This window comes from Enoplosus armatus, chromosome 8 (assembly GCF_043641665.1).
Source record: "Enoplosus armatus isolate fEnoArm2 chromosome 8, fEnoArm2.hap1, whole genome shotgun sequence".
In the NCBI taxonomy this organism is placed as follows: domain Eukaryota; kingdom Metazoa; phylum Chordata; class Actinopteri; order Centrarchiformes; family Enoplosidae; genus Enoplosus; species Enoplosus armatus.
This window is the reverse complement of record NC_092187.1, coordinates 22,425,279-22,569,457: the sequence shown is the minus strand read 5'-3', so window position 1 is coordinate 22,569,457 and position 144,179 is coordinate 22,425,279. Positions and strand designations below refer to the sequence as shown.

Here is a 144,179-nt window from a genome sequence, read left to right as displayed (position 1 = left end):
CAACGGGGAGAGGCTCTTTTTAAATGGAGCAGTATACTTGCTGAACATTCAAACATGTTATGAAATGAGAGTATGTTGATTCAAGCAGCTTGTTATATCACTCCCGCCACTCGTTTTTGATGTGTAAGCGAGGTGGTGTTTTTGTTAATTAGACAAACACTCCATCTGTAGAATCTGCAGCGGTGGATATTTACACATACCTTAGAAGAAAGGTGTAAAAAATAAACTGAGATTCTCTTCCAAATATTGAGTTTTACTCCCTCACATCTATGTTTTAATGGTCTGCTGCTACAATCAATGACTTTATTTTATTATATTCAATATTAATTATGTTAACAATGGATGAAATGGCAAAATGTATGTGAAAGAAGTGGCTTGTAGAGACGAACCGACGGAGAGTTATCAATAAATCAGTACTTCCCTTCAGTTTCACTGAGAGTTTCAGCATCTTTTAGCTCGTTGTTTTGGTTTTTGTGGACAAAGTACACACATTTAGCAGCTAAAGAGCCCGATATTTCCTGTAGGAGTTGGTGGAGACCAAAACAGAGCTAAAAGAGAGTGAATATTGGACTTCACGAGGACACGACTCCCGATTAATGATAGTGTTGCTGCTGACGTGTGAACAGACAACTGTTGAACTGAACTTAAAATCTGACGTCAGTGTTGTTTCTGAAACCTCAAATGCGCATCTAGATATTACATACATCCTCATCTCAAATTCATAAATCAAATGGATTTGATTGGTGAAATCAACGAGAGATGACATATTGTACACAATGACTTATGTATGCGTTTCTCAGTTAAACAATAACATATTTTGGTTGTGGTGCCGAAACAATGAACTCCTTAAATCATTAGTTGACCAACAGAACACATTAAAAGAGGATGGTGCAGCAAAGATACCTCGACTTTTATTCTCTAGTATTCTTTGACAGTGAAACACTTTGTGACTGGTGTCTGTGAAAGGTGCTATATAAATACACTTTGCTTGCTGGACCAATTCCCATAATGCAACTCTTAAATGCCTCTTTAAAACTCTTTAAATCTTTCAAACTCCCCCACTTTGAACCAGTTTTCTGTCTAATATTTGAGGCCTCAGACCAAAATAGCCCTGATGACATCATCGGGGTTAAAGCTCCGTCCAGAGCCACAAAAGACATGATGTGGTGGTTTTTCACAGGCTCAGTAGTAACCTCCATTAAGTCTAAACTCATCCCTTTAATAACAATTTTCATATTCTGTAAATAGTTTAAGTCATAATTCAAGCAAAAATTAAACATTTGCTCGTTCCAGCTTCTAAAATATGAACATTGTCCCCTTTTTTCCAGCTTTATGTGATTGTAAATGAAATGAATCTTTGAATTTCTGACTGTTTGTCCGACAAAACAAGCTATTGCAATATGTCACCTTTGGCTTTTGCAGGTTGTGACTGGTATTATCACTATTTTGTGACATTTTGTGGACTAAACAATGAATCGATAAATCAAAAAAGTAATCAACAGATTAATTAAACATAATAATCATTCGTTCCAGCCCTAAATGGTTGTGCTTAATGTCCTATTTTAAAACAACAAAGGGAAAAAATTCAAAACCAGGGTGGTTCTAAAAGAATGAAGTAAAAACATATAAACTCCACGAAATACCACACTTGGTTTGGCACAGTACAACCACCTCACTCTTTGTCCTTTCACCAAAATATAAAAGTCGCCTATTCTACATCAGGCTGCCCTGTGCTCCCTCCGAGCTCCCACTGGCTCCAAACACAAGCTGCAGGTTCGGCTTATGAATGTTCAAACTGAAGGCACTCTGATTTGCATGGCTGAACATGGTGAGGCAGGGGAACGGGTCAGAGGGACTCCAGACACAAGCTTTTAGAGGGATGAGGCTGCGCCAAGCTGCACGGAGGTGTTGCGCTCATTGCACTGATGTGACCTCACACACAGCGTGAACAAAAGAGGAGCTGGAGGGCTCTGCCGAGATCACACACCTACCAGATAGCTGGATGTACAGTACTGTAAACATTACAGAACACGCCGCGATGACGAATATTAATCATCAAAAGTTACCTATTAACGTTCATTAACACAAAGCCGTTTCAAAGACAAACCTTCAGCCAGCGGTAATGGCCGTGTCATCAAGCGGTCTTCCATTTTTGCAGAGGAACTGTTTTATCATTGCACTTATCTCTGTCAGGATGCAAATGTACCGGACGATTGATCGGAGTGACCACAGAGGAAGACTTTACGCAATGCTCAAAAACTGGTGACAAGACAAGGGTAAATTCAGAAGGTGGTGCTCTTTTTTTTTTTTTCTTCCCCTCTCTCATTCGGTCTCCCCCCCTTTTTCTCTCTCCGGCTCTTTAAACCATTCCATCTTTATAGCTGAGCCAATCAATGGCAAACCAGTGTCTATTGTCTGTTCTGTGCTCAGGCCACTGCCCTCCTCCAGCACCCCCCATTACAGAAATGTTTCTTCCCATCAGTGCCTTTACTTATCACTTCCCGGGTGACATTGAACTTCCTATGCCCCGGCCGCCGAGACACATCTCTGAACTCACACAATTACTCTTCATCCCCACTAACAATTTAGTAATGAAGTATTGATTTCCAGATTCCTCTCTTATGGATGATATTAGATTTTGTTTGATAAACTGTGCCTGGGCCTCTAATCTGCACTGTCCCTTTTCCCACTGTCTGTAAAACAAAGTGCCACTGGAGAGATAATGACCAGGGAACATCGATGAACTCATTTCATCAATTTGTAACACTTGACAATGAAAAAGGGCAGGCATTTTTCAAGCAGCAATGTCAAAGTTTATTGCTCTGGGTACGGTCTTATTGGAAGCCAGACATCTTGAGCAGCGTTCAGCTCTAATTTATGGGCCCCAATGTGCCAGTTACTTTTAAAGGAAATGTTTGGATACTGGGAGGATATTAGTGTTGCACCTGGGTTGTCTGATTTCCAGGGCCACCGGGGATTCATGTGTCATGTTAGAAAATACAAAAACAGGAGAGGAGAGAGGTTGAGACTCATGAAAGCAAGAAAATGCTGTATAGGACATAAATCATGCTTAGATGTTACATGCAAGTCACACGTGCACGGATGCCACAGTTCTAATGTTTCTGGCTAAATGGTGTTCGCAGAGCGTTAAATTCACCATTACCAACAAGAAAACAAACAGGTAAATGTTAGAATTACATTTTCGTTTGAGCCATTTTTCGGTGCCTTGTCTTTACTAAATGGAAATAAATCTGATCAGTGTAGAGTGTCTTCATCATGAAGCCAGATTACCAGTTAAACCAGGCTTACTTCAGTATATTCAGGTTTAGTTTAAAGGAAATCTCTTTCATCAAATAGGTTCAATAAGTCTCAGTTACCACGTGTCAAATTTATCACTTTCTGCACTTATGGCGTACTTAAAATCTGACCTCATATCTTTTTCAGCCTTAAGTATCCACAGTACTCCACTCGACATATGTCCTTTTAAATGTAATAATGCTAATAAACAACATTTGTTCTCTCTTTAAATGTCACAAATTAAAGAAACAAAGACAAGAAAAAAAAACATCTATTAGACTTATGGAGGCTGTTATGTCACTTAGTAGCGAAATCCAATTTAAGATTGTTTTTGTTCTTCTTGCTATGAATTAAATCAGGTTGGTTTCCTCTTTGATACTGCAATAACTGTGGTAATATTACCTTTAAAGTTGATTTGGCTAACTTGTTAGCAAACTGTTACCTATTTATGAATCCAACAGAGACAGAGCAACATTAGCATTTGTTTGGACTCGTGTTTCTGGCCACCTTGTGAATATAAGTCTCTTCCTTTTAGCTCTGTTTTTGGTCTCCACCTACTCCTGAGGGGAATATCTGGCTCTTTACAGCCTCACAGAGCTGTTAGCATGACTAGCATGACCGGGCTTGAATTGGTCTGATTTCGTCATCTCTGGGTTGCGGGTTGGCTTCATGCAGATAACTGATTCATCTTAGTTTAGTTTGTTAAGCTTTTCACAATAAGCCCTGCTTTTCTGAGTCCGCTTTATAACAACTCCCGGGTCGTTCATGATGCCAGATTACTCTTTGTTGTTACAGTACGTTTTTCCAGTTGATGCTTTAGCTGCTTGCCTTTTGAAAAAACCATAAAGTTACAAGTTGAGAGAGAGTTGGTGCCTCTAGATTAGCTTATCTCCCTAAATATCATGGGGACGACTTTACATGAATCATCCAACTATTTTGTAGAAATTTCAAACTTGCATTTTTGCATTAAATGTATATATGCGGTGCATCTCTGTGTGCTCAATAGCCCCGGCAGTGTTTTCTTTATGTGTGCTCCTGTGCAGACAATTTATCTGGTGCAAAGTCAAATGATTTATTTCCCCTCATTCATCCTGATAGAATGAGAGACCCGAGGAACAACAGCCAATTTAGACTGAAAATCCCAGTTCAGCTCAGGGTAATCTGATTTCTCTGCTCCCCAGAAATCTACATGTATAGTGCTTATCAACTGGATTACTGGCAGGTAGGAAGAATAACCCAATTTGAGGTTACTTGTTTCTCTGTGTGTAGTATTCAGTGTCACATTGCATTAGAAGAGGAGGGCTATTGCTTTGTGCAATGGATGCGTAACTTCCTCGCTCCTCCTTTCCCAGCCCGAGCTGCTCATTCATTCGCATGTTGTTTTTGTTGCGTTACACCACCACGTACAATAGCAAAGTGATCAAATGTAAATGTACTGCAATCAGATAATGGCTTTAAGGGATGTATTTAAAGGGAAATACAGGCCTGAGCATCCTCACTGGTTACTTTTTTCATTTTTTAAAGTAACACTGTTTGATTTCTTCCTTCTTACCAGGCTCTCAGGTGGAAGTGACAGATCTGAACTGGGTTTACTGGAGTGGTGACAGGGCCAGGAGGGCGCCTGCTGTATGTGGTCCCATCCTGATCCCAGCATGAGCTATAAGGGGGCTTCACCCAGACTCCCCATCTGCGGATATTATACAGGGTCGAGTATGGGTTGTGGTAACGGATGACCACCGTCTACGTACCCTCATCACCACAGAGGTCAATCTCCCTCGAACGAGAGCAGCGCTCCCTCCAAGGTGATTATTGATAAAGGATGACACGCCAATGTAGACACGGGAGAAATTATACTCTGGGGCCAATCACTGCTCCTCTCTTGTTTCTGGAGAGGGAGACCTTGCTTAATGTATAAATACTGTGGTGGGACACTATTCCCATACCTATTGAGTGACTATAAAAGAAACGGAGTGGAAACCATCAGGGATGCAGGGAGCCATGTCAGTTTCCTTTAGACACAGTCCTCCTAATATCTTTTAAAGGAAACAATCATCTTTCCTGATGAACCAAAATGTCCTATTGCAAGGTCAAGTACACTGAGCCCACCCCCACACACACACACACACACACACACAGTAAATGCATCATGTGTTCAACTGTGCATTATGTCCACTACAGGCTACGTTTCCATCTCAAGGTGCTGATGATTCACATGTGTTTCACATGAAAGTGGTGGCTCAAAATATCACATTTACATTTTTAATATAAAGTACAGTGCAGTGCAGTTCTGTTTAAACCTGGCACTGTTTGTCTTTGTAATCACATCTATAGAGCGGAGGGTAAATTAACTCCCCCTGTTTAGGATTTATTGGCTTTATATACACAATTAATGGTTTTTAGCACTCTGTAATGTAGCTGTAAACAAATACAAGTGATTCTTAATGTATTTATTCTTCGCTGTAACTCTATGAGGCATTCATAACTGGTTTATGAACAGCTAATGAATGTTTGGTAATACAGTATAACATATATATGTTTAGTGCTTTTAAACTCGCCTTTGTGGGATTTGCACATAAAGCTACAACACAATGTAAAATGATCATGAGTCAATATATAAATATCTTACTATGAGTTATTTGTGAATTTATTTATTTTATTTAATTAAGTATTGTTTATTTTAAGCTCCCTGGGTAGTGCGGTCTAAACAAGTATGTTATACAGCATTAAGTATCAACTGATGAATGTACTAACATGATGAAATGGAAATGTTTCCTTCATAATCCATAGAGTTCTGTATAAGATGCAAATTCATGCTCCGCAAAAAGAACAGCATATATTATAGGGACTATGTCCAATTGCACACAAGTAATCTACAATTAACATTTTATAAGCATTTATCAGTGTTATTAAAGTAGTAATTAGTGCATGGATCACATTTTCTGAATTATTTGGATATGTTGTTTATCTGTTTATACACCAGCTGTGGATGCTTCATTGGAGGAGTTATAATTGTGACAAATACATTAATAAACACTTAGAAATGTCTTTATATCTGCTAACAACCACATTATAGTGTGTTATTAGCCATTTACTAAATGTTTATATACTGCTTATATATGCTAAACAGATGGATTAAAATATAGTGTTGCTAACAGAGTGCAGCACATACAGAAACCTAGGTTATTTAATTTGGAGCTAAACAATTATTTGTTAAAGATCTTATCTAATAGATATTGATATGTCTCAAAAAGCATCCTATTAGTAATAAATACTGGATTCCATATGTGATCTAAGCTGCAAAAAAGTGAGTATCTACGGTCTCAGGTGACATTGTACGTTTATTTACTGCACTGTAGCTCGTTGAAAACTGTAAGACGGGGAAACTCAGGAAAAAACAGTTGCTTAGGAGGTGCCATGTCCTACCAATCACTCTCCCCTTCTAAAGGGGCTCCAATGGCACCTGAGGGGGAATCTCATGGCTGTCATCCCAGAAAGCCTGCCGCACTGATGCCTGCTTACCATCTGCTCCCCATATGAGCAAAAACAGGCAATTGTCTCAGAGAAGGCACCTCAATCACACTGTCATTGAACTAATATACTTTAACATGTTTTTCAGGTGGGTTAGGACAACATCTTGGTAGAATCTGCAAAGCTGGATGTCCATATTAGGCTCGGGGAGATAACGGTAAATGATTGTGCAGGCATGCGGTGTAGGTCGAGCACGTTTGAGATGTATATCATAGCCCTGCCCTGTCTCAGCATGGACTTGGCATCTGACAGTGAAAAAAAGAAGAACAGTGGGACCCTGTCAGTGTTACGCTTCCTGTAAATAACCCCTCCATGCCTTTGGTTTTATCATTCCCTGCAAACGATTCCAGGCCCCTCCAGAGTCGACAAGAAATAGCATTATTTTATGGCATGGAAAAAAAAGAGGAGATAAAAAGAGGAGCCAGGGAGAGAAAAAGGGAGATGGGCCTAAAAAAGGTCCTTCAGGGAACATGGTGTAAATGAAGTTCCAGGAATGACACAGGCGAGCAATGAGGCGTGGATGGAAAATATACGCTGCACATCATCGGATAGAGATGCCAGTGAAAATGGCTTCATTGAAGTGTCAGCCCTCATCCATCAATCAATCATCCGCAAGAAACAATAACGCTGCGGCGATGGGGCAGCTTTTATGGGGCTTACTCATGGGTATCGGAAACAGCACTTAAGTGTAGTTCTGACACTGGGAGAAAAACAGAGGTGAGGTGCAAGGCTTATTCCACATGCAGGTAGAACAGATAGGAAGGGGGGAGGGACTAAGTATACAGTGCCCCCCTGACTGGAGAGCTCTGGACAGAAGAGGTTTTATCTCCACAACAGCAGCGGATTTCATCTTTTGTTACATCCACTTCGTCCTCGATGCCTGGATTTTATGCTGGATTTAAAATATATGTTTGTTGCGTTACTGTATGATTTGTACATTTATAGAAAAATGAAAAAATGAGTCTACAACCGTGCAAGTGGCTCTGTGAGGCTGTAACATCAGCATGCTAACATGGTCACAATGACAATGCTAACATGCTGAAACGTAGCAGAAATGTTCACCATCTTCACCATCTTAGTTTAGTGTGTTAGCATGCTAAGGTTTGCTAATTAGTAATAAACATAAAGTGCCACTGAGGCTGATGGGAAAGTCATTGGTTTTGCAGGTGTGTGGTCATAAACCAAAGTATTTGGTCGGATTAAATTTTGACCTGGTGATGGCGCTAGATCAGCAGAGTTATTACGATTCATCCTGAGGGGAACATGAATGTGTGTCAAACGTCATGTCAATCCATCCCACAGTTTTTGAAATATTTCATTTAAAACCACAAATGTCAACCTGTTGGCGGCGCTAGAGGAAACGTCAGGGATCACCAAAGTTGTTAAGATTCATCATCTGGGGACCATGAATGAATGAATATGCGGTTTACACTCCCCCGTCTTGAAGTCAGTGGGTTTTTTGAATGGGGTTTTGGTTAGATGCCTGAAATAAGGTCAAGCTTAAGCTTACCTGACAAACTCTCACTGACCCCCCCCCAGAACACAAACACAAGCTATACGTTATATTAACGTACATCACCCCTGTCCCCACTGCGTTACATTAACGCACCCACCCCCTACTGGACACTTTATCTGGACACTTTACTTTATTCTGGTCACTGCACTGTTGTTATTTATCTTATCTAATTTTTTTTTTATTTTTATTTTTATTCTTATTCTTATTTTAGCTTTTATATTCTACTTATTTGTTATCAAAACAATAGCACCTTCAGACCACAGCAAATTCCTTGTAATGTATGTTACTTGGCAATAAACAGTTTCTGATTCTGATTCTGATTCTGATTCTGATTCTGATTCTGATTTTAATGTTTTGTTCTACGACATAATATACGCCAGAACACGGAAAGTCATCTACTCACTAGTCTGTTGTTTTATACTCTGTATCTATCTGTCTATATATCTATGTCTATCTATATTCTCTTCAAAGTTCAGCTTAGTGGTGACGTTGAAGTAATGCGATCGTGATGTAGTTCGTTTATAGCCTAACGTTAGCTTTTTACTTCTGGCGATTCCATTTTATTTTTTTTAAAAATCGTAGAAGTGGTGTTCATTTGTGAAGATAATCTTGCTGAACAAAACATGTAAGTATCATAAACTTTTGTTAGCCACAGAGCTTATTTTCTGCAATAATCCAAAATCCCATTGGCTTTTAGTCGAGGGAACTTCCGGGTTTGCCTGTAAACATACGTCATCCCTGCAACACTCTATAGTTGTTGACCAACATGTGGCTCAAAGAGATTTGTAGAATACAACAGTTGTCCATATCTTGACCTAAACAAGTTATCTTTGTATCTGAAACAGGTTATTATGCAGTTAAAGTTGTCTGCCTGTGTGTATAAAACCCACTAAAATCATCATTTTGTGTGCTTACAAATAACCTCAGCAAACCAAAGGCACTGAAAATAGAGCAACACATTCGTCAAGGCTATATGTTCAGCACTCCCCCAACATAAAAATAAACAAAAAAATGCTAAATGGTCCAACAGTCGCTTTTGCTGTATGTGAGCCTTTTGATTTCCCCAAACCAAGTCTCTTGATGTCTTCTCGGCAACATGAAACATGACACGTCATCCATTATTCTGTACATGTGCCTTGCTATCTCAGCCTGCTCCATATGGCCCCTGTTGTCTCCAGACACCCAAATCCCTTTCCTTAGGCCAGGGGCTGTTTTTGTGGGAACCATTACATTGCTCCTCTTCCTCAGAGGAATGGGGTGACGATGATGAGCAATCACAGCCAGAGCAGACTTTCTGCCTCAAATTCTGACAGGATATTCAACAATTGACCGTATCCGCTTTGTTGGCCCAATTGCTAATTCATGCAAGTTGACAATCTGGAGGCAACAATTATGAGTGATGAAAGGACTGAAAATAAGAGGAGAGAGCACTTAAGGGGAAGGAGAAAAACATGAAGTTTACTTTACAAGGAGGGAGGGAGGTAGGGGATTTGATAGTCACACTACTGGAGAGAAAGAGGGTTGAATAGCTAAACACATCCTCAGTCACAGACTACTAGACATAACCTCTTCTAAAACCAAACACACTGAATAGATGAATGGATGACAGTGCAAGCACAAAATGCCATTTGAATATTGAATTGTGCACTAAAATGGCTGCTGCGTGAATCCTTATCGCACAAAAACCTTAAAGTGATGAAAGAAACTCGATAAGGAGCTGTGGAGACCTCAGGTGTTTTACGCCGAAGCATTTTGAGAAAAAACACAATCCCAGGTGAATTTGCATGATGGTTATTTTCTTGGGTTGTCCTTGTCTAGATCTCCGTGCGTAATTGGCAGTGAGGGATGCCAGTGGGGGAATAAAGAACGTAAGCTGTGGTCAAATAAATAAAGTTCTAATCATCAATAAAATCTGTTTTCTGTAACTTGTAGGGAAAGTTTGAGAGATGCTCCGTGTTATGAATCTGTCTTTTCTTCTACTACGTTACTGTATTGGGCTCCTTTAAGCTCAGCAATGATGCAGCTTAACGAACGGAAGGCCTGCAGTGCCATTCATCTACGGATCTAAGGAATAAAGACGTAGGTAAAGGTCAGGCCAAATTTCTGACAGAAATGCACCAATTTTATGGTTTCTTGAGGCCCCCCCCCCAAAAAAAAAATTACAGAGAGAAACATGCAGAACAGAAGAAGTAAACAGAGAGAAAATTCAAGTGTATCTTTGCCTATCAAAGGGACTTAAGACATGAAAAACCCTTGCAGCACTCTGGACACGGGGATCGAGAGTAACGGGATGCATGTCATAAGCTGTTGTCGACTTGCGTTCTCTGCCATGCGTTTGCACTAAGTTTGCCATAGTGTGGGGGAATATGAGGGTGATGCTAAGTGAAATGCTCATTTTGCGTTTGTGATTACCAAGGCCCATGGGCGATATGCACTAATGTGAGCTAATGCAATAGATTACACAGTGCTGGCCCAGGGGAACAGACAGCAAACAGATGTGGTCTACTCAAAAAGGGAGGGGGATGGGGGGGGGGGGGGAATCAAAGTTTAAAGTGTTCAATGTGCTGAAGATTGTCCCTTACAATTTGTTGTTTACTGAATGCAAAGCCGTGATGGGTTTTGTCAGTCTTCTCCGTTTATAGGTATGCGGAAATTCAACAATAGTGTGTTCGTGTCTTGCAGATGTAGAAGCTATTACCAGACTCTCTCTTTTCAAGGAGTAAAATGCTCACTGACTCACAAAGCAAAAAGCACTGCTCTGTTTGAAACTTTCAGCCACACCGCTATCAGTGATGTCATTGCCAGGTGTGTTGCCTTTTGACAGCTGATAAGCAACACCTGCGTGACATCACCAATTAGGGTGTGGTCACGAGCGCAGCAGGCTTATTACTGTTACCTTTCAAACCAAAGAGAGCAGTGCAGCAGTGTCGTCCTGTGTGGAGACGTGTAGGCTTTACAATGAAGACAAACGTGTGTATTTTAATGTCTACACAAGCATCAGGGACAATAAAAAACACTCCTGTATTTTGCACTGTAGTTCTGTGATTTCATTATTAACCTGGCCACAATGTACAGGTCTACCTTCAGACTGAACATGCAGGGCTTTGAGACCAGAATCTGAAAGAGCTATTATCTAGACTTTGTAAATACTGCCCTCTAGCGGTCAATCTGAGGCACTGATGGGGAAAGGGAATGTACACCACATGTTCTTCAGTCTTGTGTAAATCCATACACATTTTCATTATGAGGCTGATACATGTAGCCTGAATTATTTCTTGATGATATAGCTGAGATCTGAGATGAGGAGCTGGAAAAGGTGAATGTAAAAACAACCTAGTACTGAATTTATCCAAAACTAAATCTACGCTTTTGGCTTCCAGAGCAGGTTGAAGAAACCAGGACATTGGGTATGACTTTAAACCACCATCTCTCTTGGTCTCAGCACGTAATATTGTTTACAAAATGGGGAGAGCTGTAAGCATCAGCATTTCCAATCCAAAAGGTTTCAAATTGCAAAATACATTGTAGTTATGGTGGAATGTAAACATCGAACCTGTTTGTCTTTTTTTTCCAACTATATGAATCATATTATTTTTAGATTTCTCTCGTGATTCTTTTTTCTTTAATAACTGCTATTGTATAGATCTTGTCCCATGTATATTTGTGTGTGCTAACGAAGCCCAGGAAGAAAAACAACCGTACTGGCAGAAGCTAACGGGAATCATCTCAGCAATTAACAATAAACAGTCTAAAGAGGCAAAAATGTGTAAGAGTCTCAACCTAGATTTGATTTGCAAGCTGTCTAATACAACACATATCTTATGTGCTATCAGACTATTTAAAAAGTATTTCAGCTACAGGTATGTGTGACCAACACCTGGCAGATATCCAAATTAAACACAGGTTGATCGTGCCAAATGGCACCAATTACCGTCTCATTGAATGCATGTCGTGCTGAGTCTTTGTGGGCGGCCAGGTGTCCATCAGCGAAGTGAACAAATAACGCCACGGAGCTTTTTCGCCTCTCACTTTATTATTGAAATGTGTCATACAAATCTCAAACAATATTTTCATTTTTACATAAGTACACATGTAATGTGAATACCAAACAACAACAACAAAAAAGAAATAACTTAACCCAAGCCTTTCAAACTGGCAAAAATACTAAATTACACAGTAGACTAAATAGCTTGTGAATATGAGTTAACCTGAGACTTCTCGTTCACAGTGTGTAATTAATTGAGCCATTAATCAACATAGCTGCTTTTGTGTATTTTTTTTTTTTCTTCCAAACTACAAAGTCATACAACAACTACAAGGCCGTCTGATGACCAGCCGGGACTGACTGGTGCCACTTTAAACGAAATAACACTTTCAAGACTCTGCATAGTAAAAGCAAACTCATGAATAGTGACTAAATGTGCAGTCCAAATAATACAGCATGACCATTTAATACACAAAACAGAAGTCATGGAATACGGTTTATGGATTTGAGGCGCCACTAAAGCAGATGATATCCATTCGCCATTTCAAAAAAGGACAAACCACAAAATCTGTTCTGTGTTTAAAACTGGGCTTGTAAATACCAAGTGTATCAAAGAAATCCACAACCCACATTGTGTTACAGTTAATCGTGTGCCATAGGTCGATACAGCCTCAGCAGTAGTTCTGTCGTCAGATGAGTTTGTGTTATGCGGTGACTGACAAACACGTCCTTCTAGTTATACTCAAACTCAAAACATCTGTCTCTAGTCGATAGACTACTAGGTATAGAGGCTCAGCTGATATGATAGCTACAGCAGCTTTACAAAAACAACAGTGTCTAGAGCACAACATGAGGTAGACCACTTCTACATACACAGGACTCGTTACTGTGGCCTGTTTGTAAACCACTGGGCCGAAGCCGTCAAGTTATTCCACAGAAAATCCCCACACCCTTCAGTGCCTTGGAAAAAGAAAAAAAAAAATAGAATAGTGCTTAATTACCGCCTGCGCTTCAACAGTAAGTGAACAGAGCAGCAATTGTTCACACAAATTATATTTTTTTTAAGTTTTTACTTAATATTTTATGTAATAAACTTACAGATATATTTATGTGATCCCACATACAAATTGTACTGTTATGTCATAGACACTTACAGATATCTGAACATTAGTGTGGGTCGAATATGGATTAAGCAACAGTTTCGAGTGAAAAAAAAAAAATATATATATAAATCACAGTGCACACCAGTGGAATATCTTCAAAGAGAGGTGAGCTGCACTTTTTCCATTCAAAAAAAAAAAAAAAGAGAAAACAAATGTGCACTGAAGGCCTCAGCCCTGAAATGTCTGTGCAAAACAAATCTTCATCTCTTGAAAAAATATGAAATTAGGGGAGCCTAGACACTTTTTGAGCACAAACCATCTCTCTTAAATCTGTACATTAAACCAACTTTCCAAGAAGTTCTCCAAAAAATAAGGTAGCAGCACAGTTCAAATCTAGAGAGAAGAAAGAGGATACCTTTATATTTTCAAATATGATTCTGGTCAGAGTGTGAAGAAAAAGAAAAAAAAAAGGAAGCTCTAATTTCATGTACTTCAACCTTTTACCTTAGTGCCACTTTAGGTACTTTTGTCAGTGGTCCCATAGCGTTGATTAGGGAAAGGGCCTGAGGGGTCTCTCCTCTGCAGGTTGGGCAGAGTGGGTAAGTGTTGGTACAGCACAGTTCTGCCCCCTGAGAAAAAACCTTTGATGTTAACTCTACAAACTGCTAGAATATGTATATAAAGTAGCCTAGTTTGAATAAAACTCTGTACCACTTTGTGTACCTGTTCCTGAACCAGCTAACCTAATACATACCTGCTCTTGGGTTGGTCAGTCCTCCATGACTGGGGTTGGTTGGTGTGCTGTGATAGAGAGAGGCCAGGTCATTGGGTGTGTAGGAGCGCAGAAGGTTCATCATGCCCCACTCAGTGTCCAAACCGCCTCCCATAGATGTAGATGTAGTCTTCAAAGGACCCAGGGTCTCAGAAACTGTGGATGGACCTGAACCTTGTGATGTGGTTTTCACACTTCTCCCTGAGATAAGCAGCCTGTTAGATCCGTCCCCTGCTGGTCCTCTGAAGCCAGGCTTCTCGCCGGTGTCAGCTTCCCTGCCTGTAGGCACCGCATACTTGAATCTCTTGCTGGAAGGTTCACCAAAATCCATCTGGGGGAGGCTCCCAAATCGGCTCGACAGGCACAGCCTGGCAGCATCTGAGTGCCAAATGACGCCGCTTCTCGCTGGGTAACTCCTCTCACCGATTCCCACTCTGTCTGGAGGGCCCGTTCGGTCCATGACATACTTGCTGCCTGTGTTGGACTTCCTCATGAGTTCTGTATAGCGGGAGGATTCCTGACTGGGGTGTGCATCAATGTTGTGTCTATGACGCTGGGTCTCCTGGACAACATCATGGAGGGGTGCATGGATAGGGGACCGCTTAGGACCTTGAGGTGGGTTAATAGGTGTCTTTTCTTGAGGTTTTGCAGGTTGGGGGGGTGGGGACTTGGTTCGACGAGGGTGGCGCTGGTCAATCATCGGAAGTGGGGCGACATCTTTCCCATCAAGCGCAGGGGGGCAACCTGTGTAACGTTTTTGTTTCAAGCTGCCTCCGAATCCATTCTTCTTTGTACCGTCTGACTTGTCTTTATGAGTCAGCTTTTTGTGCATTATCATAACCTCTGGGTACATGGTTTTATATGCACAAAACGAACAGGCAATTGGAATTAATGCATTTCTGGGTTCTGCACTGGCAGAGATGGAGAGAGACACTTTTAAAGACAGATTTAATGGGGCCTCAGAGTTCTCGTCTTTTATCTCCTCCCTTTCCATCTTCAGGTTAACAGGTACGGGGCACTTTACGACCACATCATCAATCGGGGAGTAAGCAGACTTGGAAATTAATTTCTCACACTCAGCATTCATCTGGACGAGTGGTCTGCCAAGCTTGCTACCTATGCTATCAAATCTGTCCTCTGGCGTTCCATTGGTGCACGATCTGGCTCCAGGAACCCAGAGTTTGGATCTATTTGGAGCAGGATTTTCATTGTCATTTCCATGTTTTCCATCATTAGGAGAGGGCACTGAAGGCACAGGTCTGCTGGGAATGTCCACATAAGGTTTGTCCTTGTGACGCCGATCCAGGTGATACTTCAGGGAAGTCTTCTGGGCTGCAGCATAGTCGCAGTAAGCACACTTGAACGGTTTTTCACCTGAAACAAACAAATAGTTAAGTATGAACATAGTTTGAAATACAAGCCACAGAATGAGACCTGCTGTATAGCACTGAGTTAATGTATGCACTCTCAAATCTATGAATAAATCATTCAAGCCAAATGTGTTACGAATACCTGTGTGAGTCCTCTGATGAACTGTGAGGTAATAGCTTGATCGGAATGACTTGCCACAGTAACTGCATTCTTTTGATCTGACTTTTGATCGATCAAAACCATCTTCGCCTTTGAAAACACACACAAATGCATAAATAAATACGTAGAAAGGAATAGGACAAACAAAACATTGCAAAAGCCAAGTGCTATAATCCCTCCTATCAGCAGAGGGAGCACTTGGTAACAGAGTTCTTTGTATGAAACAACTGGCAAGACAGTGAGTGGTGCATGAGAAAGTAATGAGCCCTAAATTTACCTGGACCCAGGTTTTCTGTCAGCGCTGCTTCCTCGAAGCCCTCCTCAGAGCCTTCCTCTGCATGCTCAAGTGAGCCTACTCTCGACAACTTCCCGTCAACAGAGGAAGTTGGACTCTCTTCGCCTCCTCTCTCACGCTTATGGACCCTGGAGTGGAGAACTAACTGGTGGTAGGTCCTGAAGGTTCTATGACATTCCCCACAAGTGGTTGGCCTTTCTTTGTCCTTATCTTTCTGCATTAGAGACCTCCGCTGTGGTTCTGAGTTTTCTACTACAGTCTGCTGCTGAGACCGGAGCTCTCTCCCAAGGACCTCTTTCGTAGCTTTGTCTCCTTGTCCCTCAGACCAAATATTATTCAACTCCTCCTTATCAGAGCCGCATTCTTCATTGTCTGTGCTGGCTTCCTGGCCAATATCTTTAGTAGTATTAGGACCAACTGCTATCTTGCCCTTTGTAGCAAGTTGCCAGGCCTGATATGTATTGAATGGATCTAGCTGAGGAATCCATTTTGATGATCTCTCATGTTGCAAACTATTTCCTGTAGAGCGAGGCAGAAGTCTTAGACTGTGAAGAAATGTTTCCTGTTTGGTAAGGGATTCAGTAGTGCCATCCAGGTTCTCCTCGTCTTTATCTTTGTCAGGCTCCACCTCTCGGTTGTGTACTTTACTGTGTTCAGCCAAACTGTCATGGTCAGGGAAGAAAAACCCACAAACCATGCACATTTTGTAAATAGTGACTACAGGCTCTGGAGCAGAGTCTTGGACAATGCCATTGACTGTGACCGGGGTCTCCAGGTCTTGCTGGGCCTTGCTCTTTGCTCCCGGTTTTACATGCATCTTCATGTGGTTCTTGAGGAACCAGGGCTCTCTAAACCGCCGTCCACAGACATTGCAGCAGTAAGTAAAGTAGTCCTTGTGTTTCCTCAAGTGGGTCTCCAGCTCACCCGCATCTTGTGAAACCTGACCACACACAATACAGCTGTGAACCTCCTCTTTTTCAATAGGGAGGCTGCTCGGTTTGGGCCGGGGTCTCTCTCCTGGGATCCTGAATTCAGCTTCAACTCGAAGCACAGCGGGTTCAAAGAAAGTGGTGGGGTGCTGTGTTAATACGTGGGGTCCTAGCTCATCCTGATGAGTAAAAGTCTGATCACAGAACATACAAGATAGTGGCACACTTCCTTCAGATTGCAACACAGCCTTTTCTGAGTAGGTGGTGTGTGGTGTCATGCTAGAGCCAGGCCCTGGGATGCTTGCATTGTTACTTATAAGAACATCTTGGGCAAGTTCATCTGGGCTCTCCACACACGGCAGCAACGAGTGAGTCGGCATTGTCCTCTGCTGTGCACACTGTCCAGATTATAGCCTGGGGGAAAAAAATGGGAAAAGTATCTTTAGGCACTGCTGAATATCAAAACAGAATCAGGTAGCTACTACCTAATTTAAGATAAAATCAGCTTAAAATACACCACGCAGAGAGAGTTGTCCTCCCTTATACTGAAACAGGAAATGTATCTTCTTCAACAATCAACTGCTAACTCACTCGACAACTCATTTCCTGCAGCCAAAGATAAAACATACAAAAACAGTGTTTTTCTTGCTCACAAAGATTATTTTTTTCTCAATTCTTAGCATGTATATCTTAGTATGAATATAAAACTTAATTTGTGAACAATCAACTACAGAATTTGTCATACTTGATATCACACTAACTTAATAGGGTTAATATCCTTATATAGGTTTATACTGTCATTCTAGCTCACATTTAAAAAGGTTATGGTTAATTTGTCAACTGCATTGTTTCAAAATGAGTGTAAATGATAATAGTCACTATTAAATATTAGACAAAATACTGCAATTGAATAAAATAGTATTCAAATACCTTTTCATTAAACCATTAATGTAATATTTAACATTTTTTGGACACAAACAACTTCTCATTTTACAACCATCTTGTTTCTTGGCCACACCCAAAATTAATACTTGACAAATGTTATGCAGACTTCAGTTTGATTGGTGCTAAACATTAAACAGCAGCCACTTAAGATATAAAGACTTTTGTTTTTGATATTATACTAGCCTACGGTCCCTGGCTGCCTTGTGGACGCACACTTTGCACATTCATACGGTATGCTCCAGGTGTAAGTTTTGTTTTCCCTTCTGCCTTGTGACCACTGCCCGACTACCTCCTTGTCACAGCAGTTCTTTCGGCATGCATAATGAACTGCTTATACATACAGAGAAAGTTAAAGAAATTCAAACCACACTGTTAGTTTGACTGGCACAAGAGTGGAGTTGACTGGACCGGCAGATTAAAGGGCTCAAGGCTGATGCAAATGCAGGTGAAGACCGTGGCAACAGCAAAACATACAGCAGCCACTGTAGCATCAAACTATCTACATGACTTTTTCTTTTCTTTCTTTCTTTTTTTTTTTTTTTTTTTTTTTTTAAATTCTACCAAATTAATTAATTAACATTACATCACCAATATAGTGTTACAACCTGGCAATGTAATTGGGGAAGTCCCAACTGTAAGTTTCTAGTCACTTCCCAGTGAATCACCCCTTTTCCCCTCAATAATACAACATTGTATTTTTTAAACAAACTATAACGCTGGTACCAAACTCAGTATTTCTTGCTTTAAGCAGTTGTGTGTACTTCTGACTGAGTCCAGGTGAGCACAGCCAACTGTCGATGATGAGCCAGTGATTTTTCTCTTTTAAAGCACACGCATGCTTTGTGTGAGGTTAACGTTAGCCAGCTTGTTATTCAAGGAGGCGCAGCCCTCGTTGAGACCATTTAACGTTAGTTTTCCCGTGAGGGGATGCTGAAAAGTCACAGTTAACAGCTTACAACGGAAGTTAACTTCACGGTAACTTCACCAGAGAGTCCGGGGCTATTACATCTCTATATGTGCATAATAAAGCAGAGCACGAGGAGGAATTGGTTTCCGTTTTCGAGCAGCCGCGGATCGATAATCAATCACGTTGCTGGCGTTAACTCTGATTGGGAACAATTCAAATCATTAAGAAGCAGAGTTTGGCTAACAGTTCAACTCGACTACCACCGCGTCCCCGAGGACGGTCACTAATTGTGTTTCATCACAACAGATTGGTGCAAATCAACATCAGCCATACTTTGTGTACTTACGTTGCTGCTTATTGATTTGATTAACGGCAGTTTGAAAAGTTAAACCCCCACCCTCCTCCTCCTCCTCCTCCTCCAGATAAGTAACTTAACGACACGCTAACGTCGCCAAGTTACACGTTAAACCGTGAACTCCGGGCAGGGCGACTCGCACTCTACCGACACCGACGTTAGCTTAAAAAAAAAAAAAGTACACCTTTCTGTTCGCCTCGACTCCCGACTCAAGTGTAGAAACTCACCAAACAATACCTACCGACGGAGAGTTTCCGGATTAATAATGACACGGACGCTACGGAGCGACTGAGTTCAGGGAGCGAAGCCGTTTTGGTGCGAGCTGCCTCCTCATTTCACGCCGCGTCGGCCGGCGGACGAGCTCACCTACTCAATTGTTTGAATGTGAATCATATTTGTTCGACTTGTCCGAGTCCGACTCTTCTCTGTGCAGCTGTTGAGCTCTGAGGCGCGCGCCCTCCTAACGATTCTCAAAGGGGGGGGGGGGGGATGGAGCGCGTGCACGGCAACCCCCCCCCCAAAAAAAAGAAAACCCATAGGGCAGTCACGTGGTCACGAATAACAGAAGGAGAAAGTAGATGTAATCTTAAATAATACACGCCATTAAAAACAATGAGCTCATCTGTGTAATGTGTTTTTTTATGACATCATCGCACATGTCGCTGGAACAGGTATGACAATCTGTTGATTTGTATTTTAAATCACACAGGTTACAATCCCATGGTGCTATACAGTGAAGGCTAATATTGTGTGTGTGTTTTGTTTTGTTTTGTTTGTTTATTATACTGTGTTTAGTTTTGGGGCTCCCCAGTTGATAACGCGTCTAAAGCTGCTTTAATATATGCAAACTGTCGCAGAGTGCGGTTTGTGTGCTGATTAGAGCCACAGGACACACAGCAACAACAACACCGTTTGATATGTAATGCTGCATCATTGAGGCTGCTTTAAAGTGAAGCCTTCTTCCACGCTCTCACGTCATGCTTCAGCCACCATGTGGAGATGGGGGAGGGGTGCCACAAACTTTTTCTCAGTAACATGAGTTTTTTTTTTTTTTTTTTTGCAGAAGCAGGTTGGTTGAGTCATGACAAATTTCCACTTCTTCCTGTTTCACGGCATAAAACACGGCCAGTTTAACATCCAATTGAATTTGCGGTGATGAAGACATGTATGATCTTGAAGAGAGGGAGAGGCTTATAATAACATATTATAATAATGCTAATGTTTTACTAAATTATGACAGGGACAATGTAAAGTCATTATTCCGTTGCATAGGCACAAAATACTACATTATACTATATTATAATAATACTACATTTGTGTGAGCTAAAGACCGTCACCTACAGTAGCACCCTAATGTGAAGTTGAATAGCAGCCCCTCCTCCACCCTTAAACCCTTCCACACAGGGCATTGATGGTAGCTTAAAGCCATACATCACATAATCAATGAAGATATTCAGTAGACTTCAGTGTATACTGAGACATACACACACACACACACACACACACAATGGCAGCAATGTCTGAAAGGAAAAAAAAACTTTATCAATGACCACTCCCTCCCAGCTAAGAAACAGTGAACAAAGACTGACACCACTTACCAAAACCATCTCTACCATTAGGCTGGGTTGTTGCAGTATCCTCCCTCTCGTATATGTATATGCTATTAGATGTATTAAAAGTTGTTTTTGAAATACTTGTTGTTACCAAACAGGTCAGACCAATGCAGTGTGCTTTATATAATAAAACCACAAGTGGATCTGCAGGTTTGGAAAGCAGACAAGCAGACTGCTGTAATAAATGTGATTATTGTGAACATGCCAGATACCAACAGAGACCGCATGCCTATCACATGTTAGACACAGGGGCTAATATTGTACAAAACTATAATAATATGTATTTTTCATCATATCGTGTCAAACTGTGGGTTAAATAGGCCACTTGTTCTCTTTGCAGTGCTAAATAAGACATCCTGTATGTGTTTTGCAGCTCTTACATGTTCTGCCCCTAAATTAAAACATTTGTTTGTACCCCCCTGCAATACTCTGATTCAGTTTTTGGTATTCTTTCCTCACCCCGAGATCCTGTTACACAAACAAGTCTAGTATGTTAATCAAAGGCACCACATGTGACACATTGAGGCCTCCCGCTCATTTCCTATTGTTCTGCGACCACAAAGGCTCCGTGAAAGGCTATCAATCTGGAGAAGCAGTATGATGCCTCAGGATGATGAAATTGCCAAGAGATGTTGTTGTCTATCATACAAAAAAAGACACTTTATGTGCAGTGGTGGAAGAAGTACTCATATCTTTTACTTAAGTAAAAATAGCTGTACCGCTGTGTTACAAGTAAAAGTCCTACAGATTTCACTCAAGTACAAGCACAAAAATATTACCAGCAAAATGTACTTAAAGTATTAGATTTGACTTAAGTAAAATAGCTTGTACCTCTGTGTTAGTAAAACCCAGGATTCCTCAGGGGTACAGAGCACAAAGATTACCACAAAATTACTGAAATTAGAGTACTTGCAGAGGGGGTACAAACAAATGATTATCATATTATGGGAATACTATGTACTGAGCTGCTTAAACACATACAGGCTGTCATTATTTAGCACTAGCACATTGAGAACAAGATGGCCTATTTAACCCAAGTTTGACACGATATGTTGAAAAGTACCATATTATTATAGTATTAGTACATAATATTAGCCCCTGAGTGGAGGTGGTGGTAGTTTGTGTTTAACCAGACAAATATGTCTTCAACTGGACGTCATGTCACTGTCACGTCACTGGATTCATGCTCTGCAACAAGTGGGTTTGCATTGTTTACTTTTAGCTGATTTAATTAACTTTGTCCTATTGTTTGACTTTATGCTAATGTAATTTCTCTTTTCAAAATCCTGCAAACTCGTTCTCTCAGCTTGTTTCCTTACAAAGAAACAAACAACACCACGTGTACGCGTTCAGCACTAAAGCAAAAGCAGAGAAGTCTAATTAAAGATAAAGTAGCATCTTGAAAAAAAAAAAACTGAATGCTTGAATGAATAATTATGTATTCAGTTGACAGACACCCAGATAGGAACTGGATCAGCGAATGGGGAAAGGCTTTTTGTCTTGACGTGTCAGGAGCAGCTGACTGCATTGTTCTCCTCCAGATTCACAGCCTGGCTTCTTCATATCCTGGTGTCGCTCCTGAAAGACTGACAATATATAATCTCCCTTCTCACCCCTAGCCGCTGATGTTTATTCAGTGCAGCCAGCTGTTGTGTTGTTGATCGTCAGAGGAATTTTATCAGTCACCGAAAGCATTCCCTTTTTCTGAGTTCTGCACATTTTCGATTCAGTTTCATTTATGTAGCGACAAATCACAACAGAAGTCATCTCATGACACCTTTACAAATAGAGCAGGTCTGGACCGTACTCATCTGCTTTGATTGGTTGGGTTGAGAGAGAGAGAGAGACAGAGAGAGAGAGACAGACAGAGAGAGACAGAGATGAGAGAGAGACAGAGTGAGAGAGAGAGACAGAGAGAGAGAGACAGAGAGAGAGAGAGAGAGAGAGAGAGACAGAGAGAGAGAGGAGACAGAGTGAGAGAGAGAGACAGAGAGAGAGAGACAGAGATGAGAGACGAGGAGAGAGAGAGAGAGAGAGAGAGAGAGAGAGTGAGAGAGACAGAGAGAGAGAGAGAGAGACAGAGAGAGAGAGAGAGACAGAGTGAGAGAGAGAGACCAGAGAGAGAGAGACAGAGAGAGAGAGACAGAGAGAGAGAGACAGAGAGAAGAGAGAGACAGAGTGAGAGAGAGAGACAGAGAGAGAGAGGACAGAGAGAGAGAGAGAGAGAGAGAGAGAGAGAGAGAGAGAGAGAGAAAGTGAGAGAGAGAGAGGAGAGACAGAGAGAGAGAGAGAGACAGAGAGAGAGAGAGAGACAGGAGAGAGAGAGACAGAGAGAGAGAGAGAGAGAGAGAGAGAGAGAGAGACAGAGAGAGAGAGAGAGAGAGAGACAGAGAGAGAGAGAGAGAAGAGAGAGAGACAGAGAGAGACAGAGAGAGAGAGACCAGAGAGAGAGAGAGAGACAGAGTGAGAGAGAGAGAGAGACACAGAGAGAGAGAGAGAGAGACAGAGAGAGAGACACAGAGAGAGAGAGAGAGAGACAGAGTGAGAGAGAGAGAGAGGACACAGAGAGAGAGAGAGAGAGAGAGACAGAGAGAGAGAGAGAGAGAGACAGAGAGAGACACAGAGTGAGAGAGAGAGAGAGAGACAGAGAGCGAGAAGAGAGAGAGAGAGGAGAGAACAGAGTGAGAGAGAGAGAGAGAGAGGACACAGAGTCGAGAGAGAGAGAGACATAGCAGCACCATATCATATGATTAATAATAGTAGTTACAGCTGTAATAATAACTGGAATATGACTGATAATAGCAATAGCATCTTTAATAAAAACAGAAATATGACTACTGATGATAGTCCACATGTTTGAAATATTTTGCTCCTTTCCTGACAAAAAGGTGGGGGGGGGTCTCCTTGTTCTACTGCTCGTGCACTCCTGTTTTGACTTTGACTTTTTCTTTATTCCATGGTGACCCATATGGATATAGTTACTAATCTTTTAAACAAACAATATAACGTAAGTGGACAGCCACACTTGTTGCCCAGTAATAGGTACATGCAATACAAAACAAAAGAAACACACAAAAAAGCAAATGCACAAAAAAACATAGTCTATGCAATAATAAATATTCAGTTAGCTCTTGATGTTCTTTCTGTTGAATAATCTTTCAGTCGATCTTTCAAGATAAACTAATATATAAAGATACACAATAATTCTTGTGACCATAATCTGCTGTCAAACAGAAACTACACAGTCGAGGGAACAGTCAGTCACATAAATGCTTGAAATTGGCAGATTAGGAGAACCACACCTCAATGAAGACAGATTTTCTCCTAAAGATACAAAGCCAGGAGTCCATTTTGCCTAATATTTACCATTGCCGTGCTGTTTCCATAGCAGCACAGTACATGTTATCTTGTTTTGGACGTCACTCCCCAAGTCAATTTGCTGTTTTTCTGGGTACTTGCAACAAACTTTTCAAACCAAACACAAACTAGGAAATGGAAGCGTTTAATCAGAACATTTGCCTTAAAAATCTTATAATTGACACTGAGGTTTACAATGAAGTCAGTGTTTTTTCTCAACACACGACGGTAACATTACAGTGCATCAAAATAACATAAGTCATTTATAGGATTTCTGGTATCAAACGTAGATACGTAGATGCCCTTAGTCCATCCAGTAGGATGTAACGTTCCCCTGAAAACAACCCTAAAAATCACTTGAGAGCATCTGCATTCGAATGCCTCCCTCACACACAGACACACACATTGTGCCTGCAGGACCTGCGGATTCACTGTCATTGTCCCTGTTAAAGCGAATCAGACGGTTGCAAAGATGCTAGATCACTGCTATTGATTTGTTATCAGATCAGAATTAATGATTACTGTGTCTTCTCATTGGTCCCTGGAATTGTTTCACCCTAATGTCTCCCCACAGAACAGACCTGTTACTAGCGAGCAGTGCCGTGATGCACATTAGTGCTGACAGCAGGCCTCCTGTCAGGCCTCCCTGCCCACTGTTCCCTTGTTCCACCCCCTCTGAGCTCAGTGCATTCACACAGTCACATGCATTGTCCTGGGATGAACTGCAGCAACATGGTGGTCAAGCAGATCTTGTGCAGTGTACAGTCTTTTTTGCATTGTCAAATCCTATAACCGTTTCTATTTTAATAAGCCACCCAGGTCATTGTGGTCTGTGATTGTGCAGAAGGGGTTGACCAGCCCTCATGACATTTGATAATTGCTAAATTCATAATTGTACAGAAAAGCCCTCCCTTTAAAACCTCTGGCATACTGCATGCAGGGACATGCAGCTGTTGTCTTCGCCTGCACCATTCTTTTGCCAGGACACCCAGACGCATAACAGGCTGCGTAGGAAAGTGAAGACATCCGGAACTGGTTGTGAGATTCAGTGAGGGTACTATAAAGTCTTTCATTTTAAGATAATGTGAAGTGCGTCTTATGATTTTATGTTTGGTAATGAACCTGAGCTCTTTTGTTGGCAAAAACGTCACACAATTTGAAACAATCCTCAGGGGGGAAAAGGACAGACAATGGATCACATGTCTTATGCAGTGCAAGCAGTACCTCACTTTTTCTCCTTCAGTGCCGTGGCAATTACTTTGATGCACAATTTAAAATGATCACACCTATTATGGAGGGTAATGCAAGAGGAGTGTGTCCCATTGATAACAAAGGAGCAGTGTGAGTTATGCCTTCAGGGGCAGCGACTCATCACTTAATGGTGGGCCTCAGACATTACTATCTAAAACACATCCTTCCAAAGACTTCACAATGTGCTATCCATCATAGAAATTACATCATAAATGGTAAAAGAAGATTTGAGGGCTTCCTTTGCCTGAAATATACAATTCCTTAGATCTTGTTTTACATCTTTTATCTCTAAGGTGTCTCGTGGACTCAAAAAATGTAAATTAGCATTCAATAGTGATGTCCAGCTGTCATCTCTCTGTCTGTCACACTTACAAATGATGCGCTGAGGTCAGTTTTCTTTTTTGCGACCGTGTCCGTCAGATAACTGTCACTGGTCTGTCAGCGATACAAATAAATACATAGATGAGTAAGGCTTACAGTATTTGCCTCTACACCCAACATGACTCACGTGGCACGCCTTGCTGGCTCACAGTGCTGTAACTCGTGTGCAATCAAAGTGATTTGGATGTTACTGGTGGAAGAATGTCACGTTTACTTTTCGCCAAACCTGCGGAGTCACATATTTTCTGCAGCTGTTGCAACACCCAGTTATGCTTGATTACGTTTCTAGTTTTACGCCAAAACAAATGAATGTTGAACATATTTATTGTCTTCAAATGGGCTGAAGTCACACAAACACGCATACATACATATAGGCAAACAAAAAGCTTGATATTAATTGCACATATGCCAAACACAAACAACACCATAAGACTCTCCATTAAATTACATGACACAAAGTGCTGCAATCAAATTAAAAGCTAATCGCCTGTGATTCATGACTACTGCAGAACGCACCACAAGGACACATTTGCGCATCGACACTGTTTTGCCACCTCAGATGGATTTGTTAACGTGAACACTTACAATCAGTTCCCCATAGTAAACAGTAAAGATTGTGATTTTTCCTTATGGCCCAATACATGACTGTTAGGATAGGTGTGCATGTGCTTTAGTCTACATATAGCTTACATAAAGTTACAAAATCTGTAAGTGCAGTTTGTTATGTGAACATGCTCCTCTTATCAGCTCGGTTGTTTAAGTTCTTTTATATCGTTTCATATTAAGCTCTGCATTGCCACAACTGCATGATTTTTCTGGTATGAACTGTAAAAATAAAGCCTATATGACAATGCGTTTTTTTAAATGTTTTTGACAAATTCATCGCTAAAAGCAAAGCAGGGTAGTGTCTGTTGCGTAAGCCCAGTATGTCAGGTTGCAAGAACAGAGAGAAGTCACATTAAATGTCTGTAGAAAAGGTTTCACACTCACATTGCTATACTTGTCAAGACATTTATATGACCCAAAAAAAAAAAGAAATATATATATATATATATATATATCGCAACGACCTCGCCTTTGACCATTTCAAATCACCACCACTTCGGCTACCTGCCCACTGTTCATCTGTCTCACAGCTGTTCACTTGCTTTTAACCTCTCAGTCACTTTTCCTCTCTTATTGTAACTTCTAAACAGTAACAAAAACAAAAAAACGTAGTTAAAGTAATTCAACAGGGGTTGAAAGGGAGATGAGAGAGAGAGAGAGAGAGAGAGATAAAGATTGAGTAAGAGCAGGAAAGAAGGGGAGATTCTGTACAGGGAAACTTCACTGTTGGTTTTGGTTTCATTTGGCCTTCTCAGCTGCTGCAGCGACAGTGACTGGCTCTGTCTGGACCCCGGCGTCTGTAGAGTTACGTTTCTGACCCTGAAATTTTAAGTGAGAAAATCATATTACAGTATCTACTGTACTACTCTTTATAGAGCCATGTCATCCACCTCATATCTAAACTTTGTTTTTGATGCTAGTTGTGGGGAACAATTTCTAGCTTCAGGTCTTTGTAAAGAGTAAAAAGTACCTCCTTATTTTCTCACTTGTATGATTGCTTCATTTAACTACATTCAATCAAGTCAAATATATTAACTAAGTTATTAAAAGCAATCTGTGCGAAACAATTCACAGGATGTGTAATATGATGTGCCCTGCACTGTGAAACAGGCCCCACATCTTTAGTCAGTCAATGAGTTGCTGCTGCCATCTAGTGGAGATGAAGTAACGACATATTGCAACATGCAGGGCCATTCAAAATAAACCTGAATAAACAGTCAGCGATGTGTCTAGGGGAAAGAGACGCTCCTTACCAGATTTTTAAAGAACAGGTGGATGGAGTTCCTCTTCTCCAGTTTCCGGGGCACATTGGCTGCATCATCCCCAGCTTGGGAGGCCACTGAAGCTGGTTTGGTGTCTACAACCGCCTCTGACGACTTGGCTGCTGCTTTGGGTTCCTCCTTGGCTTTAACCGTCGGAGCTGCCTCTGCCGCTGCTGCAGCTGCGGCGGCGGTCGGCTTCTTTGGATCAGCAGCCTGAAAGTGTTGTATGGTGTGCATAATGAAAAACTGAATTATTCCAGTCCCGGAGCAGCCGTGGATCCGATGTCTGTATCGCCACATAACAATGTATGCAGATGGACTTTGAGATGGCATCAGATGTAGAATTTGAAGTGACATTAAGATGTACCAGCTGTTAGGATCCAGTGTGTCTTAGTGACTGCAACATAATGAGGGATGATCATAGGAGCACTGACGTGTGTTGTTATTATTTTCAAATATAATAACAGATGGAGAAAAATACTTCTGCCAAAAAAAGTTGTTTTAGAGCAGTTGTTTAATACCAGATGTGATTGATGAAAGTTCTCTGGTTAATAATGCATCTGTTCTCGAGAGGTAATTTGACTGTATTTACCAGTCCAGTTGTTCTCCTGAGGAGCCGGACTCCACTTGTGGAGGCTGCCTGGACTTTTGTTGTCATGTTGTCTAACAGTACCTCAAATTCACATGAATCTGTTACTTTCTGTTTAGTAATCACAATTCATACTCTGAATCATTTTCAGATATTTTAAAGACCCATAAAGAGTAACTAAATATATCCTTACTTTAGGCTTGAAGAAAGACAGGAAGGCTGATTTTGAGGCTGTTCTCTTTTCTTCCTGAACAGGCGGAGGCGGTTCTGGCTTTGCAGCAGCCTCCAGAGTGCTGGCTTTTGAGGGATCCACCTTCTTTTATCAAAACGGCAAAGAAGGAAATACATATCATGAGCTATTTACAAATTAAAGGGATAAGTATCACTGAAACTGACAAAATGAGGGCAGGAGCTGCCACCTGCAAAGTGAAAGAAGAGGTAAAAGGGGGAAAAAAATCCAGGATGGATAAGAGCAGAAAAGGAGGCGGAGGAGGAGAAAAATCTGATAAGAACCGACCCCTGTAAGAATAAAGAAGCCCACACCGTCATGTGCAAAAGTCAAGAATGTTATTATCTGTAAAAAAGAAGAAAATAGGAAAGAGAATGTTTCAATCTACACTGAAGATTCGGAGAGTGTTGTCCTTTGGGTGAATAGTTCAACACTTTGGGAAATTCTTTCATTCTTGCCAAGAGATGAGAAGATTGATACCATTTACATGCACGTTAAATATGATGCAGGAGATGGTTGGCTTGGCTCAGCATAAACGGGGGAAACAGTTAACCTGGCTCTGTCCAAAAGTAATAAAAAAGTTACATCTTGTTTGTTCAATCCCCACAAAATATAAATGGAAAGTAAAGACATTATTATTTTTTATGGAATATAATGTGTTAGTGAGCTTTAGAGGTTACCCTCGGACAGAGCCAGGCTAGCTGTTTCCCCCCGTTTCCAGTCTTTATGCTAAGCTAAGCTAACCGGCAGTTGGCTGTTGGCTTCATACAGACATATGAAATCAGTATCGATCTTCTCTCCTAACTATCGGAAAGAAAGCAAACTCCTTTAATTTACCTCAGCTTCTACCTCTGGCTGTGGTACCTCTTCCTCCATCTGCAGGGAATGAAAAATTGTTTGTTTTCCCATCTATCTAAATGTTGTATGAAATGCAATAAATCATGGGCTGATCATCTGTCATCATTGAAATGTACAACATTCAGAAATTGGTGATACAATTTCAATTAATTAATCAAAATGTGAGAAAATAGTTTGCTTTTTGTAAATGCCAGATTTCATGCGTTAACTGAAACGAATGAAAGATTATATTTGGTTCGACTTAATATTTGGTACATCTGGTACAACATCATGTCAGAGGCGTCTGTAGAGTGAAGAAAATTAAGAATTAATATTCCAGAGCACTTCCTGCTGATTTACCTGCTCCTCCACAACTGGCTGTGCCACCTCCTCGGCTGTCTCGTGAGGTTCAACATTATTTTCACTCTGAGCGGATGCAAATGAATCAGAACATGTAAAAAAAAAAAAAAAAAAACCTGTGCAATTTAGAACATGGAGATGTGATATAATCAGAGGATCAGAAGATTATTCCACTCCCTAAAAAAGACAAAACCCCAAGATTGAGAACTCTCCTTTGATTTACCTGGACTTCTACAACTGGCTCTGGCACCTCCACTGGTGTCTCCTGCAGAGCAAAACTACTTTTTTAATTCTGAAGCGATGCAGATTAAGATGGATATGTGAAAATGCTGTAATTGACTGTGTGTGGCATGCCTGTTATGAACATCATTAAAATATGATGAAGTAAGACTAAGGTTTGCTGAAAGACTATTAAAATCGTGCCGGCAGATTCAAACTCACATTAGAATACATTGATATCACATTCCCTGAGTACCACTGGGAAGACTGAGCACACTCTCTAGTTTACCTGCACTTCTACAACTGGTTGTACCTCTACGTCTACTGCTGGCTGTGGTGCATCCTTGATTGTCTGCAGGACAGTGAAGGAATTCTCATTGTTAGTTAAAGCCAGCAAGACAGAAAGGACACGTCCTCATGAACAGGGGAAAAGTTTTAATTATGAAATGCTTAATATGTTAGCATGGCAATGACTAATATGAATTGGTTAAAGGAATAGTTTGACATTTTGGGAAACATTATGAGCGTTCTTGTTGAGAGTTAGATGGGAAGATCAATGCCACTCTAAAACAGAAACAAAATGATTCTATTTTGAACCATTTAAAGGCTAGCTGTTTTGCTCTGTTTCCAGTCTTTATGCTAAGCTAAGCTAATTGCCTCCTGGCGCTAGCTTTATACTTACGCACAGACATAATCTTCTCATGTAACTCTAGGCAAGCAAGCAAAAAACAAAATTTTTTTTGGATCAAATTAATCACTAATTACAATATTGGGAATATAATGAAGCATGGAAATATGGACTGTGGTAGAAACAGTGGTGCTAATATGAGGCTTTTATCCAGGGAAACCTTTTGATTGAAGTCACACTGATTCTCCTGGATGAGTTTGGAAACGGGGATGCTGCAGGCTCCAATTAAACAACAGAAAATTGTTCAGTTTCTGCCACCTCCAGACAAATGAGCTCTTGTTCAGTTAGTAACAGGATGAGCCATGGTCAGTTTGAGAATATGATAATCTACTGTACCACTGCTGCAGTCTTGGCCGGGGCATTGGCTCCACTTGCTGAAGCACCCTTGTCTTTGGATGCCTTGAAACCTATCAGTACCTCAAATTCACATACAGTACGTTTCACACTACGTTACAATCTGACACACTGTGGAACATGCACTCACTGTAAGTCTACATGAGTAACCATCCCTTAAAATGATCTCATCTTGCAGAGCAATGCTGTTTGCTGTTCATTTACCTTTGGACGGAAGAATTTGCTCAGAGCATCTTTGGCTGATTTTCCTTTTGAGGACTCGGGTGCCTTTGCAGCAGCTTTCGGCTCTTCTTTCGGTGTGGGTTTCATAGTTTTGGCAGCTGGTTCTCCTTTGATTTCCATTTTCGGTGGCTCTGGAGGAGGTGGCGGCGGGATAGACATTCCTTTGGTTGCTGCAGGCGGCTCAGATACTTGTGCAACCTATTTAAGAGAGAGCTGGTGTTAAAATAATGGTTTGCTATGGAAAACCATAGGAAAGTGTCCACACAGTCACCTTTAACAGCAAATACAAGATAAACAGTGACACTTGTGTGTGGGGTATGATAAGAAGAATGCAAAGCAGTGATCAATTCACTTTAGAAACTAAGTTTTCATCCAACATAAGCAATTAAAAATGTAATTAGTATGGAAAATGCAACATTAGCAAATAAAGTGGCTTTTCTGGAAGTTAAGTGAATCCAACTGTGTCCAGAAAAAATATCCTTTCTCGTGAACTGCAAGACCTGTTATACAAATGAAAACACTTCACGGGCAATGTGCTCACAGTAGTGGTTGCCGCCGGTTGGTTCTCCTTCTGGGACTATTTGGCAACAGAAAAAGGAAGCAGTTAGAGAAATAAAGTTAAAATGAAGCAAATAACCTGTCTCTATTTCCAAAATCGATGAATAAACAACATTACTGAGTTCTCAGATACAGCTTTGTAAACCAAAATAAGCATGATGTAAAAATGGATGATAAAAGAAAACAAGAATATCAAAACTGTTTTAAATAAACCCACGGTGGTACTGTCATGACTGTCATGGTCAGTTAATCATTTAGCATGTTGTATATATGTGATGTAATGATTCATGAACATCTGTTCACCTGATCTTTTGTGGCATCAGGAATAGCTGTTTCCTTTTTGGTTGCTTTAGTGGGAGACACCTGTGCAACAAGGGGAGGAAAATGAACTGTCTTCAATAACTTCTATTCATGCCACAAAGAAAAAATATAAGAAGAAATCAAAATGCAAATCCCTCAAATGTTAAACATGTACGCATGATGTTATTTCAGATGGCTGCAGCGTTTATAGTTGATGTAACAGGGACAGAAAAATAATTATTTCCATAAAACAGAAGCCTTTCATGAATGCAGACATAGGCCTTTATGGTAAGCTAACTGAGGCACACTGAGGTCCCTGACAGGGCACATACAGTACATGCGCTGTCATTGTGACAGCCATTGTGCTCCGGAGATGGCGTAGGCCTGCCCTCGCTCTATCTTTGCAAATCTCAACTTCCAACTGCACAGGCCTCCCTTGTGAGCTCACACTATGGGTTGAACAATAGGCCACCACATTCCCGCATGTTCAAAGACTTGATTAGCATGGGGCTAGGGCAATGGTAACTCTTTAAAACGGCATGAATCCAAAAGACAGCACGATGAAGAGGAAATACAATAGCTGCTTGTTGTGGGTTTTCCATCAGGCACTGTCATCATGGCAGATTTAGTTATGGATACCGTTACTGCCATAAAAGTCCCCTATCACATACCTCGACATAGAATAAGAGGAGTCACACACCAATCAAATTTAAACACCCTGATGAATTTATTATCACTGATCTCCACTTTATCAAGCACATTACCAAATGGCTTGGCTTCAGCGAGGCTTTAAGCAGTAATTACAACACACAACAACTTGATTTTTGTTGTTTGAGCAGATGTTTGCCTTCAGTAATAGTTGCAGATAACAAGGCTGGATTTGTTTTTGCACTTTTGATTACAGCAATATATTTTCCCCAAGCAGTCAAATGTTATGAGAGGCAATTAGAAATATCAAGTATGTATATAAACCACACTTACTAGTGTTTTGAAGAAGTTCATAACTGGATTCTCTTCTGGGTTACCGTCCTCTTGGTTTTCCACAGGTTGACTGTTCCCGTCGTCAGTGTCAGGAGCTGTCTCTTCCTCTGGACCCGGGTCTAGAGTCACACTTTCTGGTTCCGTTAATGATTCTGATTCTTGCTCTACGTTAGCTGTCTCCTATACACCATCACAAAGAATTAGCCTTTGAGAGTTACGTTAGAGCAGCGGAGCTGATATGCAAGCAGTTGAGTGTCTTAATCGCAGCATTGAGATGGGAGCACAATTCCAACCATGCCTCTGCCTACTCGGGGCATTGTCAACAATCACCCTTTTATTAATGTGAGTGTCCCACCCCCCACTCATTGATATTCAACAATGTGTGAGAGTTATGCCCTGAGAAATGCCAGGAAACTCAAATACCTAACGGTGTCCTGATGGTAAATATCTTTAGAATACAAAACTGACCAACCCCCGATTTTTTATCATTTTTTGGTGAATCTGTTAACTTTAATTTTCCTTCAATTTGGCCTGATTAAACATTCATATTCCCTTTTAAAATGAGTATTATTTGTCAATAAACACTGACCAAAAGAATGCAAATAAATTATGAGCAAAATCATGAATGAATAAGACATTTTTCAAGCCTTTAAATTCAGTGTTTTCATTTTTTATTTTATTGGAAAATGTCTCAGTACTTTACAAAGTGAGCTTTTTTTGATGATATATACAAACAGAGGAACTTTGCATTGTTATAAAACACAAATCATTTTACAATCCAGTTGTAATTTCTACCACATACCATTAAACAAATGATATCCTAAAGAGGTAGACCAATATTTTTCGAAACAAAATCAATGTTCGGACAATTCCTTCAACATTTTACTGCTGTTCTTCCTTTGGAGACACGTGAATCGTAACAGTAATACTGTATCCCTGTGAAGACACCTTTAAACCACCAAGCCTGTATGCTGATTCCACAACAATTGATGTACAAGCTGACTGCAACCTAACAAGTAAAGCCTCCATGTGGACAGAGGCATCCTCTGCCTTCTCTTCAGTCTCTCCCTCTGCGATGATTTCTGGTGCCACCTCCTCTGAAGTCACAACGTCACATTCGGCTGCAACATCTTCCGCAATGATTTCCTCTACGATGGTCTCAAGGACAGCCTCAACACACTCTGCCACAGGCTCATCTGAGGTGGCAACTTGAGAATCTTCAGATTTCTCCTCAACGGCGGCTAAAACGTCAACAGGATTCTCTGTTTCATGTTTAATCTCCTCTGTAGCTTCATCTTCAGTTGTCTCGAGGATTACCACTAGCACTTCGGTTTTTGGTTGTTGCTCGAGAAGGCTCGCTATCTCCTCCATGGGCTCCTCAGAAATGACAGGAAGGGAATCAGTTTGTTCTTCCACAGACGGAGCGTTTGTCTCTTTGTCGGCATCTTCCAACAGCACTTCAGCTGGGGCGACGTCCCCCTCTACGAGTTCCTCTTGGACCGAGACGCAAGGCCCAGACTCTCCTGTGGCATCCATCGGTGGCACATCTGCAGGTTCCTCAACTATGTTTTCAGTTACTTCAAGCTTCTCTGAAATAGCTTCAACAGCTGATTCTAGTATGTTCTCCAACACTGCGGTAGTAGCATCTTCTTTACAAGGGCTTGGATTCTCTTCTGCTTGTTCCTCTGAGATTACAGGGATTTGTTCGGGTGTTTCAGCGCTTTCAGCTTGTGCTAAAACATCTTCAGATACTTCAGTCTTTTCTTCCACAGCGTCTTCAGAACTGGCAACCCCGTCGACTTCTCCTCCAGTAGATGATTCTTGGACAGTGGTATCTTCCTCAATACTTTCTGGCACTGCCTCAATTTCATATGATAAAGCCTCTACAGCTTCTTCAATTATCTTCTCAACCACTGTCTCAATTGGCTCCTCTGGGATGGTAAGACTTGCTTCTTGTTCTTCAGAAAGGGGCACAAACGTAGTTGTAGTGATGACCTCCTCTTCCATGGGGATGTCATTATCCACTGCAGGCTCAGGAGTGATGGCACTAAATTGAAATTCTTGAGAGAGGGCATCGATTGCTGCCTCTGGTATCTCCTCAACATCGTTTTTGACAATGACAGGACTTGGTTCTGCTTCTTTAACTGTTTCTGGTCCCACATCGGCTACCACATCTTCACCAACCTCTACGTTCTCATCTGTAGCAATAACTTCAGGAATAGACTCAGGCTTGACTTCATCATCAGGAGAATTTAACGCATCTTCGAGAAGTTCCTCTATAGCAATAAGCTCATTGGAGGGAGCATCCAAAATGAGTTTTTCTTCCACCTCAATTAGAATTTCTGTCATAAGAGGGACAGAAAGTTCTTCTACAGGCATGTCTTGGATTGCAGGTGTAGTATTTGGCTCCTCAGGAACAACCTCCGAGATCGTCACTGGCACTCCGTCCAGGGAAGGAACGCCATTTGCTTCCCCGGCCTCAGGGGTGACGGCATTAGACTCAGTCAAGACTACATCAGCTGACATGTCTCCAGCTCCTTCACCATTGTCTTTCGTAATTACTTCATCGACACTCGGCTCTGACGTGTTTACAGCAGCAAAGTCGGTGGATTCAGAAACAGCAGCGAAAACGGCCTCAACACAATCTGCCACCACTTTAGGAAGGCTGAAAGAAACCTCCAATGGCACGGTGTCCTCAATATTATTTTCCTCTGCAACTGTGTCATCTTCTGCAATGGATTCGTTTGGTTCTGATTCTGGTTCTGCAGCAATTTCTGGCTCCACTTCCTCACAGCCATTCACGTTCTCTCCCTCAGGGTCGCACTTGATGATGTGGTTGATTGTGAAATTGTCAGTAACTTCCACCAGCTCCGCTCTGAACACCATATTCTCATACACATTGTTCTTGGTGAGGATCACTTCTTCAGTAATGATCCCAGCCGTCTGGTTGTCTTCAACAACCTCCTCAGCGATGACAACAGCAGATTTATTCAGTGAATCTTCTTCGGTTGCTGGCGTCTCCACCACAACCACCTCTTCCTCTGGGCCGTCGATATTATTGGTGGTTGTATCATCATCATCAGTTTGCGTTGAAATGTCTGCGTCTTCTTTTTTGTCCGTTTGCGTTGCTTTTTGATGTAGATATTTAAGTAATTCCTCTTGGTCCTCAGCGATGATCATGGTGGCAGCTTCGTCTTCACTCGAGCTCGACTCCTTTATCATGAAAATCAACATTCATGTTTAGATAAAACACAGATCTCTTCTTTTTTTGTTTCCGGGACACATATGACAACCATGTGTTTGATCACACTGCGGCTGAGTCAGCAGAAAAATAACCGCCCCTCTATATTGTACTGCCATATGTAACTACAGTCCTACAGTAAAATGTTTTAATTGTTAAACTGTGTCACAAAGGTGTCAGTTAAACTATGTGGTGATTATTGAGGTTGTCCTCATGCTGTCCAATACTAAACCACCAAAGCTTCAAAACGTACCAGTTCAACATACAACTGAAGTCGTTGAACTAACGACTGAACATTTTTAAGTAAGGTGGTATTTATTGCAGGGCTGGTGTGTTGGAGTGAATTTCATTGTACAGATTATTTCTTTCTCTTTTCGCAGCATGTTTTTGGAATGATTTATGTACTGATAAAAAGTGACATTGTTAAGGAAGTCTAATCGAAACACTTCAGGTTTCAGGCAATTTGGCAGGCAGATTGTTTAGACATTAGAGCAAAATTGAATAAGACCAGCATTTTTCTATATTTTCCTTATTGTCAACATATCCCATGAAAAGACCAAAACCAACAATGAATTTCTGGCTTCCCTACCCTCCTGTCAGTAGCCCAAAGATGTCAAAAATGTCTCAAAAATATATAGTTTCATTTTCTATAAAGGCTAAATAATTTTCTAAAACAGCTGGGCCCTGTAGTTTCTAGCAAAAGCTACTTAAACAGAAGTAAATACTGCATTTCTTGAGGACTTTTTTCAGCGGCGGATTAACACACATTTTGTGCTCTAGTGAGTATTTCCGGCAGCAGGACGGTGTATGTGGGATTGAGTCAAAATAAACTGCATTGCCCATGTTCATCATAATGTTAGTAGGATCAATTCATTGCTGTTTTATTGTCTTGGGATTTGTTGACAGTAAGAAAAACATAGAATATCACCAGATGTATCGTTTAAACATGAACACGGAAAGTGCACTCACCGGCTGTGGATCAGTGGCAGGAAGACTTACATCCGTTCGGTCTTCACTTGAGGCCTCTTTCTCTTGAACACTCTCCACATCAGCTGGACGTTCTGCTTTCTTTTTGAACATTTTGCCAAAAAGATGAACCTTTTCTTCTTTACTCTTCTTGAACTCTTCCACCACCTCCTGGATGGTGGTTTCGGGGATTTCGGAAATAACTGGAGCATCGGCGTGTTTACCATCTGATTCGATGATCACATAATCAGGCTCAGGTGATTCTGTGGCAAGGTCTAAAGAGAGGGGCCCGCCATTTTGCTGGACTATGGTCTCACCATTAACTGCAGAAAAGGAGAATCAGGGACGAGAGACAAAAAAGTAATTGCTAGTTAATATTTTTTTAATTTATAGATCAAATTATATACATAGGCATTCTTTATATTGTCAAAATGTTACTGAGTGGGACTTTTATTTCTGTAAGTCCACGTTGCAATAATTCATTTTATCTAATAACTACTTATGTGAGACTGGACCATCTGCTTTACCAAAGAATTTCACAGTTGTCACTAGTATTAGATATCAATGTCAATTTTAATGTTAAGCTCTTTGCATGAAACATTAAACTCGAGCATGACATCTACTTGTGCAAGGCTCCGTGAAGTAAACACAGGCTAGCCAATGGGAAAAAGTGACATTATCTTTATCTCCATCGCCAACATGATCTCTTTGACAAACTCAAGTCCCAGTGGGAATCCTACAGCATTGTTGTTACTGCAGGGACACAAACCACACCATGACAGGTCAAATAGTTGCTCCTTGTCAATGTCTGAGACTACGCCTATAGCTTACAGTGGAAGGTTCAAGACGCAGTCCAGCTGGGAGTCACTGTGTTTACAGAGCATTAAAAGAGTCCAAAGGATTAATCCAACATAGACATGGAGAGATCAGCTGATTTTGTGTGTCAGAGACAGTATTTTCCCATGAAGCAAGATACAATGAAACAGTAAAGTTTGGTAAAAAAATAAGTCAAAACCTAAAAACCTAATCTTTTCTCATCCTCAGATTCTCCAACATACATATCACCACTGTTATTTTACAGTTAAATCATTATACTTCCCTGGTATTTATCTAAAGCATTTAAAAATAAATCTCTCTTACCATCAATCTCCAATCCCTTAGATGTGATGGTAGCAGAGAGGCCGTTCACTGATCCATTTCGATGCTTCTCAGGAATTTTCCCATTCTGTAAAGAAAAATATAGAAGGTATTGGTCTCTGTCGGCTCCACTGTTCACAGGACATTATCTACAGTGGGTTACATTTCAACAGAAACACAGGGTTTGACTGTAAACGGACCCCTGAACAATTCAGCATGATTGGAGGTTCAAACCTTTGGTCCAAGAAGCAGCTAACATCTACTTTTCCATGTGCATCTTACCACTGATTTAAAGGCAGCAAAGGCATAGATGATACTGGTGTGTAATTTGTATAGTTTTACCTTGGTTACCTCCTTGTTCTTGGAACTCTCGTTTCCCATGTTTTTCCCAGTCGAGACCTACAGACACAGGCTTTTTTTTTTTTAACTCAGATTCAACTGAAAGAAATTAAATAGGAAAAAAAACAGAAATATAGTTTTGTTAGGTTGCATTGACAAGGAAAGATATACTGCAAATACTGACTAACTTCTTTTAAGTCATTACAAATTGTCAAAACGTCAGGATCATTCAAATATCTTACCTTGTTACACTTCTACAAGTCAAACAAGTGATGTCCTCCACTAGAAAAAAGTGTTTGTCACTCTGTCTGAGAGACGGATTCACTGCTCCTGCCCAACTGTGTATACAGGCTATTGTCAACCGGCTATTTTATGTGTGCTTTAAAATGGGTGGGGACTGTTTATAAGTGATCAATCGGATTTCCTCCAGTGAAAAGCCCGCCATCCGCCCATCAGAGTGTTGGTGCTCTTTAGTAAAGACACATGATTAGCTCATGGTAATCTCTCTGTGAATGCTCTGAAACTACCCCGACGACATCAGAATGAGGCTACACTAATTAATCACTTTATCAATCACACAATAATAAGGCGGAGCTGCGCACTTCTGTTGACAAATGTCAATGAGAAGAAGCAGGATGTGTCTTAAGGATGTTGGCCTGGCACACTATCACACTGTCAAAACAAAAATAAATATGTTTACACTTACAACACTGTTGTATTCAACCTGGTTGTGTTGATTTTGAAGGGAGCTCTTTCAGCTTGTTATCATTTACGTCATTATGATCCAACATTTTTTTTTAAAGATTCAGATTCAGAGTTTGTTGATATAACAATAAATTGAAAAATACAATTATACAATAAATTTTTTTTTTTACAAAAATCATCAAACTGACATGTGCCTTAAAATATCTACTGTATTGGTATTATTTGATTAAAAACATCTTTTTGAGTTGCAAAGAGCAAACATCTGCTTATTATCACAGTTAATCAAGACATACAAAGAGCTCTGTAACTACATCATCTGTCTTTAGAGATTTCTACATAGTCTTGTTTAAATGTCTTTGAGGGCCTGTCAATGCATCAACACACACGTGCCTATCTGAGAGACGTTCAGGAATCAAAGACAAACTGACTTTAGCTTATCAACTGATTTCTTCCTTCTTTTATTATTCTCATCTTTATGTTTCGTTTGATGCTTTTGTGAGTAAATGTGCTGTGATCATGCCGAGAAAAGCTCACTCGTTTTGATTTATTCCTTACATCTTCTAAGAATTCAAGCCTCTTTATGCACTTCAACCAAACCACAAAGTATCTGAATGTGTTTCACTATAAACGACTGCAAAATGACTTAAAAAAAAAACTTAAAATGTGCAGTTATGTATTGAATTTATTATGACAAGGCTTGGAATCCATGAACACAATGTCCCAATTGTAGCCTATAGCCTGCACATTGAGGTGGGTGTTGGATTCCCCTGTTTGAACTGTGCGCTTCTGACTTCATGCAAGGCCTGCAGCCGAGAGACCTCAAGCAAACTCTTTATAATGTACCAACGCATGGCAGCCTACTAGATTTCTGAGTTGCGCAAAACACAAAATGGCCACTGATTTCAAGACTAGTCAAGATTTATTCACCTCAGGTCAAAACAATATGATTTCTCATGATTCTGCCCAGCTGCGAATAGTGTGTAACAGCACCTAGCCATCTTTGATGTGGTACACTCCATTAGATCCTTGGAAGTCTTTTGCATCTCGTCCAAATCCGACCACTGGTGCTCTGGCTTTGCAGATGTATTAAGTAAATATTTGACCTTGGGTGCAGTACTGTTTGCTGTAGAAATATTTACACAGTAGCAGTTCCGGTTAATACAATAACTAGTTTGACATACTGTAGTTTGTACTTTTCTTGAGATAATTAATGGTAATGATAATAAACCAAGATGGCTGAATTCTCACTTATGGTGAAATTGATAAAAACGTCTTTGCTTAGTGAGTGTTTAGCTGTGAGTTAGGGGTCATGTTTGATGCCACGTTACGTTACCGTGTTTATTCTAAAAGAAGGTGTGCGACAACCAGAATACGCTTTTAAATGGACAAAACTGACAAAACTAAGCGTTTTATTGTCCTCTCACGCTGTAGTGGGGTCTCCGTCCCGCTAGGTGGCGGTATAGCTATATCACCTCGTTGAGCCCTGCTGGCTTTGTGCAGTCGAGGAAGCCAAGATGGCAGCCACCATGAAGGGACCTGTAGTGAGTTGAAATTAAAAAGAAAATCTGTTTTTGTTTTCGAGGCACCCCGTTGCCGTTTCATCTGGAGATGCAAACAAAGCAGTAGAGATGGATGTGGGGGTGGGCGGGGTGGAAGCCGTAATTACTGGTGCCGGCGATAGTATAATAGTTCTCGGTCACACCCTCGTGTAGCTTATGTCAATCATAGTCGCTAGCTACCGTTAAATGTTAGCCAGCTAGCTAACACACTAGCTACCTAGCTAGCTTTATCTTGCGATGGGAGTGCGCCAGCCCAATGATAATAATGATAACTAGCTAAATGAGGGCTGTGATAGCCGACAAACGGTGCCAGTGCACTACTCAAGCTGTCGTCTGTAACTCGTTAGCTAACGTTGATGATTCGTGTGGAGTGAACACGACGAGGTTTAACTGCCGTGTAAGATTGAACTAACTCATCTCCTCTCGTGTGCAGGCGGTTGAAGATGTCAATGTCACATTTGAAGACCAACAGAAGATCAATAAATTCGCCAGGAACACGAGTCGGATGACGGAGCTGAAAAATGAAATAGAGTCAAAGAAAGTAAGCGTCATGTCACACACACACACACACACACACACACACACACACACACTCAGGGTTCACTGTGTGCTCAGGTAAGTTGTTAAAAGTCACATTGTGAAATATTTTACAATATTTTATATTATTATAAAACAAATGCGGTCCATTGCAACAGTCCTATTTTCATGAGGACGGAGATGTTTTTGTTAATGTGTTAAAGAGGCGTTGAGTAAACTTCATGGTCATTCAGGACACTGTAGTTTGTGGTGCTGTTGGTTGTAATGTGGTTTACCGAGAGGTGTTTGTAATATTTAGTTGCTTACACTTATCTAGTCGACACTTAACATGGTACAATTCATCAGAGCCACATAGCTGAATCAGCACTTAATGATTCCATTGAAACTCTGTTCAGGTGAGTCACAGTAAACTGTGGTCTGAAGGGCAGGGCTGCTGCTAAATTACTAATACTACCTTTTTATTAACCCTAATTGAGACTCTGTAATGGTCTGCTAATGTCTCCATGCAGAAATCGCTGCAGAACCTACAGGATGCCAGTGACGACCTGATGATGTTAGACGACGACTCTCTGTTGATCCCGTATCAAATTGGCGATGTCTTTGTCAGTCACACCCAGGAAGAAACGCAAGAGATGCTGGAGGCTGCAAAGGTCGGTTTCTTAATACCTTTTCATACTCTCGCGATCATCAGTTAAAGACCCTCTTTCAGCCAAAGGGCTGTGGAGGAGAAACACACGATGGTGGATGCAGAAAGTAATTTGATGAGCAGAAAAGTGACTGACTTTAAACAATGACAGAAACTCTAAAATTAATAATTTATTAACTTATTCAAAACAACAAAATGTCAGATTACAAACTGTCCCATCCTGTCAGGGGAAGTTTCTGTATTTATTACTCACATTTTCTTAACCCAAAATGATGACATGATCCATTCAATGTATGTAGCATTGCTTTATGGCAAGTATTTTAGAAGCCTTTCATTCCAACTAATAAAAAAATGTTCCATTAGTTGTACTGAAGAAAACGTCTTTTCATAACCGAGTTGGATTGAAAAAAAGACTACTTAAGTTATCATGAGTTTATTTTGGACAGATTCCTGCCTCTGGTGTAGGAATACCAAAGTTAAAAAATGGCCCTCATTTTATCAGTGAAATCCCGTGAGCTTCCTGTTTTCAAAAATGGGATTTTCTAACATTTTTGAAAGGCTGTATGATTTCCCCATTGGACTGTGTTTGGGATCAGCGAGTAGCTGCGGAATTAGAAACTTTATAATAAGGTTGAGGTTGTAAAACAACCGACAGAATATTAAGTCATGTCTCAATGTGAGTGAAGCCTTGAGTGTTGTTTATAAATATTCATGTAAAGTTCTCACAACAGAATATTTTTGAAATCAACAATTTTGTCCCCGTCACGCTCTGCTTTTAACCGGAGAACTGGAATCCACTGAAAATCAGTTTGTTGAGACGAGGTTGAGGTCAAGGTTTTCACATGCTTCGTGCGCCCATTGACGGGACATATTGAAATGAGGTTTTCCTACTTGCTCCTTCATTGAGAGAGCTGTGAAATTCTGCTGTGTGGGTGTAGTAAGTTTGAAATAAAGTAGTGAAGGTGTGCTTAAACTCTCAAACTCTCTCACTGAGCGCACGGTTTGACAAATGTGGTTGCAGTGTATTTAATAATAATGATCCTTGTAGTGCCTGGACAGATACGACTCAATGTCCTTTCATTTAGACTTCCTGCTGAGCTGCTGTCAATCACAAATACACAAATGCAGTGTCTCAATTTGGGATGCAGTTTGAAAACAGGTGTTGTTTCATGTACTCCTGCAGGAAACCATGCCACAATCTTTATGCATTGAATTACGTATTTTATTTATGTAACAAGTTTACGGGGCAATACATACACTTGTGTGTCACAAATACAACTTATTTAAGCAGTTTTCCATTGTAATTTCTGCCTAACACCGGTGAATGCTCCCTCTTAAAAGTTCTGTTATTACATCAGAAGAAGTACAAAGTTTTCAGCTAGGCTCTGTTCAAACTTAACAAAATCAGCCTCCCGGCGCCCTTAAAGCTCACTAATTAATATGTTATATCTTGTTTAGTAAATCCGTACAAAAAATGATGTGTAAAAGCAACAAGTTGTAGTTTTACGGAGGGTTATGTGCTGGACTGTTTCTTTGCATGGTGCTGTGACTTGACTCCAGACATGAGAGTGGTATCAGTCTTCTCATCTGACTCTCTGCAAGAAAGACAGACAAGACAGTGCAAGCAGGCATCAAGACCGCTCCCCCAGGCTGGCTCAAGACCACTCCCCCAGGCTGGCTCAAGACCACTCCCCCAGGCTGGCCCTGGCCTCTGTGTCAGTAGGCATTGTTTAGCCAGATGGCGATTGCCACAAAGGCGTGATTTGAGACACTGACCAAGAGGGACTTCAGAGTAGAACCTGTCCTCCCCTCTGTCACTTCCAGGATCTTCCTGTGTGTCCTTGTGTTTGCTGCTGCTTCATCACACAACAAAGCACACTGTGCAGGCCAGCACTGATTGATGTGGAGCAGTCTGCTACACGCATTGAATGACAAATGTGTTGACAGCAGCTCACTTGTCAGCTTGTAATATCCGCTCATTATAATTTAGTGCACATTCATATACAGTCAATTGAAGTTTTTTCATCAGATTTTCTCCTCCGGCCTTCAGAATGTATTTTTAGTCCAACTCAGAGTAATTTATTATAACTGGTTTATGGAAATTTCTTAAACCCGCTGTTGCTTGCCTCATGTGGGGATATTGTAGTGGTTGTCATGTAATTGGAGTTTCTATGCTCTGTAATCAGGAAGCACTGGAGCAGGAGGTCAAATGCCTTGAGGAACGGGTGTCGGCGATACAGCAAGTGTTGGGTGATCTGAAGGTCCAGCTCTATGCCAAGTTTGGTAACAACATTAACCTGGAGGCAGATGAAAGCTGAGCAGTGAAACGGACATTGACAGCTGCCCCAACGTGGACTTTTTCACGCAGCTCCAGATCCACAGAGCATTTGCCAAACAAAACATCAAGTAGGACTCGGCATGAACGGCTTAGATTTGTAACTTCTGGCGCTTTGTTTCCACATGTGATGTCTTATGTGAGTCTTCAGTTCAGTTTTGGCAAACAAATTCACAAGGACAAGAAAGGTAAAGATGTTGGAGATTCAATAAATGCACATGATGTCTGACGTATTTTAATTGGTCCTTTTATTTAATGCTCATGTTGTTTTTTTTACTCTGTTGATCAAACTGAAGTAAAAAAAAAAGAGAGGAACAAAGCAGCTGTGTAGTGTTTTTGAACTGACTTTGTGTTTGATACCCTAAAGGAGGATGAAATGAAAAGTTATGTGGTGTTACTACGTCAAATTAAATTAGTACCCTCTGTTGCTGATCTACACGTTTCTCTTTATCTGTTCAAACATGAAAATCTGAAATAATTTGAGCCAATGAATCGTCAATCAAAAAAGACAACACGCGTCCAACATTTTTGAGGTATATCTGTCGCCACAAGGCTCGTTCAGACATGATTTAGCACAAAACATCTGGAATAATTCAAACTGAAAGCCCAGCATTTGTTTTAATCTGCTTAAATTACAGACGGGACACTTTCAAGAAGATTTCTATATATTTCTACACTGATTTTATCAAGAAGTATTCGAATCCTTTACTCCTGCATATAAAATCCTACGTAAGTAAAAGTGTCATCAACAAAATGTACTTAACGTACCTTAAATCAACATACTTGTTCTGCTGAAAAATGGCCTTTGACTGTCATATTTAATCAGTATTACATTAATAGATTATTACTGAACTATTTTACATACTGTCAGGTAGTGGTTCTCAACGTAGGGGTCGTGCCCCCTCTGCAGTCACAAGATAAATGTGAGGGATCATGAGGTTTTTTAACAACTTTTCTGTAATCTTTGCTTTTTTAAAATATTGAATAATGTGACCTGTTTGGGCCTGGGACAGTTGTTTTAATGAAATCATGTAAGAAGTTGTCTCTCCCCAACTAGGGACTGCCGGTTTTTGTAGGAGGTCACAAGACAAAATGTTGTGAACAATTGGTTCGATCTTTAATGATGCAGTGCAGTTTATAAGCGTATCGCGTGTTTTTATGTAGAATATGTTGATAAATGTGTATATGTAGTTGTGTTAAAAAGTACAATATTTCCCTCTGAAATGTAGTGGAGTAGCAGAGGAAAAATGGAAATAAGTACAAATACTGAATGTAATTAGTTACTCTCCACCACTGGATTTTACTTTGTTTTACATTCATAGCTGTCCACATGTATTTGGTTTAGCTGGCTAACAGATGTTAAGATTACCTGTAAGTGCTGTTTGGCCCAGTCTTTTATCAAACTTAACAAATCAGCAGTGCTGCTACTTCCTGAAGGTTTCACCTGGTTAAACAAACCTTCTCGTGGCTCAGGCCGATGATTAGAGGAGTTGGCAGATCAAAGGTGTTTTTAATGGTGAACTTGTGAAACAAAACGACTTCCTGTGCACACGTTATTTATAAAATGATCACGGCTTGTGATTCTTAACAAAGTGTTAATACATACACGTGGATATTCGTGAATTTGCACAAGTAAACCAGTGAAACGCATAGCAACACATTAATGGATAGAAGGAGTGTGCTGGTGAGATTAAAAAACAAATGGGTTTATGTAGGCACACTGCAAAAATCTAACGAACAAATAAAAAAAATACATACACATACTCATGATAAAATACATTTGCTATGAGTTTATTTCTGTGTGAATTAAGACGTACAAATGCTAGAAAAGTCATGAGAAGAGAGAAGGTAACAATATTCAGAACAATCAAAGAAGCCTTCAGCCGAAACTTTAAGTTTGTGATGGAGGAAGACTGGGTTGCACAATAATCACAAATAAATAAATAAGGAAGATGCTAATCATTGCCACACGGTGTTTATATGTGTGGACTACTGTGTGTGTGTTAAGCAAAATGATATAGGCGCCAGATAGATCAAAATGTTTGTTTTATTAGCGTAATTACTGTTGGAGAAATTCAGCAAATCAGTCCATAAATCAAAATACGTGCCCTTTAAGTACTTTCAGGATTAAAAGAATAGACTCAGGTGAAATGTAGATTTTGTTGTCTGAATATCTTTGCTTCATGTTTTTCAGATAATTCTCTATATACGCTGGATGGTTGGTGACTCCCACAAATATCAACAATGCACAAACCTCATTAAATTGTGCCCTCAAGTGTGGCCTGCATGAGCTAATAAAATATCTGGGAAAAAAAACAAAAACACAAACGGAGAGCTTGAAGTTATAGCAGACTCCTCTGGAGGATCAAGATCTCAATTAACAAGTTTCTCCTCCCGGTAGGTTTCTTTCCTGCTGAACATTCATAGCTATGATTAAGAGGAACTCCACCCACACAGGCTTGTCTTTATGCACGGCTTGTTAAACCCCGGCTCAGAGGAGCACATGGAAATGACTGGACTTATTTCCCCCATGGCCTTGTTTACTCTCTGCCCCTCTCTCTCTCTTTCTCTGTTCATTTCTCTGTCCTCTCTCTCTCTCCTGCTTCCTCTCTAATGACACAGATGTTCACATTTATCAGCTGTGCAGTTGTAGTGAACATTCAGAACACTTTAAAAGCTTTTTAATTGGTATGATTTCCGCCGAAGCAGCCAATGCCACTAAATTGTCAAATATGACAATGATGTTTCGTTCATTAGTGTTTTCCTTCAATTACAGCAGTAAAAAAAATTGATTATTAGGCTAAAATATGACATAAGTATGTTGTTTATTTAATGAACTCTGGAGAGACATTTACTGTCCTCATTGGGGTGTAAAACATGTTAATTCGGAGGAAGAAAATCTGAATTTGTGTCAGAAAATGAAGTATATTCTGTAATATTCTTATATATATATATATATATATATATTTATATATATTCTGCTCAGGCCGACTGCAGTAAGAGCACAAACAGGCCAGAAGGTGTCTCTGTCTCCCCAGTAATTTCACAGTGAACTCAAACAGCTTTAACTAGTATCAAGATGTGAGTTTATTGGACACGGCTGCACATACTAAATATTGGATAAATACGTCAAACATGAGGAAATATTCAGAGGGATTAATTGGAGGATGCTTTGTAAATAAAGTTACTTAGAGCTCATGATTTGGGCTTTAGGTTCAAAGTGTGATATGCGACGTCCCCCTCCACTTCTCAATAAAGTACAAGCTAGCAGTCAGTGCAGGTTTTGCCAGTAGTCAGTGTCTTCCAGGGAGAGTTTGTGCTCACTTCATCATTCTCTGCACTGGTGCTACAGTGAAAAATCGTGTTTGCTCACCATCTCTGTATGTTAGCTTAAATGTCAGCAGAGTCAACTCAGACGGTTTGAAGAAATCCATAGCAGCTACAGCCATTCTTCATCACTTACAGCTGTTCTGTTCATCACTTCCAGCTGCTATTCATTACAAGTGAGGAGCAATCGGACCGCTCCTTAAAAAGCACAACGCAGCATGCCACCTGTCAGAGGCCATGCAATTCATATTGCGAGCAATAATACTTGTAAAACCTTGCCGTCAGCATAGAGGTCTAGTTTTTTTTCCACACTTTGGCCTTTTTTAAATTCTTGTCATCATTGAACAGCTCACAGTAACGACTGAAGGGAGACACGACTTGATGTGTCTTAGATAGAGCTGAAATGAATCAGCAACTATTCTGATAATCACTTGTTCAGTGTGTGGATTTGCTGCTTTTCTCTGTTTTATGTCATTGTAAATTGAATATCTTTGGACTGTTGGTCGGACAAACAAGACATTTGACGATGACGTTTGGGATTTAGGAAATTCGGACGTTCATTTTTCAGTACTTTCCGGCATTTTTAGAGACCAAACAAATGGATTAATCAAAAAATGCATCAGCAGATGAATCGATGGTGATAGTAATCGTTATTTGCGGCCCCCGGTCTCAGACCACTGGGCCACCAGGACGCTGCTGTCAGCTAGACTTGAAAACCCAACTGAATTTCTGAGTGATGGGACAGGATACGAGGGTCCTTATCCTTGACAGCTGTAGTGCAAAACATTATGAGAGAATGTCAAGTAAGCTGTGTCATGGGGATTAAGAAGAGAAGCCTAAAAAGCACAAAGCAAGATTGAGTGCGGTGAAGAGGCCGTGTGACGGGGGCTGTGAGAGGCAGCTGTGTGAACAAATGTCGCGCACCTTTTAGGAGGCAGCGAAAGGGCACGCAGCTCAAACTGCAAATGGACCAAAGGCCTGATACGTTTTGTTTTTTTTTGTTAGACTTTCAAGACTGATTAATTTGTTGGTAATGAATTCCATTCCTTCGCTTCCTGTGGACAGGGACTCAGGATTTATGTGAGGAGGCTGAGCTCTATGCTGGGATGTCCTCTGTCATTCATTTCATTACTGTCTGTCAAGTTGATCAGCCGAGACAATAAAGGCACAATTCCACTGCGGCAGCGTATGAATCATCTGAATGATGAAGACAAGTCTTTGTGTGGACTGATCCCTCTGTGAGCATCTGTGTGTGTGTGTGTGTGTGTGTGTGTGTGTGTGTGTGTGTGTGTGTGTGTGTGTGTGTGTGGCATCAGTGCCGCAATCAGGACTTATAAGTGCTTTGAAAACAAATTGGCGTCCCAGAGCCAACATCCAGTGGTTTATTTAAAGATTTGTTTATCTTTCATTTATGAAAGGCCGAATTGGAAATTAAAACTTTCACTCATGTATCATCAAGTCTCTGTCTAGAATGCCTAAAATGTGTAGGAGTCACTAAGCTTGTAAGTTTCCATCAGTTATCAGCTTTAATCAGTGGCCCCTAATATGCAGAGAATATTACTTCAGAAATGCATTTCCATATCCACCATGGAACAATAGACCAAATAACTTCCCATATGAAAGACAGTAGAATGCCTCCAAATATTTCAATGAATATCATTACTAAAGCCTGAATTTATGGCGCTTACATCGCAAAAAGACCTTGAAGAAACTGACACATCCAAGCTGTTGGGAGACAGTTTGAATTGCTCTTGAGAAGTGATGGGACAACTTAAATCCTTCCAAACATTTGCCTCTGATTAGTGATCTCAAATGATTTTATGTAACCTTCGCATTTAAAATGAGGGGGTTCAAGGGATGGCAACGTCGGCCAGTCGGTCCACCACTTTGATCCAGACTCAAATATCTCAACCACTATTGAATGGATTGCCATGAAGGTTTGTACAGAGATTTATGAGGGAGACATGTTTAATTTTTTCTGAAATGTCTATTATTGGATGGGTTGCCAAGAAATTTGGTACAGACGTTGTCCCCAGACGATGAATCCTAGAGACTTTAGTGATCCCCTGACTTTTCCTCTAGGGCCACCATGAGGGGGACATTTTAGTTCTGGAGCGAAATGTCTCGACGACTATTGGATGAATTGCTTTGAAAACTGGTACACGTATCCATGTCCTCCTCAGGATGACTTAATCCCCTGACTTCAGCATTTTAATTAGTTCAATACTTTGGTTTATGACTAAACGCCTTCAAAACTACTGACATCCCCATCAGCCATACTTTGTGTTGAGTGCTAATTAACAAATGTTAGCATGCTAACATGCTAAACATAGATGTGGACAATGGCAAACGTTATACCTGCTAAAAATCAGCATGCGGACGTTTGCCTGTAAACCACCTTTGTGCCAAAGTACAGCCTCACAGACCTGCTAGAGGACTCTTAGTCTTGTTGCTAATAAGGTGTTAGAGTCATATTTTAATTCCCCCAGTAAGGGCGAGTTATTTTTAAGCTCACACACCACAGGGCACCACAGCCTCGGTGGTCCGGTCCCACTACATACGCTGAGCTGATGACCACTGGGCAGCTTCAGCAGAACAATCCAAAGTTGTGTGTATTGCACAACGTTACTGTAATGGCATTTACTGAAGAAGGATGAATGCTTCACATTCACTCTGGCTGGATTTTCCCCAAGTAGAGATTTAAACCAATGATCCTTCAGTCATATTAGTGTTGCACCGACTCAGCTCTACTGTCGTCCAATTAGCTTGAATTTATGGTCCAACAACTGCAAATAACAGCACAAAAGATGCTTCATATAGTCGCCCTTTAGGGTGACATCTTTCTGTGATTCTGTGATTTCTGTAATCGTTCTAGTATTCACTTTTCTTTAAACATACACATAGCTTATTAATTAATAGGGTAAAGGGGGCAACAAGGATGAGTTATGACTGGTCTGTTTTTCATCCAATTAAATCTAATTGGTCAAGAGCGATCCAAATTTAAGCACAACCTAAATCAGCATCTGCATTGTGGCCGAGCAGTAAAAGGTTCATCAAATCATAGCGTTGAATTCATCTGTGTTACTGAATTCCATTATAAATCCTCATTCATGTGGTTTTTGAATCCCATTATAAAACCTGACACTGTGATGTCTGTGGGTGTTGTTCACCTTGATTCTGCTGCTGAATCTCTTCTATTAACACCTCAGTAGGCGCTGCGCTGTTTTCATTCCAGTTTTGGTTTCAACACATCAGTCGGCTCCAACTGGCAAACGTAACTTTGATGTGTGCCAGTAAGCAAATGTCATCCTGCCAATAGATTGTCTATTGAATACTTTCAATTAGGCCACTCGACCAGCTCAGAGGAGAATACCATCAAAAAGGGGATGGAGAGGAATACATAATATAGCAGCACAATTAAGTCTAGCTTCATCGTAAGTGGTTTCATTAGATAGAGCTCAACGGCTGTTAACAAAAACAATCCGGACTGTGTCATCTAACCACACACACATGTCCTGCACTAATAAGGCACTTGTGGCTGGAGAGGTTGCGGGGGATTGTGACAACTTGTGTGTTCAACATGGTTCGCAAAGCGAGATCATGTCACACTGAATCAGCTCTTTGCTTGAAATACATTCAAGGAGTTGATCTTCGTCAAATACTTGGAAGAGTTTCAATATTTTGAAAATAATAAGTGTAATCCAATAATTAATGGCTGGCTGGGGGCTTTGGCAGTGAGATTAACAGCAGGAAATTGATTGTTATTAAAATCTACATGGAAGCCTATCAAAGTGAGGATGAATGTCGCAAAGCCCCTGATGTTTTTCTCTAAAGCTTGAAAAACATCCTTAAGTATTATTTATTAACAATTTAACACTCAATAACCAAAATAAAAAAATAAATTATTGCTTAATACTGATTGGTTCGTGGAGGTACATGACATCACCTTTTTCCAACAGAGCCCCTCCCACTTGAAACCAGTGAGAGGATCTCACTCGTAGACAGAAATGGCAGAAAATCATGTGTTCATGTCGGACCCTTCTTGCTCATATTATGCAGCTGATTTAGAAAATGTGAGTGGTTTTCATACAATACTTAGAAAAAACTCCCCACCCACTACTTACTCAGAGATATAGTGTTGAACATAGTGCTTTAATTTACTTATTTATTTTGTCTTATTTAATTGTAGCTGCAAGATTGACAGAAGAACAGAAAAACTGACCAGAAATCTTTTTCCAGGATGAGCCTGGCAGCCTGGATTATACACTATATTGCCAAAAGTATTGGCTCACCTGCCTTGACTCGCATAGGAACTTAAGTGACATCCCATTCTTAATCCATAGGGTTTAATATGACGTCGGTCCACCCTTTGCAGCTATAATAGCTTCAACTCTTCTGGGAAGGCTTTCCACAAGGTTTAGGAGTGTGTTTATGGGAATTTTTGACCATTCTTCCAGAAGCACATTTCTGAGGTCACACACTGATGTTGGACGAGAAGGCCTGGCTCTCAGTCTCCGCTCTAATTCATCCCAAAGGTGATCTATCGGGTTGAGGTCAGGACTCTGTGCAGGCCAGTCAAGTTCATCCACACCAAACTCTCTCGTCCATGTCTTTATGGACCTTGCTTTGTGCACTGGTGCACAGTCATGTTGGAACAGGAAGGGGCCATCCCCAAACTGTTCCCACAAAGTTGGGAGCATGGAATTGTCCAAAATCTCTTGGTATGCTGAAGCATTCAGAGTTCCTTTCACTGGAACTAAGGGGCCAAGCCCAGCTCCTGAAAAACAACCCCACACCATAATCCCCCCTCCACCAAACTTTACACTTGGCACAATGCAGTCAGACAAGTACCGTTCTCCTGGCAACCGCCAAACCCAGACTCATCCATCAGATCGCCAGATGGTGAAGCGCGATTCGTCACTCCAGAGAACGCGTCTCCACTGCTCTAGAGTCCAGTGGCGGCGTGCTTTCCACCACTGCATCCGACGCTTTGCATTGCACTCGGTGATGTGTGGCTTGGATGCAGCTGCTCGGCCATGGAAACCCATTCCATGAAGCTCTCTACGCACTGTTCTTGAGCTAATCTGAAGGCCACATGAAGTTTGGAGGTCTGTAGCGATTGACTCTGCAGAAAGTTGGCGACCTCTGCGCACTATGCGCCTCAGCATCCGCTGACCCCGCTCCATCATTTTACGTGGCCTACCACTTCGTGGCTGAGTTGCTGTCGGTCCCAATCGCTTCCACCTTGTTATAATACCACTGACAGTTGACTGTGGAATATTTAGGAACGAGGAAATTTCACGACTGGACTTGTTGCACAGGTGGCATCCTATTACAGTCCCACGCTGGAATTCACTGAGCTCCTGAGAGCGACCCATTCTTTCACAAATGTTTGTAGAAACAGTCTGCATGCCTTGGTGCATGATTTTATACACCTGTGGCCATGGAAGTGATTGGAACACCTGATTTCAATTATTTGGATGGGTGAGTGAATACTTTTGGCAATATAGTGTATGTTATATGGGACTATGTTGTGTTGAAGATGTTTGCTATCCGTCAAACTGCTCCTATCAATGAAACATTTACTGTATATCTCCGACAGGATTGGGAGGGGAATTGGTTGGTTACTCGAGTTCTTTTCTTTATTAATTGAAATTAAAGGCTTATTCATTGTGGACAATCATGCAGGATTTCACACAGTAATTCAAACATTTTCTGTTTGAAATTTAAAATTCTTGTAAGGATACTGATGTTATCCTGTCCAGTAAAATATTGTTGCATGTAAAAAGGTTTTTACATAGTAAAACTGGAACTCACTGAGTCTGTAGGCCAGATGCACATACTTCCTTGATTGGAGATCTAGTGCAGGATAACACCTGTATATGAGGTAACAACTTCAACATGATATTACTGGGTATGCCAGGAAAACTGAGCTACTTTTTGAAATACACAGACTTTCTTGGCTCTCTGTAGAGATATAAAAATACACAGGCTGTATGGGCCATGTCTACGACTCTACTGTGAACTGTCTGGCCGGTGAATGTAAAAACAAAGTATGTAATATTAATCCTGGCTGGAATGAACAACATGAGAGGCCTTTATGCTGTGGGTTGAGGCTGTAAAAGTTAAGCAAAAGCTCTTTTGTGGGCTTAAAAATGAGCCAGTGCAAGATTTAAATATGATCTCTGCTTCAATTAAATGAAGGGAGAGTGCTGTGAGGGCTGATTTGCTTGCCAGAAAAGGAATTGGAAAGTAAAACCTCTGAAGAATTTTGGAAAGAGGTCAGAATTATGAATAACAGTAGCCTAGTGATGGTGTTGATTTCACCGAGGGCATGAAAGTGAGATTAATGAAGTATCTAAAGCTGTATCTGTCATGTAGCTTAAAGCGTCGTGACAATTCTAGTTTTAAGGAATGTGGAAGAGATCACATCTCATTAAACATCTGAAATATGCTTTTAGTCACTGGTGCTGCATCTACCAAACTTTCCGTTGTAGGACAGTACATTTGCAATTTAACGATGGCAGATTTGCCACTCAAACTTTGTTTCATTTTTTGAAACAAAGGGTCTTTGATTAAATTATCCACAGAAGTAAACAAAAGCAGGCTTGTCATTTCTAGCCGGCGACCGGTGAGTTTGTCAGCTGAAACGAGGAACTGTTGCTAGCAGATTTTATCAGGTGCAGTTAGCTAATTAGCTTACGGTAACTCTGTGAGCTGGTTGAAAACTTTGTCTCCACTTGGCTTTTTAATGTTTCCAGCTGACCGACTGATTGATTTAAAGTTTTAAGTAAAGTGAGAACCCAATAAAAGGGATCTTAAATATGCACATGATGGCTACATATCGTGCAAAAAGACGTGCAAGCAAGGAGCAGCATTGTGTTTGTGTTGCAGGGTAGAGCCAGTTAGCCCTAAAACGTTTTAAATAAACATGTTATTCATTGTAAAATAACCCTGTTTGGGTGTCAAATATAGGTGTGCCTAGTTACGGTTGCTGAGCTGTGACTGAAAAATTCCACGTGACACTCAAGTCTGTGGGTGGAAATGCTCTTACAGTGAGCAGTGAGGTCAAAAATATTGGTCCCTATTCACAGATGGTTCATGGATGGTAGAAATATGCTCGACAATGTCAAAAATGACATTGTAAATTTCACATGTGCTGATGTTAAGGCTCGTTCAGACATCGCTGTAGCCCCATACTGCTCATCTCTGCTATAAAAGCAGCATTATGCAGAGACGTACAGTCGCTTATTACAATGACGCAACGGGGATCTTATTGTGCATGACAAGATTTATAATGCAAGTCATTTATCAACATAAATGCACCCACAGGTAAGACAGTGATAAGGAACCTTGTGTATAAATGTATGTGTAGATTGGATAAGGTGGAGAACAGCATAATTGATGCACTGGTTAATCCTCCCAAAAAGTTGCACATGTTACAGTAAACTTCTGAGACATTACAGCTCTGATGCAGGATGCTTTTGATATGTTGTGTGTTGGAGGAGATATCTACGTGAGGTAATCTTCAGAGTACAGTATGAGACAACAACAAACAATAATTATTTCTACCGATGAGGAAATCTGTGTAATTAGTTGTCTCACTTTATTAGATTTGCTTTTGTTGCGGCTCAGCCTTTTAAACCTTGTGATGAATCTACGTATCTAAAGATATTCCTGGTGCTTTGCAACATTCACACAATATGAACAGACTGACCTCATTTGAGGATGTGGGTTAGAGCGTTTCCTGCCTACAGAGGCTCCACAAAAGGATTAGAAATGACCTCCTTTATCGTGACATATATCTTTATCTTTCAATTGAGCGTTTGTGAACCACACGGTGTGATTTATCTTTGAAACTCTTTGAACTGGCAGTGTGGCTGAGTCGCTGTGGGGCCGATCGGACACTGCAGGAAAATAATTGTTGTACGATGTATATCAATTAATATTTAACCTTATGTAGAATATTTAATATGAGGTGTTTACATGCTTGGAGAAAAATGAAACAATTTTTCTTGGAAATAGAAATCCCCCTCCCCCCAAAGTATAATTAGAGGTTGTAGGAAAATGAAATTGTGATGAATGTTCCGACATCAGTGATCCATCATTGTGGAGCTGTAGAGTTTAGAACAAGTGTTCATTACACTGCACATGGATGTCAAAACAGGCTTAAGCTGTCTTCTCGTGTCTCTGTCACAGGACTAGTGTGACAAAAGACACATTAACTTGTATCTGATATCAAAATAATGTTTTTCCTGATCAGCTCTGGCTGCTGAGGTGGGGAATGGCGGTTAACCTCATTTGCTTTCACTGAGCCTGTCTCTGTCAGGGTATTTTTAAGTGTGATGTTTTCAAAGTCTTTGAAGAAAGACAACCCAGATTATTTTTTTTCTCTGCAATTTCTGGAAAATCTGATTTGAATGGATGCTGCGAGTACCAGACATGCAGTGTATTGCCAACAATGTAGGAAACAGTTATGATGAAAAAGGATGTTTTTCAAGTATTACCTCAATTTAAGGTATTGGCTTTTTTGCCATTGTAGATATGTTGCATTTTCGAGAGAGTGGACCCTTCATCTTGTCCGTTAAGACTTGTAATATGACATATCAACAAAGCTGTATTACCAACCAGGCAAAATAGGCAACTGCCCTGAGGACCCAGTCCCCTAGGGCCCCCGAACACCCCAAAGACCCCATGACTTTTGGTAATTTGAATAGAGGTTTAGAGGTTTAGAGTGCTGGTTTGTTATCATCTTTATGCTAAGCTAAGCTAATCAACTCCTGGCGTTTGGTTCATAGTTAATGTGCAGACTCGAGTGTGGTTTAGATCTTCTAATACACGTGTTTCCCAAAATGTCAGATTACTCCTTCAATCATGTGACCCTGTTTTATAGAGGGACCCCTGTGTCGAAGTCTAATTTTAAAGTCTGTTATTTTTATTTGTATTGTGCTCACCTGGTGGATATTTCTGAATAAATTGGAGTAATTTATTGATGAAATTCAAGGGTAAAAAGAGTTTACTTTTACATTACCGGGTCACTTGACACAGCATTGCTTGTTGTGTTGTATTCAAGACGACATCAGTTACAGTGAAAAACATGTCTCTACTGTCCCTTGACGGAGTGTCTCTGTTGTAGTAGCTCTTATCATTATGTTGAACAGAAGTGCAGGTATTTCAAGGGACAATCTTAATTGAATTTTTCAAAATGAAGGTAACTATGACCACATGGCCCCAATGATCCAAAGCATCTGACAACATGATGCAGCAGTGTTTGTTGCATCTGTCTCACTAATTATGACTCCACTCAGAGGTGGAGGTACGGTGCTGAAACTGGCCGGAGCAGAGAGCGTTACTGTGCAGCCGCGATGAGTAGCAGGATGCCAGGGTGATAATGTCTTATTTAGTTATGTCTACTTTTTAAAATATTGCCCTGTTACTGGAGCCTCACCCTAATAGCCATGATTAATAATATTCTCAAAAATACAGCAAATTTATAGAGTAAATTGCTTCTTTTTTTTTTCATCCTTTCAATCCCGGCGTTTCATTTGCATTCTCAAATAGTGCTTTCACCTTGTCAAAAGACAAAAGGAGTCGTGCTTTTATGCGTAGTGCATTATGGGATCTGCATTTGTAATATGTTATATCAGAGAAAATCATTCGGATGCACAGAAACATTTTACACTTTAATCCTCCTCTACATCTAATCCAATTTTGGGATACAGTTTGGCGGAGTCCATTATAAAATCCTCTCAGTCAAACAGGAGGTTGTTTACTTTTAAATGAACCCCGAGCACTATTAGGTCATGGAAAAATAAATAACTGAAAGTACCAATAAACAGACTCTACCTCTCTGCCAGCACGGCTGTGTAAAATTAAGACCTACATTAAACAGTGCGTTCCATTAGATTGTCGTGCATTAACATCAGAGATGGAGGAGAAATGAAAATGACAATATTTAACTTTATGGGTAGGAAGAACACATGAATAGTAATGACATTAAAATGGGTGAATGGTTGAAACTTTCACAAACAGAATTTCTGTGGAGAATCTCAAGAATCAGCCGAGAGCTGAGAGCAGAAGTAAAGTCAGAAAGGTTGACAGGTTGTCTTTAGATGGAGGCTGAATAAAGCTAAGAAGCACAAAGCAATTCACAAGAGTCAAAAAATGTAATAAAAAATATATAATTATAATAAAAAAGCTTTTCCTCAAATTCAAAATATGTGTAGTAATCGCAGATGGAGTCTTGTTTCCCCAATTACAATGTCTGTGATAAACCTGCTGTAACTCATCTACATATGTAAATGCATTGTTAATTCTTGCATGAGGAAGCGTATCTGTAGTGATTTCTGTAGAAGATTAAATGTTGAAAAGCAATTTTTTCATCTATCAAAAATCTTAGATTTAGCAAGGTCATGTAGTAATAGTCCAATAGCAGTGCCTGTTTCAGTGACTGAGTGAATGAAATATTGTGTGTCTTTCTATTTACCTTCTTATTTACCGTTGACTTTGTTCTCAGTGCTGCATCCTTTGTTTTATCAGGGTTTCTTTAAGATGTTGCTCTTCAAAATGTACCTTGTCTGAGACAAATCAGTTGTTTAATATTGCCCACAGTCAAGCAGGGACTTATATTCTTTTGAGCCATGTCCCCAAGTCAGTAATTAACCTTAAACAATACCACACAATACCTCTCCTAATGAAAAACAAGCCAATGGTTATTCACAGCTTTATCTTGCTGCAAAATCCCTCTATAATCCCCCAACATCTCCTGGCATATTGGTGGCTAGGTGGAGGTGGGCAGCTTTTTAAGTGTGATAGATGGAGTTTAGTTTCAGTCTGCTGCTGCTGCAGCTTCCTGCTCTGACCCAGCCGTCCCCAGAGAGCCTGGGATGAGCCTGAGCCACAATAATATAGTTCTGCTGAAAAGCCTTTTGTTGTCATTCTATCTGTATTCAGAAGAGCAAACAGACCACCTTTACTCAATTATTTACTTATTTTTATCCGTTGGCTTTGTGGACTATATTTTAATTCAATTAACAATAATTTTACAAAGAAGGGGTCAATGGTTTATCTCATGTGGATGCCTTAAATATACATATGTTCTGTGTTGCTCTTGCACTGTAAAATGGTACAAATACACAAAGTAAAATAAGTTTAACGATGAGTTTCTTTTGCTGCTGGCTCCCACTGACCACTTTCAGATCAACTCAACAAACCATCATCTGGCTTCTATTGTAAATCCCCCTTTTAAGACCAAGTGGAAAATAACAATTTGAAAATGTTTTATTTATGATTTAACAAATAGACAGCTGTATGTACCAAGAATGTATCCAGACCTAGAACTAGAAATGCATGTACCAGAAAATGGTTTATTTCACGTACCGTATCTCAGAAGATGTAGTGTGAAATGCAACGCACACACATAGCTTGATTTCAATCCAAGAAAGAAGTAGTCAAGGAACAGGCCGGGAAGTGCTGATCTGGGGAGCAAACATGATAAAATCTCTGCTTTTCTGAAGAATTGACACGTCAAGAAGCTTCCAATGTGCAGGTTTACATAGAAAACAATGGGTGGGTCGATCTGTGTTGGCCTGAAGATGTAGAGAGAAAGAAAACATGACAGCATCAGTTGTTTCAACAAATCCCCAAAAACTGTGTTTGTGTTAAGTGAGTGCAAGCCCTCCAGCAACCGTGAGAATCATGACTCTTGTTCAGTTCAGCTCAGTGTTGAATTTAATGAAGCCTTTTGTTAGCCGATACATCTAGAAAGCTGTAGATGCCGTCTCACAGCTAGCATGGCTCTAGGGATGCCGATGTCGGTCTGTTGGTCAGTCCCTCACCTTGGTTCAGAGTGATCCAGGGGAGTGAACGCCTCACATTTGCCTACACATGCCCACAATGACAACATAGATGCTAGGCTAGCCACTGGCTAGCTCAGCGCGAGCAGTTTGGGGTTCAGTGTCTTGCTTTACCTTTGCCCACCACAAATAACTGGTGAAGTACTCTGATATTTGGTAGATATTTAGCAGCATGGTCCCCAGAGGATGAACCCTGATGGCTTTAGTGATGCCTTAGTACTCATTCAGCTTGTTTACAACAAGATATCTCTAAAACTATTAATCCTATTCCCACAACTGACATTTGTGCTCTCCAGAGGATGCATCATTTGAATTTTTGATCAGCTGGTGACCCCCTCCTGTACGGCCAACTTCAGAACAGACTGTCAACATATAGGATATAATATTTTAGATATCTAAAGGCAACATATCGTGAGAGTAACGTGACTGCCACCCCTAAGATATCCCAGTGATTTGCCATAATAACCTTTCATGTGGAACCACCACTCAGGCCAAAAAAGAAATCAATAAAAATAGAATAAGAAACATGCCGTGAGAATCTCTTTCATGTCCATCAGAGGATAAATACTTTTTTGTATTTTTTGTAACAACACAACAAACAACACAGCTATTTCTCTGGCACCACCCTCAGGCCAAACTTTAATTATTCTGCCTCATGGATACTTGTTTATCTATCCAACTGTATTGTGTGTGTATAGAGAGGGAAAGCCTCAGTGGGCTCTTGTGGTTATTACAAAGTTTGGTTTTAGTATGAACCCCTCAGTGTTGCATACAAAGCCATGAAACGTCCGTGAGCTTTAGAAGGAAGCTCCATTAATGTCCAGTACTGAACAGTCCTCATTCACGCTGTATTTACAGCTGACCTCATCAGCACTCTCCTATACAATATGTGTCTAGACAGCTCTCTGTTATTATTCAGTAGATTTTAAAATACTGTAGACTGCAGCATCTTAAGGGAGTTTTGTGTCTGTCTGAAATCCGGTTATTTCCAGTATGAAAATTACCTGGGATTCTCACTTTGAGGTGAGACAATGACTTTAGTCTCCTTTGCTTACAGTGGGTGAAGTGTCTTAACAGCTACAAAGACGGAGGCATGACTTGTGATAAAGATTATCATAAAATGAGATTTGAAAGAAGACAACCTTTCTCTCGCTCCAGGGTTTGTTGTGATTTCAGACTTTCATTATGATTTCTTTTCTCTCATAATCTGGAACAGTGTTACAAAATAACCAAAGCATAATGTGCTCTCTCAGTACAATTGCTTTGCAATCTGTGAGTAAAAAAATAAACAGAAACGGTGAGAATTTGCATTCAGATGACATATAACTAAGGTTTTAACTTAATATACAATTCATTTGTACTGACAAATAGGTTTTTTTTTTGGTAAGAAAATGTAATAGCTTCCTGGATTATGTTCCATGGCAATGTTTTTTTGAGGAGTGGGTTGGGTGGAGGGTGGATGTACAAAGTGCAAGACCAGGGTTTACATCCTGCATGTTGTTAGGTAAATATGAAGCCAGCCACGCCAGCTGTTTCCCGTCTTTATGCTAAGCTAAGTCATCTGGCTGCTGGCGATAGTTTCATACTTTCATACGAGAGTTGAAATCGATCTTCTCATCGAACTCTCGGCAAATAAGTGTATTTCTCAAAATGTTTCTCAAAACTTTAGTTGCAATGAACAGATATTGTAGAAGAAGAAATGAAATACGTTGTCAGTGAACATTTTGCTGATACGTTCAGTATCAAAATGTTTTGACTTTTATTTATTATGGGCAGCATTACATTCCTTTCAAAACATATTTGCTGTTGTTAACAAGTTGTTTAAATATGTCATATCCCGTAGTGGAAGAAATACTTAATGGAATGGTCCATTTCAAAGACATATATATTATAATATTATTATAATTATTGGTGCATTAATGTGTACATCAGTTTAATGTTGCAGGTTAAAGGTTTTTAATTACTTTATACACTGCTGGGTAGCTTAACTTTAACTTAGCTATGATCTAAATCTGCAAAGTAACAAGAAACTAAAGCTATTAAATAAATGTAGTAGAGTAAGAAGTACATTTGCCTCCAAAATGTGCACAGTGTAGTTGAAGCAAAAAATAGTTGTAGTAATAGTACCTCAAAATTGTACTTATGTGCAGCACCTGAGTAAATGTACTTAGTTACATTCCAGCACTGGTAATTTCTAGGAGATGGTTGAGATAAACATAATAATTTTAACATAGGCCTTTCCTCTTCCTGTGGATCACAGAAGAAAATATAAATGTTTTGTACCTCAATTCAATATAGTTTTGAAGTTTGAGTGGAGACCAAAAAACTGGCTCTCGTTTGATGGTTTTGTTCAGTGTGACATAAATCTTGTAAAAGTAAGTAGTAGTGTGTTGTCTTATTGATTCCAACAGAGATCCAAAGTGAGTCACCATCAAGATTCTTTATTGTTGCAAATATTTACCTCATCAGAGTTGTGTAGCCGAGTGTTTTTGTGTGTGTGTGTGTTTGCACGAGATTTGTATGTACTACACAGGGAGAAGGTTTCATTACTGGTGCATAAGACTGAAAAAGCTTCCACTCTCATAGGTGAAAATCACAGGTCCAGCTCAATATGCATGTTTTACTTTGACATGGGCACTTTCAGACATTACCGCATCATAAATGCTGAAGCATTTCCAAAAATATATTCTATACAAAGGCAAATGCATTACTATAATAATGAAAGATGGTTGGAACTAAATGGAAATCTCTGGGGAGTGTTTTAGCTCTGCATATAGGTACTTTTGAGGCACAGGAAGCCAGATTCAATTCAGAGTTTCTGGAGAGGCAGTGGGTTGGAAATAAAGTTGTCTGAGGTGCGTTCAGATGATGGCCAGCCACTGGATATGCCGGGAAAAACTCAATAATGTAATGGATTAATCCCTTAATGTCGTAGCTCTATGACAAGCATACCGAACAGGCTCTCTCCCTTACAACCCTTGTGCAAGTACACGTCCATGAATAAAAATGCAATTCATTGGGCACTCGTTCCCTTGAGAAGTGGAGCGTGAAGTTCGCCTACAGTGTTCAGTTTGTTTTTTTTTTCTTGTGACTTTTTGTTTCAAGACAATGTGCAATCAATTCTGAAGCACTCTCAGCTAATTTTATCAGGTGAAATTACTACTGCCTGTGATGAAGTGTTATGTAGTGAAGCAATTCATGCCATGACACACTCATGAGGTTCAAATGTGACAAGTGTGAAATGCTGCAGCTTGTACTTAATCATTTACACGTAATGCTTGTGACTTTTAGTTCAGTTTTTAGGATTTTTCAAAGTGATCATGATGTTCAATGTTTTGAACTCATCAGGCCGTGCAGTTGGTATCATCCTGTGCCGTCATAACTCTACGCTCTCCATCCCTGACCTAACGTAGGCCTACCTTTAAACTACCTTTGAATCCTACTCTCACCAAAGCAAAGCTAACCCGCATTGGCTGGCCCCACTGGCTTAATAGGCAGTTACTCTCTCCGCTAGTCTCACCAATAACCACCAAATAGCAACCCCTCTGGTATGAGAAAGAATTCATGAATCATGTCCTTGACCTGCCTTATCAAAGAAAAAAGAGCACGGTTTCGATTTCTCAACCCACCAAGCAACAAACCACACAAGACATATGTGACTGAAGTGTTCCTTACAGCTTTATTCAGACAAGACGGGAGAAAGAAAGAAGATATGAAGGAAGAAGAGTGTTGTTTCCTCACAGGCTGCAGGACTGATGGATTTTAAAACGTATTTTGCCGAAGTTTTAATGAATGACAATCTTGAGTGCGAGTGGCACTTGCCCCGTCTCTCTTCTAGTGAATATCAATACATTTTCTGTTGAGTTTCATCGGTTATTCTTCGTCTTCGACGGTTTTAAGAGGCAGTTTGCACCAAAATGTTGCGTTACCGCCTTCTACTAGATCGAAAATAAGATGTCTCTCAACAGCCTCTGCACTTCCTCTCCAGTAATTCCCACAATATCGAAAAGCTCTCTCGCAGCATCAACAACTATTTCTATTCTCTCAGATTTCCTTTCTGTCTCAGCAGCGCAGTTAATCACCGTGGCCAGAAATGCTAAGAACTTAACCTTGTCCGTACATTATTCAGCATGCTTCCTACCTGATTTGTTCTCCCGTCCGTCTTGAATCTTTTCTTTCCTAGCTGCTTCCTCATGGCTTAGCCTTCTCTTGAACCTGATCGTCATGACTTCCATCTCTTCCTTTCTCTTTGGACAGGTCTGCTTGCCTTGCTTCATGACTCCTCCCACACTGATTGCACTTTTCCACAGTTTCGCCCACTGTGCATCTCATTTCCACATTTACCATTTATCCCAAAATCATGTCCAAATTTCCAACAGTGTCTGCACTGAATGGGTTTGGTAACAAAACCCTTCCTGGGTAACGTATATGATCCAAGAAGACTTTGTCAGGCAGGATTTCTGACATGAACCTTTCTCCGTCACTCACGTCCTGACTGTCAACAGCTCCGTTACATTATTTAAATCTACTTGCATCGACCATGAACAATACTCCATCAACAACGCCCTTTACTGGAACTCTTCCATTAACATGACACTTGGTAAAACCATCTAACTCAGTTATTTCCAGTGCCTTTCGAATGACATCCCACAATGATTAATCCACTTCTTTTAACATCAACTAGATTGACATCGCCAAGTTTGTCCTTGATCCAACTCACGACTTTTGTCTTTTGTCCGACAGAACTCCAAATCTGTCCAAATTTTATTCCAGCCAAGTGAATTTCTCTTTCTTTCTCACCATCATCACTGTAACTTGAAATTTCTTCTTTTCTTCCTGCTGCTTCTTTCAAACTCTTCTGCCATCATCTTCCCCTTCATCAGTTAGTAGATAGAGAATTCTTTATAAAGTCCGACATAGAGCATAAAGCTATAAAGAGTGACAAGCCATTAAGTTTCTTTTTAGGTTGTTAAACTCTTATTTGCCTACATGCTATATCTAAAGTGTTTTGCTGGATATTCTTGTAAGCCAATCTGAAAAGACAGCTGGTATGATTACTATTGAGATTGAATGAAGACCATTTATTTCTCTGCACCGCATGGGGAAAGAAATGATTTTTATAGACTGATTTGACATTAAAAGAATCTCCTTGACACAGTATCTCATAGTTTATTAAACTGATATATTATCTGCGAGATGACTTGAGAAATGTATGAGAGTGATTTTAATCATGCCACCAAGACATGTATTTTATATTTCCCTGTGTATTTAACCTTGTGCTGCTGAAGCTTTTATGTTAATCTACACATCAACGTTACTTGCTGCATGTCTGAAAGGGGCTCGTGGTGTTTTATCATACAGCCCCTCCCTCTAAATGCAAACAGAACAAACATACTCACCACATGCGGTTTTAAAAGGGTGTTTCACTTGCAGGGAGCAGGACTCAGAACTCACATGGTTGTAAAATGGTTTGAGAAAGTTCCAGAGTTGCTTGACCTTCTCGCACTCACAGATTCATGAGGCAGCGCTATTGATTTAAACAGGTGTAAAGGCCCTTCTCCTGCCGAGGAAATTTAATCATGTCAGAGGGCCACCGGGTTATTGCACAAGACAGTGTCACTGACACCATAGGACACTTTTATGTCAGACGGGCTAGACAATATTAATTTTACTCTTACCTTATACTCCCGGAAGAAGCGGCGTGGAGATCCATGGCAGTTTCCTCGGAGAACACCACTAAAACTGAAGCACCCAAAAGGAGGTTAATAAGAACATTTTATTCTTGGAAAATATCTATGAAGTGCTCGAACGAGCGCTGAATTCACATTCTGCTCAGTTTTCTGACTTAATATATTCAGAATCTGTGCTCATCCTCCTTGAGAAATCCAATGATAGAGTTCTTTCCTCTGTTGACTAAGCTAATTAAGTTTAAAAAAAAAAAAAACTCTACATTTCATAATCAAAGCAACACTGTGATTAATTTCAATTAAACTTAAAGCGTGCTTCCTCAAATCACCGTCATCTCAATCTAACTGTAAACTTTTTCATATAATCAATATTTTATACAATCAGTCGCAGTTTTACTTCAAAGTCATTTAAGGTCTATAAGTTTTCTCAGTGTGTGTGTGTGTGTGTGTGGCCTGCACTAATAGGTGAGCATGCTCAGACTAATTTCAATCCCTTTTGTGAATGGCTGATTATCACAATCTGCAGCTTAAATTCAGGGGGAGCAGCAGCGTTAAGTCCTTCAGAGTGAGAGTGAGAGACGAGGGGAAAGAGTCGGCATGGCCCAGAAAAATAACTGTAAGTTGATGTTCTGATTATGTTCATCTTTTATACCTTTTTTGTTTTTCAAGTACTCAAGTTGATTATGAACAAGAGCATTAATAAGACAGCTAGGGTGTAGATGAATGGCACTACTAACAGGCCTAAATGACACATAACACATTTCACTGAAGCTGAAGACCTTTTGTTTGTTGCCTCAGGATTCTCACCTCGCTTTGATTTCCATCATTGGCACATTTGAGACCTAATTGTATTGCATCTCAGAATGACTCTCACTCTTGAAACCTTGAAGAGAAACAGTGCTATAATCATTTTAATTGTGATTTTCACCTTGGGTTGTCATACGCAAATGGCAGGTTTTTATATAAATGTGGAACAGAGTTAAATTAGAAGTGAAAAGGGTACGATTCTCTAAGAGGTGTATTGATTCGTTTTGTCTTCTTTTTGTTGTTACGTGAGCGAATTGAGCCAATTGTGAAATCCAGCAGGAATTTTCTTATTGCAACAACAGGCAGATTAGTCTCACAGAGCTTTTCTCCCTCCCTCTTTCTTTCTCTCCCTCTCTAACATGCAGTTCAGTTCTCCATCAGGGAATACAGACCCACCGATGAACATGTGGTCATGTCGCTCTTTCGCGATGGGATCCTTGAACATGTATACCCGGCTTTCTTCAAGGCCATGAGCCATCCAGACCACGTTGGCGTTGCTCTGAGCATTTCCATGGCTGGTTATGTGCTGGGAGGCAGCTCCTACTTCCAAGCTTTACTCTTTGGCAGTGCATGGACTGGCCTCCTTTATTACTGCTGCCACGAGATCTACGAAGGCTACATGACGAGAAGGCTGAGCGCAGACATGGCTGACATTCAAGCCAACTACCTGGAAAACCCAGATAACGGTTTCTGGGTGGCGGAGGCAGACGTCGACGGCCAGTCCAAGGTGGTGGGGATGGTGGCGGTGATGGGGAAAAGGGGAGGGGAGGAAGGGGAGAGGTTTGATGACTGCAACGGAGGAGTGACGGGAGGAGACTCAGAGTTTGCCCAAGATGCTGGGGATGGGAGTTTCGGCGAGATGTCCCACATGGCTGTGGTGTTTCCATGGCGCCGCAAAAACCTGGGTTCACAGTTGACAAGGAAGGCCCTTGATTTCTGCAAAGAGCGAGGATACGCCCGCCTCGTTCTGGACGTCAGCTCGCCACAGACAGCGGCTATTTCCCTGAACCAGAAGTTTGGTTTTGTTCAAACTGCATCGCACAGCAACACACACGCCAACCACTGGTTCTCCAAACTGGCCAGAATAAATGTGATGCGAATGGAGAAGTTCATTTAATGTGACCTGATACAACCTCGACACATTAAGAATATCTCAGTTAATTTATGCTTCTTGTCTCATTTAATGCAAAAATCTTGTTGTGTTATATTCAGTCACTCATGTCTCCAGCTCGCTGTCATGGTAGTTTGAAGAAAAATACATTAAATTTCATGTCTTTTTCCACAAAGCAGCATTAATGATCTCAGTTTCCTTGTATTTCTTCTTCTTGCCTTGATGTATTATGTATATACCTGCACCCCTCAAAGTCCATTGCCCACAACCATGAAAAACAATGAGACAATGAGACAATTTCCTTGGTTAATCTAATGAATTTATACTTTAAATAAGGAAGAACAATACATCTCAGTAAGGTATTTTATTGAATTAATTATTGGACGTTAAACAGAACAAACCATACTCACATTCAATTATCTATTGTTCTCCTGTCCACTAAAGAATATAACAATATGTGTGAGAAAGGAGAAATTTAGTCATTTGGAAGCAGGAGAACTTTCTTTTAAGCCTCTTTCCAGGGAGAAGTTGAATCCCTCTGCCTCAGAGGAATTAATGCCAGCTGACTTCTAAGACCTCACAACTCTTTGCTTTAAATACCAATGAAAAATGCAATAGTATCAGGACATTGGGAGGTTTAAAATTCTTTGGAGCTAAAAGAGGTGCGTGTGTGTGTGTGTGTGGCATAAAAAGAGGATAAAGAGTTCAGTATACCGCAATGCATTCAGGTCATCGTACACAAGGCAAATGCTGAGATTATCGACACCAAACAATAGACAAAAAGATTAAGTGTTTCCATTTTGGGGGTTGTACGATATGTGTGAGCAGGGAGTGGACAAAGTAGAGGTTAGAGGGCCGTGGGAATATGACTTATTTTACAACTAAAGAAACTAATAGTTGGGCACTAGTTCTGAAACAATGTAAACAAGGAGCTTCATGTCAACTGATGGTGATGCCAGCAGGATATTCTCTTAATAAACCTGTCGTCAGCCACAAGCATCGTGCAGCATCAGCTAAACAATATACATCTACGCGTTTCTTAACCTACATTGCCTCAGAAATCCCCCTAAGGTGATTCCAAAATATTATCAGCACCACACAGTACCTTGCTTATCTCCGAAGAGTGTGTGTCCACGGTAAGCATATAAGGGGAAACTCCACACAGCCAATGTGTACAATGACAGGTTTTGCCTAAATAAGTTCAAAAAGAAGGGAGCACTGTATGGATAGAGCAGCTTGGCGCTGAGACACACACACACCATCAGGAGCCTTCAGGCATCAATCATTCCTGCTGAGGCTGTCAGAAAAAAATTAGGCTGGTGGCCAGCAGGCAGGTGCTGAACTAGCCAGAGGAAGCTGAGCCTTAATGCCGGCCAACCTGTTGTCATCCTCTCACAATTACCAGTACAACCGGCCTGAAGGTAATGACAGCTTGATTGTAATTCCTCTCATACACATGCTCCATGGATGAGTCAGTTGCCATTTTGGGGGTATGTTAGAAGAGAAAGCTTTGCAAACACTCTCAAAAAAGCCAGAATTGCTGCAGTATTGCAGCAATGCCTGTAAAAGGAATTCACCCCCCCCGCAGAAGTTTTCATGTTTGACTGTCTCACACATTGAATCAAAGTAGATTTAATGTGGCTTTTTTTTACTCTGATAAAAAAAGAATAAGACCATTTTTATCAAAGTGAAAACTAATCTCTTCATGAATCACAAATATACATGTCTGCAGATGTATTCCACCCCTCTGAGTCATTGGGCACTGCTATTTTTCCTCATTCTTCTCTACAAAACTGCTCAGGCTCTGTCAGGTTGCATGGGGATTGTGAGAGAACAGCCTTTTTTCAAGTCTAGCCATGAACTCTTGACTGGATTGAGATCTGATTCAGATCTGACTCAGTCCCTCCAGAACATTAACATTGTTGTTTTTAAGCCATTCCCCTGCAGCTTTGGCTTTAAAAACTGGACTTTCCTGATAAACATGTACGTATACTACAGTCAACTGAAACTACACACAGGTGATCTCCATCGAACTGATTATGTGACTTCTAAAACAAAATGGCTGCATCAGTGATGATTCAGGTGTGTCCTAGTAAAGGAGGTGAACATGCATTCATATTTCCTATTTGTTATTTATTTAGATCTTTTTTTCACGTTCCATTAGAGGGTCTTTTTCTGTTAATTGTTGTCAAAAAGGCCACATTAAATCGACTTTGATTCAATGTTGTAAGACAATAAAACATGAAAACTTTCAAGTAGGGTGAACTTTAGTGTGAAATTCCATTTTTCATGGATGCATGCATGCAAAAGCCGAGAGATAATTGGATTTATTAGCATAATGACAGACTTAATGAGTCTTAGTACTGACTTCAGAGGAAAAACAAATAAAATCTTTCTGTTTTGTTTGTTTCTGTCGGGAAGGTATACATAACAAAACTTGGAGGGACTTTTCATCCGTCTGTCAGTATTGGACTGGAAGTCTTCCCAATTTGAGATAACACATGAGATCGATGAAATAGGCAAGACTCTCGTCAAAGGATGAGCTCAAGAAATTCAATTGGAAAACATCTCTTTGTGCACTACTTTTAGGGTGGGATGGGGTGTGTGTGTGTGTGTGTGTGTGTGTGCAGGGATTATCTTGACCATTCTTGCGTGCATGCGTTCTCACCATAAGGTATTTCTTGTGGTGTTTTATTAGTCGGACTAATATATCTTAAGCCAAACTTTGATGACACTTTCAAAGTGATAACAAAGCAAGTAATCAACATTACCAACAGCACCTGTGTGTAAACAGGTCTGTCTCCTTTTCTATATTAGCACTCTTATTGAATTGGCCAAGATTATGGAGATTAATTGCATCAGGATACCAGTCGCCTATGTGTTGTCTGAGAGCCAGAAGTAGATTTGTTAGGATCATACATCATCATACGCTGCTCACCACTGCCTTGCATAATCACTTTTCATCTTCTCTGTTGCACCACATGAAGTTTTGGCTGTGCCGCTGAACTTAACTGCAGAATTTAACAACACCTGTGCAGTTAATTTAGATATTAAATCACATGTAACAAAGGCATGTTGCGCACTCACACAAACAGATCGCTCATCCTGCATCGTCAAAACGCTGCATTTTAGGAACCTGACATTATGCAGAATCTGCACTTCCTTTCACTGAATAATTGGTCAATTATTCGCTGCATGGTTCAAGAATGATAAATATGTGTTTCTATAAGAGCAGAGAGTTGGACCACACTGAGACACTAACAGGTAGCGAATGAGAAACAGGGGAGATGTGTTAACTGGATCCTTTAAATTATAGCCTACAGCACAACACTGGAACATGTATAGAAGCACAATTATGATTGAAGGTCAAATTATGGGGAGGAAAATGTGGGATTAGACGTTGCTAATGAGTTGGTATTAAATATGTTTGCACCACAACGAACCTCTACGTCGTAGTTAAATGCTTCAGACGATATCTGGCAGCGCCGTTTGCTGAGCGTCCGCTCCAGTGCAAGAGGACTGTGGGGATTCGGTCAAGGAAGTAATTGGACACAACAACAACCGAAAAATTGATCACAGCTGTTGTAATTAGGCGAAATACAGGACAATCAATTTTTTTCATGTTTCAGGCTCTATGCTGAGTTACCAACATTAACTGCATTCCAATATAATGATAATTATAGTGCCATCCTCTTATGGTACACTGTGATTAAAGTGACTCTGCAATATTTCAGGATAATGAACCAAGAGACTCAGATCTCAATCACAGTAGGAGTTTTGCATATTATAGAATAAGGAAGACTGTACGACTGAAATGCAGGTTTAAATGGTTTTTGGAGTGGGGAGGGGGGCTGAATCTTATATTTCAAAAAGCAAAAACCTCCCCAGCGTTATTAATATTTGATTCCTTGAAAACTATAATACCCTCCCTCCATTATGTCAAAGCAAGAGCCTATATTTATGGCAAACACAACCAAACAGTGAAAATACAGAGACACTTTAATTTTAAATAAACAATTGTTACAATCAATGAGTGAACTGCACACAGACTGACTCACTGCATTATCTTCACCCCACTACAGATTCCAATTAATTAGAATAAATATGAATTAGATCAGGTGACGTTGAAGGCTGATATGTTTATGTTTGTCATAAACCAATTATGAATCAATTCCAGACGTTTCCTCCAGACAGCTGAGCCAAAGAGCGCAGCGTTAAATATATATATATATATATATATAAATACACTCGTTAATTATGGACTACATCAATGAACTGATCATATTGGCGTTAGAAATTGTAAACTGCCACTGTCAGCGTGTTTGATTTACCCATTAGAAGAAAACGTTGGCTTCATGTGATGCTGAACTTGAAATGAATCGTGGGTTAACGTCACATGACCCATTTTGGTCGCCTGTTGCGATGCAGTATGAAATAAAGGTGGGAGCCTGTTGAGAGATAACATTTATTCTGTCTCTCTAAACTGACATATTGGCTCTACTAGTTGATTTTAATGGGAAAATAGAGCGCTGATACAGAGACGGGATTGTTGTCGTCTGCATATGACCAAACTTTATTAGTAAACCTCACAAGAAAAGGCTGAAATAAGATATAAATCCCCACCCTCACCTTCACCCCCTAATAGTTTTCATACACTCGCTAACTAACGGCATTAGACAAGCATAAGTCATGATCCAGTATATTTTGAAAATCATTCATTTCTAATGACATACAGCATAATTTCATTTTATCTCAGAGTTTCCAGAGGTATTGAAGGACGTGAAGAAAGTAATCCCCGTCACAAATGGCCAGCAGAAACCAAAACCAGCTTTGATTGATCTCTTTATTAACTAAAGACCTACTGAAGGTATTTGACGGGGGAAGTTGGCTTTATCGTGCACATTCAATGAGTCATGGATTAAGTTGTGCTGCGGGGAGGATGTCTGGCACGTGTCACAGTATTGAAGTGGTGAGGGAAGGATAATGTCTCAGTCTGGGGTGATGAGATTTGTGCCTCAAGCGAGAGAAATAGACCTGTTATGGACTTCGATTTCTTCTCAAGGAGGATATACGGCCGTCTCCCGGTTATAGAGTGCTTGTTGCCATCTGTTATGTAACTCCATACATGCCAGCTGTCATATCAAGATAGATTATGTATTCGTTAGCTTGCATTTGGTGCTATAACACCAAATATCTCAGCATAACCATTCTGTGTCTTCAAGGCTGCAAACAAACCTCTTGTTCTCATTTTTTGTCACATTACATGTATGAACAACTCTTGCATCTGGTGCATATTTAAAAAAAAAAAAAAGACAAATTTAATACATCATTGTCTGGGATGTTGACATTTTGTAAATTATGGGCTAGAAGAGAGCACGGTGGGATGTTTATAGATCTCAGAAGCTGTCTGATGAAGCTTTGTGTTTTCCTCAGCCGGGTGTTACGAGACAAAACACAGTCTGACTGGAGAACGTACAAGGTGAGATGTGATCTCTAAAGTGAATCAAATGGTTCAGACGTTGGGTATTGACTGCCTTTGGAAGCTTAATAGGAGATTTAATAGGCCCAGACAGAGAAACAACTTACATTTTTCATGAGGGCTGTTTCTCAGGGGTATTAGTGTTCGGACAAGCTGACAAACCTACATGATATTTATAAACAATGTGTTGCGGTCGCTACAATTCAAGTGTCTCTGAGGATCATTTTGGGTTGGATTCTTACTTGAGGAGCAGAGGGCAGAAATGGATTTCTCTCAAAATGAAACACAGACATACCTGCTGGGAGAAAATAGGCTCTGCAGTACAGTTCCTTCACAATGCAACTCTACGGATAAATACCTCTTGAACACTTTATCGTAAAGAGCCCAAAAAGGCAGATTACAGGGTCAGAATAATTCAGACACGATTCCTATTAATGCACAGTGGCAGAATCTGTGGAGAACGGATGGATACAGAATTTTCTATTTCAGTTTGGGTGGTTTGTTTGCTGTCTTACTGGGAGTTTGATGGAGGGTTGATATCAGTTTGGTGTCTCTGCATTCAGTGGATAGACTGGTTCAAGGGGCTGGAGGTGTGGCAACCCTGTCCTCTAAATGGTAAATGCTTTTAACATGTGCTTTAATATTTGCCTCTCATTCACACACACTTTGACATGTGGACAGGAGCTGGGCATCAAAGCGTCAACCCTGTGATCAACCTGCTCTACCTCCCGAGTCACAGACGCCCCTACAGCACCCCAGGCCTAGAAGTACATTTACGTTTTGAAAGAAACGTACCGCATCCCTGATTACGTTTTCTACATTAGTAAAACGTGGAAATGTTTATTAAAGTCTTTGCTAAGTTGCAAAATGTTGGTGCGAAACGTTACCAACAAAAAATGTAATTACACCATATTGTGTATTGTTTTCCTACAATATCTGCTCATAGCAACTAAAGCGTGATTAAACTTTCCTTTGGTTATGTGTCGGCACTCACAGCTCTTGGCTAATGCTAGGAAGAGACCATGGTTTTGGTTAAAGATTTAAAAAGACAAAAATGACTTGCAGTGTTTACTACATTTAAGCGAAACCACATGCTTCCTCTAACCGTAAACCTATTATCTCATTCAGCTTCTTGCTATGACCGATGTTGTCCGACATGTGCACAACATTTTCTGTTAAAAGTAAGAGGTGTGGTTGTTACGCAGGAGAGATTTCTGTATTTGTGTTTTTATCTGAAACTGGTTTGAAGTGGGCGGGGCTCAGTTGGAAAAAGGTGATGTCACATTCTCCTGAGCACAAATCAGGTTTCAGCAACATTTGATCTTATACAGAAATACTTCGGGGGCTTTAACCAAAGTGCTTTTGTTGCATAAATCTAACCACAAGTGGCACTTCAGGATGCAAACCTCAGCCTCCAGTGTCAAAGTCTTGTGCTTTGTACGCCCACTATTACATTTCCCTATGAAACGCAATTGGTAAAACAAAATCAGTAGTATATAATCTTGGCAGGGTTGGCTGTTGGCTGTCGTGAGTCTGTGTGTGTCATCATGGTAAAATGTGGTCCTGGAAACACAGACTGAACTACCACAGAAGCAGTTTGGATTACTTTGCCAGGTGTTGATATGTCTGTCTGTCTGTCTGTGGACACGATAGCATCACAACCGTGCAGTCACGAGACTTTACAGGTGTGTAGTTGGGATCAAAATGAAGGCCTAGCTTGAAGATGGGTGTGGTCCAAGCAAGAGTGCTAGAAGTAGGGGGGGGGGGGGTAGGAAGAAGGAAGGGGTCAAAGGGGTTATTTTCACTTTAACATTAGAAGGTCTTTTTCATTTCATTTCATAAAACGATACATGGAAACAGAAAGAAGAAAGATAGATAGTGAGAGAGTGCCTGGCCTGAGACTTCCCCGATGATAGACAGAGATCAACCAGGCTTTTACAAGGTTGGCGTCAGAGAAAATGAAATGCATCCCGCCTGCAGCAGCCTCAGCCATCCAATGCACTCTCTCCTGTGGGAATGGATTTAGTTGGATTTTTAATTATCCGACTCTGATTTCTAAATTAGTTTTTTATGCCAAAACTAATAATAACAATAGACAGTGATGGATCTGGGGAGACTGGAATATGCTTATGAAGAGACAGATTGTTCTCTATCCAAGCCGTCAGAGATTACCACCCCCCTCTTAGAGGGCTATAAGCAAATAAGAACACTTGTAAGACAATTAAATGGCACAATCACACCAAGGACTTAGTCATTACTCTTGATAGCATGAGCACGAGTGTCACATCATCCACATCTCATCGAGACCTTCCTTGCTCGATAGTTTAAATATTTTTGCATTTTGAAGCACTCAGCTTGATGTTTTCCACCACACATGAAAATCAGAGACGTGTTTTGTAGTAGCAAGGCTGTGTGCTCACACAACAAGCAAATACGCTGACTTTATACGGCAAAATAAATATGATCTTTAGAAATCTAACACTGGAGTCTGCAAGTGAAGCAATCCTGGATGGTGGAGACAGAGTCTTCAAATCACAGTAATAAGTCTTCCTCTCCAACAGGGTGAAAGCCCAACCATCCATCCACCCACTCACAGACTCACTGTCACACACACACACACACACACACACAGACTCATAGACAAACCTTCATCCTTCATTTGCTGGCACTGTCTCTGTCTGTTTCCCACTGTACAGCTGAACCACCACACCAATATCACTAAATTTGACCGAGCTGCAACTCGAGGCTGCCGTCTCTGGCGCTTCGTGGTGAGAACACATGATTATTGCCCAAAGGCGACATACTGTATCCCAGCAGCTTGGACACCAGCTATGGAGGAGGAGGAGAGCCAGATGGATATTTACTAATTCTGTGTGCTGCATAGCGACTGAGTGGTCTGCATTGGATCTCTTGGTGTGAACCATCTCCGGGTTTGGCAGCAGAGTCCTAGCAGAGACCCTCTGAATAAGCACATCATCCTGCTCCCTTCTCAGGAGACTTAATTGTTGCTGGACATTGTTTGTGATTCCTGCCAAGTTGCCAGAAAGTTTCCCTCTCTTGCAGCTTTTTGTAACCCCCACACAGCAGGGTCCCCGTGCAGTTATCCTCATCCCATCACGAGATTCATGACTAAAGAAAAAGCTGATGAGACCAAAATAACCAACATCTGAGGTGCATCATCAGTCACATTACCTCCTCAGGGTCAAACACACAAACCACAGTGTCCTGACTGTGCTTGCATCTTAAATTTGCTCAGATTTTCTGTCTGACCGATGTTTTATACAGTTCTTATACTGGCAAAACTTTGCTGAACTATGTAATGAAATATATTACATTATATTATATTATTCTTATCTTGCTGTTCTTTAGGATTTTATTGAGGATTGAGACAATAACCAGGGTGTTTTGCTAAGATGGAAACATATCCTCAGCATTAAGTTTAGATACAACTTAAAGCTTATAATGATTTAGTAAGAAGAAATAATACAGCTATATTTCAAATACAATCTCAAGGGTTTATCATATCACTAAAGCATTCCTGTAGAAAAAAACTCAAATATCCATGTTGGGGTGAACAGAAATTTAAAAGGCATACTATCAACAAGATTAAGAGTCTACAGCTATGATAGCAACTCTATGAGGCTGTGTGTTAATGTCCACCATCTTAGGTTAGCGTGTTAGCATGCTAACATTTGCTAATAAGCACAGAACACAATGTACAGCTGAGGCTGATGCCATTAGTTTTTGCGGGTATTTGGTCATATACCAAAGTGTTGGACAAATTAAAGTTTTAACCCGAGGATGGTGTGTTTACTGAGGCCATCACCAAAGTTGTTATAATTCATCCTGTGGGGAACATGAATGTTTGTATCAAATTTCATAGCAGTGCATCCAATAGTTTGTTGAGACGTTTCATTCAAAACCACATATGTCAAGCTCATTCAGGTGATCACCAAAGCCAGTGGGCTTCATCCTCTGCGGGCCACCAATGTACAAAATGTTGTATCAGTCCATCAAGTAGAAGCACATATATTAGTGACTTTGACCTTCTTATAGCACTACATGAGAAAAACCATTAGGATTCATCATCTGGGTACCACGGAAATCTATACCAACCGTCATGGCAGTCCATCTAAGAGTCGAGATATTTGCGTCTGGAATAAAGTGGTGGACTGACAGATAGACATTTCCATTTGTAGGGTCATGCTGCTAGCAAGACTATTAAAAATAAAGCCTTTAATAGTGCATAAACAGGCAAACCTTTGCTGAGCTGAAATGTTTTATATTTCATATGTTTCTGTTCTTTAGGATTTTATTGAGGATCAGGCTGTTTTGCAAGACAAATAGTTGTTGAGATATTTCACAAAAAAAACCCAGAAGTATCAATCTCTTTGTGGCGCTACATGAAAAGTCAGGGGATCACCAAAGTCAATAGGGTTCATCCTCTGGGGACCATTTCACTGCAATCCATCCAATAGGTGAGATATTTCAATCTGGACAGGAGGGGTGGACTGACCTTTAGACAAACCAACAGAATGATATTGCATTTAATAGCGCCATGCTGCTAACAGGGCTAATAAAAATGACTGATAATTCTATAAAAAGTACCTGAATGACTCAGTAAGAGCAACATAATACAAATATATCTAAAGGTTCATGCTGTCACTAAAACATTGCTGTGAAATATCCATGTTGGGGTAAACAAAAATGTGAGAGGCATCCCATTACAACCTCATTCAGTGGGATAAAAGGACTGAGGCGAAGCTCCTGAAAGCATTCAGCTTTTTCTTGATCAGTGTTTCAGTTATGAAACGACAGCGGAAATACACGAAGAATCATTGTGGCACAGAGTGAAACCGACACACACTTATATCTAGCCTCATAAATATCTCTGCGGAGAGACACAGGGAAATGAACTCTCAACAGTACAGTAAATAATAGTGTTCAGTGTCATACCAGACCTGCATTCTCTCAGCTCTGCTCTCAACAGCAAGCCAGGCCTTCAGGAGTTTCCACTGTCAGTTTCCACCCTGCTTGTATCGTTGTAAGTTACTCTATACTCTCTATACTGTTCTATTATTGTGCAAGAACATGGTTACGTAGTATTAGCTGCACAGAATGATATGTTAAATGCAAAGTAAGGCTATAGACCCACACACAAAGACCTAAGAGCTCCTCTTGTTATCTATTCAGCACTCGCGTCACAACATAATACTGCCGCTCTGTCTGTGAAAGCCAAGACGCTAGCCTTCACAATGAAACAATTCAAGTGTTTCTGCCATTATGTTTTGTATTGTACGCGTCAAATCCCACTCGGGTTGCCATTATAATAATAATGATCCAGCGACGTGTTATTGGTCCCAGTTGGGAGGCTCTCTTTCTGTTGGCCTACCCTACAGGGAAGTGCTGGTTTAGGTTGCAGTGTGTTGCTGACGGACACTTCAGCAGGGCGGATGATTGCTAATAATGGAGTCTGACCCCAGATCCTCAAGATGATAGAGCTCCTTACTCGCTAAGCTAACCGGCTGAACTTGATGTAGTATATAGATGGCGGATAGTGGATGCTTCTGTGCTGTTTCCTGCGCTGTGAGAGATAAGATGCTGTGGCCCATTGAGCTTATTTCTCGATTAAACACAAAATTTGTTTACTCACACTTTTAATTCAGTACATGGTGCGCCAATAGCAAGGTTGCTCTAACCCTACAACCCTCTTTATTTCACCAAATTACAAATGGATATTAACCTCTTTTAAGAGTCACTCAGGCAACGCCTCAGATAGTCGTCCCAAGGGTGTTTTAGATTGAGATGCCGTCATGAATGGAGGGAGGTATTCATGTGGGGAAGCCATCAGCGTGATGAATAACCCTCCCAGTCAAGGGATTTAATTGTTGTGACATGCCCGCTGAGCATCTCAATAAGGGTTTGCAGAAACAGCTAAGAAAAAAGGATGTCAGTCCAGATAATTACTCACATTCTCTTAACATTTACCTTTTGTCAAACAAGACTTCTCAGAAGTTGAAATGATTCAAACTGATGGCCACAACATAAATCGTTTTGTTAAATTATCAAAGAGACTGTCGTGTTTTTGTGTTGAGGAACACTTGTGATATCATTATCAGTGGAATTTAAAAGTGGGGAAATACTTATTCATCATGCTCTTATTTGGGCAGAAAATATGTGTCATCATGCCACAACTCTCCAACGGGGATCACAAAGCTCAAAGTGTCCAATGGAGCTGTGGACGGGTTAACATTGTAGTCGATTTAAAACGGGTCTATTGAGGTTCTGGTGGGTTTGACAAAACGCCGGTGTCGTACGGCCTGGGAATGAGAACGGGTTGCTACAGTATGGTGAGACATGGTGAAACTGAAGATTTAATTTAGCAGTTTTAACTCAGCAGAAGGTGCAGTATAATTGGGCTGAATGTTACCATGTTAGAGTCTGATGTTTTAGCCTCCATTAGAAAACATGAGAGGTGAACACCACCTGGAAGCAATAAAAACCTCGGGACGCAGATGTTAGTGGCTAATTGTGAATGAATACTGATGGGGAAATGTGTGTGGTGGTGAAGTGTTTCTTTACTTACCATCAAGATTACTGCCCCCCCCCCCCCCCCCCAGCATAAAGGTGATCAAAAGCCATTAACTCCAATTTACTGAACTTCACAGGAGAACATTTTATAACAACTAAGTCTGATCATTATAATCAAATTCATTTAAAAATGCCTGTTTTGAAGTAACTCATATAATAGCCCATTTAAATCTGAAGCACGAAACATTTCTCGCACATTGTGGAGCCAGGTGGTAAAAGTTCCTTATTGATGAGGGAGTTTGTTAACAGAGATGCAACAGCAACTGTATTAGTACAGATTAATCCTGAAGGGAAGCAAATGGTAGTCCCTCATTAAATTCTGCCACTTTACTGCCGTGAGCCATGTGAGCTACCTTGCGAGGCATCTGGATCTGCAAGATCACGCAAATCCATCTTGCCAGGCATCAAGAACCATCGTGGTTCGGACCAATCAGCGCCTTATGAGGAACAAATGGCAGCTACGGGCGTGGCGACAGCTGCTTGTTCGAAAAACAACAACGGTGGCCCCGAAAGAGGTTAGCATAGCCTCTGCTATAGCATCAGTTATATCAGAACTGGACTTTGCTTAACCACACTGTAGTGATTGATGTGCAGACATTGTTGACGAGAGAGAGAGAGAACAATGGCTGACCAGGTAACAGAATGTGAGAGTGATGGCCACATTAAGGCACAGAAGTCAGATTATTTTTTGTCTGAAATGCAAAAACAAGTGAAAGAGAAGAGGATAACGTAGTATTTTTAAGAGAGAAGAATTCAAATTTCTAGACAAATCTGCGAGCTCATGTTTTATTTGCTCTGGCAGATAAGTCTGGCCCCCCTCCCGTTCAGACAGATTTCCACCCGGCCTGATTCAGATCTAATATGGGGTGGGTTTAAGCGAAGTTGAGTCAGATCAGGAGGTTTGACAACAAAAAGTTCATGTGTTAAACTCAGATCACGTCTTGAGCTCTAGAACTTCAGTTCTTTTCCGTGATTGAATTCTTCTTAGAAAAATGATTAATTGCTGGATTTGAAATGTTACCGCAGTCCACCTATGACTGCTTTTGAACTTTTTTTCCATTGAGTATCGGAGTGATTAAGAGGCACTTTGAGCTCTCAAACACAAATGTGAGTAATTGCAAAGCAGACGAGAATGGTTTAGCTGCTATTCAGATCCAAAGAATTCTTTCCTTTATATTAGACCACCTTTTGCACATTTGAAAGTGAAGGTTTCAGAAGTTTAGTTGTTCTGTTTCAATATTCCAGAGTCATATCAATAAAAGATCACAAACCGTGCTGACCCCTCTCACGTAAATGCTTTCCTCTGTGTAACGCCACAAAAAGAAGTCAGACACATTTTGCTGCAGTTCCATGTAAATACAGCAAAGGTAGACTTGAAGAGCTCTTCAGTTTGGAGTGATCCCTTTTCATCAGGGCAAAGACGATTATTCAGCCTGTAATGGATGACTTTGATGTCTGTCAACTTCCATGGAAACATCACCTAAATAACAGCTAGAAGTCCAGGTGGTATGCTTTTTGGCTGTATAGCACTGAAAACACGATTTCAAATGTTGTAAACATCAGTAAATCATTGCAATTGTTCATGTTTTAAAAAGAAAGTGTTATCATCCCAAACAGGCAAAAATATCCTCACATTTGCAACTGTTACATTTCATCAGTATCCAGCGAGATTTCACCGACAGCTTTCTTTATACCACAAAACCACAGGGTTTATGGAAAAGGCTGTTTTCACACAAAACCCCACACTGCGACACACTCTCCCAGAAGTTAGTTTGTTTTCCAACATAATTGCTGCCTGGATTTTGTTCACCTGCAACATTTCTTTTTGGGAAGCACCGTTATTCTGCCAGAGAGGGTGTAGGGAGGTGATCAGGGTGGATGGTGGCTGATGGTTGTTTAGGCAACAAAAGCACTTTAGTCGCGGTTCAAGAAATATTGTGATTATTTAAGTGTCGCATGTTTCAAGCCACTGTTTAACCAAGACCATGATCTCTCTCAAACTTTAACCAAGCGCTGTGATGCATAAACATAACCATAAAAACATGAATCGTGCTTTAGTTGCTACAAGCTGATATTTTATTACAGGAGCTGTATGAAAACAGATGAAATATACTGTCAGAATATTTAGCAACTTGGCAGATACATTCATTAGAAACGTTATAAATGTTGATAAGAAAAACGTAATTCACAAGACATTCAATTTCTCACTAAACGTATTTGTAGTTGCAAATCAGTAGGATATGTACTGAATTTGTAGGAGACAGGGTACATAGTGTTTTCTGCAGAAGGCCGGAGGACGTGCGTGTAGCATATGTTGTTTTCTTGTGATTCGTTTGCGATTGTAACATAACAAGAAATGATCAAGACTGTCCTCACAAAAAGAACAACAGCATCAGCATCAGTTTCAGGATGTGGCCCAAAACAACATGTTTACGCTCAAGTGACAAAGCCTGTTAGCGGATGTATTTATAGTCATGGCGGCAAAGGAGGAAGTCAGGTGACGAAGTGACAAAGTCCACGTAGGGAGGTGTTAGTTTGTAGGAAACAGTCGATTTGTCGAGTTTACAATGTTTGTTATATCACCTCAAGAAAATAAACTAGACGTCTTGAGCACATGAAGCACAGCAACTGTCTCATAGATCTCAACGTTTCAGAAACCTTCAACCATGTCTGCCCTAACCCTCCCGTGGACGTCGATATTGGACGTTTCTGCAAAACCACGGATTCTTTTCAATGCCGCTGTTTTTTTTTATACTCAGTTGTTTGTTTCTTGTTTTCTACTATATTTACACAAAGCAGCTACGTTAAGGCTAAGAGTAGAGAAACATTATGGTTATGGTGAATAAAAACACAAATGGTAATTATGCAGGTTTATGTCCAGAGATAAACTCTGGTCTGTTGCATGTCCATGGACCTCTACACCCTCACTTTACACTTCCCTACATAATGGACACACTACTTTCTGCATAGGCACAGAACGTCCTGTATGAACCTAATTCATAGGATACTGGGCTGGGTCGCAAGCTGTTTTTTACTTCCAATTCTTAAGGCCCTTGCTGTCAAACAACACACAATGGCTTCGTATTTATCTCAGCGTGTTCTCGCTAAAACCATGACGAATGAACCACGTGATATGTATGAAATTATGCAGTTACTTAAGATTTGATTGCTGCAATCAGCTGAAGTTGAACAAGTGGTCCAAGTGCGGTCAACGTGCTGAATGTGCCTGTACACTCTAAGCTCATCATGTCAAGGACCTCCTGCACACACAAGTCACACACACTGCAGTTCAGTCTGTGACGCCATGTTGAAACACTTGATTCATTTCTTCACATTTTAGAATAAAAGGCAGATTTAATTTTCAGGAAGGAGGAAGAACAGCATGACTCAGTAGCTGTTTAAGAACACGCATCAAACTACTACTACTACTCATCCTGTTTAGCTTCAGGAAAGTCTGAAAGGTCACTGGTTGATTGATTGATTGAACGATTGGTTGATGCCATCGTCAGACTGTCTGTATATTGGTCAGGCTGGGAGATGCTTTCAGCCCCCCCCCCCCCTCCATAAACTTACATGCTTATTGTCCATCAAAGCCACTAATGCACTTTTGATTTGAGTCATTCCTGAGCTGCCGTCCCAGTAAGTAGTCCCTTTCCCCCCATTTCCTTCCTTCTTGGTTTCACAGGAGACAGTTGACGAGACAATGACAATTCATCTTCATCACGGCTTCCCGCATTACCCGCGCATTAACGTGCAGCTCTTTTCCTTACATAATGCAGCTCGTCTCACTCACGAATGCATTCAAAGGGAAAAGCGCAGTATCCTGAGAGCTGGGCATGTCATTTGTGGTTAATGTCATCAAGACATTGAGGAAGAGTCGAGTGGAAGATGACTGGGCTGCTTTTCCACAAATCCTCCACATATGCGTTAAATATGAAATTACCTGTTACATCTCATGTTGCAAAAAAAAGATTTGGCCTTATAATTTCAAAATAACCCTATATGGAGCAGTGAAGTGTATACAATCAGCTTATTTCTCAGGTGTAAACTGTAATAATACAACATAGAATATTGATTTATTCTATAGGGAAGGCCTGCGGCTGCTTCACTCCCAGTCCGTTTCTGTGTGCCAGCACAATACACAACCTGGAACTTATATGTATTTAAAAGATTGGATTTTTGATCAATAGATGTAAATATTTGTTATTTGTTTTTTTTTGGGCGGGGGATTGGTCTAATTGTTGTTGTTTTTTTCTCCTTTCCATTTTAAAGGGCATTTTTGATATAGTGGATCTAACAGAGACAAAAGCAGTATGTGTCAGGAATGTATTTGTACACCTTTGTGAAACAAAAATAAATAAGATACACTGGAGTATATGCTTCAATGGTCTGTGTATGCTGTGCTCACTGACCAGGTAAATTACACCATTATCATACAGACTGCAGACACAAATATCACAAATATTATAAACTCCTCCTGGAATGGATGGACATATTGTGGTTTAGCGCTTCTATTCTTGCTTTTCTCTTCCTGAGAAATGCTTTGCCAAAAATATCTAGTTCCCTCTCCCCAGCACTCGGTCCCTCTGGATACTGACAGCTGCCTGAATTACAAAGGCAGCAATGTGAGTAATGAACCAACTGAAATCTCATCATATAGAGCGACTTTGAGTTACCGTGAGCAGCCCCTCTGACCCTAACCCCAGCTTCTGAGCCTCGCAAAATGAGCTTTTCATTTACTATTCAGGCATCAGAATGAGGCATGTTGCAGGCACAGGGGTGCTCTGAAGAACTGCACTGCATGCAAACGTGGATTTGCAATCCTTAAACCCAACAAATCAGCAATTCTGTTCCAAGCCTATTTGCATACAGTACTCACAGATTCTGCCTATGTGCACGGCGTGAAAGTACAAATTTCACAGCAGCCTTGTTTGATGCTCATGAAATTGTTTGGGACTCGGTTTAAACAGAAGTTGGATACGTGCGTTCGTCTTTTCTGGATTTCTGCGAAGCAAAACACGTTATTATTTCATGGCCAATGCTTTGATCTGGCTATTGTATAATGCAACAGCATTAAAGACCAAGTTGATTACAGTTGTCCGGAAAATTAAACACCATTAAATTATGGCTTTGATTGAAAATGCCACATTTTAAGGTAACCGGCCATCGGCATGAAATATAATACTGTTTGTAGTCAACAGCAACTGTTTAACATTCTGTTAAAAATCCCACATACAGTAGGAGGTGATAAAGATAGTATATGATGTAATGTTTTGTTTGACGCCGTGGGTCTGAAATCCTACAATTTGCCTCCAAAAAAATACAGAGTCAGATTAAGTCTCAAGCTTTTGTTTTGCCTAAAGTCTCCAGGATATTTTACAAAATAAATATAAATAAATTCTTTTTTGGCCCCTTGGGGCAGCAAAACAGGCTGCAAGCACAGACACATAAGATATGTCAAACCTGTTAGCAAATAGTTGCTTCTGTACACATCCAGCAGATACAGAGCAACATTAGCATTCATTTGAAGTTGCGTTTCTAGTCCAGCGTTAACTTTAACTCTACTTTTATCTCTGTTTTTTGGTCTCCACTCTGGAGGGAAATATCTGGCCATTTAGCTTCCAAATGCTCCGCTAACTAACCTATAGAGCCTTTGAGAGTGAACCAAAATTAAAAAAACAAATAAGTTAAAAGACGACATTACTAAATAATTATCTGTGGTTTCATCACCTTTCACATGCAAGTGGTCGTGTAATCCATTGTTGATCTAAACATTTGGATTGTAGCTGCTTTAAATCTTACACACGAGTAGGACAAACTATTCATCAAATAATCGTGTATGTCCTTTAAGTGCATTATTATCACAACAGCTGCTTTACAACTTTATGTGCTTCTCGAGAAGCTTTGTTGTAGCATTAAAGGTCAGGAGGCGGTGAGGTTAAAACAGGGATTATCCTCCATTGTTGTCCCATCTTTTTGTGTTGTGTTTGTCTCTTGAAGCATGAATAAAGCATCTTCACTCCAGTCAGGTATCCTGCAGGTTGATGCCACAACAGCAGCTGCGTGGCGGCGCGCCTCCTCTCCGCTAAGGAGGAAATCAAAGGCTTCAAATCTCACAAGTGGCCTGGCACCCTCTCTAACAATGAACGCTGGAAGGCTGGCTGCCACCGGCTGAATGTTTATCACAGGCGGAAAACTCCTGCGCAGATTTATTTGAAAACAGGTCAATTCTATGTCTGTTACGCTCAAAAAATGACGGCGCGGTGAGATAGACAGATTGGAGAGTGACTGTATAGAGGGTGGACACAATAACAGGAACACCTCCAAAATATAACACAATCCATCACAGACAGCCCTCAAACATTTCTACAGGACTGGATCGACTCTTCTCACACAGTTTCAACAAAAACTTAGCATTTTAGGCTTCACAAAGGTAATTGTTTATTTGCAGAGCTGCACAGGTAGCTATTGTCCCATATCATAGAAAATGTTGCTATTGTGTCCATCTCCCTTCATGTGGCTACAAAAATGAGTCTGAGTGAATGGAAAGAGTCATATCCTGCTTGTGACTCATGTAACTCATCTTCATCTTTTTGCTACCTGAAGCACGTAGCTGTCTTATCTGCAAACTTGTTTACTTATTCAAGTACTGACCGATGCCTCCGGTCACACAAAGGAGAAGATTATGAGGAATTAACACTGTTTAAAATAAAAAAAAAACACACATTTCAAGGCTAATGTCTCACCCACTATAAAGCCATACAGCAACACGTCTCGAAGTAGGAAGGACACATATGAAAGGTCATTTTTGATAGGACCTACATGTGTGTCTCTGTGGCTAATAAACCATTTGCTAAGCCTTGTCCCCCTTAGTTACTGTTGCTATGCCTGTCAAGCTTTCCAGTTTAGCACAGTGATAACATTGGAAGATTCACCACTTGAATTCACAGTCATTTCTGAAACACTAGGTTTTAAGTTTCACAAAGAAATGAACTAAAAGCAGCCTTTTCATTTCTAGCCGACAACCGCGGATTTTATCGGCCGAAATGAAACCGTCCTTAGCAGATTTTATCAGCTCTAGCTTCAGGTGACCATATTATCAAACCCCCAAGTGTTTCATCAGGATGGGGGACAAGTATTTCAGTGCTCAACACACCTTTCAACACCATGAATGCAGCGTCTTCGTCGCTGAGTACTTCACAAAGGAAGAGTTAGTTAGAGTCAGTTATCCCTCGTATAATATGATAAACCAAAAAATGTTATTGATTCCAACACAACCCTTGGATGGTTGAGACTTTTGCTATAGAAAAACATACTCGGACAAGCAGCACAGTGGCGAGATCTGTGCTTTGGTGCTGGTATTTCTGTTTACATGGAGGTTTTAGATATATATTGTAAAGCTATGAGAGCAGAGCTGCACAGTACTAATACAATATGCAGTATCGACTTCACAAGACCTTTTAAAAAAGATGTGCAAATCCACAGTGTAATACGGCACATGCTCATGCATTTTGTTTTTTTAAAAAGTGCGTACTGTGGACCCCTTTTACCGCACCTGGGATGAATGTTTTTTTCTGTTTAGAGAAGGCTCGTGTTTTGTTTTATTTGGATTAATGCTGAGTTATAATTCAGTTCAAGGGTTATGTGTCCCAGCGGATGCAATCAAAGTGAACGGTGCTCTGCATACCTCAAACCAAGTGCTGCAAACAATCCGCGTAAAGTGCTGCACTGTTTAGGGACGATATATTCAATCACACCTTGATATTCTCCTCTGAAAGGCCAGTAGAAAGGTCAGAATTAAGTTTCAAATTCAACGAAGCACACCTGCCATCATATAGCTTTGAGGACAGAAAGAACTTGTTATACTAAAATCCTCTTTTCTGCAGCAGAGTTTGTTCCCACAGCTCTACGCCCATAAAATCACAGAGTGTAAAGTTCTCGGGATGATCTTCTGTTTGCTGTCTAATGAAATTCATGTAAAGTCGAGAGATGTGCAGTTTACTTAAAATGACTTTCTTGCTGGAATCTTTCTTATCTCGTAAATAGTCAATCTGACAGCCTGAACACACCCGGGAACAAATCAAGCTGCAGTGGCAGATAATCTCCCGGCAAGTGATTTTAGGATCAGATTCATTAACAGAGGGTATTATTGCTTTCTCAAGATACAACACAAACATCAGAGAACAGGATTTCAACACATTTACCGCCACTTTAATTCCAAAGAAATACAACATGTTAGATAAAAGGCCATTAGAAACCTCTGTTCGTCCATTAATGGCACAATGTAACAATTACTAATGACATGGATTGAATGTCTTTTTTTTTATTAAACAAAACGTTCGACACGTTTGTTATTCATGGAAGTGTAGCACCACAGTGTATCCTGCACCAATCCACATGACTGTCCGGCTTATTGAGTTGGGAACATGTTATGATATAATTATAGATAGATCTGTGTGTAGTTTTTATTTCTGAAGAATTTTAAAGACCACAAGCGTAGTATTTACAGTGGTGATACAATTTCATGGACAACCAGCAGTCAGCAGTGTTATACACCGTCAGTTCAGCCCGTTCGCTCTGAACTTGCCGTCTGACTTTGAAAGGCTTTTTGAGCTTTTACCAATGCCTCAAAATGTGCTTCTGATGACGGTCATCGTACTTTCAATAAGCCAACGTCCACATCATTTGGGAATCACAACACACAACTGTAAACATTTAATGTTCACTTTATATTTACACCATTCTGCGCATTTGAAATACTACATTTTCTTTCCCCAAACAACAAGGAAAAAAAAAAAATCTACCTCATCTTTAAGGCCTTTCGTACTATGATGAAATCAGATATCTCTGGTGTGGACATGACTGCACCGTTTCAGTTTCCAAGGCTGAGCTTGAGTACTCACACAATAAAGTCTGAAATGATTTAGGAAATGTCACAGAGCCCTCTACCTCTACTCATCACTGACTGATTTGGAAGGAGACAGAAATCAAAGAGCCAAAAAAGAAATTAATCTTGATTTCTTGGATAAGAGTGCTGACATCCAAACTGAAAACACAAAAACAGGCAAGATTATATAATACTTTGGTATGAATGCCCAAAGGCTGAGAAGTAGGACCTGCAAAAAAAAAAAGTACATTTTAACACATTTTTCATAATGTATAATGAGACAGGAAATGTTGTAGAAATGGTGTTAGAAATGTCTGAGAAACTGATAAGTGCATGCAAATGCAAAGTGACTTGTTTCAAGAAGACACCTTCTTTCAACACAGTGATATTTCCTGAATAATCCTGTCACAAATGAAACTGTACCGGGGAAGATGGTTTGTTAAAATGTAGATTCAGCTGCACCCACTGAATCCTCCACTATCCCAAACTGTTTTTACAGATTCTCAGTCTCAACATATACATGTACATACACAGTACATTAAATCATTTGTTTTTACTCTTTTGTAACTTGATTTGTTTTTTTCCCCACAAACATTTTAAAACATTATCATTAAATGTTGCTGTTTGGGGGATTTTTGTTTCTGGTTATGATAGTTTCAGTGAAGGCAAAGACATCCATCCATCACCAACTGGCATTTGTTTACTGAAAGCAGAGAAAAGGAAAGATACCGCACTCTCTGTGGTCAACTGCGATGTATAATACATGATACGTTGAGAAAACATGACAAATGAACTTCGTCAAACCATGAAGTTATGTGCAAATATAGCAGCATTTAAAAAAGAAGGAGAAACATACGACTTTAGCGGACCAAAAAAATCCAATTCTGAAACATTATACAAATTAAGACAAAGAAGAAGAAGAAGACAACCTTTCATCATTGCAGCAAATATGGAGTAAGACGGACTCTGAATACTGGCTCTCTTTCAACTCTTTGATGCTGCTGCAAAATGTGAGTTCAACAATCACAGACATTTATTCAAATCAAGCCCCAATCTGTTGTTGCTAAATAAACTATGCATATACATACGACATACTGTTGATCATTGAAAATGAGGATGTAAGATACTGTGACTCGCCCAGAGTCTTTGTGTAAGTATCATGTTTATATATCACATACTGGCATCTGTGGAGGCTGGAGTGTGCTAGATTTCTTATTAATATATATACTTTCCATGAAAGTTTCATTAATAGTTAATGAATGATGAATACATTCATTCGTCTTGAGTATGATTCAGATTAAATTAAAGAAATTCAGCTGTTTCTTGTTGACCAAGTTTATATGATGACTGCCCAAAATAATCCTTTGGGAAAAACCACTTATTTTTAACATTTCAACCCATAGATTTACATTTGCATCATTCAAATACAAAATTAAGTTAAGAATATAATTACCTTCCAGCGTCCACAGTCATTATGACTCAGACAACGTGAGCATACACAAACGTAAGGTAGACCCAAAAAATCTAGATTGTTTCAGCTTGGCAAAATAAATTCACATAGTGCCATAAAAAATAGATAGCACGGTGATTCAATGAATGCCACCATTCTTGTACTGTTCATTTAAACAGAGCTCTGTCAGTGAAATATGTTTGCAATATTGATATCAGTGAGTAAATCTTCAGCCCTGTTTCCTTGAGCAACTGTTGGCATGAAGTGCCAAACCTTCAGCAGGCTTTTTGAGCTGCACACCGCTTTCATTCCCACCTTTGCCTCTTTATTCACACCGGAAAGCTGAAAAATCACTTCCATCAAACCAGCGATGCCAAGGGCAACTTATCAATCACTGACAAAAATGTGTCAGCAAAACAACACGTAGCAACAAAAATTTGATCAGTGAAAGTGTGAAAACACCTCAGAGAGGTTCAACATGATGGGTGTGCAGATTAGTATTTCAGAGTGAAATAATGATTCAAATAAGCTCTCCGGAAAAGCCACAGCAAGATTTTAGGTTTATTTTAACAATGCAGCAGCACACTGCAGCAGCAGCAGCAGCACACACTGCAGTAAGGCAGACAGTAACTCTGCTGTGGACGTGGAGGGGAGAGCCATCACTGCAAGCGCACATTGAGCTTAAGAGCAACAATTAAGGAGTTTATTAATTCATCAGTTATCCCAGGCTGCCCAGTGGAAGCTGTTTATGCTCAGCAACTGTGACAGGAATCTGTCTTTTTATCAGCATGTTAACCAATTATGGTTCTCTGATGCCCATTAAACTTTATTAAGGTCCATAAACCACAAGTTGACTTGTGCAGTCCATTATAAATACACAGGTAGAAACTACATTCATATACCACTAATTTTCAACAGCAAAAACACTTTGGGAGAAACTGAACGCCTGTAATTTGTGTTTTTTTTTATCAGCATAATGAGGAAACATTTTTAATTAACAAATCTGACAAGTCACAAAATGTTCAATGGCAATGTATTTATTAGTTTTCCCTACAATATCCACTTGTACTGCAGCAACTAAAGCATTATTAACACGTTTTATGGGTATGATCAGGCGCTCGCAGCACTTGGTTAAGAGTCTTGGTTAAATATTGAAAAAGGCAATAATGACTTGAGGCACAATTTACTTTTTTTGACATTTAACCAAAACGATAGTATTTCCCTCAAATCTTTCACCTTTTTTGGCCACTTGAGGGCAGCAGAAACAAGCTGACATATTATCAACTTTTAAGGCTAATTTTGTTGCCTATATCCACATCCAGCGGATACAAAGTTGTTTGTGTCCACCCGAAGCGTGTAATATTCGGCTCTTTAGCTCCTAAATGCTCCATCAGCCGGGCGCTAACACTGTTTATCTGCCGTTTGGCAGCTGGCAAGGTAGCGTACAGTGAGTTTATCTAAGCTTTTTTGCTGAAAACAGCTGCCTGTTGCAGCCACAAACAACGCTGATGAGAGCGGCGAGATGGAACCAAAACACCAAAGTTGTGGACAGTAACACGAAAACAATGAAAGAACTAAAACGCTCCATAGATCAGAAGGAAACTGCAGTCGTGTGATAATTCTCCAGAGGTTCATGACTACAAGCTTGGGATACTGACCCCAGTAGAGTCACAGCCTGGTACAAGAAGTACTAGTCATTGAAAATAACATTGCCACTGGACATATTCCAGGAAACTCTCCCTCAAAATGTATCTGGCAAACAACCAACAAATTGGTGGAGTATGAATGTAATTTCTAGGGACAGGGTGGAGAGGTAAAGTAAACTGACCACTATAATTCAAAAAAAGTAAGATATCACTGCAACAGATCAGAAATAGATCAAATTTAACCTCTGATCATGGAGGGATTATGACACAACGGGCCCCTGGGCACGGACACGCAAAAAGGCTTTGTTGTACTTTTCCATCTCTTTATGGATGTTTTGTGTCTCTTTGTGGTAGTTTTGTGTCTCTTTGTGGTTGTTAAACGTCTCTTGGTAGTAATTTATGTCACTTTGTAGTCGTTGAGTGTCGCTGTGGTAGTTCTGCGTCTCTTTGTGGTCGTTTTGCAGGTGAAGCCCAGGTGCCCAAGGAGTCTATTCAGTAATCCATCCATGTCTCTGATCACCAAACACACCTTGTAATAAGCATGACCCCCCCCCCCAATACTTAGCAATGTGAATACTTTCGTGATGACAAGTCACACAAGTAACACAAGCATATACAGTTTACACCCAAAAGGCAGATGTACGTGACTACAACAATTGCGATGAAAAAAAAAAATCAGTATGCTAAATATATTCCGACAAGTCAAAGTTTGAAAAGTACTTTTGGGATTTTTGAGCGTTCCTCTCTGAGGCTGCTTGAGTGACAGGAACATAGAGTAGCGATCGGGAACATTTCAAGTCTCTTTCATCTGGACGGGGACTCAGCGACTCAGCACTTCCAGAGAATGTGAACGATCTCCAAAGTCTTATTTCCTCTCTCTCTGTTCTTATCCATTTCCATCTATAATTTTTCAACCACTTGGCGAGATCCCACAGACGCAGCAGCAATGTTTTGATTACACAGTGACAACACATTATGAAGAAGTCAGTGAGCTTACAATCTTCTTTTCTTTTTTCTTTTTTTTCTTTTTTTTTTACAGAGGGAACACAAGAAAGCCAGAAAACGTTGAGTATTGCCATCCACCAACTAGGTTTCCCTTCTCCAGCTTTAGGTAGACTTTGTCCTCTTTTTCTAGATAGAGCAGAACTCCATTGGTGGCCGCCTCACGAGTTACATCTTTGTCACCCGCAAAGGCAGAGATGACTGGTTTCCCATTCAACATCAAGTTCACCTGGCCAACAGAAATAACAATTAGCAACGGTAAAGGACTGAAGATGTGTTTTGGTGTAGTTTACTTCTTATTCGTGACCTCTTGTGCCGATAAAATAGTGCTAAACTCGCCTTCGCAACAACTAATGAGAACTTAGATTAAAAAGGAAGAGGTTCGGTCTACGTCTCACAATGAAGCATTTATTCTCATTTGTGTATGTTTTGAATATGTGTACATGTACACGTCAAGGGACTGTACATAAATTATTAGAGAGAGAAGTAAATGTGTATTATTTTTCTTTTGGCTGAAGGGAGGGGAGTCTGACTGTTTTGGAAGAGCAGGGGAGGGTTCATCAATCTCAACCCAGATTTATGTTTTATGTTAATAATAACAACAATAATAAACATTATTTATATAACACTTTTAAAAACAACGTAACAGTATGCTTTTACAAACTTAAAAATTAGGCGGCAAGCTTATTTATTGAGCCAAACTACTTGAATTTTGTACGTTGTGACCATCTTTCCCCTGATATCTTTATCCTCCATAAATTTAGATTTTAGATGTTATTGGGCTTTTTTCCCCCTTTTTTTGGTGAGATGTCTTTAAGCCCTTTTGGAAAGAAAAATCTTTTACTCCTTCAGTTCATTATGGGGTTTTTTTGTGTGTGTGTGTGTGTCTCTTGTTATTTGTGCAAATAAATAAACTTTAATCAGTTCAGTTTACATTTCAATAAAATCGGCCAGATAGAAGTACAGTGAATGAGATATCCAAAACATCATCAAAACAGTAAAATAAACACTTAAAACATATTGTAATCTAACTGTTATCCCATTGACATAATAAGGTTAGGGTACATCATCTTAAATTCAATACTTTGAGATATTGGGGGGAGGGTTTTGCAGTTTTTTTTCTCAGGTAAGGCTCCAAATTAAATATGAATAACTCTGTGGAGGGTTTTTGTTTTTAATTGAAACATGAGGTTCAACCTCCATCCCCACACCGATCATTTTCGTACAGTCCCTAAAGAAGACAATTTGTCCCAATCCAACACTAAAACTTGTTTACAACTGAATCAACTGCGCAGCTCTGTGAAGGAAGCAGAAAGGATACCTGTATGGTTTGGCTCTGGTACACTTTAATGACATGGAAGTTAAAACTGTAGATTCCTTTTCTTGGGGACAAAAATACTGATTCAAATGTGAAGTAGTTTCCTATATTCACAAGAACCTATGAGAGAGGAAGAAGAAAAAAAGAACATATTTAGGTGTTTAGGGGTTTGGGATTAAATATGTACAGGATTCACTGTTGTGGCTACCAGGCTCGCCCCGGCTCAGACACAAACTGAGTGCGACACACTTCAAAAAGCATTTAATTCAACCTTCCTTCTCAATGGGCCTAAACCCAGAAACCACAATGATGATTTATGACAATTGAATCCCTTCAGTTGCTTTTACAAACAAATTCCACTTGGACACACACTTTGGGGCAAAGCCGGGATTGTCCCTCCACACTTTGTACTGATAAGAATCACATGCTGCTTCTTTAAGTGGCACATGCAGAATGCACTAATGAATATTACACTGTTGATGAGGAAATACATTTTTCATACTTTTGCCTGCTAAAAATACGTCAGGCAGCATAGCACTTAACACTGTCTCAGTCTCAGAGTGTCACTAACAGGTTTTAAGCACCGAGAATATTAAACATACAGTGTGTACATTAATACAGAACATTAACTTCTTTGAGTCCTGATAGATGGAGCCAGCCGGAGCTCCTCTCAGCGCCTGCAGAGTCTTGACAGACACTTGAATCCCGCCTGTTAAAGACACCACACTCAGCCAGGACCTTTGACAAATGTTGCTTTCATAGCAACAGCATGCACATGATCCACACCAATCAGATCAGTTGCAGTGTGTTATGACAGCCAAAGATCACGCTGTGTGATTGAAATGAGAGGGCAGAGGATCAGCTGAGTGGTATTGTTGCACCTTACACTGCCCACCGCTGTATGACTAATCACATTCTCGTTGTTTGTGTTCGCTTGATTTGTTTGGGGTGCACCACGAAGGTGAGGGTGTGCGCGCGAGTGCGAGTGCGCGCAGGGGCGCGTGGTGGGGTAGCTTGAGGCAAACCGGGGAATGCGCGTGCAGGCTCTGCAGGATGCCCGCTCTCAAACATCATCCTGTCACTTTCAAACCCGCCTGCGTGTGAATGCGCACTGGTACAGAATCCACATGGCAACTGCAACTAGCCTCAAACTAAAGTCTGGGGTGCAGCCGCACTGAACTGCACTGACACTCTAATGTTCTGCACGACAAGAAAGAAAAACTGAGCTAAAGGATGAAGGTTGATCACATAAACAGAAAGGACTGAATCTGACTAGAAAAGGTGTCCGCTTTTGACAGAAAGGGAAATCACAGGACAGATGAATTGCAAACTGCTATTAAAAGCGCATTTAGCCACTTTTTGACATCCGTATGGTTAATAAAGATGGTTTTAACCTGGTCGAAGTAGATTATTCTCGTTTTGTTGCTCATCTCCGACGGCTCGTGGTTGTTGCTCCGGACTGCAGAGAAAGCCACCTTGGAGTTGGCGGCGCGCACTGAGATGCCGAGCGGAGAGGACGAAGCCTTCCAGTCCGTGGTCGGGTTAGAGTCGCAGACCACCAGGCATTTTCCCTCCAGGACGATAGGCTCCGTGTCATTCTGAGCTCTCGCCACCTCAGAGATCACAGTCCAGCTGAGCATCAGTATGAGGGAGTTCACCATGGCTCTCTCTCTCTCAGTGACAGCCGTGGCAGCGCCGATTCGAAAAGAGAGACCGTCTCCTGCGCCACACAAGTTTCCGAGTCCCTCCACTGGTCTCCACCGCCGCAGACGCGTCTGACGCTGAGAAATTCTCTTATTGGATCCAGATATGAGCCATATCCGAGTGAGACATCAAGAAGAAGAAGAAGAAGAAGAAGAAAAAGAATCCGTATTAAGTCTAAACCTTCTTTTGCAAACACAGAAATCCCCGATTGTTGTCCATGCGTCTCATTTTCAGGCAGACTTTATTTAAAGCTCGCGGATGAGACAAAAGTAGACCATGAGGAATGTTTTAGAGAAGACTGCTCCAGTCTGAGAGGCGAATCAGTCGATAGATGGTCCATAGCCCGCACTCCCACTCCGAATAACGCGTCTGACAACAGCTGTTCCCCGCAGTGATGTGCTGCGTGTGTGCGCGCTCAGCCATCCACTTTACGCACGCACATGTGGTAGAAGTTATGATTAACTGTCCCTGCGTAATTTGCCCAAAGCTTATATTTCTCTAATTCTCTATAAAATAGCTTCCAACTTAAATATACAGTTAATAGGCTGCGCTAATTATGCTGAACAGACACTCTGCGGTGTTAACGCTCCTTTTCTCGGATCAGGAACAAATCCATAAAATAATTATCTCCAAACACATTTCTGAAGGTTTCCCAGTTTTCAGCGACTGTAATCTAGAAGTATAGAACTGAAAACGGCCTCAAGCAAGAGTTTAACTTTATTATTCTTTATTTTCTTCCCGCCGGAGCTCCCTGTCCACTCTGGCTGCAGGTTTCGCTCTAATGGAATGACTCATCATAATCTCACCGCACAAGTGGGTTGAAAATCCTTCAGGTTAGATTTACAGATCCATGAGCCCGTGGTGTTCCACAGAAGACAGTGGTGGGACCTTTAGTCTTTATATGGTTGTCTTGGTAACACCCTCCCTGAAGTCAGTGCCATCCAAGTGCCTCAGCTGACACTGGATGGCACAAAAACTTGTCTTTACTTAAACATTGGTAACGTTGGTTCGATGCATCATCCGCTGTGAGATAAATAATCACCTTAGTCACCTTATGCTGCATTAAATCAACAAGTCATCCGACGTGTCCTGTGAGGATATTGACAAGAGATTAGAGATGTGAGCACATCACCTCTGTCCTTGTGTCAGTGCAGGCTCCCCATCAAACAGCAGATCAATTCTAACAACCTTCCTCTGACTTACAAAGTGCTACATACATCAGATCTGGCACCCGCAGTTTTTAACCCAGAGGCTCCCACTGCAGCCAAACAATCCCCTCGATAGTTCCACACATACAACTTTAAGTAAACAGTTAAGTGTTACAGGTTGGGTAATGCTTCATTTTACGGGTCTGTAAATTCCTAATAGTGTCCTAGATGGTCTAGACAGAGCTTTGTAATTTAGGACTAACTGTATAAAATAGAGTCAGGTGTTTAGTTTGTGGCCCTCTGGTTGATTAAACATGCAAACATGAAGAACTTGTCATACAGTTCAACATACACGATGCTTGTATGTTTGCTTAAGTTTACACTTACTACATAAATAAAGTAACTATTTTCCTTATAAATAATTCAAATTACACACTTCTTTCTGGAAAACTGTTAATACGCTGTTGTGAAATTATTAGGAAAAAACAGACCTGTAAAATAAAGAGTTACAGGTTTATTTATGTATTTGTTGACAGCTGTGACTGCTCCTATGAAGCATCCATAACTGCTGTATAAACAGGTAATGAATGACTGATAACGTAGTACAACAAAGCTGTAATCGTATTTAATGATAATAGTAATAAATAAATACAAATCTTAACTCAAGCTCCACTTACTATAATCTGCTCAGCTGTTGTGGAGAGTAAAGTATTTATGAATAGGTAAATACTTCATGTATAAATAAACAGTAGGAGATATATTTGACAAAAAACATGAATAAATGCTTAATAATGTCTGTGTATCTGCTTAAAACTACATCACAGTGCGCTGTAAGCTACTTTTTAAAGGAGTTTAAAGTATTCACAGGTTTATTTGTCACTTAAACAAGCTGAATGTGTAAAATAAGAGTCAGACAAGAAATATAAAGGATAAAAATAGATAGATAGATAGATAGATAGATAGATAGATAGATAGATAGATAGATAGATAGATGGCCTGCGTTCTGCTATTAAACTAAAATAAGCCTGAATCCTGAACAGCACATTTGGTGTTGGGGATTCATTTGCTTTCTCATTAAATCCATGCTTATGAATGCAGCCTTTTGATCTTTGTGGCTGAACAACAACAAATTATTAGGTTACACTGTTGAAAGTGATAAAACGGTGGAATTTTAAACAGCCCACAACCAAAAAGCATCTGAACCCTGTTATAAATCCGCCCGAGCCGTCACACGACGCGGTGAGAAGTGTTTCACATATCAATGTGTATAAACACAACATATTGAGAGCGTGCAGCAGGCAGCTTTCAGGTGGTGGTCAATAAAACCAGTGCCATTTATTTGTATTCAGAGTTACAGCTAACTATAATGGAAAATATCAGAGCTGATTAGATTTTCCACAGTTCAACAGGATTCTGAAAACACAAAAGAAAGTTGTCACACCATCTATCTATCTATTGATAGTCAGACGCTGTGTTGGGGCCTCAATCCATCTGTAAATGGAAAACAATATCACATCTCCAACCTGAATAGCTGCCATTTTGTAAGATCTGTGTCATCACCCGGCTCTGACAAATGGGTTGGTGCCTAATGTGCATGTCAATATGTTTCCATGGCAATAGAGTTTCCAGAGCTGAGAGGCGATGGCTCGTAACGTGCCAAGAAACACTTCCTTGAGAAGTTTACACGGGGAAACAATGTTTTCTAACTTTCATGTGAAGGAGGACTGCCTGTTTTTTGTTTTGCATTTCTCAATACTGAGTTCACTTTTTCAAAACTTTTCACACAGTCTGAACTAAACTGTCGGATGGCTTTTCATTGTTTTGACCCAAAATGCAAACTGCCACATTATTTACATTCACGCACAACACTGAGCTCCTCATTTAATTCCTCGATGACCGTTATGACGATGTGGCGTTTCACCATCTCGTGCAGTCGCAGAGTGGTTTATTGTCCATCGCAGGAAGGTGTCACCTTACTCTCCTTTCCTCACGGCGGTGGAAAGTTTATGACTTTCCGTCTCGGACTCAATGAACGCTGGACGTCCGGACATATCTGCAGAAGATTGCCAGGGATCAAAACGATTATTTCCCGGGGGGTGATTGCAAGACAGGACACGAGGTGCGATGTGTTTGAGAAGGCAGTAGATTCATATTTAGCGTGCAGACATAAGAGTGGTATCCATCTTTTCATCTAACTCTTGGCAAGAAAGCAAATAGGCACATTTCCCAAATTGTCAAACTATTCCTTTCAAATCATTTTCTTTTTATATTTTAAGACTTTTACTTGTCACAGAGAATTGCTACAGTGGCACAGCTACTTTTGAAATATCTGAATACTTCTTGCACCGCTGTAAAAATGAAATCAGTCATGACGTGTAGTTTCAGACACAAATTATCCCACAGACTTTCCATTTGCTCAGATTTGCTCATGTTAGAAATGTCTGTGTAAATGATTCAGAATTTAATCATTCAGCTATCTGTTCAGTACAAAATTATAGTGGCAAGAATGAAGCCCATGATTATAGATGCCTTTGCTTGTTGTTTTGATTGAAGAATTACTTTAGGGTGTAAATGCTGTGCAAAATCTCTCATTTTAGGTAATATCACGCCAGTCTTTCTCTTTTAGCCGGCGCCTTTGGAATGAAAACTGGGCTGGCGGTTATAAAAGATTCCTTGGACATGACCTTGTTGTCCTCGGTGGTGGTGACGGCCGCGCTCCTTGGGGTCCTCGTGCTGAAAGCTACTTCACCATGGAACACACATAACATTATCTCAAGCACTCGTGTGTCACAGCGTGAGGCTGAGTTGAAGTTCAGTAATTCAATGATTAGAAAACCAGTTAAAGAAAAAAATCCTTTCATCAGTTTGTGTGTGTGTCTTTGTACAGGTATCTTGTGTTGCTGCCTCGGGGTCGGCTCCAGGTCTCTAAAAAATACTAAAAACTGCTCATCAGATAGCAAACAAATCACATGAATATTTGACCTGCTCCCTCCAGCAATTATTTCCTTTTTAACAAATGTGGTCTACAGAGGACTCGGATCGCTTTATCATCTCAGAGGGACAAATAAAAAAGGAAGGAAAGAAATACCGACCCATCGCTGGGTCTCGATAATAAGAAAAGTCTCTAAGGAATTTAATTAGTGGTCAAACGAGAGGATGTTCTCTGCATACGACACACTGATCATGTCCTGTCACACATAACGAACTGCTTTGGTAATGTTCAAAAAGGCGCAGGCTCATTTTTACGAAGTCCTTCTATGCACTTTTAAACATAAATCCAACGTACTGCTTGTGCCACTTTTCAAAGCAATAAAATAGGCAATAGGCCAGAGGCAATCAGAGATACGTGCTGTCAATCACAGGCAGAAGCCGCCGCCATCCTTCACAGTGATATTTTAACATTTTGTCTGAGGAGAGTTTGAATCAACAATTTTAGGAGCATATTTGTTGTTATTTGATTTCTTGGGGGCAGCGCAACAAGCTGTGAACACAACATTGACATATTTATAATATCACTTACAGTTGATATTGTGAGCAAACAGTTGCTTATTTAAATAACTGGCAACATTAGCATTTGGTACACCACACAGAAAACACTGTGTGGTGTTTTAGACCAGTAAAGGCTGGAATTCTACAAGTTACTACAGGTACTGCGAATGTGAAGCTTTATTTTCTGCTAAAAACATGTTGCCAAATCTTGTTCTCACAGTAGGAATAAGAATAATGATGATTAACAACACCTTCACATCAGCAGTTTCATACCCCAGCTGTTGGCTAATGAACTTTCTCCATTGGAGCACGAGTGATAAGGGCCTTGCTCAAAGACCAGAAATTCACACCACTAATGTTGTAAACACACCATAATTCTATATTAAGAGTTACAGAGTGGAGGGAAAAAAATATCCTGACATTTAGACAAACTTGTAAACTGGGAGAAAGTGAAAGTGAACAGAGCCTGAAACTGAGGTTTAACACCTGAACTGATAAGAAAAGTGTGGCAATACAGATTGTGGTGTATATAATGCATATCCATTATATTTAGGTCTCTTTAAAAGTGAAAATCATTCCAAAGTAAGAGAGAAAATGGACACCTGTGTAATTTGTTTGTGTTAGGTGAGTTGATTTCGTGTACATGCTTAAAGTTAGGTCACACATCAGCCTTAATGATCCAGCTACAATTTTTCACAAACTGCAAATTTAAAAAATAATAATAAGATAAAGCTTTATTTAAATCAGCGGCTTCCTCTTTTTACAAGAACATGTGCAACTTTTTCCTGCTCAGTGTGGAGTCTGGTTCATCACACCACCACGGGTCACAGTTACAACTACAAAGTGTTTTTGCTGTCAACTGATTAAAATGTCCCACACACACACACACACACACAAAACCTGTGTAACACATAAATCAGCTCTAACCAGCGCTAGACTACCTTTCTACCCTCTGAAGGGGAATTTTGTGTTTCTCATCACGTCATTGCCACAGTGCAGATGTGGTCCTTAATCAGAGGCGGCCTTGGAGCTCCTCCTGGAGCGCTGGGATAGGAAATGCTCCCCCCCGCCCTCCCGTCCACAGCACGGCTGAATGTTCAAAATCATCACACACCCAAAGTGCACCAGCCTCAGCTGGCCTCTGAAGTGTTGTCTATTCTGTTTCTCTGCCAGCGCAGAGCAGAGCTGTGGGTATTAGAGGCACACTCCAGCATCCAAGTGTTTCTTACAACGGAGGGGTTTCAAATCCTTCATTACTAACTTGTGTCGAAACAAATATCAGTAAACATGAAGTCAACCCAAATCAAACCAACCTCTGACACGAAATAATGTGACATAGATCAGTTTTATATTCACAAAATCGATCATCCAGGTGCATCAGCGTCACTGTACACTTTGTCTATACAATGAAAATACTCATTATAAAATAAAGAATCTGCACAACAACAAAATACAAACAGCTACTAAAAGTATAAATCCATGTAACATTTAGCTCTATCTTTAATATCAAATATTGCATTAAAGGTTATATCTTAACATTTCTGTATGTAAATCTTTCTCAACTATGACTAAAAGCATCTGTTTGGTTTGTTTAGTAAGCCTCTCTGCAGCCTCAGCGGTCACTCAGATGCACTCTTTACAGTATAACTCATATCATTTCAGCATGGGCCCTCTTGAAGTCGTGGACAAACTGACAGATCAACCCAAAGAGCTCCTGAGAGTCTTGATCCGCCGGTTCTCCGAATTTAACCTTGACAAGAGAAAAACAGGATTAGTTGCTTGCAAATTAAAAACTTTAATCTGACAGCAATTACACTCTCGGAAACCTTTGAGAGTGTAAAAAGTATTTTACAATTAACAAGAGCATTCAGTTTCATTAGTGACCTGGTGCCTGGGTCGTGCCTATTCTTCTTAACAATGTCCGTTTGTTATAATTACCTCATATACTGCCTCAGCATGCTATCAATTCCTTGAGTGCACTTATACAATGAGCTAGATATGCACCGCTGAATTAGTACTTACACCTCGGTGGTTGAGGGTCGCTGGCATAAAAATTGTTAGTAATTCTCAAGTCAAACTTTATCACAAAGGGTCACCGTGGCTAAGTGTACTAATTGGCTTATTGCATGCTGTTGACTGTGCAGGTTGAAGTTACAGCTCAAGCTATGCCGCTGCTGCTCCTCATTTTCTTTTCTCCTCAATATGTTTAACAGATTTTTGAAATGCTATTGGGTGCTGTGCTTCCTTATTCTGTTTAAATGATTACTGACAAAACATTATGTACTATAAATCCTACAGCACTTCAGCCTTCAGCACAGCTGGACTTCATTTAACCCTAACCCTAACCCTAACCCTCCACCACCCCAACTTCCTTCTTATGTGCCGTATTTTTTGTTATTGTAGATTTGACTAAATGTTCATGTATTTATTAAGAGGGGATTAGTTCTCCTAACAGAATCCTTGTTCCTGCTTGGATTTGTTAAGAGCTCTCTCAAAAACCAAATTTAATTGCATCACCATTTGCTATAAAAGGTCAATTCCTTGGCATATGCAACCAAATATTAGAATTAAAATTTTATAAAACAGTAATAAAACAGGTTTTTAGATATTATTCAAATGATCATTCGAGTGAATGATCGTTTACAGTGATTCATTAACAATAATTAATCTATAAATAATTACACTGGCGGGGCAACACCTAAATTGTCTGTGAAAAGTTCCTTAGTGCTTCCAAAAGTTCAAAATGTAATTACTGATGGTGAATATGTTTGTCCTCTGACATTTGTGAGAGGTTTACACAGGTGTAAGACACCTGTTCTCATCAACCTTATAGTGAGAGGGAGATGATTATTAACACCTGCTCCCTCTGGCATCAGATGTGCAAATGAGTCTATTTGCATATTTTTCCACCAATATTTTGCACAATCTGCCAGGAATGCCCAATATTACACATCAGTTGAAGCAAAACAGTTTTTATTTCACTCAGTTTGAGTGACATAATCCTGTAAATAACCTGTTAGTTGATCAGCCTCGTTGTTTTCTGTGCATGTTAAATATTTGCGTGCATTTTTATGAACACATGGCTGTGCCCACTAAGGTCAACAAATCTACATCTTCCACACTTTAGCAGAATATAGGAGTGCCTGGCCCACCAATCACTGTGTCTACACTTTAACGAGTGAGGACAAGACGGATTGTGAGTTGGTTGCATCATATCGTGGTGGTAAATGCTAAGCTACAAAATGAAAAGCAAAAATGCAGAAATGCATAATTGGTGTACTGAATCCACCAATGTCCAATTATAATGACGCTACTACAATGAACCGTATGTGCAAAAGGCAAAGGATAGCACTACACGTGACGACACGAGGCCAGGGGCCAGTTAATAAACAAACATTAATAACGGCCCGAGCAGGTCAGGTGTACATGAACACCTGTGTCATCACTTTTGTGCCCTGTACAGGTCGCTGTAAGGCTACCACGCAACTTCCCGAGGGAACAGCTGAGGGACATTGGTATAAACGAACAAAAAAAATCCCAGTGTGAATCAATTTATTTTCATTGTGAATTAGAAAATGGTCCCCTTTAACCCATTTTAGCATTTATAAGCACTACACAGTATAAAGATTTAATACATGGTTTATAACACACTATAATGTAGTTGTGAGCAGATATAAGTGTTTACGAATGTATTATATGTACTACTATAACTCCTCCTGTTGTCAGCACCTATAAGTTATATAAATACTGTACATTAATAAACATTTAAAAATGTCCGTATATCTGCTTATCATTAATACATTTATTACAGTTTTACATAGTGCTTATACACGCTAAATAGGGAGGGTTAATATTACGTGTCACCAAAGCAGCAGTTAACTATAAACACAAATTAAGTTACAAGACTAAATACTGAAATGTTCATCACACCCAACAGGAGCATCTTTAATCGGCAGGTTTGAGCTATTTGCTGGTGGAATGGATTCTGTTATGTTGAGTCTTACTGACGTATTAAAGATATGTATTGTATGAAGAGAAACTGGTACTGTGACGTAGCTGTCAGCTTTTAGCGTTGATGCTACGACAAAGCATGCACCATATCAGACTTCAGATCTATATTTAACTATGAGAAATTAGAGATGATGTTACATAAAATGTCTCCTTCTGTTTGGTTGGCCTTTTAAATCATGCCTGCAGAATAACAACTACAAAAAAAAAGACCTCTCTAAAATCAACCCCTCGAAAATTTCATGAGCTTCTTCTATGTTTAATACATTTGCATGTTGGCTATTCAAGGGCATCATTATGAATTCTCCTCCCCGGTGACGAGATGTGACTAAATATGACGCCTTTTCCCCAACCTGCTGCTCCCCTGCACAACACCACAGCCCAGTCAGTCTCAATCACTTTCTCCGATGCTCCTGAAGGGGTTTATTGTGTATGCAGGAGGTTTCACCCACATTTCCACTCACATTATCAGAACAGGGTCCCCACCCAGTGAAATCAGGGGAGGGACGCAGGTGGGGCTGGGGACAAAGGATTGGGCATCTTCAAATGCCACTGGACTAAACCTGGAGGAGTGAGGTGATAGTTGTGCTGCTACAACTGGAAAAAGTACATTTCAAACTTAATTATTAAAGGTAAGAAAGATCATCTGAAATTTACATAAAATATGTCAAGACTCCATTGGTCCAACTTTGATTTAAACGCGCAGAGATGATGCCTGATGATTAAAAGCAACTCCTGGCCCGAAGGGGACACTACAGTTAAAGGTCAAATTGTTAAACTTTAAAAGGCCACAGCTGCCACGCCACCATCACACTATCTTTAATAATACTTGGAGGAGTGATTTATGTTAAGAATAAGGGATATTACTGAAATCTTAAGGATTTATCTTGTTTCACATCTTGGGAAATATGTATAGATGGGATGAGATGTTCTCCCTAAGAAGATTGTCTATTTACAAGATGTTTTAATGTGGTTTCAAAATGTACAGTATGATTCTGCATAAACCAACCCAGTTTGGGAGGTAATGTATTGGTATTAAATGTAGTTGTTATACCAAAAATAAGATTTACTAAATAATACCTACCTGGGAAAAGACGGCCCCAGGAGTCATTTGGATTTTTGATATCTACAAATATATAATTTACCTAATGAATACTATCTCCTCAAGAGCGTTTGTTTGTTACTGATTCCTCATCTACACTTCACAAGAAAATAACCTTTTTTAAAGGCCTAGTTAAACAGTACTGCAGTTCTGTCACCATTTTTAGATTTTAAAGAGACTAAATCATAGTTTATTCTTTTTTAACCGAATGTTGAATGTAGTTAACATGTAGATGTAATGCAGTTAGCATTTTGCTGTAAACCTACAAACAAGCTATTTATAAACAAGCTTTATATAATGTCTTAATGTCAGAGATGATATTATCTTTTATTCATTTTAACAGCAAATATCAGGAATGGGCGTCTTGTCCCAGATCAATTTTACATGTTGCTTCACACTAATGTTCCACACATGAATCTCCTCACTGAATTACCAACATGTTTTTCTGTCTTTGTCAAAATATACAGATCCTTAAAAACCTACGTGGAAGAATTAGATCAGGTTTCCTCAAAATGTAGGCAACACAGAGACATTAGCTTTACTGGCACATGTTGCTGAGGTGCATGTGAGGTACATGTGAGTGGGCCTCTTCTCTAGAGTTAGATGAGAGGATTGATGTTAATCTCTTGTTTATGCGCTAGATACAAAGCTGCAGCCAACATTAGCTTAGCTTAATATCAAGGATGGTACGTGAGGAAACAGCTTGCCTGGCTCTGTCTGTGATGGAAGTCTGCAGGTTAACTCGAGAGTGAAGAAGTTTCAGAAGCATTTATTGAAGCTTGTTTGAAGGTAACTTCCTGGTGAGGAGAATTTAACCCTTGCCAGACGATTCTATTGGGTATTCGATTCTAAACAAAGGAACTATGATTAACTACGTTAATGTAAGTCAGGTTGTATATCACTTTATGTCACATTCAGGGTATATTTTAGAGGAAAAAGAGTGGAGACAGTCTATTAATGTGAATCTGAGCCCAGGTGGCAGCCTATCGCCCTCGACCTTGGTCTCCTAGGCGATGGAGACAGGCGCTGCACCATAACCAGCCTTCCCTTGCAGACAGAGAGCTGAACTATTGCTCTTACAGGTCATGATATACTACTTTTAGGTGTACGACTGACCTGAATGTGACCTGGAGGAACCACTGCCTCGTATCACCTTTAGCCTTACAAAGGAAAATTCCTTCACACAGTCCGAAGGTTCTCCCTGTTTCCGGTCTTTATGCTAAGCTAAGCTAACCAGCTATTAAACATACGCCAGTCACAAAAGAAGAGCTGTAGATAAAGAGAGTTAGAGAACGATGCAGGACGTTTGAGACAATGTTGTTTGTGAAAACGGGGCTACAACTGAGTATCAGGCGGATTATTATTTTGTACACTCTCTTTATAGCACACTGGCTGTGTTCAATAACCCCCCCAACACACACACGCACACACACACACACACACACACACACACACACACACACACCTTTGCTTACTCGTGTGCCAGTTGTGGAAAAAGTTTGCGGTGAACAGGAATCTAATTGTGGGCCTAATATAACACAATTCCCTACCAGGCCTCACAGCTCACAGCTCATGCTATAATATCTCAGTGCTCAAACACAGCAGGAAGGGTAAGTGGACTCTCTATGATGATGGATTGTCCATAGAGATATGGGAAAGGTGAAAAAATAGGCACTACTTTTGTATTGATTGTTTTTGGAGGGGACTCCATATAAAAAAAAGACATAGCACCTATTAAGATGTCAAAAGCAGGCTTGAGCTCTATAAACCTAATCTAACCAGGTTAGTGGGAAAAGCAAACGTCCTCCTTTATAGACAATGTGATAAAAGAATACACAGGGACCAGAACCTTCACTCAACCTCATGATATGTGTGACAGAGGAATTTTCTTTATGAGAGATCTGATGTTGAGTCAAATGCTTGAAGGCAAGTACAATTCTCAGACATACTCATTAAAGAAAATCATAACTTTTGGCCTCAGAGAGTCCCGTCAACATCAAAGAGAACTTAAATGTCACAGTCTGTCTCCCTGTCCCTTCTCTCCAGACACATTTCTGTTTCCCCGTCATTGCCGTTTTTTCTTCCATCCACCAGGTGCCCTCAGACTTTCCCCTCCTTTCCCCATCACCTGACTGCCCCGCCCATCTTCACACCTGTTCCAACTTCCCATATCTGCTCAGTTACCTGGCCTTCCCCGCCCACCTCCCAGCTAGCAGCCTACATGCTGAAAATGGCAAGATTTGGATCGTCCAGTGAGCTCCTCCTTATAAGTTATATTTGTCTTTAAGTTGTATCACATAGTCTACATATATTTTATGTGGCGTTTTCTTCAGCAGGGCTCGCCTCCCCACGTGCAAATGTTCCACCAAAACAAGTTCCCCCCAGACACTATTTTGCAAGGGCGCCGTCGCTGCATCCTGAGCTTAGCGCCACCCAAGAAGATTGCGATCGGTTCAAAGAAAAACAAACAAGCCAGAGTGTTTTCTTCCCCTATCCCTGAATGACGGTGGGTTGAGCCAGACCTTTCTGGAGACTACCCAGACCTGAACCTACCTGCCTGTAAGCTATTCTCCCAAACATCTTCTCTTTTTTTTTATTGAGCAGTTATCTTTTTTATTGGGCAGTTATCTTTCTTTATTGAGCAGTTATATTTCACTTGTGCGTTCAAAACTCATTTTCATGGTTCTTAACAATTGTGCATAAAGTATTGTAGGAGTCATTAGGAAATGAAATAAAATAAAGGGCACAGAGGTGATATCTAAATAAACAGATAATAAACAGAAATATCTAAATGCAAAATAGATTAAAAAAAGTTATCCAGGAGCCCCCCTCCCCATAATACACCCAATCCTTATCTTCCCCTATTACTCTCCCCCCTCCACACCCTCCATGCTATCCTTCCCATACTCATCTTCACCCCTCCCGCCTCCCTCCACCCTCAGAGACCTCTCACTCTTCAATTGCCTCTCTTACAGTGTAGTGTGTGCTGCACTGGATTTATAGTTGCGTGGTATGAGTGGTTTCCAGGTCTCCTTGAATCGTAGAAGCCTGACTTCCAGAGCATATCTTATCCTTTCCAAATGGAGTGTGTTTGTTACTTTCATTTCTGAGTATGTGTAACTTCAGACACGATGCTACAGATGTCAGTCCAGAAAAATTGGACCTCAATTCAATTCAATTTGGGTCAGCAAAACTATGAAGGAGAGTTGCCACTGACGTTTGGCATTTATAGCACATAAGGTGACACCTCTGGGTATATGTTCTCCTTGGAGTAGTGGAGCCTGTGTATAATCTTTAATTGGTTGAATAGGTATGTATATTCTTAAAGGTCCCACACTGTAGAAAGTGAGATTTCCATGTCTTGTGTGATTATAAAGCAGGTCTCGGTGCTGTATAAATACTGTGAAAGTATAAAAAGGCTCAGACCACAGAGAAATGCACACACCCCCTATTCAGAATCTATGCCTTTAAACGAGCCGCCAGGACTTCTGTAAGGTTGTGACGTCACAACTATATAGTCATCGCACTCAGCCACACCCCCAATAGGTCATCTGATCCAGGTACAGCCCGCCCACCAAGTACAGGGACGCCCTCATCCACCCGCTCAGTCTGTCTAAGTTATTGGAGCGCTCTGCTCAGGACTACTCTTCAAGTTTTTGCAGGTCGCTTGTTTCAGACAGAGGGTGAACAGAGGGGCTGCACGAGGGGCCAGTAGAAGATAAATAAGGACTTTTCTGAATTGTAAATCATGCAAAGCTACTCTAGTGGAATCCCAGAATAAAAATACAGAGCTGAATGAGCATAATATGAGACCTTCAAGGCTCTCTTTCATAGGTCCTGTAAGCTATTTCTCAAATAAACCTCTGAAATCGTCCTGCCGCCTGCTTCATCTGCATTTGGGTCCAACCCTTTCCTCCATTTCCTGAGCCGTGACATTAAATCATAAATGGTGCAAGCGTGAAGGAATGCATTGTAACATGTGAACGATATATTTAAAAAGAGAGGTCACAAAATGAAAAAGACTACTGTATGAACTACTTTTCTGTAAAAGCAAACAATCACAGAACTGTGGTATGTGTCCTTGTGGACTAATGCGTTGCTTTTTAAAAAAAACACATCAGAAACCCACCAGGGGCGCTCCGACAGCCTCTCATTTTTAATCTTTTGTGGACCATTCATCGATGTGACATCACACATTTACGGTCAGCATGAACTTGTCTCTCACACTTTCTGGCTACACGATACGGCAGCAATTGTTCAGTAATCCTGAACAAATTATCCGACGAAGCAAATATAGCTTCTTTTTTTTTCAAAGCTGCAAATCAGTGGTGCTTGCTGTTAAACGATGTGGAGGCCACAGCTACACACTGTACATCACATGCATTACATCCTCGTGTAAGCCCTAAAGGATACCTGGGGAAAAAGTAACCTCGGGGACTTCTTTCTCTGAAATATATGTACCCTTCCAGTTTAGGGTGGGGAGATAAGATGGCACATAGTTGAAGAGGGCCATCTAGAAACGACTGGAACGGAGGGCAATCCGTCTCCGAGGCTGTACAAAAGTGATATTGAAATAATAACTCATGGATTACCAGTATGACAGAGTAGAGTTTCTTCATCTCCTCACACATCTTCGTCAGTGCAGAGAGCTCCGTGTTGTATTTCTCAATTGCCATCTGGGGTATAGAGAAAAGCACAAGGAACTCCTGGTGAGTCCGTTCATTCACTTAGTCGATCATTGCTCAAACTTTACTGCTTGACAACAGCAAAGATGACTTTCTGGTTAATAACTTTCTTATTTTTGGAAAGTTGAATGTACACTAATCAAGTATATGAAAGTGAAACTTAGCTTTAGTGTATTTCATGAGTTTGTTTCTTATAGGAAAGCCCTTAAAGTCATGAAAAATGAAAATGCAATGGAAAGTACTTATACAAATATCCTTTTTATATGTTAATACTTCTATCTATTGTGTCTCAGTTTGTTTAGTTTTTTTGTATGCACCTGATCCTATTGGTCTAACGCAAAGTTCTTAAAGCCATAATGTTTGTAAATAATAAAAAGCTCACTCTGCTTTGGCTGCTAGCAGTTCCTGTTTGCTCAGTACAGACAACACTAGATACTAAAGAATGAAATGAAACCATAAGAAGCCTTTCATTTTTAAACAGATTTATGTTTATCCTCAATGGACATCGGAGACCCTGTCACTACTAAGAGTGTGTATGAGGTCAAATTGTGTCAATCAGCTCAGTGGTGGGAAGCTAATATTTCTATCTAATATTTATATGCTGCTCATATCTGTTCAGAGCACGTTATCTGTGCATATCCAAATATTTGTATTTGTGTTCATTTAAATCTCCAGTGGCTGTTATGCTCCATAAAAGGCAGCAATGTGCCAATTAAAGACGGCAGGAAGACAACTATCTGATGGAAACTCATTTGTGTGAGAAACAATGAATGTAATCAATACCGTGTTTGTTTACAAGAAGACACGTTTTTATATGAATGTGTAAAAAAATATATATATAAACAAGATTTACTACTTCACCTTCAGGTCTTTGGCGAAGGTTGGGTGATGAACTCCAGCATTTCTCTTCTTGGAAGTCTTTCTATACTGAATGACCTTCTGCAGCTCATTCTTCAGGACTGCACAGCACACACACACACACAAACACACACACACACACACACACACCTTGGTTACCATCCATCATATTTGACCAGTGAAGCAAACAGCTGCTTTAAATCAGATGCTGTCCCCTGTGTGATCCTGTGAAGTGCTGTATTTGTGCTTGTGACAACTGTTTGTAAGTCATCATACAGACAATATATTGGATCGAGCCCATATGTTCCCTAGACAATGAGATCACGCCGTTTCAAACAAGTATCCTGAAAATACAATAACAGGAAGATCTAGTGAATGTTACTATCACACTTCCTTACTTTTAACTTGGCACAAACGAGGTAGGGTCAGTATTACAGTGATCTCAGCAAACAGTCTTTGGACACAATAGTAAAATCTGATCTACTCACCATCTACTTCTGCGGTCAGGCCTTTGATGGAAGCTGTACAAAAGAGAGAGACGGGGGGGGGTTCTTTTAATCGAGGACTCAACAGACCTCGATTAAAAGAACCACACAGATCTTTTTCTTTTTTCAGCTTTGATTAAATCTTGATTAGCAAATACCTCCCGGGACAGTTTCAAATTCTGCCAACTCCTGGGTAAAAGTGGCCAAGCACGGTTCATGCAACATAATCTGCTCCACAAGGGCATGGAGCAAGGTGAACTTTCTGTCGTTCCCACGGAGCTGGGAGAGCTGTGGATGGAGAAAACACAGAGTGAAAAAAGGGGTCTGTAACAATGTGGAGTCACACAGTACAAGGACTTATAACATAAAGGAAACAGGACCTATGTGTGTGTGTGTGTGTGTGTGCTGCATCTTACGAACTGAAAGCCACGGAAAGAATAGAAAAGCAATGCATAGATTGTTTGTTCATCGTCAACAAAGGTTTACCTTGGATTTTCTATTTTAAACAGCTTCGCTAACGCCTCGCTGTATGAGTGTGTGAACACCAATGTAAATGTATATGTGTATGTTCAGATCATATGTAAACAGTGTACATCGGACTAAGTATAGTACAGAAAAATAACAGAATATCATATAGTATGAGTATATTATAATATATATTAAATTATAAATATAGTATAGATAAATTAATCAAACAGAGAGACAATGAAGAGCAGTGTGCTTTCATGTATTTGCATAAAATCCAAACCACGTTGCACTTGATGGTGCCACACAGTTGAAGTGCAAGAGGGGCCTCTCTAAGCCTGTGATAGGCCCTCATAGTCTTATTCTAGGTTGTGTTGTTTACCAATTTAAGGCTCAGGCCAGCCTCTGGGGACCACGTATATAAGACATGCACCAAGTATTGATGTTCACAAGGAAAATAAACAACAAGAACCAAAAAACAAAAAAAAAAAGATCTGAGATAACCTCGATATATATTTCTTGGAAGCAGTCGGCCGTTAATTGGTGAGAGTCCGTCTCAAGTAGCAACAGTTTACTATTCTCAATTAGACCTGGAAACGCCTCTGAGGGAACACGAGGCCTCGGCTTCATTAAATGGAGCAGAGGACGTTTTACTTCTGTGCCAAGGGCACTGCCCCTTAAACCTTCCCAGTAGAGAGACTTGCACGCAAAAGAGTGGTTCAAACTAAATTCAGAGAAAGACAAACCCCAGACAACACTTTACATCCAACAACTACTGAATCTTAAAAGGAATAGTTCAACATGTTGCGAAATACCAGTAAACATGAAGCTACGGCCAGAGCGCAGATAGCTTAGCTTAGCACTTAGCTTTGTTTGTTTCGTTTGTTTACTCCGTACAAAGGCAGAGGTGTGAAAACAGCACGTTGTGGTTTTATGGACTACTTCTTAGAATAGTGACCTTCTGAAGTCTTGTAGTCACTCGGAGGTCGCCGGACTTCAAGAAGTCACTGCTCCCGGCCAGGAAATGAGAAAGTCGCAGTTTTTACACTTTTTATACGTTTTTTCTGCTGAGATATAACATTTTAATTGGTGAGCGTTCGAAATGCTGGTATTAACCAGGCTAGCCGCTTCCCCCTGTTTCCAGCCTTTATGCTAAGCTAAGCTAACCATCTCCTGGCTCCAGCTTCATAAATACTGGGCAGATACGAGGGACGTTTACCTCTCAGCAAGAGAGTGATTAAGCGTATTTTCCCAAAAGGTAAAATTATCCCTTTTAAATAAAGCAGAAAACAGGCTCAGACATTAGATTTGATGAAAAGATCCACTGACTGCAGTTAATGATGGTTCGCTTCTAAGAGCCAGGTAGTGACACAATCAGAGGGACTGTGTCAAAGACCTGAGTGAACCTGAGCGGCTGCAACAGGAAGGACAAGAGAGAAAGTTGAAAGACGATGCAGAGGAGCTCTGCTGTGTATATCAATGAGTGGTCTTATTAGCCTAGTGCTGTAACTCAATCAAAGGTCAGGCAACAGTTGTGGAATCGTACTTTAGTTAAGGAGGACAGGCGGAATCCCTTGGCCTTTTCCTTTTTGGTGTTCTCGTTGAGGTAATTGCCAATGGCGAGGAGGTACTCCAGCACGGAAACAAATGACCTGCAGTTGTTCAGCTGCATGCACATTATGATCTTCTGGTTAATCAGCTGGAAGACAAACACAGGGGCTCAGAGCAAAGTCATTTTGTTCTGTAATCCAACCACATACAGTCTTTGGCATTCATGTCTCCACACACCAACAATGAAATTCAAGTGGAATAACGGCTGACGCTTGTTTTGGGGCTCTCTGTGCTGACGGAGTGTAGACAAAAATATCTCAAGGCTTTATTATTTTACATTATAAAGATAAACAGCCATCTCACAACACCTCTTTTGACCTCATAACATGAATAATCAGGGCCTTGTTGTTTGGCAAGATTATTATTTGGTATGCAATTGTGTCAAGTACAAATATCCCTCTAGAATATCGCACCATTTCCCTGTTTAACCAGTTCTGAACAGATCCTGATGAATATGGATAGAATCACACTGAAATGAAATGAAAGTGGGATTTTAGGTTTTGCCAATGGTGTGTTGGAGGAAAAAGGAGTTGATGCTGTGGGAATCGTAGTCCTTGACAAAGAGTTTTCCAAATAAGGGCCATGCCAGCCAGCAACGACACTCCCACCATATGCTCCTGTTTTAAGAATAACTTCCCAAAACCTACCAGCCTCAATTACACAGAAGAGAAAGCAGATATCCAGCTACATTATGTCTACTGGCTTTGCACAGGACCATCTGTACCATCATGGCAAAACCTACTGTAGTCTGTATAAAACATAATTGAAACACCTCAGCCCATGACGTCAGGTAACCTGTTTTTAAAGGGCCATCTGATTTGGTATTGAAGTAAAATTGTACAAAAGTAAGTCAAAAAGTAAACTGTGCCATTATTATACAACTAGAGAATAGTATTCCTGGTATATGACAAATATATGTTTAAAAGGACTTTTTGAGTGATTTTCCTCTTCCTGTAAAATGTTAAAAAATTGACTATTCAGTTGGCAGAGGCTTTGTTTACATTTCCAGCAGTACACGTTTGTGCTCTAATTTATTCATTTCTCCCTCGTCCTCCACCTCCTGATTTAACAACGCGGCTGAGGGAGGTGTGGGTGGAGTCTCATCCGAGTGGTTTCCATAGGAAAGCTTCGGGAAGCGACTGCACGCTGGTCTTTAACGGAGGTGGGGGAAATAAACCAGCCATGCATTTGCCAAACCAACCAATCCGTCTGCATTCTTTAAGACATTTCTCTTGTACGACACTTCTGATAAAGCATAAATCTCACCTTTGGGTCATAGCTTTCCTATGAGAAAACGCAGTGGAGAAAGCCCCAAACGGTGCTGGGTGGAGACCACCAAGTCTACAGCCCAGTATCTCAGTACAGCTCCGTATTAGTGATCCAATCAAATCTGAGGGACTAGATTTAATCATATTACAGAAGCTGAAGATTCTCTAACGTATGTTTCAATGTGACTTTAATTGGAAAAAGGAGGTGCGATTAACATTTGGTTTTACAAATCAGTACATCACAGATCCAGGGGATGCGTCCCTGTCCAGAGCTCTCCCTGTCCACTGCATCGCTGGCTTTGGTTCTGTGTCTTTGCCTCTCTTATTTACATTTGGAAATTGCTTCACAGAGGGCACAGCAAACAGTTTAAAGAATGAGCCACCAACAAGCACATAGTAGGTGAAAAACATCCCCCAGGTGGTGACATCTCCACTCTCTCTCCTCAATCCCTGTCTGTTAGGTGGCGGGTAAATCCTCGTTAATGTTCTGGCTTTAAGAAGTCTGTCGTGTCAGAGAATTGAAGGATTTAGAGCATTCTGCAACTGAGAGGACCCTAACCTCTCCATGTGTGAACACATTGTATTGTGAGGCAGTGACACACTACGCTGTGGACTGTAGATTAGAGTACCTGCACGCAAATACCAAAGTTTGATCGAAAAACCTTTTTAAAAAATAAATAAATCTAAGCTACCACGCAGCAGAAAGAGAAACAAGATCAGCAAGAAAAAGCCAAGAGTAAATTGAAACTTAATGAAATTGCTAATCTTTCTTGCCAGCAGACGATATGTTTGTCTCTGTGTTTTAGACAAAGAAAAATTGCTGTCACAGTCAATGGATTACAGTGCCATCATTCTTATCCATTGTTTCTCTTCACTCTCAGACAGCCAGCAGACAACAGATTAGGACTGAAACACTGATGCTGAAAGAAACAGAAGCTTGAGAGAATTACATAAAAAACAAAAACAATGACAGAAGAGCTGGGAGGTATTCTTGTCTGACTGCAATATCTTCACACCCTGCAGTCCCCAATGTCAATAAACAGCAATCGTCTATAAGAGTGTTAACGATTATTCTGACTAATGACGACTGCACAAGCTTTAAATATTTGGCTGTATGTGTCAAGGTTAAGAAAATGCTAAAATATGCAAAAACAAAAATGAATATATATTTTAGTTGTATTTTTTATTTCTTTTTACCTGTATTAATTTAAGAGTGCTTGTCTTTGAAGAGAGTCCAGAAGTTTGTTAAATGAAGTTAAGAAATTCATGAATTCTTTCACAGCTCTCCGCGGTGGAAAGTTTTCATCGGGTTTCCGATAAAGATAAAACTTTGTTTTACACCACCTACAGAAAAATGGAACTTTGATTTGATTAAGATCTTTTCTTCTCTGTCAAATGACGATCTTAAAGTGCCTCTCATGTCTGTCTGTTTTCAAGAGTCTTAACCATCCAGCAAATAGAAAAGAAACTACTTCACCCACCACTTCAAACATAAAGCTCAAGCTGGAAGGAGAAAAGCTTTCATGTATTAATGTCAGTTTGTCCCCAGATGGTCTTTTCATTTATGTCCACAGCCACGATGTATCTGAAAATTTGCATTTGCATTACGGAATAAATTTGCATGTTCATGTTTCGCCGTGTGCTTTGGAGGCTGTGGTTTTACCCTTTCTCAGCTTGAAGGAATTGGACAGAATTTAAAACATCCGATTCGACCTTTGATTTGACTCCGTAGGTGATCGAGTAAACTCACAGGCTGCAGGTCGTTCATGCTGATCGGGAGCTCTCTCAGAGTCAGCAGCAGGTCGAGTTGTGTGCTCAGGCAGGGGATGTTGCACAACTGTGGCGGGGAAAAGATGTGAGCGTAATAAGCTGTGTGTACACAGAAGAGAGAGCAATTATCACATCATCACACAACCTATTTCCATGTGATTATTCAGAATTATCTAAACAGCAGAGCTGCAGGGAGATGCTGCAATGAGATACAGTCGTTGCAGGGCTCCAGCTTGCTCTCACAAATTCAAGTTCTTGGGCGAGATTACCTCAGGCAAAGGTAGAGTGCTGCGGGCCTGTCGACAGGCTGATTTAATAGAGAAAGTGAAGGCTTGACACCTCGCAACGATTGGCTGAGCTGCCTAGTCGACCTTTGAGTCGGTGCTAACCTCTAATAAATCACTCCACATTGTCAGACCGTCTCGCTCATGCTCAGGTGCCGTCTCCCAAAAGTCAAAGGGCACTTTGTCTGACGGATGGTTAAGGAATGATATTAGGATTAGTGTTAGAAATCAAGACCATGTAATCATTTGGCTATTTCTAGCATAAATGTCCCAGAATGTGTCATCCTCCGCACTCTCGAGCACCATGCTCCTCGTCTTGTCACATTTTCCGACACATTTTAAATTTCCAATGGGAGGTTAACAGATCATACTGATTCCATGCCAAGTTCCAACACTGTTTCATTGCTCCTGGGCTAAAAGTTTAAAGTGATCACGTTCGTAGGTATTTTGCAGATTTTTTCTCAGACCCATAATCAGAGACTCTCGCGTTCACCAAATGTGAGAAAGTAATGCTCTGCTGCAGGGATTTCTGCTTTGACACAGAATTGAAGTTCCCAGTGAAAGATGACAGGCATGATTTAAGAACATACAAAGACCTCATATAGAGTGTAGTGAAACGATGATTTGATGATTGGGATTTGTTTCATCTTAAGGAAAAGGTCAATGCTTCAACACTAACATATTGATAGCTCTCTTTAATGGTAGAAAACCTGTTCTCAGATGACACTCTAGGGTCCTCCACAGACATCCTGAAAGGAAAGTGATTATTCTGAATTGTTGGACAGAGAATAAGACCATTTTCAACTGTCTACAGGAAAACAAGACTTTAGCGTCTGGCACACTTTGAGCTAAATGCTAATGGCAGCATGCTAACTCTCATGATAACAGTGCTGACATGCTGATGTTTAGCACGTTTAGTGTTCACCATGTTCACCGTTTTATTTTGTTAGCGTGCGAACATTTGCCAATTAGCATTGAACACTACAGCTGAGGCTGATGGGAACGTCATTGGATCTGCTGGTATTTGGTCATAAATAGACAAATTAAAATGTGCTAGATGAAAAGTCAGGATCACCAAAGACATTCCATTTCATCCTGAGTAGGACCTGAGTTTGTGTACCAAATGTCATGCCAATCCATCCGGTACTTAAGATGTTTCACTAAAAACTAAAAATGTCAGTAAAGTCAGCATGATTCATCCTCTGGGGACCATTAATGTCCGTAGACAATTTCATGGCGATCCATCAGATATTTGTTGAGATATTTCAGTCCGGACTAAAGCGCTGGACCAACTGACAGACTGACAATGCCATGCCTAGAGCCACACAGCTAGCGTGGCTAAAAAGCACGACTGCAAAGCATTAGCAGATCACTCATGTTGGTAATATGAGTCGACGGTGCAGTACAGAAGGCAGCTGAGGTTGACTATCCAATGCGTCACGTGGAGGACACATTTGAGTCCAAGTAATAATCATGCTAAAAGTGGTAAAACTGTGATGATTCATGAAGAACGTGTCAGCCCTTAAATAATTTAATGGGTTTTAGGGGGAGAATGTGTGGAATGACTGAAAATTGCAGAATATTTGATTTTTTTTTTTTTTTTAAACCTGCAAAGGAGAGAGCAATCACCTCTAATTCAATGGTGCCATTTCAGTTTCTATTAAGTGGAATATTTGAATACCTGCTTTAGTTGGCAGCAATAAAGAGGACTGATTATTTTCTCCATTTAGCAGCATTCAGGCTCACTGCAGTCTGCCTCCAGAAGTACAGGAGGTTTCCATACGCGATGCCACCCTGTTTCTTACATATAAAATCCCTTACGTCTGGTGTCAAATATTCCTGAAAGGCACTGTGGGCTGATCCTGCTGTTCATCTGTTACCCCTCCTGGAGCCCTTAGCCAACCGCACACGGGTCAGATGACTGCCAGGCATGCTGGAAGGTGATAACCAGATGAATGCTAAGAGCTTGTCATGACACCCACCGTGTGTGACTGAGGAGGCAGGTGCGTGAAGACTCAACAAGCCCTCCTAAAGAAAGTGCTACATGAGCAGGAGCTGCATTAGATTCTGCTGGGGTCACAATTCAAATCCAAAGGAAATTACAGTCTTAATTCTGGTTAAAATGTGGAACTAAAGACCGTACCTCCATCATGTACTGGTCCACAATATGCAGTTCTGTCACAGGGCCCTTGTGGGATTTGTACATTTCCACATCATCTATGGTGGGGACGTACCTTGAAAATAAAAACAAACATAACAATATGACTGTTCTTGTTAGACGCTGCACTAGTTTTTAAAATATTTAAAGGCCCCTAAAATGTATTTTCTCAATCACTCTCTGACTACGAGTGATGAGATCCTTCGTGAAAACAATGTTTTCTGCCTCAGTTGCAAAAAGGTGATGCCACGTACTTTTAAGCTAATCAACCTAATCAATTAATCTGTAGACAGTTGATGATTGTTTGGTCACCATGTGGTGTGATCAAATCTGATCAATCACTCACAGTTTTTGAGTGTTACATTTGTAATAAATAGTTCCTACAGACATTGTTTAAACCCTGATGGCGCTTTAACGGTCTTGCTCTCGCCATTTTGTCTGAATTTGGAGAAAACTACAAGAAGGTGCTTTATTCTTTTTTATGAGTGTGTGTGTGCCTCAAAATGATAGTCAAGTCAACTTTATTTATAGAGCACAAAAATAACAGAAGTTGACCCAAGTGCTGTAAAGTGGAACAATGAAATATATAAGAAAAATAATAAAACATTGTAAAAATGTTAGGAGACAAAATATATGAATATATAAAACAGACAGGAGGGCAAAATTCAGGTGGACACAAATGCTAAAGAATAAAAGTAGAGTTTTGAGTAGAGTTTTAAATCAGCTTTAGGAAGGGGCTCATCTAAGAGAGAGTGGGAGATTGTTCCAGCGGCTGTAACCGCAAAGGAACGATCACCTCTGAGTTTGTAGTTGGATCGTGGGATGACGAGGAGGCCAGAGTCAGTGGTGGAGTGCGGGCTGAGGAGGTCGGATATTTAGGGGGGGGCGCCAGGCCATTAAGAGCTTTGAAAACAAACAGGAGGATCTTAAAATTCATTCGGTAGGGTACTGTACAGCCAGTGCAGGGCGACCAGCATGGAGGTAATTTGGGCTCTTTGAAGTTGACACGGTGAAGTTGGCTGCAAATAGTTGCTTATTTACACGTCCAGCAGTTACTGAGCAACGTGTTTGTGTCCACCTCATAATTGAAAGTCCAATATTCAGTCTCTACAAACTCCTGAGGGAAATATGTCGCTCTTTAGCTGCTGAATGCTTCACTATGTTCAGCAGTTAGTTGCTAATTGTGTCTGCCGTTTGGTGCTTAGACAGTCTCTGTTTTTTGCTTAAAACTGCTGCCTGCTGCGGCTGAAAAGCAACGATTCTATCCACAGTTATTATAATAATATTGATTATAGCCGCTTCAAGGGTCCTCATCAGACAGGAAACAAGGAAACCGTAGTCACATGGTTAAAAATAATCACAAACATAATCACACATGCAACAAACAAAAAAAACTCAACATAAAGAAAAGATGGAAGCTTGGCAACAATCACAAAAGTAGAAACTTTCCTTGCAGAGCTGATGTCTGTCGATTCCATAATGAATATTTTATTGCTAAGGGGAAAGAGTGCATGTTGAAAATGTATGGCCTCCTCAAACAGCCTGCTGTATATGGAGTTATGGATTGGATTACCTCCTTGGCTTTTATTTGAGTAACTTTGATCAGAGTTTATGTATTAGTTGTATTTATTTATTGATAGTACTACAACCAGTATGCGAAATACTTTCCCTTATTTACACCTTGGGCCACCTGAAAACTTCAGCGTCAATCTTTATCTGTATTGTAAAGTTTATTTATTTGAATGTTATGTCACGTTATATTAAAAGGTGAGGCGCAGCACAGAAAATGCTACTGACTGGCATGGATAATGGCATCGCTGGTTACAGTCGTACAAACTATAAACATTAATACATTTAAACTACGCGCTTCTGTTCCTCGTCTGCATATTTGAGAAGCCTAATTTGTTTCTTTAAAATCCAATAAACATTCATGAGTTCATATGCAAAATATCAGTCCTTATTTATCCAACATAAAAAAACACACATGCCTATCTACAGACCTATAGATTAATTAAAAAAGATGTATGTCACAATTGGGGATGGGTTTTTCTATCACACATACTTTTCCATTTTGACCTTTGTCCTCCTTTGGACTCATGCCATTACATTGATTTCCAGTGGCCTGGAAAAAGGCAAGTGATTAAAAGCCAAGTAGCGCCGATGGTCCTCGTCAGCTTCTATAAAGCAGCACGACGCTGATGGGAACAGCCATTTACTGTCTTGCACTGAATTTGAACCTTGCTCGTCTTAAATTGGACTTCCTCCTTCTGTCATTTCCGTGCGTTCTGACCTCAAACCGAAGGCATTCACTTTTTCATGAGCCACGCTGTGTGCCACCGGAGTAGCACCGGCCATTAATATTGCAGCACCTGTTGGGAGTGGTTCTTTCAAGATTGTATTCCTCAGGCCTACGCCACGGCACATTAAAATATATATTATGTTTTCATAGAATAAATAAAATCCTCCACACAGTACATTAGATCACTCTCGCCTTCCAGGAGGTCAGCATCCAAAGCCACTGAGTAAACTGCAGGTAACAATCAGGAAGCATTTTACCCGCTTTCAGCCTTCTTTTCCTGAGGGAACGTCAATAGTTTCCATCTCCGCAAATAACCCGAGATAAAACTTTTATCAGTAAGCTGCTTTGGTAAAAGGTTCTGGCATCTGCTCTTTAGTATTAGAGCACTGTGAAGGACTTCTGGGCAAACCTGTGTGTCTTGCTCACATGAACTGACTGGGTTCTCGTTGCCCTGACTGTACATCCTTTGTTGATGCTTTGCTAAGCTACTAGTTTCCAAAGGTTTTGTCTCCGCCAATGAAAACACACGCCAAATGTCCATGGACTCTCATGCACAAAAAGTCATTCACCCCTCAGCTTCAGTTGTGACACTATGAGGAATGAATACAAATCAGCGGGGGGGGGGGGGGGGGGGGGGGGGGGGGTTTGGCACAAAGTCATACCTCCTCAGAGAGGTGATGTGCTCATCAGACAGGCCTCCATCTTCCTCATTAACGATGAACAGTTTGTCCTTCAGCTCTCCCGGTTGCACTGGAAAACTTTTGAGGAAAATATCTAGAAGAACAATAGAAAAGTCACTCAATGGTACATGAAAGCTTTCCTCTTGACAGATAGTCCTCTTATCCTGCGATGAAATGACTCAAAAAGCATTCTGAAGACAAAGGGTCCTTTGCTTAATTACTTTCTCCCAAATGCCTAAGGGAAATGCACAAATTTGCATTCTATCAAGTCAAAGCTGATGTGATTTTTTTTTGTTTTACAGAAAATGCCTCTGCATAATTCAGGAGCTGTGAGAAGCATTCATTAGACGGCTGCTTCAGGAATTTTAGACATGTATGTAAAGTACATGGTGAATTTTACAAACTACAGTTGAGATGCTTGAGCCAGTCAGACGCATTGATGTAGAAGTGTCACATCCAGCTTTCTTTCATTTAGTTGTGAGGGTGTCAACTAACTCATGGTCAAAACTTTTCCTCAGGTGGTGCTCCGTGTTGCTGCACTGCAAGTTATAGCACAGAAAACATTTCTTTCCCCAGATGGTGGTGAAAATACCACCATCTGTTAAATATGAAGCTACAGCCAGCAGCCAGTTAGCTTAGCATAAAGACTTGAAACAGAAAAGCAGCTAGCTTGGCTCTGTCCAAAGGTAACAAAATCTGCCTAAAGGCACCTCTAAAGCTCACAAATACGCTATACCTAATTTGCTAGCCCAGCCAAAACTTGCACAAGTACCCATAAAATCACAACTTGTCATTTTTACACATTGGTTTTTGGATTAAAAGAAATTTAAAATCTTAAATGAGAAGAATGGAGGTACAAATCAGCATGTCTCTAAATCCTTGACATTAAAGACCAGAGATAGTAATTCCCTCGCCAGGACCAACAGATGCTTTAGTGTCACATATTCAAATGAGGGATCACGACTTCAGATATCCAAATAATGTTGAGCACTACTAGCGTCTTCAAGTGTGAGGGCTCGGCTTCTGGCCTAGAAAAACACACACAAGTGTAAATCAAGCCCTTTGTTGACTGGCACTCAGAGAAACTGGGCATTGCCCCGGCAAATTAGAGTATGGAGATGGAGAGCGTATCCCACCGGGTGCAGGAAGCCACAGGTGTACTTTTAATTAGGAGTGTGACATTTCCAGTCATTAAATAGGCAGCATGCACCAGGCCTCTCAAGGTAAATAACCATATTAGTTGGACACACATTCTAAACAGAAATGCACTTTGATCATACACACCCACAGTGGGTTTACTCATGTACTGTACTTAAGTACACTTCTGACATATTTGTACTTTGTTTTTGAGTATTTACATTTTATTCTACTTCATACTTTGAATGTATATTAGGTAAGAAATATTAAAACATTTGCCCGATTTAACGTGCTTTATATGAACCACGCCCACTCCTGGTCTTCTATCTGAATACAGATACAGAGACAGATTTTGTTGGTTGAGCAGATACAGATAATGACGTAACTGTACGACTTATTAATCATCTCATGACCCCTCAGGTTTATCTTGTGACCTCTTGAGGGTGCCCCGACCCCTAGGTTGGGAACAACTGGACTACACTACCTAACTGTAGTAGTAGTTAAAATTAACTGCACCTCTACAGTTAAATGCTCCTTATGCATTGATGCATCAGTATTAACAATCTCATAATGTCATATATGATAATATATCAGTCACAGGTGGCATTTTGTCTGCAGAAGAAGTACTTTTACTTTTGATTACTTTAAGTATCTTGCTTCTAATGCCTCTGTACTTTAACTTAAGTGGGATTTTGACTTGTAGTGGAGTATATTTTTAATTAATTAAAGGATCTGAGTACTTCTTCCACTGCCAGTCTGTGTGACAACATTTCATTTCATCACACTTTACTAAAACTTGCAGCCATTCATGTTACAGAATCCCACATTCACACACAAACTTGGTATCTCTGTCCTTCATCCGCTCTGTAGGTATTTTTATAAAGAATGCAATCAAAACAAATCAAAACAAGCAACAATCCTGTCGTCAAGTCTTTTGTATTCCTGTGGAGCACTTAAGATACTATAAATAAGTACATGGACCATTACAGCGTTGTCCTATGGACTCTAGACGCAGCTGATGTTCTTGGTTGCCCACAAGTATCATGTTGATTACAGATGAAACCACTCAAAACCGCAGCCCAACAGTAATACAACCACCTGCTCAAGCTGTCTCACTCCATCTGCCTCAGTGTGCAACTGCAAACAACATAAGGTTTTTAAAGGCAGTGTGCAGTAAGAGCGCCAGCTTCATGCCTGACGATTATTAACAGTTCTTTGTTTATTCGTTAATCATTGATCACATACCTGCGATATTATCTGATCGAGGTGCAGTCTGACTGTCTGCTGAGCTGCTGCTATCTTTGTAAAAAAAAAAATAATGCAAGATTTCGCATGCATACTGGCTGCCCGGTGTAATGGGATCTGATAAATAAATAGTGTGGCAAAGAATGAGATATGAGCTGAATAAACAGCACATATTTAGGCAGGTTTGTGGTGATAAACATGCAAACAAGCGCAGGGAGTGTGTCTGCGTGGGGGGATCCAAGAGAGGAGGGAAAGAGAATTCCTCTTAACAGATTTCTTTTTCTTATATACGGCTTCAATGAGAACTGAATCCTGGGGGAGTTCCTGTGTTTTTATAGTGTAAACAGGCTTTCGTCAGATTCTGTTTTTATTACAACAAAAGCTTATTGATTGTCTTTTCAATTGTTTATAGTATATATGTCGTAGTAGTAGTCAGTCAATAGCTTTAATACAAATGCGGTGGTGTAATATGACTAAATTAGTTGACTAAAGTACTGTACTTGACTCAAGAATGTAGGTACTTGTACTTCACTCATTTTATGTGTTAATAGGACCAAATTAGGAGAGACAGCGTGACAGAGTTTCCCTTGTTCTTCAAATTTCTAAATTTTTCTAAAACTTGCAGCAGAAAGATGCATGGCCTCGGGTTGCCTGCAGGCTGTCATCACTCAGCTCCTGCTCCTGACACAACCAAACTTTCCAGGTCAGACTCCGAGTGCAGGGGTTTTCTGTATCAAGACGGGAAACCGCTGTCGTTGTCGCTCAGATCTCCCATCCATATTTCATGAACATGTGAACTCTAATTATGTTCCCAGTCCGCACTCTCACACTGATTCCATTTAGCAGCCCACCTCCACCACATCTGTATCGCTTCACAGTGTCTGTGCCTCTTGGAGGAGCTGCGAGAGGGAGCTTCTGAAATGTTCTCCTCTCAGCTTGGGTCTTGAAATATACAAACCACGTACACTCAGTTAATCAAAAGTGAAAAGCCATTAGATGAGATACAGAATATGTTCCACTTCACAATAGCTCTGCAGATCACGTGGGCAGTTATGGCACTGCAGGATTGGTGACACACTGCCCCCTGCAGACACAGCGGAGGAACATCCATCCGTCTGCTTTACAGCCGCTGTGGCATCATTAAAGTCTCAACCATCATTTTAAAAGAGCAAAATGGCAGCATTTCTAGGCCCTCCCTAAAACAGCTCTCAGGTCAGCTTCCTCTTAATTTCCCAATTAAAGTCTAATTTATGAAAATTAAGGAGCCTGATATTAACAGTCGCTCCTCCAGAGATCCTGGTTAATCTTTCTATGTGGTGCTTCCCTCTGGTGGTTATGGAAAGAGTGGGTTTATTTCACACCACAGCTTCTAATTCACAGAAGGAATGCCTTTTTATTACAACATAGAAATTATACTGAAAATGGTCTGTTGCGGCATATTAATTGTTGGGCTACTTACTGAAGTTGTGTGCAATCTTCTGGTTGAGCATAATATGCTGGGTATTACTCGGCTCAGCCACACCAAAGGTCCCCAGATTTTTAACAGCAAATTGCTCATATAAGCGCGATGTGTCGATTTCAATCCTCCTGGTGCTTTCTTGCATCCAAAATGATTTTGCAATCTGCCAAGAAACAAATTAATTCAGCACTGAGACAACTCCATTTTAAGAGGAAATCGATATTAACATTGCAAAAGAACAATGAAGCAATATGAGGAATAATGAAGTGAAAACAAGCTGATCCTGACCTTTCTGTGTTTGCCAAAATAATAGAACACTGCATTTAAATATGAGTAATCAACACTAATGAAGCCCTTTGTGAGCTTTATACTTAACTGTGAACAAATGGTAATTCAGTGTCTTCTGATGAATGAAGTTTTAACTGACAAGCGACAGTGTGACTGTTACCTTCTCTGAGCCAACTAGGTCCCAGTGGAAAGCCTTGGTGCGTCTTTTTTTAATATTCATCTTCAGTTGGATGGGTAAAGGTGGGGGGGCCGGGATCCACGGGGGTGAAGGCCCTTTCACAACTGACGAGGCTGATTCATGGGTAAGAGACTCTGGGACTTTGGTAGAGGGTGTGAGTGCAGTATAGGAGGGTGAGGGTTGAGGGGAAGTGGGTGAAGATAAGGCAGCAACAGTGGGAGAGGTCGGTGATGGGACGGGAGGCAAAATATCCGGCCCGATAACTTCAGCAGAAGTCGTCTTAGAGCTGCGAGGTTTAGGGACAGGCTTCGTATAATCGGCTGGGGGATAAATGATAATTCCACCACTTGACTCAAGATCTGTGTCCTCCGTGTCTTCGGATATGCTGAGATTTCGCAGACCCTTTGTTTGCACAAACATGTGTTCGCCCATGGACTTCCTCTTCCAGTCTGAACACAGTTTGTCAATGGCCTGGACCCAAGCATCACGCTCTCTCTGGACAGCCCCAGGGGCAGATGTTTGGTCTGGTACAGGCACCCGGAACCTGCAATAAATCAACAAAACTTAAATCAACTTCCCTAAATAGCTGAGATATGTCTGGTAACAGTGGAGGCCTATATTTATGACATTATCACTCAAACAAAGCTGCATCATTACTGCTACAATAAACATTAATGCATTGCAGAAGAGACTGCTGACTGAAATGACACACTTTTACAAGGTTGTAAATTAAAACACACATGGTGGACAGAATTCATTAACCGTTGGTTGTTTCCACATCTTAATAGTCCTCACTCACTGGTACTCATTTTTGTGGGTGATCAGAGTGAAAGTGTCCGAGCTGGGAGGTTTCTGTACACTGGTGTCACCGTCTGACAGGTGAATCACGGTGGACACGGACACCGAGGACGTCACCTCACCGTCAGCGGGGACTCGTCGCCTGAGGGGGACCAGTGTTAGCTGGCCCGGGTGGAGCTGGACCTCATATCTGGAACAAAAATGGAGAGGGAGTAATGTGTAATGTCACAACAACAGGAGCTGAGCTAGCTGTCTCCCCCTGTTTCCAGTCTTTATGCTAAGCTAAGCTAACCGCCTGCTCGGTCGAGCTTCATATTTAGCGCACAAACTTGAGAGTGGTGTCAATCTTCTTCTTTCAGCAAACATACAAATAAGCATATTTCTAAAAAATGTTTTACAGAGCGCACTCTAAAATCAAGCATTTTTTTATTATACATGCTGACTTTTTGAGTCCCCCTCCCACTGTTTTACTTATTGTTGCTTCTGGAAGTTTGACACATTTAACATGTGTACGTACAAGCATGATTTTGTGACATTACAGTTTTTTTGAAAGCCAGTTGTTATCCGGTGTGAAACTTACACAAGTGTGATATGAAACTTGAAGCCTCCGGAGCACATATGCTGAGAATTAAAGTTTTCAGTGACATATTGTGTTTAGTAGTTGTTAAAAGTTAAATTATTAGCATATTCATAGATTTTAGAACTGAATTCCTAACCCCAACCTTTTCATCAAAAAAATATTATATATATTATAATATATTATTTATCACTCAAAGCAGAGTATATTTATATGTCTTAGCATATTTATATGCTCACTGTGTGAGCACAATGCAAACTCCTGCTAAGAATTCGCTGTCCTGATTTATAAAACGATTTATAAAGTTAATTAATGATATTAATTTGTAACTTTGAATGTGGGTCTGAACATGTAGCCACAGATAATTTGCAGGACATTTGTTGTATATCTGTCTTACAGCTTTACAGTAATAAGGACACATCCGTACTTCACCCATCTGAATGACGCCAGGCCGCCTCGGTGCAGTAACAAGACACCTTCCCGAAGGCTCTGTGATGCTTGAGGCTGCTGACGTGTTTCTGCATTTCCCTCCTCAGGATCATTGTATATGTTCCCATAAATGATCTGATTCACAAGCTGAACAATCTGCTCAAAAAGAGAGAACCGTCAGCCTGAAAAAAAGCCCCCATGAAAGCATCAATAACAACTGGCCACGAAGGAATACAAGAATTACATCTTTCCCCCTCTTAGCACAAATTATTTGAAGTAAATGACAGAGTTGTTCCATTGTTTCCATGTGCTGGTTTATTTTTACAGTTTAAATGTACCCACACTAAGTAAGACTTCACCTTGTGTTTGTCCTCCAGTGATGTGGCCTCCAATTCATAATCATGATGTCCTTTAAAAGAAATGGAGAACCTGGAACCCACTCCATCATCACAACTCTTGACAGTGGAGAAGGGAAGTTGTCGCTTAACGATCCCTCTCTCTATGCTGCACAGCATTTTGGTCTTGAAATCAATCTGGGTGATCACAGTGAATCACAATGAGAGGGTTTAGATTAGTATATCAGCGCATGTCTACTGTACACAGTGAAAATGATCATATTTGAGCTTCTGATATAGTTTTTAGCTTTACTGTGCTGGAATATCTCAAAAACTATTGGATGGATTGCCATGAAATCTTTTAATTAAATTCAACTCAATTTTATTCATATAGAGCCAAATAAAATAAATAACAAAAGTTATCTCATGACACTTTACACATAGAGCAGGTCTAGACCTCTTTATAATATTATATTATGTTATAATATTTTACTGACATTTATGGTCCCCAGAGGACGAATGTTCCTTAGGTATAAACTTTAATTTGTAAAATACTGTGGTTTCTGACCAAATGCTTGCAGATACTAATGACTTTCCTATCAGCCTCAGGTGTACTTTGTGTTTAGTGTACATTAGCAAATGTTAGCATGCTAATACGCTAAATGTATATGGTGAATATGATAACCATTACACCTGCTAAACGTCATGTTAGCATTGCCGTTGTGAGCATGATAGCATGCTGACCCTCACAGCACAGCTGTGCAGCTTCACAGAGCTGCTGGCATGGCTGTCGGCTCTCACTCTTGTATTTTTGGGGGATTTCTTTTTTTTTTGACTCACCTGAAGGACCCTCTTCTGCCACCTGTAGTGGCTATGCTTGTGAACACTGAAGTTGTACTGAGAGGGCTGCTGTTCCTGCAACAACAGCCAAAAAAAACAAATATCAGACATGAACACGTAATGGGAAAATACCTTTCAGTGACTTGAAAGACTGTATCTTTTGTCCTTTGAGTATTTCCTGCTCAACACAAAAGCAGCCACATTCTTTCATAAAGATGTCTCTGGGCAAATCAAACTGGCCGCAGAGATTTATTTTAAAACCCATCCAGCAGGCTGAGCAGCTTATTACTACAACAATGTTTAAGGAGCAGACATGGACTCAAGTGGGGCAGGTTTCCTCCAGCTTCAGAGTTTTCAAGTAGGTCATTCAGAAAGCAATATAGGATGCAAATGATGTCTCTAAACTTTGAAGTGGCAGAGAGTTAGATGATCGATATGTCATGACTATGTGTTGTGTGGAGGTTAGCATTAAGATTAGAACCAGCGGAAAACAGCTAGCTAGCTCAATCACTTTCTCCAAAGTTATTATGTATGGCTACTAACACCTAAAGCTCACTAAATAACATGCTGTATTTTGTTTGTTTAATTAGTACACAAACTTAATTTTAAAAACAACAAGGTGTGGTTTAACTATTTCTTAAAGTTGCAATAACCAAAATAGCCACTTGGGGGCAGTGGAGACGAGCTGTAAATACAGAATCAGAATCAGAAATACTTTATTGATCCCCGGGGGGAGGAAATTATACACAACACTGATATATAATTTTCAATTCATATGAAACAAACATTTTAGCAAACGTGGCATTCATTCGGAGTCGTGTTTCTGTGCATGTGAAAGATGTAAGTCCAATAATCACGCTCCTTTTAGCTTTGTTTTTGGTCTCCACCAACTCCTGAGGGAAATGTGTGGTTCTTTAGCTGCTAAATGCTCCACTACGATCACCAGCTAATAACTTTATTAACGTGTTGTGTCTTGTATATTTAATCTGTACACACACAGAAATATGTTTGGTATGGGGAGTTACGTACTGTAACTATTTCTATGGCGAACAATAGCTGGGTACAGTAACTTCTCGGGGTCACTGTGAGGTTGCGGGTGGAACTGTTGTTCGTCAAAACAGCTATAATCAATATCTCATATCATCAATAGATGACATAGCTACTTGTCTGTGAAAGAGAATTATGACTTGACTCTGCAGCTCCACTCAGCTCTGTGGAGCGATTTAAGCGCCTTTCAGCTAATTGTTTTGGTTTTCCGGCCGGCAACTTTACAGATTTGGTTCATTTTCACTGCTCTGGTAGTGTTGTTTTCAGCCGCTCTTTTCAGTGAAAAAGCTCTAAAAACCCTGTGCGCTTCCTGCCCAAGTTCTCAATATAGAACAGAAAACTATGTTGTACTCAAATGTTTAAAATGCAGGTACCTCCTCGGCCAGGCTCTTGGCTTTGAGCTGCTGCTTGCTGCCCATCCTGGCCTGGTTCAGAGCATCCTCGATGGACAACTCTCCACTCTTCACCTTGTGCATGATGGTCAGCTGCATCTCATTGCTCAACTGAAACCACAAACCAGTAAATAAAGATAAACTGTATTAATACGTGGGAATTGTTATGTTTTTATGTCCATATGTAAGAGGTCATCCCTAGTGTTTACAAAGCATACTGTATGTGAACAATCTTGGGTCACATTTCCTAAAGTATGCATAGTATCGTGACAAAATCTTGCCCTTTAAAGTGTCCTTGCCTTGCGTGGTAAACTAACAAATAACTTGTAGATTACTACCAGTAAGATTACTTTAGGGCTTTCATGCTCTTCCATTTAGCTGTCATGCAGTATTTTGCTTCAGCAACACTTAAACGAAGCGCTGCTTAAGTGCTCTTTCAGCTATGTGTGATGGTTAAGAGAGACAAGATTAGTCAGTCTCAGCTCGCTGGAAAAGAGGAACCACTTCGTTGTTAAGTACAATCAGCATCTGCATCTGTAAAACACGTGCTTTTACAGGCACATACTGTCTTCCTGAAATCAGTCATTGCCTGTCACATTTCTGAGTAAATAAGTGTTCCTTTGTGGGGATACTAGTAACAGCAGGGAAGTCAGGTTGAATTGAGGAACTAAAAAATGCTTGAGAGACTTCCATAAACTGAACCAAAACTCTGCCTCCTCTTGCGGCACAGACCTGACGTTAATGAAAGCGAGAGGGCTGTTTTCTCTGGAGGCGAATACAGCAAAGCTGTTAAAAGCTGTTTGTTGCTCGCTCTCTTGTCTATGTATATGAACCGAAATCTTACCTGTGGCAAGTCCTCAGTGTGTGTATCCATTCTGGATAGATTGTCTTTCTTCTTTGATCCCAAACTTGGCATCATAACGTTTTAGATTTCACACAAAAATGAATGCAAATCCACATCTGAAACTGGCTCTCTTTTATAGCAAAGACATGAAATATGTTTTGTTTTCAGCAGAGATCTGCTACTCTGACCAGGGAGAAGGACAATTGCTGTGTGAAAATGTGTGTCACTCTTTCTACCTCTTCCCTCTTTCGGCTCAGGTTACTTCTTCCAGTTAGACAAGCAGCGGTTGTTCCGCCACACCCACAACAACACACATGCTTTCTCTACATTTCCAGTCAGTTGACATGTCTCCACTTGCAGGACAATGTGCCTTATCTGCTGCTCACCCTGCTTTGTCCAGGCGAGAGCGCTAAGAAACCTGCAGCTCTTTCCCAGTACCAACAACAATACAATACAATACAGTAATACAATTTAAATCTCTCGTGGATTCTGACTCAGAATGTAATTGTCTAAACACATATGAAACTGTTTTGAAGGAAAATCCAGATAAAGTCACCTGCAGACAGAAAAAGCAACGACTGTAAAACTTCTCATCGTATTCTTATAAAAGGTTTTCTGATTGAAATCCCAACGCCGCCCCCTCAAAGGAAGTTTTCAAGCTGCCTGGCAAACTGAGTAACAGATACAAAGCTTATAATCACTTCATTCAGTGCCTTTTTTTGCTGATTTGCCCAAAATGTATTGCCTACATATCTAAAACATGCTGATACTTATATACTTATACAAATGTAATATAAATACATTAGAAATTAGATGATTCATATAGGATTAAATGTCTGTTTTGCTCAGTCTGTATTTCTACTATTAATATTTAAATTGTATTGAAGTACATATCAAACATTTATGGAGCTCGGGAGGTGTCACTGAGAAAAAAAAATCTGTGGTGTCAATTTACTCATTTGTGTGCACAGATTACTTATTCTGCCCATATTTCACACATTTTCATTTCTAAATTGTTGCTTAAATTATTTTTGCTTTCAGTTAATGTTCTTAATCTTTCATGTTTTTGTTTTGCATGTCAAAATGTCAAATGTACATTACAATATATGTTGTTTTTGACCATTTCTTTTTTCTTCAATTTTATTAGTTTTTATTAGTAATATGGATGAAACTGATATCCATATTTTATCAATTTTATCAATAGTCTTTGGCTATTGAGACTTCCATGGTTTTGGAGTTGATTTATACACATTATTACAACAACCAATGTAATGTGAAATAAGGAATGAAGAAAATACTCAAATAAAAGCACTCAGACAAAAACTAAGGATCACGTCAGCAGAAAGAGGATTTTTGCCTTCGAACAGGTCAGTTAACTTTTACACTCTTTTCCTGAACTTGTTCAGTACGTAGCAGAATTATCCAAGGCAGTGAATTATAATGATCTCGATATAAACAACATGACTCCATTACAGTAGATAAAGATGACGGACTGAAGAAAGACAAATACATTTGTGGCTTATTAACAATGAAACATGTCAACATCCAGATATTAAGTGTCTTCTCTTTCTTCTTTTCTTATTTAGTATGGATTGTAGCTGGTGTGTCATGCTGTGGCAGTATTTATTGGTGGATGTGCACTGTGCTTTTTTTGGGCTTTCTCATTAAGATATGGCATTTTGTTCTACATTTGTAGGATGCCAGTTTAACATCTGGCCAGGGACAACAGATGGAAATTAGCCTGTTAGAGTAACTCTGACTCATTACAGTGTTTCTTTTTTTCTCCTTCCTGTTGATCAATGAGCTCCGTCCCTATCAAATAAACTAATAAAATAAACACAAAACTTATACGAAGAAGCGAGAAAGAGGTGTGTCCAGTGGATTTGGTGTTAATTACTTGTCTACAAACTGAGCGACGGTTGAAACAGAGCTGCAGTGACAGCAGACGGCTGCATGTGGTTTGCTAACAACAAAACAGTTTATCACTTTTTATGAGAAGTTAACCGACTTAAACTGGATTTTAACCTAATATCTGAATCTAAAATAATGGTAATATGAAGTGAAATAAGTTCATGTTTTATGCAGGAACAGAGAAGCACACGAGTAGGAATACTTTATACTTCATGTTTATATTTTCCTCCCCAATCCTGGTCAACGACGCACAGTAGTTCAGAGTATTTCAGGAATATAGGACGGGGCTAATACAAGAAAAGGCACACAAATGTCAGTACAAAAGAAGAAGAAAAACGCACCAAATTTCTTTTCATTTAAGTTTCAGGAATGAGTCAGTGATTTCCACTGAAGCAATATTTTACGAAACTAAGATATAAAATTGCACCATTACTTGTAAAACGAATCATATTTTACATGGCTGTAGACAAGGACACTCTGAGTATGTGTAAACCTATCAAGGACCAACTATGACAGGTTTAATGTGAAGGAAAGGTACAAAGTGTCGTCATATTAATATTCCACCGAAATGGCTTCATTTTTAATGTGACTACAGGAAAGGACACTGTTATTAGGAATCCACTAGAATTTCCAGCAATGAAAGGCTCATGAGAAATGAAGTGCTCGTGCTTTTCAGCTGCACCCAGTACCCGTGCCATAATTACACCAATACACGCACCAAAAAAACATCTGACTGGCAGCTGGTTTGACTGGTTTTGTTTTAGCAAACAAAGAAATAGGCAGTGGGCTCAGCTTTAGACACGTTAAATGGTCAGTACACATGCGCAGTGCATGTCTGACGGCACTTTTCACCAGCAGTTACACGGTGACCATATCAGAATCAGAATCAGAAATACTTTATTGATCCCCGGGGGGGGGGGGGGCCGGGGATTATACAGTACCGGTGCTCCCATTCAAGAGTAGAAAGTAGCATAAATTTATAGATAAAAATATGTACAAAATATAAGAAATAGAAAATAGAAATATACACATTTACAATATTTAAGTGAAAAATAAAAGTACAAAATATACAGTAGCAATGTATACGTTTTATATATATATATATATACATATATATATATATGTGTGTGTATGTGTGCATGTATGTATTGCACAATGGGAAACCCCCCACATGAAAACATTGGGGAATCCCTTCATCTGGTGGAGTTTCAGGCTGTAACTAAGAACAGGTGTGGTCGAAAACAATGAATCCTTTCAGTCATAAATTTCCCTAAAAGGAGTTTGTGTGCTGTAAAGTACATTTACTCAAGTACTGTATGTTTGACTTTACTTGTACTTTAAGTGTGCGACTTGACACTCTACAACATGTCGGGGGGGAAATATTGCACTACTTTTCATAGCATTACACTTGTTTTCTGCTACAACTGCTGGTTTCTTTGCAGATTAAGCTTTTACATACAAAATAAAATACTAATAATAATAATAATAATGCTATAGATTAAACTAGCCGACAATACATTTCCTGAAATTAGCTAAGGTTCAGCTCACATACGAATTTACAGGAAATGGTCAAGAAAAGAGAAGTCACATGAGGAAAACCCCATTGGCTCGGCTCGGCTCGGCTCCACCCTTCATGTAGTTAAACTCAGTGTGTAACAAAGTGTGGCAGAGGGAGAGCAGGGGCAACGAGACGCTGTGACTCACAACACAATCCACTAACATGCATCGCCTGCTGCTGCTGCTGCTGATGATGATGATGATGATGTGGGCTTCAATGGTGAGTAAGCTGATCGATGTATTTCGTTGTAAAAAGGACAGATGTTGACTGATAGTAGCTCAGGTTACATCGCTGCAGTGACTCTTTCAACTAGTTGTGTTATTGTAGGTTATATTTTCTGCTACTTTTAGTTTATTCTATCCACCTTTTACCCAGAAGGAAAGTTTCGTCTGATATTCTGGTCGAAATATGTGCGTGTTATCGCGAAGTCACGCCCTATAACGCGTGTCTCTTCTAAAGTACTTTCAGTTTCGTTTTCCTCGCAGCAGTCAGGAGACAAAATGTGAAGTCACATGACTTTATCTGAATCCTGATAAGCAAAGTAATGATATTTATAGCAAAAAGATAGAAAGAAAGAATGAAACGCACCTGGCTGTCATTGAGTTTCAGAGTTACCATCTTGTTGAATGTTTGGGACTTTCCACCCCCCCGCCCCTTCAGTCTGGTCCCAGGAAGTGAAGCAACAGTCACGACAGAGAAACCCCACCATCTACTTAGTGATTATTATTATCACTGCCTCTTCTTTATGTATCACACTTGTTGTTTTGCAGGCTGCTGCTCAGCCCCCCTGTGACCCGCAAACCCAATATGAGCAGAATGGCCAGTGCTGCAAAATGTGTGGTCCAGGTAGGAAAACACATCACACTCTGCAGACTCACTCACTCACAGGTGGCACTTCTTCGTTGGGAGTCAGTTACATCGAGATGTTGATGTATTGAGTTCATCCAATAGCTGCATAAGTTAAATAAACGTATAGAAGTCAAAGAAGGCAAGATAACAAACCGTGTCAACGACTGCTGATGCTAAAAACATTCACTTTTGCTTTCACTTGGCCTCCCTCTTTTCCTTCATTGGATTCTCTTTCACTTTCCCAAATCTGACATCCACGTCTGAAGCCTCCTCCAGGTAGAGCTGAGAGCGATTGATCGATTGTCGATCATCAAAAAAAGAATTGTCGACTATGTTAATAATCAATTAATCGTTTCAGTCACTTTTCAGAAACAGTGAAAGAAATCCCAAATATTCTCCTCGGCTCCAGCTTCTCAAATGAGATGATTTGCTCCTTTTCGATGTTTTATATCAATATACTGTATGTTTTGTAGGAAAGGCATTTTTGTCATGTTTTGACATTTCACAGACTAAACTATTAACATATTAATCTAAAAACTAATACACAGATTATTCTATAATAGAAGTGATGGTTAGTTGCAGCCCTACAACCAGGAGACGGTTAGCTTAGCCACTGCTCCCGGCCAAGAAATAGTCCAGCAAAAAGTTATTATTTAATCAGACATGACGTGTCAATAAGTGATCTTTAGAGGAGCTGGTGGCTGAATTTTGTTAGCTTCGGGCAGAGCCAGGTTAGCTGTTTCCCTGTTTCAGGTCTGTATGCTAAGCTAAGCTAACTGTCTCCTGGCTGTAGCCGTATTTAACAGACGGATATGAGAATGGTATCAGTCTTTTCATCCGGCTTTCGGCAAAAGAGAGCGAGTAAGCGTGTTTCACAAAATGTCAAACTATTCCTTTAAGCCACAGGTCCACATTTACTACATGCACTTGAGACAAATGCTATAATACTGCACAGTACTGCAACTTGTACTATGATGCAACGCTATTTTTTGCAGGGACCAGCATGACATCCCTCGGCATTTGTCAGGAACCTCAGTGCAGAGCATGTGAGCAGAACGAATATCAGGAAAAATACACAAATGAACCCCAGTGTCAACGTCAGCCATACTGTGACCCAAGTAAGACCTCGACACTTAAACGTTCCTATATATTTTGATAGTTGGATGTTGATTGATAATTGATCATTTGTTGGATGTATCACCGCTTACAACTGGAGTCCATTCTTCTTTCAGATAAAAACTTTAAGGTTACTGTCCATGAGAGCAAGGAGAAACGAAGCAGCTGCATATGTAAGCTGGGATTTCACTGCTCCAGTGAGGCTTGTTTAACCTGTGTGCCGCACACAAGCTGCGAACCAGGACGCGGGGTTCGATCCAAAGGTACGACGCATCTTTTTGATGCAGTTCGTTTGTTTTTTTTTACACTGAATATAAAGAATGATCAGCTTTGTTTTCACACTGTGATGAATCTCTTTTGGCTTTCAGGCAATCATACGCATGACACACTGTGTCAGAAATGCCATGAAGGCACGTTTTCCAGTGAGACCTCATGGGACGGTGTCTGTAAGAAATGGACAGAGTAAGTATAGGAACTCCGATAGATTTACGTATGAAGTGAGATAGCAGCACCCCAAAAACATGAGCGTGGTATCAGCCTTCTCAGCTGACTCTTGGCGAAACAGTTTAGGTTGTATGCCTATATTTAAACTTATATTTGAATTCACTAAAGGTGTCAGTATGCTTGAAAAGGACTAGTTCATACGACGGCTCGTGTCGCCACATCTGAAAGCAAAAACATCATAGAGGGGCGACACACGATAATCGTTTGGAAATGAGCGACTTTATCCTCATTTGGACAATCTTTCCCCCGAAGGCGTTCATAATGTCACACCTGACTGACACTAAAAGGGATCAAAGTAGTTGTGTTGAAAATGAAAAAAGAGAGTTTGAGGGAGAAGTTAAAATCCTACCTACTCTCTTACCTATGCACGCCTGGCCCATCGCTGCGAGAATTGGCCGTACTTGTCGGATTGTTGGATACAGCGCTAAAAAAGGTGTCGGCAGAGGGTGCCAGACGCTGTTTGATGATCCAACAAGCACTTGGGTTGAAGCACACTGACACCTTAAGCATACCTGTCTTGCATCTCATCTCTGAAGAAAATAGCAGCTAGCTTTTTGATGATGAAATGAGGGAATATCTTTTGGAAGAGTGGTGTTTGATTCCACCAGCATAGTTTCAAAGACCTGGAGAATCTATGCCAAGGTTTCATTGGAGGCTTGTAGTGGCCCAAAACCTTCCTGCCTTACGCTGGTTTTCCTGTAATCTGTTGCCAATCTGCACAAACCAAAATGATGTGTTACGTTATTTCAGGACAAAGAAATCACCTGAATCTGAATCACAATGAGAAACCAGTAATTATCCTTTTAACACTGTGAAATTCTTTGCAGATGTGAGAATGGATACCATATTCAAAAAAGCGGAACAGACATATCCGACAACATCTGTGGTAAGTTCTGTGTAGGCAGATGATAAAAGTTTTAGCTCTCCTGCCGCTTACAGCTGTGCGGTTAGTGGTGTCTCACTCAAAACGAAAGTCTGGAGGCGATGGGATGGTACATCTCATACATCTGTTGGGTTGTGGTTTTGAGTGTGGGATTAACAGCTTTCACCTGCACACTGTTTACACTTCATTTCTTTGTAGACTCCACTATGTTTTAATGGCTGAAAAAGTCACTTTTTTAGGATTTAAATGTAAGCATAGACTCCCTGAAAATCCTCTTTTCTCCACACCTTCTTATTTGTGCTTCTTCTGTGGACCTTTTCAGTGACGTTCAGTAAACACACTTCCCTCCTGATATTCATTGAGAGTTGTGTATTTGTCTAAATAAATACCCATATTCTGCTCAAATGATCTAATTATCCTGTGTTGTAGATGATAAATTGTGAGTGAGGTCACTACTGTAAGGATCAATATGTGGTTAATGGTTTTCGCTCTTTTTCTTGTCTTGCAGAGGAAACCTCACGGACGCATGGAGTTTTGTTCGTTTTTTTGGGCCTTGTGCTTGTGGTTGTATTAATAGCTGTACTCTTGTATTGGCAATGCAAAGGTACGCTGTGCTCTAATTGCTCTCTCTTATAACATATTTAATGAGTTAAAGTGTCAAGTCATCCACTCAATTCACTCATGCTCTCCGTCTTTTCTTCCGTTAGTTAAACGAGGATATGCGAAAGTAAAGGTAAATGTGATTTTTGTCTTGCTTTGTTGACTGCGACATTAGTTTCTCATGCAGAATGTATACTTCCATATATGCAACCAGTAATTATTGCACTTAATGTTCACAGTCTCTCAAAAAGACAATTTACTGTGAATGATTATGTTGGAAATCAATTTGCAATTGATAACTACAGGTAGTTGGCAGGATAATGTGTTCCTAAAACAATGTGAGATTAATTAACATGATGCTAATTTCCCACTCCAGTGTCTTTTTGATATTCACATTTTAAGGAATAGTTTGGCATTTCTTGCTGAGTATTACATGAGAAGATTGATACCATTTTTATATCTGCACAAATGTGAAGCTACAGCTAGTCGCTACAGATTAGCTTAGCATAGAGAGTGGAAACAGGGGGAAGCAGCTAGCCTGTCCAATTGTAACCAAGTCCACCTACCAGCTGCTCTAAAGCTTACTAATTAACACACATCATTTAAATTAAAGTTCAATAACAAATTATTTGGTTTACCTTTCGACAGAGCCAGGCTAGCTGTTTCCAGCCTTTATGCTAAGCTAAACTAACTGCCTGCTGGCGCTAGCTTCATATATAGCGTACAGACGTGAGCATGGTGTGGATCTTCTCATCTCGACAAGAAAGCGAATCAGCGTATTTCTCGAAATGTCACTCTAGTACTTTAAATGACATTTAATTTAGAGTCTACAGAATATACTATTAATTCTCCAGCACAGATCTAGCTGTGTTTACAGGGTTATTCTTAATCACTTAACCTGAAAAAGGAAACCAGGTTTTGTGTTTATGTGGAATTTCCCCAAGTGAAGCGATGTGATTAATACAGTGCACGTAGAGAAACTAAAGCTGTTACCTTGAATTCATGAAAAGGTGAACTGAAAGTGTAATATTCTGTGTTTTGCTCTTGTAGGGCTGTGTTGAATCATGCCAGGAAGAAAAAAAGGAGCCACAGAGAGAAACCAATGTACTAATAACCCCATTGAATCCGACTGAAGAAGAGTCCACGATGCCTGAGGTGCAGACCTCACAGGAAGAGGGTTTCGGGCGGACACCCGAGGAAAACGAAGATGAGCCGAGCCAGGAGATGTCGACGGACGTAGTTTTCACTGAGAGAGGAAACTTCGTGACACAAGAGAATGGGAAAACAGAAATCCTCTCCCGACAGGAATCACAAACACAGACGTTTACAGACTGAAAAGGGCCGTCGCTGAGGTCTCATTTGTTGATAGTATGTAGTTATGAATGTAACCTGTTCTGTATTTTTGCCCCACGTTTCACAGGTGCATGATTCTCCACCTTGTGTGTGTATATATTTGTGTTTTTAACATTTAAATCGTGCTGAAATGATCAAGTTATATGTAACTACAGTATATGACTTAACTGCATTTGTTGTGAAGTTGGTAGCATTTTTAATACTTTGTATTTTGATGTAGCTTTTATATTAATTCATTCTGAAACAATTGTGTACATTTGCACGAGGGTGTGTTATAGAGATGACTGTGCATGGAAACAGCATGTCATTTAAGAGCCTTTTTTTTTTTTTACTTGCATTAAAATGTATGCCACTTGAATGGGTGTCTTAATTGTTCCTGCTGTCGGTTGTTGTCTAATCAAGAAAGTTCCCATAATGCTTTTGGGGGATGTAAACAGGAAGTATAATTATGCATCGTTGTTGTTGGATTCAGCGCGTTTTGCTGTGGGCTACAATTTGAGACCAGTTGTTTTGGTTCAGTTATACTTGTTTCCATTATGGAGAATTGGCAGTATTAAACAGGTATGCCGAATTAGTTACAAGCAATTCATGTTTGCACTGCACTCATTGATGTCCAGACAACTATCATAGGATTACTTTCATATTGAAGAAAACTTAAAAACGTGAAGATTCTCAGGCAAGTTCTGGAGTTACAAAGAGCGTCTGTGATTTCCAAGCGGATGTATGGATGTTTACTCGCGATGCATCGGATATAATTATATCCCCGGAAAGCGTAAGTGACAGTGACTCTGAAAACGTGTACCATGTATTTGTGCTTTCATTTGACGGAGTTATGTCTCAGAGAAGGAGTTTGAGTTTTGACGCAAATTGCGGCCATCGGACGCGGAGGGTTTTAAAGTACATGAGTTGCCTCTGTGAGCTGTGTGTTTTTAGAACACCTGCACCTGCCGCTAAAAACCCAATGGAACAAGTGGTGCTGTAGTTACTGTAGGTTTCCTCGGAGGGGTGCTGGAGGTCCACTGCGCTATAGTGTCTCTTCAGTGCGCCGCGGATGGACGCTATTCTTTAAGACTGGAGCATAAGGAAGAGAAAGGTGCCATGTAGCGCTGCAAAAGCCTTCATCAAAAGGCCATTTTGAAGTTTCATGACATGATATTTTCTGTTGTATTCATCTGTTTGCTGTGAGGGGAAAAAGGAGCTCAGATAAGAGCTAATCTGCCCTCTGTGTGTTCCTGTTTGTAGGGATTTGCATGGAGAGGTGAGGCCAGAAGACAACTGCGTCTCAGGCCGGTTGCCCCCAGGGGCTTTCTCATTATCCCGGGATTAACGGAGGTACAGCCCTTTGAATTTACATGGAAACCTGGGTGATTGACAGTGAGGAATCCCTCAGCCAACCCCCTAAACATAACTAACACTTTCACAGACCTGCGGGCCGCTGCTGCTGTCTAATCTGAGGTGAATGTTAGACTCTTCCTGGAACAGCAACAGCGACAGAAATCTGATATCTAAAATGTGTTTGGCAGTTTAATGGCAGGGATTAGCAGCAACAAACAGACCTAAAACCCGTTTGGGAAGACTTAATAGACTTGGGTTTGATATGCAAAGTAAAGCCAATACTCGCTTTTTCCGATTTACATGAATAAGCCGACTGCTTGTTTAGTTTTAGGCCTGCAGAAGAATTTCTGGTGATATTGAAGAAAATGTTCAGTGCGAGGCATTAACACAACATTACTTTTATGTTCTCAAGAGGAAACAAAGCTGCACATGGCTTCATTCTCCATTCATACAAAGTGTACTGGCGAAGTGTGTCATCGCCTTTAAGTCAAATACAGAGTAAAAACTACAACACGGCGGAGTTTCGCTAGAAGCTGAACTTTTATTTAAGCAAAAATATTTCTTCATGATCAGACAAAGGAAACATAATTTACAGGTTGGTGATGGAAAAATACATCTACATTTATTTACAATAACATGTTTAGTCTTTGGTCTCCAAACAGAGTTTCGTTTCACTGCAAACTTCAGGAATTAATGATCAAATCCCTGAGGTTTGAAGGTTTTAAAGTGCAAAAGATGTGGGAAAAGTCTCCTAATTTGTGTCTAAATACCCGCTTAGACAATTTCACGAGTGGTGTAACACGACGGGACGAAGAGTCCGTTTCTTGAAGCCCATTCAGCCCACAGTTTTCCGGCCGGGTGGTAAATATTGTCCAGAGGTCTCTTCACAGTCTCCGAGGTGGCGGTCTCTGCCAAAGACCAGATTTTGGGTTTCTGGCTGGCAATGTTTTCTTTACTGTCCAGAGCTGACGGCGTGTGGTCAGAGTCACTCTTTTCAACTTTCTTGACAAGTGCAAGTTCTCCATCTTCGTGCTCGCCGCTCGGCTGCTGCGGGATGTCCAGACGCGCGTCCACCGGCGCCGAGCTGTCCAACGCGCTCTCGGCCTGCTCGTCTGTGTCTGCGCGGTCAGTTTGAGGCTCTGCCTCGTCCCGCTCATCCAAATGACATTTCTGCAGAGAAGAGTCGTCGTCGTCGCTCTCTCCCTCCTGATCCTCGTCCTCCTCATCGGATTTCCCCTTAGACGCCCAGCTGACCCTGTTCTCCTTCTTCAGGCGCCGCCTTGCGTTGGCGAACCAGGTGGAGACCTGCGTGAGGCTCATCTTAGTGATGATGGCGAGCATGATCTTCTCGCCCTTGGTCGGATACGGGTTCTTCAGGTGCTCGTTCAGCCAGGCCTTCAGCGCCCCGGTGCTCTCTCTGGTGGCCACCTTGGCGACCCTGCTGGGATCCTCGGCTGCTCCCGGACGGTACGGCGGGAAGAAAGCTCCCCCGCGAGCCAGGAGCGCGTGATGGTAGGGAGAGGCGGCCTTCAAGTCGAAACCGTTGTTCTGGAAAACAGAAGCAAAGAAGGTAAGAGCGAGAAACTGCAGGCGGAGCTGGCGACCCTTGACCCGGAGCGCACAGTTCAATGAGTGATGCATTTATAGGCAGAAATACAATGAAGGTGAAATCCTCCTCAAACGTGTTTTCTCGAGTTGAGAAATGTTTGCAGGCTTTGGAGGCGAACACAACTTCAGCACAACTGAGAGAGAATAAAAGATTTCACTTGAAGGTGATGAGTTATCAGATCTTACAGGCTGTAATGATCCCCCATGAAGCATTTGAGCTTTTCATGTAATGACTGAAACACTGTGTGAATGATCAACTCACCATGTGTGTGAGGTGCCTGTGGTGTGGATATGGGATAAAGTTGTATCCTTGTAGTCCTGAGTATGTTATGGGAACCGCGGCTGCCATCGCTGCCAGATGCTGAGCCTGCTGCTGTTGCGCACCCGGTGGGCATCCCAGCACCGGGATCTGATATCCAGTCGGCATGCTGACGTTCCTGTCCAAGAAGAAGTTGCCAAATCCAGTTTGCGATGCGGGCATCTTTCCTGCGTCCCAGCTATTCGGGTTTGAGTGACGATCCAACCTCCTGGATCTATTTATATTCACCCAGCTGCCGGCGTGTGTGTGCGGGGGGGGTAGGGGGTAGGGGAGGTCCCTCTAGTGTTGACTGACAGCTACGTTCAAAAGACCCACAGCTTTCACTGGCAATAAATCCCATCAAAGAAGCCCTCCGCTGTTCCTTTTAGCGTTTTTCGTGGAGAGGCTGAACATGTGCAACTTAACGCAACACAGTGATTTCTGGAGAGAACTGGAGTTTCAATTCAAATGCAACCTTTTCTCTGGAGAGGTGAATAAAGACTCAGAGAATTAACAATCAGCTCCACGTAGGAACCAAACATCTGATATTTCTGAGTCTTTAGGTTTGTGTCCTTATTCTAATTTTATTCTAATAAAACAACAGTGTGTTTTTTTACGTTTCACAGACTTTTCACATTTTAAAACATTTCTTGGCAACATGATGTTTTCCAGTCATACGTTTGAATCCTTTTTATTCTGCTTTTTGTTGTAGCTCGTGTTTAGTTTGAGCGACAAGGAAGCTTACAGCAGTTTGATGTCATTTAACACTTCTCATGTCTGGCGGAGAGCTTAGAAAACGACCTGAATTCGGTTAACAGCATCCTGCCAGTCTCTTCTGTCGCTCCTGACACTTCATCACCTACAGATCTGTCGTTTTGTGAATTGAATTAACCGTCTCAATGGCATTAAATTACGCTAATAAACAAACAGAATCCGTTTTACGCACGCGTAATAGTGTCGCTGAGAAAGATTTGCGCCATTCTCCAA

General features: G+C 40.5%; 8 protein-coding genes across 12 annotated transcripts; 3 read left to right on the top strand and 5 right to left on the bottom strand.

Moving 5' to 3' along the window:
* Positions 1 to 13,945: 13,945 nt before the first annotated feature.
* Positions 13,946 to 19,495, bottom strand: znf217 (zinc finger protein 217). The gene is made up of 5 exons (XM_070911112.1): positions 19,404 to 19,495; positions 16,009 to 17,369; positions 15,714 to 15,821; positions 14,184 to 15,575; positions 13,946 to 14,058 (listed from the first exon to the last, which is right to left on the bottom strand). Exons 2-5 carry the CDS (start codon positions 17,333 to 17,335, stop codon positions 13,946 to 13,948), a joined length of 2,940 nt encoding a protein of 979 aa, XP_070767213.1. The 5' UTR covers positions 17,336 to 17,369; positions 19,404 to 19,495.
* A 6,575-nt stretch (positions 19,496 to 26,070) lies between these two features.
* bcas1 (brain enriched myelin associated protein 1) lies at positions 26,071 to 38,993 on the bottom strand. 2 transcript variants are annotated; one of them, XM_070910560.1, is made up of 15 exons: positions 38,895 to 38,993; positions 38,656 to 38,751; positions 38,317 to 38,401; positions 37,180 to 37,499; positions 32,970 to 33,149; positions 31,992 to 32,051; positions 31,672 to 31,707; positions 31,113 to 31,328; positions 30,156 to 30,218; positions 29,871 to 29,912; positions 29,648 to 29,713; positions 29,288 to 29,326; positions 28,415 to 28,537; positions 27,624 to 27,845; positions 26,071 to 27,189 (listed from the first exon to the last, which is right to left on the bottom strand). In XM_070910560.1, the coding sequence occupies exons 2-15, from the start codon at positions 38,692 to 38,694 to the stop codon at positions 27,109 to 27,111; spliced, it is 1,572 nt and encodes a 523-aa protein (XP_070766661.1). In that variant the 5' UTR covers positions 38,695 to 38,751; positions 38,895 to 38,993; the 3' UTR covers positions 26,071 to 27,108. The 2 variants fall into 2 exon arrangements, with proteins under 2 accessions (XP_070766661.1, XP_070766662.1); XM_070910561.1 differs by lacking the exon at positions 30,156 to 30,218.
* Positions 38,994 to 40,862: 1,869 nt separating this feature from the next.
* Positions 40,863 to 44,866, top strand: pfdn4 (prefoldin subunit 4). Of its 2 annotated transcripts, none has more exons than XM_070910613.1 (4): positions 40,863 to 40,898; positions 41,350 to 41,457; positions 41,963 to 42,103; positions 44,286 to 44,866. In XM_070910613.1, exons 1-4 carry the CDS (start codon positions 40,872 to 40,874, stop codon positions 44,415 to 44,417), a joined length of 408 nt encoding a protein of 135 aa, XP_070766714.1. In that variant the 5' UTR covers positions 40,863 to 40,871; the 3' UTR covers positions 44,418 to 44,866. The 2 variants fall into 2 exon arrangements, with proteins under 2 accessions (XP_070766714.1, XP_070766715.1); XM_070910614.1 differs by having other exon boundaries at positions 40,872 to 40,895.
* A 21,034-nt stretch (positions 44,867 to 65,900) lies between these two features.
* On the top strand, positions 65,901 to 67,227 carry LOC139288368 (probable N-acetyltransferase camello). Its single transcript, XM_070909644.1, has 2 exons — positions 65,901 to 65,919; positions 66,476 to 67,227. The coding sequence occupies exons 1-2, from the start codon at positions 65,901 to 65,903 to the stop codon at positions 67,225 to 67,227; spliced, it is 771 nt and encodes a 256-aa protein (XP_070765745.1).
* A 25,080-nt stretch (positions 67,228 to 92,307) lies between these two features.
* cbln4 (cerebellin 4 precursor) lies at positions 92,308 to 101,424 on the bottom strand. 3 transcript variants are annotated; one of them, XM_070910620.1, is made up of 4 exons: positions 101,390 to 101,424; positions 94,989 to 95,197; positions 93,598 to 93,714; positions 92,308 to 92,505 (listed from the first exon to the last, which is right to left on the bottom strand). In XM_070910620.1, exons 1-4 carry the CDS (start codon positions 101,421 to 101,423, stop codon positions 92,308 to 92,310), a joined length of 558 nt encoding a protein of 185 aa, XP_070766721.1. In that variant the 5' UTR covers position 101,424. The 3 variants fall into 3 exon arrangements, with proteins under 3 accessions (XP_070766721.1, XP_070766722.1, XP_070766723.1); XM_070910621.1 differs by lacking the exon at positions 101,390 to 101,424 and adding an exon at positions 98,784 to 98,806 and having other exon boundaries at positions 94,989 to 95,259; XM_070910622.1 differs by lacking the exon at positions 101,390 to 101,424 and adding an exon at positions 95,426 to 95,443 and having other exon boundaries at positions 94,989 to 95,261.
* On the bottom strand, positions 101,262 to 131,394 carry LOC139289105 (uncharacterized). Its single transcript, XM_070910619.1, has 17 exons — positions 131,178 to 131,394; positions 130,316 to 130,444; positions 128,895 to 128,969; positions 128,079 to 128,252; positions 127,718 to 127,875; positions 126,715 to 126,903; positions 125,898 to 126,459; positions 125,450 to 125,612; positions 121,591 to 121,702; positions 118,615 to 118,705; positions 116,168 to 116,254; positions 113,085 to 113,237; positions 111,232 to 111,361; positions 111,077 to 111,109; positions 110,592 to 110,689; positions 109,638 to 109,721; positions 101,262 to 101,685 (listed from the first exon to the last, which is right to left on the bottom strand). The coding sequence occupies exons 1-17, from the start codon at positions 131,250 to 131,252 to the stop codon at positions 101,584 to 101,586; spliced, it is 2,415 nt and encodes an 804-aa protein (XP_070766720.1). The 5' UTR covers positions 131,253 to 131,394; the 3' UTR covers positions 101,262 to 101,583.
* A 3,370-nt stretch (positions 131,395 to 134,764) lies between these two features.
* On the top strand, positions 134,765 to 140,303 carry cd40 (CD40 molecule, TNF receptor superfamily member 5). Its single transcript, XM_070910447.1, has 9 exons — positions 134,765 to 134,865; positions 135,417 to 135,492; positions 136,491 to 136,613; positions 136,728 to 136,874; positions 136,980 to 137,073; positions 137,943 to 138,001; positions 138,507 to 138,602; positions 138,706 to 138,731; positions 139,649 to 140,303. The coding sequence occupies exons 1-9, from the start codon at positions 134,809 to 134,811 to the stop codon at positions 139,931 to 139,933; spliced, it is 963 nt and encodes a 320-aa protein (XP_070766548.1). The 5' UTR covers positions 134,765 to 134,808; the 3' UTR covers positions 139,934 to 140,303.
* Positions 140,304 to 142,060: 1,757 nt separating this feature from the next.
* On the bottom strand, positions 142,061 to 143,375 carry irx7 (iroquois homeobox 7). The gene is made up of 2 exons (XM_070909890.1): positions 143,157 to 143,375; positions 142,061 to 142,834 (listed from the first exon to the last, which is right to left on the bottom strand). Exons 1-2 carry the CDS (start codon positions 143,373 to 143,375, stop codon positions 142,061 to 142,063), a joined length of 993 nt encoding a protein of 330 aa, XP_070765991.1.
* Between the last annotated feature and the right edge of the window lie 804 nt (positions 143,376 to 144,179).

Bases quoted from the DNA above. Each gene is read 5' to 3' on its own strand.
- znf217 (XM_070911112.1), bottom strand. From the start codon at position 17,335: ATGCCGACTCACTCGTTGCTGCCGTGTGTGGAGAGCCCAGATGAACTT. The intron at 15,822-16,008 runs GTAAATTTAGGG...GTGTTTTCAAAG, and splicing joins GACAGAAAACCTGGGTCCAG to GCGAAGATGGTTTTGATCGA. The intron at 14,059-14,183 runs GTATGTATTAGG...GTTTTTTCTCAG, and splicing joins ACTGACCAACCCAAGAGCAG to GGGGCAGAACTGTGCTGTAC.
- bcas1 (XM_070910560.1), bottom strand. From the start codon at position 38,694: ATGGGAAACGAGAGTTCCAAGAACAAGGAGGTAACCAAG. The intron at 32,052-32,969 runs GTAAGTGTGGTT...CTTGTTGCACAG, and splicing joins TGAACTTCTTCAAAACACTA to GTGTCTCCCACTAAAGCAAC. The intron at 27,190-27,623 runs GTAAGGAGCGTC...TTAAAATTTCAG, and splicing joins ACCTGTTCTTTAAAAATCTG to GGTCAGAAACGTAACTCTAC.
- pfdn4 (XM_070910613.1), top strand. From the start codon at position 40,872: ATGGCAGCCACCATGAAGGGACCTGTA. The intron at 41,458-41,962 runs GTAAGCGTCATG...GTCTCCATGCAG, and splicing joins ATGAAATAGAGTCAAAGAAA to AAATCGCTGCAGAACCTACA. The intron at 42,104-44,285 runs GTCGGTTTCTTA...CTCTGTAATCAG, and splicing joins AGATGCTGGAGGCTGCAAAG to GAAGCACTGGAGCAGGAGGT.
- cbln4 (XM_070910621.1), bottom strand. From the start codon at position 95,255: ATGGTGAACTCCCTCATACTGATGCTCAGCTGGACTGTGATCTCTGAG. The intron at 93,715-94,988 runs GTTAAAACCATC...CCTCTCTCATAG, and splicing joins GAATAATCTACTTCGACCAG to GTTCTTGTGAATATAGGAAA. The intron at 92,506-93,597 runs GTATCCTTTCTG...TCTGTTGGCCAG, and splicing joins ACCAGAGCCAAACCATACAG to GTGAACTTGATGTTGAATGG.
- LOC139289105 (XM_070910619.1), bottom strand. From the start codon at position 131,252: ATGATGCCAAGTTTGGGATCAAAGAAGAAAGACAATCTATCCAGAATG. The intron at 113,238-116,167 runs GTGAGTTTACTC...TTTGTCTTCCAG, and splicing joins GCATGAACGACCTGCAGCCT to CTGATTAACCAGAAGATCAT. The intron at 109,722-110,591 runs GTGAAGTAGTAA...TCTATACCCCAG, and splicing joins CCTTCGCCAAAGACCTGAAG to ATGGCAATTGAGAAATACAA.
- cd40 (XM_070910447.1), top strand. From the start codon at position 134,809: ATGCATCGCCTGCTGCTGCTGCTGCTGATGATGATGATGATGATGTGG. The intron at 136,614-136,727 runs GTAAGACCTCGA...TTCTTCTTTCAG, and splicing joins TCAGCCATACTGTGACCCAA to ATAAAAACTTTAAGGTTACT. The intron at 138,603-138,705 runs GTACGCTGTGCT...TTCTTCCGTTAG, and splicing joins CTTGTATTGGCAATGCAAAG to TTAAACGAGGATATGCGAAA.
- irx7 (XM_070909890.1), bottom strand. From the start codon at position 143,375: ATGCCCGCATCGCAAACTGGATTTGGCAACTTCTTCTTGGACAGGAAC. The intron at 142,835-143,156 runs GTGAGTTGATCA...TCTGTTTTCCAG, and splicing joins ACAGGCACCTCACACACATG to AACAACGGTTTCGACTTGAA.